This window comes from Diospyros lotus, chromosome 14 (genome assembly GCF_014633365.1).
Source record: "Diospyros lotus cultivar Yz01 chromosome 14, ASM1463336v1, whole genome shotgun sequence".
Lineage (NCBI taxonomy): Eukaryota > Viridiplantae > Streptophyta > Magnoliopsida > Ericales > Ebenaceae > Diospyros > Diospyros lotus.
Window position 1 is genome coordinate 6,775,485 of NC_068351.1, and position 135,024 is coordinate 6,910,508.

General features: G+C 36.5%; 7 protein-coding genes across 7 annotated transcripts; 4 read left to right on the forward strand and 3 right to left on the reverse strand.

Moving 5' to 3' along the window:
* Positions 1–17,935: 17,935 nt before the first annotated feature.
* Positions 17,936–20,063, reverse strand: LOC127790415 (protein VAPYRIN-like). Its single transcript, XM_052319933.1, has one exon. It carries the CDS (start codon positions 19,813–19,815, stop codon positions 18,208–18,210), a length of 1,608 nt encoding a protein of 535 aa, XP_052175893.1. The 5' UTR covers positions 19,816–20,063; the 3' UTR covers positions 17,936–18,207.
* Positions 20,064–30,628: 10,565 nt separating this feature from the next.
* Positions 30,629–31,548, reverse strand: LOC127790585 (protein SRC1). Its single transcript, XM_052320155.1, has 2 exons — positions 31,012–31,548; positions 30,629–30,827 (listed from the first exon to the last, which is right to left on the reverse strand). Exon 1 carries the CDS (start codon positions 31,434–31,436, stop codon positions 31,062–31,064), a length of 375 nt encoding a protein of 124 aa, XP_052176115.1. The 5' UTR covers positions 31,437–31,548; the 3' UTR covers positions 30,629–30,827; positions 31,012–31,061.
* A 6,968-nt stretch (positions 31,549–38,516) lies between these two features.
* Positions 38,517–46,726, reverse strand: LOC127791163 (co-chaperone protein p23-2). Its single transcript, XM_052320992.1, has 6 exons — positions 46,469–46,726; positions 45,481–45,664; positions 40,968–41,130; positions 39,372–39,400; positions 39,237–39,282; positions 38,517–38,793 (listed from the first exon to the last, which is right to left on the reverse strand). The coding sequence occupies exons 1-6, from the start codon at positions 46,471–46,473 to the stop codon at positions 38,759–38,761; spliced, it is 462 nt and encodes a 153-aa protein (XP_052176952.1). The 5' UTR covers positions 46,474–46,726; the 3' UTR covers positions 38,517–38,758.
* A 5,318-nt stretch (positions 46,727–52,044) lies between these two features.
* On the forward strand, positions 52,045–91,413 carry LOC127789912 (protein RRP6-like 2). Its single transcript, XM_052319002.1, has 14 exons — positions 52,045–52,908; positions 76,635–76,790; positions 79,080–79,238; positions 79,315–79,398; positions 83,033–83,112; positions 83,237–83,287; positions 85,680–85,773; positions 87,610–87,692; positions 87,846–87,891; positions 88,210–88,297; positions 88,425–88,594; positions 89,675–89,977; positions 90,083–90,184; positions 90,376–91,413. Exons 1-14 carry the CDS (start codon positions 52,252–52,254, stop codon positions 91,102–91,104), a joined length of 2,802 nt encoding a protein of 933 aa, XP_052174962.1. The 5' UTR covers positions 52,045–52,251; the 3' UTR covers positions 91,105–91,413.
* Positions 91,414–93,203: 1,790 nt separating this feature from the next.
* Positions 93,204–109,290, forward strand: LOC127790801 (membrin-11-like). Its single transcript, XM_052320491.1, has 4 exons — positions 93,204–93,549; positions 108,211–108,331; positions 108,417–108,566; positions 108,848–109,290. The coding sequence occupies exons 1-4, from the start codon at positions 93,278–93,280 to the stop codon at positions 109,007–109,009; spliced, it is 705 nt and encodes a 234-aa protein (XP_052176451.1). The 5' UTR covers positions 93,204–93,277; the 3' UTR covers positions 109,010–109,290.
* A 3,150-nt stretch (positions 109,291–112,440) lies between these two features.
* On the forward strand, positions 112,441–114,814 carry LOC127789678 (plant cysteine oxidase 1-like). The gene is made up of 5 exons (XM_052318626.1): positions 112,441–112,950; positions 113,408–113,529; positions 113,892–114,048; positions 114,143–114,346; positions 114,523–114,814. The coding sequence occupies exons 1-5, from the start codon at positions 112,752–112,754 to the stop codon at positions 114,654–114,656; spliced, it is 816 nt and encodes a 271-aa protein (XP_052174586.1). The 5' UTR covers positions 112,441–112,751; the 3' UTR covers positions 114,657–114,814.
* Positions 114,815–115,615: 801 nt separating this feature from the next.
* Positions 115,616–116,008, forward strand: LOC127790173 (stress-response A/B barrel domain-containing protein UP3-like). The gene has a single exon (XM_052319471.1). It carries the CDS (start codon positions 115,616–115,618, stop codon positions 116,006–116,008), a length of 393 nt encoding a protein of 130 aa, XP_052175431.1.
* The last annotated feature ends 19,016 nt before the right edge of the window (positions 116,009–135,024 follow it).

A 135,024-nucleotide genomic window follows, 5' to 3' on the forward strand; every position in this document is an offset into this window, starting at 1 on the left:
ATGAATCCACGGTTTAGTATATCATGCCCTCCAAATCTTTCCCAATTTGCTTGGTGGGCCACTCTTAGAGATAAAACTGTCAAACACAATATATATATATTCATTTGAATGTATAATATAATTGCAAATAATAAGTTTAAAATAATAAATACGATACTCACTGATTACACTGTTCATCGCAAGATAAGTGTTTTCGATCATCTCTTCGGCTGATGCCAACCGGGTCAGTTGGAATGGGCTCAGAGTGTTTTGCAGAAGCAAATGATGAATTGAGTCCTTGCGGTGTCGGCATGAATGTGTATGGGGAATGTCTGTCTGGCATATGAGAAGTTCCCCCAACATATTGGCCACTCGGTGGTACACCATCTGGTGGGTAGAAAGTAGGTGAAACACCATAATAACCCCATGGCGTCATCGTGGTTCCAAGATATGGAAATTGATGAGGCATGGGAGCAAAAGGTTGTGAGGGTGGTAGTGGAGGTGGTGACTGGAGATTGAATTGTGTGGATTGGACAACAGGTGTGGTGTCAGGAGAAGAATATTGCGAACCAGAATTGGCATCTGGAGAAGGTGTGGTCCTATAACATGTTCTACTTCTACCTCTTCCCCTACCCGAAGGTGTTGAATGTTCTGACATCTATTTGGATAATTATATATATATGTGAAAAAAAAATTACATTAACATCAAAGTCATCATACTAAAAGTACAGGTACACAAATTATTAATATTCATATTTTAAAAATACAAAGGTTATTAATTAGCATGCACAAAAAAAAAAAAAAAACTATCAGTCATCTTCTTCTATATATTCATCAATGTCTTCCTCGTCTTCTTCTGAAACAGATTCTTCATACATATCATTTTCTTCTTCCTCAACAATATTAGAGACATCAACTTCCTCTACTAGCCCATTATCATCTTATAAAGTGCCTCCAAGGTCAATATTTACATCAATTACAGGCCGTTGCAATATTTCATCCTCTTGAAAAGGCTCTTCCATGTTAGCTTCAGGAGCATTTATTGTACCTCGTGCCTTTGTTTTAATTACAACCATCCAACCATTTTTTTCACGACAATAATCAGGGTAAGGCGCGTAATACACTTGTTCAGCTTATTGGGCAAATATGAATGGATCATATTTCCTATATCTTCTTGATGATCGAATGTCTACAATTCCATATTTATCATGAATTTTAGTTTCTCGTGGACTTGGATCATACCATTCACATTTGAACAAAATTACTCTTTTTATTGGTAAGCCTGCATATTCTAACTCAAGTATGTCTATAAGTTTTCTATAATAATTCATATGTGAAGCTCCACCTCCTGACGCAGACACGCAAACACCATAATTTTCTGTCGACCTACTCTGACTCCATTCAACAGTATGAAATTTGTATCCATTGACGAAATACATTGGCCAATGTTTCACGTTGAGAGTTGGCCCCCACCCAATGCTCTAAATTAATGAGTCTGCAATAACTTCGCCACTCAAATTCACCTACCCAAATATTTTCATCACTTTATGTATACATAATTAATATTAAATTAAGAAATATCTTAAACTTTACAAACTTACATGATTATGGAACCAAACACAAAAATGCTCCTCGATTTGTTTGTCTAATTCTTCATCACTGATTACTGGCGATAATTCACGTAACATGTTTGTGTATATGCTGAAACATTAAAATATATATATCAACATATATAATATGAAAAAATTATTAATATGAAGTCATAAATATATTAATATAATTAAGTTTGGGTTCTTACTCAATATAAGGTTCGACCTCTGGCGTATTTAGCAAGACGTATAACTTTACTGTTTGGAACTCATTCACATCCAACCATCTTTTTTTCATTGGACCAGCTGCACGACCCGGATAATTGAAGATAGAAATTTGTGGATACGAAGATTCTCCCCCATCATCATTTCGAGGGGCTCTCATCCTCCTTGATTGAATATTTGATTCAAAATAATATGAACCAAATGTGGTTGTCTCCTCAATTAAATATGCCTCACAAATAGATGCTTCTATGCGAGCCTTATTCCGAACTTTCTTCTTTAAAGTATTGAGGAACCTAAATCATTTTAAAGTTATCTTAATTTATGAAAAAAAACATAATAAACTATACGACAAAATCAATAAATTATATGAATATAAAATTTATTACCGTTCAAATGGATACATCCATCTGTATTGGATTGGCCCTCCGACCTTTGCTTCGTAAACCAAATGTACCGGGAGATGTTCCATTGAGTTAAATCATCCAGGGGGAAATACACGCTCTATTTTGCATAGAATGATTAGGATGTTCTATTCCATAACTTCCAAATGTTCAGTTCTTAACGTTGTTGAGCATATTTCTTTGAAAAACTGGCATAATTCAGTTATTGGACTCCAAATTCGATCTGGTAATTCTAAAAAGGCCGTTGGAAGTAACCGCTCCATAAGAACATCACAATCATGACTCTTCAAGCCAAACAATTTTCCATTCTTCATATCAACACATCTGCCCAATCTAGATGCATACCCGTCAGGGATTTTAAGTTCTTTTATCCATTTCAAAATACTTAACTTTTGTTCTCTTGTGAAAGTATATTGAGCTTTAGGTTTCCAATATTTACCCCCACCACGTTCTACTAATTCCAACTCCTTCCGCCTGCAATATTCTTTTAGGTCCATTCTAGCTTTGCCATTATCTTTAGTTTTACCTTTCACATCCATGATTGTATTGAAAATATTTTCAAAAATATTCTTCTCGATGTGCATGACATATAAATTGTGTCGGATAAGATTATCTTTCCAATATGGCAAGTCCCAAAAATACTTCTTTTTGTCCAATTGTGTTGCACACCATATCCGATCATAACACAATTTTGTTGTTCTAAGATAGACGGGACATTACATACTCTACCAAATACGTTTTCTCTACTTAAACGAGGAGGTGGATAAGAATTATCAACTTTATTTTTTCGAAATGCAGTTGTATTCCTTCGAAAATGGTGATCCATTGACAAAAATTGTCGGTGACAATCAAAAAATGATGTTTTCCCACCGTACTTGAGATTAAAAGCTTTTGTATTTTCCATACAATACGGGCATGCTAATCTACCTGATGTCATCCAACCAGATAACATTCCATATGCAGGAAAATCATTGACAGTCTACAACAGAGCTGCTTTCATCATAAAATTTTACTTTGTGGATATGTCATAAGTCAACACTCCTTCGTGCCAAAGCAATTTCAATTCATCAATTAAAGGCTGTAAAAATACGTCTAGCTTACTTTTGGGATTTGAAGGACCCGGAATAATAACCATTAAAAACATAAACTCTCTTTTCAAACATAATCCAGGAGGCAAATTATATGGAGTCACAATTGCTGGCCAACAAGAGTACAGGCGACCCGATTGACCATATGGAGTGAACCCATATGCACACAAACCAAGCCTTACATTTCTAGGATCAGCAAAGAAGTCAGGATGTGTTCGATCAAAATATTTCCAAGCTTCACTGTCAGACGGGTGAGACAATACCCCAAACTCTCTCCGATTTTCATAGTGCCACCTCGTGTTCGAAACAGTAACGGTTGAAGCATAGATTCTTTGCAATCTTGGTATGAGGGGCAAATACCACATTCTCTTAAAAGGAATTTCTTTAAATTTTCCTGTGCCACTTCTTACAGACTTAAAACGAAGATGACTACAAAACTTACAACTCCTCTCAAATTGATCATCCTTATAATATAACATACAACTATTTAGACAACAATCAATCTTCTGACAACCAAGTCCAAGCTTAGAAAACAACTTTTTAGTATGATAAAAGTCATCGGGCACACAATTACCAGTTGGCATTGTATGTTGCATAAACTACATGATTTCATTATAACAACCTTCAGGCATGTTGTAATCAGATTTAATGCTCAACATCATAACTGCAGCAGAAAGTTCACTCTCTGCATCACAACCCAAGTATAATGGGGATTGTGTAGCAGATAACATCTCATAAAATGCTTTTGCATTTTCATTAGGTGGTTCCTCAATATTGTACGACTGATGACCACTTTCGCTAAACGCTCCTTGCATTGTAGCAGGCGCATGTGACAATCCTGTTGCATCCATTACCATTTGCTCATACGGATTAAACTGATCTCTAAAACTATCTTCTCTATAATATTCATTTACAATAACATTTGGAGGCATTATTGGCATTTCTTTCCCATGGTTCATCCAATAATAATACCCTTTCATAAACCTATGCTTACAAAGATCCCTTTTCACCTCACTAACTTGTTTAAACTTCAAACACTCACATTTCATACAAGGACATTTCAACACTCATAGCCTTATGAAACTTTCTTGAGAAGATGCAAGTTGAATAAACTCATCAACACCAGCATAAAATTCAGGAGTGATCCCACCCCTTCTTGGCATACACCGATTATCAATCCATCGACGATGCAACGGAGCTTCCATTTTCAATTCAAAATTATATAACAAGCACGATTCCTAATAGATATTTTATCCTGAAAACTAACCAAATTATATTTCATCATTTCAGACTGTCATAAGTAATTGATAAATATGAACAAAAAATAAATATAATAATAAATAATTTATTGAGATAAATTTTGTATCTTTTTTATAAATTGAGATAATAAATAATTAAGATAAATTTTAATATTTTTACTTAACTCTACATGTTTGAATTGAATTTTTCTTAAATACTTCTTTAAATTTGTATTTCCTTTAATACTTAAACAATTATTAAAATTTTTAATTATTACATTTTTTATTTTATTTTGATTTGAGTAATTAAGAACAATATGGTTAAAATAATGTATCCAATATATTTTCTAAGTTAGTTATAAATGTCTCACTTTGAAATTTAAAATCCATTAGTGTACTTATTTTATTTTATAACAATAAATTATATTACTCATTAATAGTATTTTATTTTTAATATTGTAATAAATAAATATTTCAATTTAAATATAAATCTAATTTATTTCTCATGTAATTTTTAATTTTAGTGTTTTATTTTAAATAAAAAATTAAAATTTATAACTTTTTAAATTCTATTTTAATTTTTAAAATAATTATCTAATTTATTTCATACATTATTTTAAATATTCTAATTTTACTTTTATTTATTATTTTTAACGTTTTAAACAAAAAAAAATAGTTTTTAATGTCTATACTTAATCTTATGGCAACAAAATATATGTTTTCATAAATATTGTATTTACTTTTAGTATTTTATTTTTTACTTATTTTATTTAAAATTACAATATTTTAAATTAAAAATCTGTTTTAAATTAAAAACAAAAAAATAAATGTTATTAATACAATTGCATAACAAAATAACTAAAGAAATAATTTATAAACAATTAATAAAGTTCACATTTTAATTTCTAAACATTACAAATAATATAAACAATTAAAATAAAACCTAAACTAATTTAAATAAAATAATCATTAAACTCAACATACATACTAAAAACAAAAATAAATTAACTATTAAACTAAACTAACGCAATTTAAACTTTTATTTCCTTTACTACTTAAACAATTATTCAAATTTTGATTTGTTACATTTTTTATTTTATTTTCATTGAATTATTAAAAATATTATAGTTAAATTTATTGTTATAAAAACTAATAATTTTTCATGATAAAATTTTATTTTGTATTTTCTGTTCTTAATTTTTAAGAAAATATTAAAATTCGGTAGTGTATTTTTAGTGTTTACTTTTTTATTGTATTTTATTTTTAATATTTCATTTCTTATATATTTTAATTTAAATATTTATCTAATTAATTTCTCATATTATTTTTCAGTTTTAGTGTTTTATTTTAAATAATAATCTTAATCTATACCTTTTTAATTTTAAAAATAATTATCTAATTTATTTCATATGTTAGTTTTAAAATTTTTAATTAAATTTTTATTTATTATTTATTATTTTTTATATTTTAAATAGAATTATTTTATATTTTTAATAGAATTTTTTTAATTTTTTAATGTATACACTTAAATATTTTCTTATGACAATAAAATATATGCTTTCTTAAATAGTAAGTATATTTTTAGTATATAAGTTTTTACGTATTATATTTAAAATTACAATATTTTTCATTAAAAATATATATAAACTTAAAAATAAAAAAATAAACATTATTTACACATGCACGGATTTCCTAGTCCAAAATAAAATTAGTTTTATGTTAGTTTAATTAGTTTTGTAGTTTAATTATTTAATTATAGTTATTTACATTTTAATTTTTAAGCATTACAAATAATATAAATAATTAAACTAAACTAATTAATATATAAACTACTAAACTAACACAAAAATAAAATAACTACAACTAAACTAACACAAATAAATTATAATTAAACTAACAGAATATAATTAAAACTGAAACAAAATAAAAAACATAAAATACTTACCTTGAGAGCACCAAAATAACTGAAGAAGAAGAACCAAGGAGACTGTAAAGAAGAAGAACCGAGACAGTGAGAGAAAGGGACGGAGGGGGGGCGTTCAAAGCTGTGGAGGAAGAGGGGAGGGGCGGGGGTTTTTTAAAGGGATGACTGCGACGGGCTGACATTTCCCGTCGCAGTTCTGCGATGGGACAGCTCGCTCCCGTCGCTGATTTGCGACGGGAGATTACTTTCGTCACTATTTTACGACGGGATACACCATCCCGTCACTGATTTGAGACGAAAATAGATGTCCTGTCGTAATTTTGTGACGGTAATTTCAACCCGTCACTAAACCACTTTAGTGACGGCTTTCCATCACTAAACCCATCACAAATTAGTGATAAGAGCATCCTCGTCACAAAACCCATCACTAAAACTGATTTTTTTTTGTAGTGTTAACATAAGTCTAATTAATTTGAGTATTATGTGTTCGTTGAATCTTTGGGTTGGGATTATAGCATTAACTTAACTTAGAGTCTCTCTTAATATATCATGTATGGAGGTTACTAGAATTAGAAATGCTATTATACCTAAATCTAAATGAGTTATCTATTTATTCATTCTGCATCTTAATTTATGGTTGTAACTTAACTTAGAATTTCTCATATAATGTATGAAAATTGTTTAATTTAGAATTATCATCATCTTGGGATTCATTTTATTAACAGAACCTCAAAATTAATCCAGATTTACGTTTCAATCTTCTAGCTATTGGAAAGTCATGGGATTGGCATTGAAATTGTCTTGACTCAAAGACACCTTATAATCACTTTATTTCACAAATTTTATATCATTTCAACACCATTTTTTAAATCTAAAAATTCAAAACAAAAAAAAAATCAGGTATAATTATTTACTTTCATTAAAAATCTCCTAGTGAATCGACCTAAACTCATCTAGAAATTAAATATATGTTACACGTACACTCATACACTGTTGAATATAAATACTCCACTCTTATTTTGTTTTTAAATAGCATTACTAATTATTGGGTGAGTGTTGCAGTCAGCTCCACTGTCCTAATTAACCTCATCCAAGATTCACCGTCATACCCTTCATTACGTCTACTTCCAGCAATGGTTTGTAAAACAATGGCATGTTGGTAGTATAGATATACTCAATATGGTAAATTCATGTACTTTAAAAGTCCAATTTTGATCAACTCAAACATCTAATAATTTAAGATTTAACTAAGGCATCTCCAATGCGTGGCCTAAATTCTCGCTAAGCTAAAATTTAAGGAGGAAATTGCTTAAAAATCATTTTCAACCCATCTCTTTATTTATCTTGTCTCTCTTCAAATTTTTATTGAGTTTCAAATGGTTCGCTAGAGTTGAGAAGTGAAAAATTATTCCCAATTGTATTTTGTCCCAACATCTCTTTGTAGATTTGAAATTAGAAGAAGAAGACACCAGCGACAAGCAACGACAGTAGCTACTAGTGGCGATGGCAACGAGTAGCGGTGGCGACAGCGAAGAAGAAGAGCGTTGTAGGCAAAAGCGGCGACTTGTAAGAGCAGTAGTGGCAACGACGCCAGATCAGACGAAAATGGTAGCGGCAACAAGTTTCTTGTAGTATATCATCGCAATTTCTATATTTTATATATATTTTGTATATATTGAAGTATTGGGTAAATTATATTTTGTGTAATTAGTTATTAATTTGTGTATTTAATTATTAATTTTTTATATACATGTATTTGATTATATATTTCTTTGTATGCGAATATTTGATTATTTTGTATATTTGATTATACATTTTGTGTATGCATGTATTTTATTATTTTGTGTACTTAATTATTCATTTTGTGTGTGTATTTGATTATTTTATGTATTTAATTATTAATTATGTGTATGTGTGTGTCTCCTTATTTTAATGTAATGTGTATGTGTGTAATGATTTTAAAAAATATTAGTAAATTTATTTTAAAATATATTAAATATTATAAAAATCTAATACCTTCATATTTATTATTAAATAAATAATAAAATTTTATGATAATAAAAATTATAGGTGACGTAAAATAAATAAAATTAAAATTTATTAATAAATAAGTGGGATAGTGAAATAGAAAGAAGAATAGAGAGTGTGGTTGGCAGGGGTGTGCATTCGATTATAATTAAACCGAACCAATCAAAAAATACTAACTGAACCGTATGTAATAATTGAATCGAACCAACCAACTAATTCCGACTAACTAAATTAATTGAAATCTAAACTGAATTAACTGAACTAATAACTGAAAACCAATTATGCAAAACTAGAAATTGATACAAAAATTGATATAGAAACAAATCAATTTACAAAAATTAATACAGAAACAGAGAACAACGTCAATTGATACAAAAAAATGCACACACATTTACAATAAAGAAGAACAAAAGAAATACATATGAGAGAATACAAATCCATTTGTGCAAATGAAGGAAATACAAATGAACAGCTGGTAATGCAAACGAATAAATATATCAAGAAACTAACATAATTGAAAGTCAAAAAAATTGAAAAATCTTATAAAACCCTAATCTAACTGTCAATACTAACCTGAGTAACCTCTGTCGACGACGGTCGGTCATCGTTGGTGTGGGTCAATCTTCCAAGCACAAGGAAGAAAAATCATCGTTGGTGGGATATATCGCAAATTTCTATCATTTTCAATATATTTGTTAAGTTTATCTAACCATTCTTAGAAAAATCATCTTATGATCTCTTATCTTGATTTGTCAAGATATGCATATCTCTCATATTCCTCAATATAAGTATATTTTGGTCCCTACATATAAGAAAAAAAAAATGACACTGTGTATTTTCTAATGTATTTTAAAAAATTTAACAAACAGTTTGATAAAAATCTTGAAATATTTTTTAAACTTATTTTAACTATTCCATATCTTGATCCAAAAGTCATTCTAAATTTATCTTGATACTCCTTTATTTTACTCATTTTAACAAACATTACCTTAATGTTAAAGGTGGCTTTATCTTTTTATTAAATATCAAAAGTATTAATATAAATGGAGGTCACTAAATCTTGACTTTCAAATATATATATATATAGGCCACATATACATCATGACAGTACGCAAGGGAATTGATACGTTGGATAATAGGAAAGGACAAAGTTTGAGAAACTCATCGAGTTCTCAAATCCATGTTAGTATTTTATTAGTTAGATTTGACATTTAATAGGCTAATAAGAATTGAACACATAAATTGGGTTTTAAAACCCACTGAATTCTCCAATTACTATCCAATAAAATAAAGATAATACTAATCTTAATTTGCTCTAAAATTATCATTCAATAAAATTAAAAACAATGCACATTGTGTAAACATAAATTATATTTATTTATTGAAGTTTAACTATTGTACTTAAAGAAATAGTTAGCATTATTCATATAAAAATTGCAATGCATAATATAAAAAATATATACTATACAATTATTAAATAAATACTCTTCACATATATATATATATATATATTACACACCCTTTATGTTCTCCATGGTATCAATATTGTCATAGAATATTTCCCGAAAGCTGAAGGTACAGCAAACCAATCAGCCGTGTACTGAACATGCGAATGCAAAAGAGTTGTATTGCATTATATGGCTCAGGCTCGCCGTACTGAGAGGCCAGGCCACAGACATGGTGAGAATAACAAAAGAATTATTAATTAATTAACGAAGCATAGCATGCAGGGTTTGTGGGATTGCTTTGAATTAGTGTAAGTGAAATCTATAATGTAGAAGTATTATTTTTAAGTTCTTAGATAAAAAAAAATATATATATTATACTCATACATAAATTCTGCGAATTTATAAAATTTTCTAGTCCAACTTGATTTTCCATAATAAAATTAAAAAAAAAAATCTAAAGATCCGCACCATATTTTAGTGGGGTAGTACTTGGTAGTGTCGGTCGTGCGAGTGCGTGCCATAAAGAATTAATAATAAACATAAATACAGGGGTGGGGGACTGCTACTTGCCAGGCTGCCAGATTCGAAGTACGCTGCGATGGAGCCACTCATAATCCCTGTCGGCTGTCGGTGCTGGCTTCATGGTTGCAGCCGCGTAACTGGCCGCTGGATCACACCGGATTCCAGCTAGGATACACATGGATGTCCTCGCACCACACCACGCATTGCATTCATCCATCCCCTTTGTAACTTTGTTTCGTGAGATTAGGACCGTCACAAAATATAATTAATTATAAAACAAAATAATAATAATAATAGCTAAAAAAATGAATGACTTAGTAATGCTGCAGCTGCTGTTGCTTACTGTTATAAAAATTTAAAAATTTCTTATATATACTCTACGTTGTTAATTTAATCTAATTCCCAATTAATCGTTTCCATGGCTCTGCGCAATGCCTGCAACGAACGGCGGAGAAGAAGAGAAAGACGAGCTCAAACAAACGAAGGGGTGAACAAAGCATTAAGTAGACGCTACAAAGTACAAACTTACTTAAATGACAAAGGCCCAGCTTAACTTATGCCCTCTCGCTTGACCCATCAATTTGGTGGTTCAGGTCGAATTTGGCCCACAGGAGAGACAGGTCAAGTCGGGTCAAGTAGGGAATGAGAATTGGGGGCCAATACGGTCTTGTGGTCCTTAATATATGGACCAAGGCGGGTTGGGCCAGGCCGAGCCGCTAGTCTATTACGCTGACCCGTGAGCCATTGATTTTTAATTTTTTAATTTTTTTTTCAAATGCAATAAATATTTTTTTAAATATATTTATAAGTAATTACAAGCGATTATCGATTTTGTATTTTTTAATATTCCTCTCCTTAAAGGGCACCCAACTCCTTCATATACTAAAAATACCTGCAAAAAACTATCTTTGGGGCAACCTCGAGGGCATTCCAATGCTAAAGTTAATATGATTTCAATAACAAACATATATTAAGATGCAAATAAATAATAGGTTATTAAATGACATTAAGAAAATAAACTGATATTTAAGTGTTGTCCAACCTTCTTGATTGTTTCAAATAGTATAAGTACTTGCAACGAATTGCCCTCAAAATTGCTCTTGATGGTGCTTCAATACTTAAGTTAACATAGTTTGAAGAAAAAATAATAAAATCTAAACCATGAGAACATAATTGACTATTTAAATACATAAAAAAAACTCAAACTAATTATTCATGTCATATGCTTGAATTATAATTTTGTAAGGGTCTTGTAGGGCTATTTTGTGTGGCCAGCCCATTTTTTGAGATATTTTGGTGGGTCGGACCGCAAGTCACAAATCACTAGCCTGGCACGACCAACATTCTTCTAGCTAGGGCGGTCTGGCCCATCTACTATAGTACCGGGTCGGGCGGGTAGGCCCATGGGCTGCTTGACCCATTTGCTATCTCTACTAGGCCCCAAGGAGGAGGACTTCAAAATTAATAATGAATTAAAAATTATTTTCTTTGATATTTTCATATACAAAATTATTAATTTTATTGTAACATGATTTTCTTTAAATTCATGTTTTGTTTATTTTGTTATTTCATTTGAACAAAATTGTTATTTCATTTCACAGGCCTGGCACGACCCACATTCTTCTGATTGGGCTGGCTTAGCCCGTCTACTATAGTACCGAGCTGGTCCATGGGCCGCTCGACCCATTTGCCATCTCTACTAGGCCTCCAAGGAGGAGGGCTTCAAAATTAATAAAGAATTAAAATTTATTTTCTTTTATATTTTCAAATACAAAATTATTAATTTTATTGTGAGATGGTTTTCTTTGATTTCATACTTTGTTTATTTTATTATTTCAGTTGAACAAGCAGATTTCTCAACTTTTCAAATCTATGGATCATTTTTTAATATTAGATAATGTATAGTAAAATATCATTTAAACAAGGAGATCCCTAACTTCTTAAATTTACGAATCAATTTTTAATATTAAGTAATGAATAATACAGTGTAAACTAGTAACGCAAAAAAAAAAAACAAAAAATGGCATTATTTTAGAAAAAATAATAAAATAATTCTTTAAACGATAAAAACTCCATCTAAGGAATTTATATTGATCTAGGCATTAAAGAAAAAAATAAAAATAAATTAATAAAATTTTAATTTACAAGACCTACCTATAGATTCTTCATATTTTTTATTTATTCAATTTTTACGTTTTTCAAATCTTTTTTCTCTTGTTTATATTGTCACTTGAAAAATATTTATGTTCTAAAATTGAATACAAAAATTAAATTAGTGATTTTATATATTAAAAAAATATTTTTTAATATTTATTTATATTATTAAAGAAATTACTAAATTAACTTTTAATTAGAGTCATAATTAATATTCTTAAAACGGTGACGAATGACTAGAGTTGCATTTCACCCTACCAACCAAGTTACCAAGGGACCAACTCCACTACTACATTCAATATCCAACGGAATTGGATGACATCACCCCCACGTCCCCAATGATATTTTATAATTTCCACTTTTGGCACATCACAGAAGAGTACAGTCTTATTTAGAAAAATTATTAAGTGGTGGTTGAGACTTGAGACCGTACCTTGTTATGGGTTTAAATAAATGTTAAAAGTTTAAAAATTTACTAAACCTTAATAGAATTTCAAGACTTAGTAGTGAGTTCCTCAGACTTTTTTTCCAAAAAAGAGTAACATTACCATATCAAGTTATTGAAAAATATAAAAAGTAATCCCAACAATTGCCTTTAAGAAATGATTAAAGTGCAGTAAATATATATTATTTTTACATAATATGTATTTATTATATATTAATTTTAATTTTCAAATAATCATATTAGTGCAATTAAGTATCTCAAACCACAATATGTTTTTCATCAACCAATCAGATTATTTGAAAATTAAAAATAAGATACCTTTGTTACCTTTAACTATTGCAACAATATTACCAAAAAATACATATTATTTAAGTGTGGATATTTAATGAAGGATGTCAATAGCCAACGCGCACTCTATCTTACCCATCATAATGTACTTTGATAGGAAGAGTTGAGGTTTTAAAATTGCTTATGGAATGGGTATGAGTAATGTTTTTAAGATACCCACCAACTCTGGTAAGGTAGTAAAAATAAGATTTCATATAATATTGTGAAAATATAATATTCATAAAATTAAAGAAAAATATTTAGTTTTTTATCAAATCATTAAATATTTACTAATATTGTAACGTATCTGAAGTAAACCCTAAATTGATACATCTTAAATAATTTGTAATTTAGAAATATATGTTTTTGTTTTTTTTTTATAATTTTTTGAATTAGAAAAATATATCTGTTTTCAAAATAGAATCTTAAAACTAATTATTTAAAATATTAATTAATCAGTCATTTTTATTGAAAATTAAAAATAATTCTGACATCGTAAGTTCGTAACAATGTTCTCCAATGGATAACCGGCTAAATTCGCTGTCTTGTGGTAGGTGAACCCGAAAAATACAACCTGTATGCCGGTCCATTGTTTTGTGGTACTTCCGCAGTGATCATTGGATCCATTGGCCCAAGATCGAGCTTACCAACCCCAAAGTGTACATCATGATAAATGCCTCCGGCTAGAAGAAACACCCACGAGCAACCACCAGAGCGTGGCCTGCACACGATTGCTGAGTCGCTGCTTAGGTCATGAGCCACGCGGATTTAATTTAAGGGATAATAAATACACATTAATTTTAAATATTTTTAGTACTTTAATTGTTATCCTAGTATTATGCAATTTAAAAAAATGGTAAATGTTGACTATTGTCAGGCAATAGTTAAATAATAATAATTGGACATCTTTTTTCAAACAAGATACAATTATTTAATCTTATCTTCAACAATCAAATAATTTTATTAATTGGTGGTAAATATATCATATTTTACACTATTTATTTAATTAATAAAATTATTTGATTATTAAAAATAAAATATAATAAATACACTCAACCCAAAAATTAATGTATTTATCACCATTACTCACAATTATTAAGCATTTTCCTTCAGAAAGTTGAGAGCTGAATGTTGTTTAAAGTGTTAATTCTATCAAAGAAGAACGGATATACGATGTACATAGATACATATCTGGCTTTATTTATGTTAGCATTCTTGATTGATAGGGTCATCATTATTAAAAGATATTGAATGATTAATAAATACTTAATACATATAGCAACTATAAATATTCATAAAATATAATATTGGATCTCTAAAATGTAAAATATTAATATTTAATATTTTAATTATTAAAAAATATTATTTGAAATTTTTATTATAATTGAGGGTAAACGAAACTATAATTTATGCCCGATAAGATGACAAGTCACTTAAAAAAAAGTCATGTCAGTAAGATATATTAAATTAAATTTAATATATAAATTTTTAATATTTGGTATCTCATATAAAAAGATTAAATTTCATCTTAAAAAAACTTAAATTTTATAAAAAAAAAGCTAAAAATTTCATAAAAATATTTAGAAAATTAAAAAAACTTAAATTTCATAAAAAAAAAACTTAAAAATTTCACAAAAAGACCTAAAATAATCCAAAAATGCCATAAATTTCATAAAAAGACCTAAAATAATTCAAAAAATATCTAAAATTTATAAAAAAGACTTAAAAATTTCATAAAAAACTAAAAATATTCAAAAATACTTAAATTTTATAAAAGACCTAAAAATATTTAAAAAATGAACTAAATTTCATAAAAATAACTAAAAATAATTTTAAAAACCTAAATTTTAATTTATATGTTTTATTTTTAGGTATTTCTCATTAAATTTAGGTCTTTGTTTAAATATTTTTAGGTATTTTTTTATGAAATTTTTAGGTATTTTTATAAAATTTGGGTCTTTTTGAATAATTTTATGTCTTTTTATGAAAATTTTAGGCATTTTTATAAAATTTAGGTTTTTTTTATCAAATTCGATTTTTTTTAATATTAAGAACAAAATGCCAAATTTTTTAATTGTTAAGAAACTAAATATCATATTCATGTATTAAGTCTAACTCGATACGTCTCACTATATATGTGGGTTTTTTATGTGATGTGACATTTTATATGGTATAGATAACGGTTTCATTTTTACTTTTAGTCATGATAAAAATTTAAAATTATAATTTTTCATAATTGAAATACCGAATCTTAATATTTTACATTTTAAAAATCAAGCGACATATTTTTAACTCTTGAGAGTCTTGTATGTATTAAACCATTAATAAACCTTATAATATTAAAGTCTGTTGTCGATGTTCAGAATTAGTAGATTGTGATTCGTAGACCCGCAATGAGAAAATGAGTCAAAATGTAAGGAGGAATGACTAAGTAGAAGCAAAGACAAGGGAATTTTATGTAATTCAGCTAGAATGATGTCTACTCCATGACTATTATCTGGATATTCCGGCAGAGTAACAATATGTTATTATGATTGTTATCTCCTTTACAATGGTATTCTTGACCCTTATTTATAGTGAGGGGTGTTTACAATTGCATAAAATGCAAAAGTGTAGAGATGATATTATGGGAGACAAGATGTCTTTATCATCTCCATAAAATCGGGAGTGGAACTCCATATTACTAGGGATCCGGTTTGCATCAGATAAAGTAGGTGGATCCATGCCTCTGATTATTCAGCAACAATGTTGTTATGCGAGATGAATAGTTTAACCGGTGAGTTGACCGGTTAGGCAAGAGAGCTTGAAGCATTACTGGGAGCTTGTTGAGTATATCGCTGAGAGTTTGCTGGAAATCTTATTGGGAGCTCGCTTGGTTCCACAATCTGAGCTCAGATTTCGACGATGAATGAGCTTGTCTTAGGGGTGTCAAAAAATATCCGAAAATTGGTGAACCGAACCAAATTGAACCGAACCGTGCCTTTTGGATTGGTTTTATGGTTCAACGGTTAGGTTTTGGTTTTAAAAAATTAATAACTGATATATTTGATTTGGTTATTAGTTTTTCTTCTTAAACCGTAGTTCGAACCAAATTGGAACCGATATTATACTTGTATATATATTTTAATTTTTTGGGTATATATATACATACGTATAAATATATTATTACTTGCAATTTTAATCTGCTAATTTTTGTTTATTTCTTTTTTGTTGTTGGTTATTGTTATTCATGAACTCTTTTATTTCTAGACTTTTATGCGCTATTGCTATACTAAATGGTTGATATAATCTAATTTGACGAGGTAGTTTATGAATTATTTTATTTTACTTTTACTTTAAGATTTGAAACATTAATGAAGTTATGGGTTTATTTTAATTAACAAATTTGTTTGTAATTTCATATTTTGCGAAAATATTTAGAAGTTAAATGTTAATTGGATAGAACCGAAATCGAACCGAAACCGGTCCGATGTGACGGATTGGTGATGGGATGGAGTAGTCGGCGGGGATGTCCCTGCCGCAGCGAGGTGTTGATGAGACCCTCATTAATGTGGACGGGATCTGCCATTAATGCATATGAGATCTGTCATTAATGCGGATGGGATCTGAGGAGGATGTCCGGGAATCTAGGTGCGGCTATAATGATGTTGTTGCTAGAAGGCAAATATGGGACTGGCATGGGCCGGAGAAATGGGTCAAGAGAATGGGCTCAATGGGTCCAGTCAGGGCGACCCTAAGCTTGCCGGTATGCCTCAACATGCGCCCCTTCTATGGTGCGAGCTGACAGGCTGAACCAGCGAGCTATAAAGGTGTCGGGGAACTTTGCTTGCATAGCTAGGGGCCAGTTTGAATATGCCAACGAGTTAGAGGTGTTACGGGGAGCTCGCTTGATCCCGACGTTTGGTCCTACTCTTCGGCATTATCTGAGCTCGCTTTGGCGAGCTCAATTCGATTTATTGGGCTTTGAGCTTTTGGGTCGAATCATCATGCTAAGTCCAGCCCACACAGAATGGGGTGGGAAATATCTGTAACAATAATAATTCTATCTAAATCATAATAGTTATACTTAAAAATTAACAACAAATTTACTTACTATTAGGAATGAATTATTATTAATTATTAGTAAAATTATTATGAATTTGTGTGTATGTCAAGTTTAGAAAATTATTTGTCAACATAGCAATTGTCTATTTGAAAAAAGGAAAAACACATAATTAAATTGAGTCAGTAATTTAATTAAACAGTTGGTGAAACTTTATTTTCAAGGAATCAAAGTTTGTGTGATGCTTCCGGAGGCTTTTTTATGTCTCTTGCTGCCTCAGAATCAGAATCAGTATCTTCTCTTCCTTGCCGATTTGCCTAGCTATCATCGCTCTATCTTTTTGTCACATTCGAAAGCTGCTGCTACAACTACCTAGTAGATTACATGGTAGAGAATCTTGTTGGGTCAAAGGCAAATTAAGCCAAGGAGATTGTTTGTGAATATCTATGAGTTCTGAACTAAGATTGTTTGTGAATCGCAAAAGCAAGCTGCATCCGAAATAAAAAAACAAAAAAAGAATGGCCTTTCATTCTTCAGATACAGTTTTATTGATAATGTATGTATCTTACAAAATGATAGGAGAAAGAGATGGAGGAGTGGAGCTACCAACAACTTCCTACACACTCCGAATCGAGAAGTACAGAATGCTGTTTTGAGTTTTAATTAGCGGAACGAACAGATGATGATAAGATAAGATCTATATATATATATATAACTTGCAGAAAATTCAGCTAACAAAGAATTCAATCTTCGCTTCATCTTGTAAAAGCCCAAGTCTCCTCCTAGCAGCTAGCTCGCTACAGCACCGCCAACGGCGACGACGACCGGTCGAAGCTGCTCCGAAGCTCTCTTCCCCGACGATTAATAAGCTGCTTCTTCATCTCCCCCTTCTCCCTCGACTCTTTGCTCTTAAATTTGTCCTCAAATAATGCTTTACCAGTAATTATTCCGTCTCTGGCTGCTCCACCATGGATGAGAATTCTGGTGATTCCAGAATAATGCAGCGACTCGGCTATCTGGGTCGGGTTCATGCCCTTGTTGGTTCTCGCTTCCACGTCGGCGCCCTTTTTCACCAGCAGCTCGGCGACGTCGGCGTGGCCTGCTTCCACAGCGCAGTGGAGCGCCGAGTAGCCGTCTTCGTCTCGAGCATCAACATCCACGCCTCTTTCGACCAGAGCTCGGACGGCTTCTACTCGGCCCTTGAACGCTGCTCGGTGCAGCGCCGTCCAACCGTGTTGATCTCTCCCATTGATGGCGGCTCCGCTCTCCAGCAGCCGGTGGATCTTCCTCAGCTCCCCCTTTCGGGCTGCTATGCATAAGCTGTCACCGAGCTTCAGCGCGTCGAAGAGCTTAGAGTGCCCGTGCTCCGCGGCGACGTCGTAAGCCGTCTTTCCCTGCCGGTTTCGAATGTCTTTGTTGGCGCCTTTCTGCAGCAAGAGTTTGACCATTTGTTCATCCCCGAGGCCGGCGGCAATGTGCAGCGGCGTGTCGCCGTCGGAGTTGTTTCTGTCTGCTTTCGCGCCGTTGGCCAGCAGCAGCCTGGCGCAGTCCCGCCGCCGCTTCTCCACGGCGAGGTGCAGCGCTGTGTTGCCGTCCTTAGTCAGTGAATCCACGGCGGCACCTTTCAGCAAAAGCAGCCGCAATACCTCCAAATGCCCACCGCCCGCCGCCAGATGGATCGGGCCCCAGGCGGAGGATTCGGACCTCCCGGTTCCCGCTTTGTGAGCCAACAAGAGCTCCGCGATCAAAGCCTCCCCAGCCGCCGCCGCCTCCTCCAGCGGGCTACACCCTGACCGGCATTCAGCCTCCACATTCGGCTCAAACTCCAATAACAGCTGCAAAAGATCCGGCCGGCTCCGAGAAATCGCCAAGTGGAGCAACGAATTCCCATCCGGGTCAACCGAGTCGGCGGCCTTCCAAGCCGGGTCACTCTTTTCCAAAACTTCTCTAACCTCGTCCATCGCCCCGCTGGCTACCAGCCGAGCCAGCACCGGCGAGCCAACAAACATAACTCTAATCCCACTATCTATAAAAACCTGCTTCTTCTTGGTGGTAAACCAATCGCTCGGAACCGAATCAAAACTCGACGCCGCATCCTTGATCGCCGCGCCGGGGACCACCACGCTGTGCAGCTGGAAAGCGTCGTCGCAGTAAGGAAACGAATCTGGAAGATTCGCATCCGCCGGAAGATGATAAGTGATTTCCACAGAGATGGCTGTAAGGGGGGCTATGATTCCGGATTGTGGCCGGATATTATATCGGCTCCGGTTAATGGGCTGGATCCGGAAAGCCACCGGCATGGTGTACATAACATTGCGGAGAGTGAGCTCGCCGGAACACTTCTGGCCTGGTTCGATTCTTATGGCAACGAGGCTAGAAGGCTCCAAGCTGATCAGCCTGTCCATTCGAGGGATATTCAAAAACCCTGGACACCCAGATGGGCTGCTAAATTGCTGTTGTTTCCGAGGATTTTCCCGGTGATTTTCTTGGTGGGTTTTGGGGGAAAGGAAAAACCCATGAAGGGAAAGAAATTAGGAAGGAGACTAGATGGGGTTGGGGTTGATATAAGGCAGGCCATTGGGAAAGGCCGGCTGGAAGAAGAGAAACATTGCCACTTGGTGGTGGGGAAAACAAAGCTGACTTGTTCTATTCGGCGTCCCACCTATGCTTCTTATAATTAAGATATAGTTGTTCTCTGTATTGTCTCTGCGGATGTCGTTTTCAGTTTTGTTGTTAATTTATGCAGAAAAGGGCAGTTTTTTGTTGTTGAACCAATGGCTGCATCCAAGGGAGTTCAGTTCAGTTCAGTTCATTTGGAATTGAGCAATTCTTTTTTTTTTTTTTTTTTTCCAGAGCCCAGACCCCTCTCACTTCTCTCTCTCATAACCAAAAATGCTTGAATTGAAAGTACAACAGGAATAGAATAGCATTCTGATTCTGATTCTGATTCTGAGAGGACCCTTGTGTTCACACTTTGATCATCTAATCTAGCTACTGTCCCAGTAATGGTTACACTTGGACACATGTCATTCTGCTCAGCCAGCCAATTGCCTTGATAGAGCGTTGTATCGGTCAGATTTGCCAGTGCTGGTTTGTTTATGCTAAATCTGTCTATATTTTTATTTTATTTCCAGTACAGCAGGAAAATATTTTTACAATATAGTATAGAATTATAAATAGATAAATTAATAGATATCTTTGTCGAAACCATAGGTTATTAATGAAAAATTGACATCATTGTATATAAGCAAAAAGCAAGTAATATTGGTTCGAAACTTTCTGAAATTGTTATATGGAGATTAAATCATAATTTACTAAGTTGGGGTGAGTCTGTGAAATCGTTTTATGGAGATTAAATCATAATTTACTAAGTTGGGGTGAGACTCACATCTCCCAAGAATAGTGAGGCCTAAATTCTGACTAAAAAATAAAAGAAGTAATATCATGACATTTCATAGATGATTTTTTATATGGTGCTATTACATTTGTGTAATATTACAGTTCTACTACAGCAACACTGCCAGCATACAGTGATATTACAAAAAAATAAAGGTCTGTCTCATTGATTAAACTACTGCTTCGCTTTGTAATATTACAGCAACGCTGCCAGCATACAGTTCTATCCAAACTGCCATTTGGATGGGTTTGGCAATACAATCCATGCTTAAAGGTCTGTCTTGCAAATCAACCAGGCCCTCATTGATTAAAAAAATAAATAAATCGTTAAACTCATTAAATTCTCTCAAAATTTATAATTTGAGACACTTAATCCATTTATACTTTTATTTTTGACCGATAATCTTATTTTTGGCTAAAAAATTAGATTTACATACAAAAAAAGAAAATAATCACAATATCCCAATTAATTTTAAACAAGTACACAATTCTATTTTTACAAATTAATTAAATATAAAAATACCAAACTCGCTTTGAAGGAGAGAAAAGTGGCGCTAATTGATGGTTTGGAAGCAAATTAATCACTAAATAGTTGAATTTTTAATTAAATTTTCTTGTTTTATCCTCAATAAATAAGATTTTTGATTAAATTTTCAAACACGCAATTCTTTTTATTTTCTTTTTTTTCCTCAGTGAATATAATTTTTAATTAAATTTTTAAACACTATATCCATGTTTTTAATTTCAAAAATTAGAAATTACTTTGTTTATTGACAATAATCATAATGAAAAATTGTTATAAACTGTTCACAATAATAGGACACTGCGTCTTAAACAATTATAATATTTAAAAATACTCATCTATTGTTTCTATTGTTTTAAAATCTTTGAAACGTAAATCAAGCAATCAAATAAAGTTATTTTCTATTTTTGTTCTTAAAATAATGAAGTTGAAAACAAAAGGTTTGACCAAACAAGCTCTAAGAAAATTTTCATGAAAGAAAAATAGAAATAAAATAATATACGGTTACATTTTTTCACTTTTGTCTCTATTTTTCCCTCTCAAATTATCAATTGGAGTTAGTTTGGTATTTTTTTTAATTGATTTATAATAATGGAATTATAAATATTTTTTTAAGATTAATTAGAGTATTATAATCATTTTCTTTTTTGGTATGTAAATTTAGTTACAAAATGATGTCAAAAACGATTTTCAGTCAAAGATAAAACTAAAAAAAATAAATATTGTAAGTTATAAATTTTGATAAAATTTGGGCTAAATAAATAGGATGGACTATTAATCAGCATCAAATTGTACAATCCGTTTCCTTAAAACAGCCCAGGCCCAGGCCCAGGCCCAGGCCCAGCAATGGATTTTATTTGTAATTAAAGGAATACTCAATTAAAAGAGGGCACCAACCTCCATTATAAAAAATTAATTTAATGATATTGAAGCAGTAGAGAAACGCTTTCCACGCTACAACAACTACAAGCATAACCAAATATACCTTGGCTGGGCCTGAGGGCCATAGCCAAGTGATAAAAGAATAGATTAAAAGTTTACTTGGAGATTTTTAGTGTGAGTTTGATTCTTGAGAAAACAAAATGTTTCTTTTTGGAAGAGAACCTTAGAAGTGATATTAGTAGTGGTAAGGTTTACCACCCTGATTAATTAGGCATATCCCTTAATTTACCTCTTTAATGTAACTTTAGGGACAGAGTGATTGAGGATGTCATTAATAAAGCGTAATTCAAAAAAAAAATATTCTAATTGATTGACAGTATCACGAATTCACCACAAAGAAAACCTGATGATAATAAGTAGAGTGCAGCCTCAAAATCGTACATTTTTTAACTTATGTCTTTGCAAAAACATTGGGACTAACTAAGTACTAAAAGTAATCTAGCAAATATACCAAAACTAGGAATTTCTTGGACGATGTTCGTTTGTCCATAAACTATGGCATTGTAGAGAGCAATGAGACGGAAGAGGCGCTAGCTAGGCTCCAAAAACGTAACAAAGCTTCGTTATTATGCCGTGAGAGCTACTGCACTCGCCAAAGCGAAGCAACAATGTAAAACTGGTAAGAGAATTTTATTGGATTCCTGTCCTTTTTTAGAGTGAAGGCTCGTTATGACGTTAGATTTGATAGGATGGACTTTTAGGTTATTTGCATTTGTCTTGTTACACGCGTCGTTCCTAATTAAATTTGATAACATTTGTAGTAAGTAAATGATTGATTAGACCTGACCTAAAGGACACCAGAGGCTATTGACGTGAAGAACTTCAATTATTATGTTATTTGAAGTATCTATCTATCTATCACCACCGCGGTAATCTCTTTTGTGTCTTTTCTTTTGAGACATTGGATTAGAATTGAATTGTTTGTGTGTGAGAGTCCAAAGAAAAAGTGACACGCAAAAGATAAGATTCATTATTCTATCGGTTAATATATAAAAGATTATTTTCATTTAAGGTAGTGCCTCATGATTTTAATCTTGTTTATTCGATTTTTTTATTAATATATATCTTTTATATATAAAAAATGGTAATAAATTGATGACGGATAACTTGATGCACAGGATAAATGGTAATAAATTGACAATTAAAATATTGTGATATTTTCATTATTTTAAAGGTTAAAAATCTCCCCCCATTTATCCTTTCACCTACTCCCTCACTTTATCTCTATCTCTCACTTTATCTCTATCTCCACCAGGTCTCCAACGATCGTCGGATCCCTTTCGTCACCATGTCTCTAGCAATCGTCGGATCCCTCTCTTAGTTACCATTGCATCATTTTCTCTAGCAATCACTGGCTACCTCTTGTCTCCGTCGCTGCACCACCTTCTTCAATAGTTGTCTGCTTCCTCTCACCTTCATCATTGCCTATTCTTATTATTGTCAAGGGCCAAGAACGGAGAAGACACAATGCCCAGTTGACCCGATACTATACCAAACAGGCTAAGTTGGGCTAGTGCTTCGTGGCCTGCGACCAGACCTGGCCCACCAAAAATGGGGGTGACCCATCAAAATGGCCTTGTTCGGCCCGTCGTTACCCATTTATTAAAAGTCATGGGACCGTGCCAGGCCCCCATTTCCCGTTGCTCAGCCTGACCTGACTTCCTTGGGGGCCAAGCAGGAGGCGAGTCGGGCATAATTGACCGACCCATTTCCCAACTCTAGGTCGAGCGTCAGAGAAAGGTTGTGCGATTGCCTGTCGCACAAGCCAACCGAGTTTCGCCATCGCCATCGACACCATTGTCACTAGATTTGTAACTCGTTGTGGTTTAACCACTACTGGCAACGAAGAAGATAAGGGGTCATTGGATCTGCAACTCGCGACCACCACAATTGTTGTTTCAAGCAAACCCAGAGGACGGGAAATTGTTGTTTCTGGAAAATCCACGGGACAGACTCTTTGAAGAAAAAGATATATGTATTGTCGACGTTCAATTTCGGCCGACCATGATTCGTTGGGCCGCGGTGAGTCAATCCAAAAATACCGAGAAGGAAGGAAACCCCCCCCCCCAAATTTCAAGCGTGTACCCCAGAATCTTTTACGTGGTTCGGCCAGAACGATGCCTAGTCCACGGCCGCCGTCTGATTATTCTCTCAGAGTGGCGGTATCTGATTATTCTTTTCGTCCTTGCCCCTCATGGTCTCTTTGATTCTCATTTATATTGAGGGGCTTTTACAATTTAAATAATATATAAAAATACAGTGATTGTATAATGGGGGACAAACAGTTCTTATCGCCTTCAGTGGGATTCTCATTACGAGGGGCATGGGCTGTTACAGATAAAGTGATCGGACCCTACCTCTGACTTCTCAGCAGCTTTGCCACTCATGCGAGTTGGAGGTTTTAGGCCAGCGACCTGGATGGGCCAGCGATCTGGAGGATATTTTAGGAGCTCGTTAGTTGATTGCTTGGAGCTCGTTGGGGGATTATGGGGAGCTCGCCATATGCTCGCTTTACGAGTTCCGGATCTTTGGTGGAGGCTGGACTTTCCTTGACGAAGTCGTCCGGGCCTTCTTGGCCTTGGGTGATTGGGCCAGTCTATCTGACCGAGTCTGGCCCATGCGGGGTGATGCGGGAAATACATATAACATGTATATTTGTGAGTATATATATATATATTTATATATTTTTCCCCTAATTTTTTTTGTGAAAACCCTATTGTCCGGCTAATTCTATCCCACAAGTGGACGGATCGTGACAAGTAATACAGTGATGAATAGAGTGTCGTACCCACGAGGACTAACTTTTGACGTTTACTCTAATTGATTTACCCTTAACCTAACACACACATTAACAATGACTTCAATTGTAATGAAAACTAATTTACTAATAAAATATGCAAACAAAACAATTCATTTGATTTAAAACTCACAAGACTAAGGCACTAGGGTTTGTGAATCCACCGTCGACCTTTTATGATTTAATTATTTGTTACTCGGGTCTTGCTATTCCTTATCTTAGGTTGAAAATCGATGATCCAATCACAACCAAAAGCCTCTCTCGACGGTCATTCAGTTCTATGAATATATATGAGATTAACTATCTCTAGATAACCTTCGAACATATAAACATGCATTCAATCACGGAGATCATCACAAAATAATTTTATAGGGCATAACGGCATCTCTACCTATTATAGGACCCTACGTTGTTTGTTACCATGTCTAATCCATATTGAATCTCTCGAAAGCAATACAAATCACAAATATGTTTTAATGGTGATCAAGCATCAAAACAGCATTATGAATATAACAAATAATCAACCCGAATGGATAAGAAAATAACAAACTGAATAACTTTAAATCAAACTATTAGAAGTCGAGGTTTCATCATTCACCTTAGCTATAATAATTTCGCTATGCATGCTCTCAATCATAAGAAAAAGAAAAGAGTTGGAATCCATAACGAAGAATTGAGAAAGAAAAAAAAAGCAAAGAAAAATACAACCCAAGAGTAGTCTTCAATCTTTCGTCCGCCTCTCTTCCATGCCCCCAAAAAATCTCAAAACCCTTCAAAATAAGTCTTTATATAGTGGTTTTTAGGTTATTAAAGTCATGCATAGTGAAAACTCTCATTTTTCATTGATTTGGACGGAGATGGGCCGAAATCGAGCTTTGATTTGAAGTTCAGAACGCTACCGCGGTCCTACTGCGGTATGCTTGTTGTTGCAGACCCGTGAGCTTCAGATAACAATTCCTAAAGCGGTCCTACAGCGGTATGCATTCCGCTGTAGGACCGTGAGCTCCAGAAACTAAACCTTAAAGCGGTCCTACAGCGGTATGCATTCCGCTGTAGGACCGTGAGTTCCAGAAACTAAATCTTACAGCGGTCCTATAGCGGTATGCATTCCGCTGTAAGACCGCTAGTTTTCTTCTTTGGCCTCTTGCTTTATCATCTTCCACTTTTTGGCTCTTGAAAATCTTTTGCTTTCTTTTGCATTGATACCCGACCTTGCCTCTAAGCTTTATTTCACTCCCATCATGCACCAAAATCACTCTTTTTGCTCCAAGTGTATTCAACACATGCTCCACATCTACATAACCATATATGGAACAAAATCAAGTAGAAATCATGCTCATTGAATGTATAAATGCTAAGTTTATAGACCAAAATAAGCGTATAAAAGACACTTATCACCTATCATATTCTCAATTTTTAAATCTAATTTATTTAATATTTATTTTTTATAATATGCACCTATTAACTACTTAAGTCTAAAATAATGTGCGAGTTATATATAAGGTGAGCTAAAAACCAAAAAAAAGGAAGAACAAATCAACTGATCCTTCATTCTACTGTCATCTTTACTCATATCTCTTATCTCTTATCAACTCGAACGGAAGAACTTAATCTCCAATTGATTGTCGCCATCTTGTCGATCACATCCCTTCTTCTTTGCTTCGAGTGGCAACTTACAAGTCACTATCGACCTGTCATTTCTTTTCTCTGATTAGCGACCCATAATCAACTCATCCTTCCGTTATCAACCTTAATCCATTCTAACCCACTAACTTATTTACAACAGTTGATCGTGCATGATTGCTATATCGCATGCTTTAACATTATACTGTCATGTTTTATAATTAAACTAAAAAAAAAATTCTCTTTGCAAGATATTCACTATCAATATTGAAATTTAATTTATGGAGTGAATTGAATGCAACTTATAAGAATGGATAATTATTTATGCTAACATGCGTGTCACATCAAGGTCCTAAGAAAGATGAAGTGATGGAATCAATGTATAAATTGTATGAAAATGAATTTGTTATGTATAAATTGTAGTCTCTTTTTTAGGTTAAGTTGATTTATAATTAATTTTTTAGTAATATTTTCATGTTATTTATAATAAAATTAATGATTTAAGGAAGTTATTTAGTTAAATAAATTTTATTTTTAATATATATATATTTATAAATAATTTGATCTTGAATATTTATATTTTTTATTATAATATTATTCATATGGTGCATAATGAGCCAAATAGAAGAAATTACCAAAAAGTTATCAAAAATTTCAATTAGACAATATGTTATCCATTTTTCCATAACATATTTTTTTAAAAGAATTAAGGTATGGCTATGCAAATACAAATCAAATTTCATGTGAAATGCTTGAGATAATAAGTCTGAATATTTAACATAATCTAATTTGTTTTATTTTTTATAAAATAATAACAATCAAAACTATTATAAAATATAAAATTGATAAAATTTTATAATATAAAATTAATTACATTACATTAAATTTATATTTTTAAGTACTAAATTTACGCACCTAAATAACAAAATTTAATTTCTAATATCTAGCTTTTCAAGTAGTCAATTTACATACTCAAATAGCAAAATTTAATCAAATCTATAACAATAAAAAATTCTATTTGTAATCATATGTTTTACTCTCCGTAATTTACTTTTAATATTTTAAAAATATTCTAAAATAAAAATTCATATTTACCCTTCATTTAAATATTTGACGCTCAACCACCCATCATTACTCTTCAAGCGCATGCACTCACTTTTTCGACTACAATCACCATAGACATTTTACTCACTCCCAACTGAACATCGCGCAACCACTATTATTCAACACCAAACTTTGCTCAGCCTAATTTTCCTCATCATAGCCAATTACTAGTTACTATTAGCAATTACTATCAGCAATGGAAGATTATTATTTACAAATGTTTACGCAAAGTTTGACAAAAAAGATAACAAGTATTCATGTTTCAACGAAAAATAACAATTTACAACATCTATCCTTAGTTCAATTACATAATTTACATATACATACACGATAGATGAATTAAAAAAAAATAAAAAATACCCACCTTAAAACCCCGAACCCCAAGGTTCAGTGGCTAAGGGATGCCCCAAACCTCAGGGTTCGGGGCTTGAGGGATCCCCGAATTCCTGGGTTCGGGCGATTTGGGATTCCCGAACCCTAAGTTCAGGGAACCCTTAACTGCCCGAACCTCAATTTTCTGGGTATTCGAGGAACCCCAAATCTCAAAGTTCGATAAACACCCAAAATTCATAAATTCGAGTGAATTCAGGAAAATGGATAGTTTATAACATATTATATAATACATTATATAATAGTATAACATTATATAATATGTTATATAATTAAATTTGGGAGAATCCAATTCTGGGTTCAGGAGAATGGATACTTTTATATGTATATAATATATTATATACTATTATATGTATACTATTATATATATATAATAATTTTGTATATAAATTATTTCAAATGTATATAAATTATTTCGATGATATCATCGTGTGTGCCGAATCTATGGATTAATATTGTATTTATTTTTTTTAAATTAATGTTATTTTAATTTTAATTTTTTTAGTTAAATGCAAATTGTAATAAAATTATGTTTATTTTTATTTCTTTAAAATTTATATTAAATTTGTGATATTTTTATTATAAATTAAATAAAATCTAACAATAAATACTAAAATAAAATATTATTACAAATAATTTAATATATATTCAAAAATTATAATTATAATAATATAATAAATAATTCTAGTGATCCAAGAAGAAGAGAGTTTGATACAAGTGGAGTGTTTTTTGAGGGATTGTGTTTGGAAGATATGGTTGAAATAAAAATGGTTACAAAAAATAATAAATATAATTATAAATAATAAAATTTAATATTTTACTTATACTGCTTGCCAGAGCAAAAAAATATGATTACAAATAAAATTTCTCAAAATAAAATTGACAAAAACTACCCTTGCAATTGGCAAATCTATAACAAAAAATGAAAAAAAATTAATCCAATCACAACAGTATTTATTATAGAAACGGGTGAGCAGTTGACGGCAAACGGCCAACCCCCACATATTAACCTGTAGATCTAAACTCCAAAAAGATGCACTGTCTCCAAAAAGATGCAACTGTCAGTTGCCATCCGTTATTGTAGCTGGCAATATTCGACGATCAAAGTCGACTACCAGATATCCTTATTTTCATCCCATCAACCAATATATCTAAAAATCAGCATAATCTAACAGTCAAAATTTCGTAAATCTAAATTTGTTAACTTTCAGCCAACTTCCATAAAAAACGCAGTCAATCACCGCCCGCCAGTGGCCGGTGGTTTCCCTCAAACAGAGGCACCCACTCGATACCTTTATAGCCATCGACCAACGTACTAAAAAACTAACATAATTCAACAACCAAATCTCCATAAATCTAAATTTTAACTTCCAGCCAAGCCCTATGGCTGATAAAACTTGAAGACTTGGCTCTTTGTACATTGGGACCGATGCAGACGCGATCGGACGGGCGGAAGAGCGAGCAAGAGAGACGGCCTGAAATTTTGGCCAGAATGTGCACGAGCGGGGGAGGAGAGAGACAGGGAGAGAAAGAGTAGTGAAGAAGAAGCATGTCATAATTTGAGTTGCTTCAGGGGGTATTTTCGTCCTTTCCCTCTGTTGTGCGTCAACTTGTCCGTCATTGGATACGTACAAGTAGCAAAACTCAGGGCCTTAAAGCCCGGCTCGAGCTCGATCCGTCAGGAAGCTCGGCATGGGCTCGGAGAATGGTTGCAGGCGGTGAAGATGAATGGGTTGGTTGTAGCCGTCATTTCGGTCGGAGAAGGCGAATGGTCGCAGCCTCAGGCAGTCGCCTTCACCGGAGAAGGCGGACGGTTGTCGCAGGCAGAGAGTCGCACACCCACACCGTCGTCAAAGAAGATGGATAGTCGCAACAGTGATTCGCTTCTCCCCCATTCGCACTAAACCTTACTCTTGTCCGTACCAGTGCCGGAAGGAGAAGAAGAGGAGAAGCCTCACGCGAAGCATCGACGGCTACTTCTGCCCTGAAAAAGAAGAGGAACAGGAAAATGCGAAGGGCGAGAGGTAGAGAGGAATAGGTGCCGAAGGCGGCTGCTACGGTTTCTTGGGGGTCTCCCCTACCCCTACTAATAATATATCAGAATTCTTATTTATAACTTAATGTTGGTATAGATCAAAATTATTATTAGTTGGTCTACATGGGGTCTAGCACTTCGATTAGCAATCACAAGTTGTATTGATGTTAAAAAAAACTACACCTATCAAGCAAAGTTCAGAGCCTAATGTCCACATAAATTTGGTCCCTCCATCATCCCCTTCCCCTATTTTCTGCCCTTATTTTTCCTCAATTCCCTCAATCCAAAGTCCAAACATAGACGCTCTTGGTTTTCTTCAATTCCAAGTCGTTTATGATTAACTAGCGTTCCCATACTTTTAATTAGCTCAATCTGCCTTAACTAAACAAACAGAAATTAATTACGATCTAGGAGAAAATAAACGATGCATTCATATAAATTCAAGAACCAAACACAGCTGTATGACAACTTAACATTCATCATTCCCACGCTAATTATCATCTCTTCATACAAATAAGAGTTCCACACGGTAGCATTATTATTACTAACATTTAAACACAATAGCAGCAGCATCAAAGCAGCCTCTCTCTCTTCCAACTCCATCCACCTGCAAAGTCAGAATGAACATATTTGCAATTAATTTCACTTTCAGTAACTAAAAAATATTATCAATTAATTTAAACTACAATCATAATTACCAAAATATGTTACATATACATACATATATGTAAATTTAGAAATAAAAATGAAATATAAATATATAGGTGCATGTATCTTCATAGACAGATTACCTGAAGTAGCTATAAGTGAAGAAGTGAAATGAAGATGGAGGCGCCTAAACCTAATCGCTGTCGCTGCTGCTGCTGCCGTCGTCGTGGTGGCCGCTCCCGTGCTCGTGCTTCTTCTTCTCCTTCTTCTTCTTCTTCTCGCCGTCCTTTCCGTGCCCGCCCTCCCCGCCGTGGATCTTCTCCTTGATCTTCTCCAACGGGCCTTCTTTCTTCTCCTCGCCGTAGCGGTGCTCCCCCTTGTGCTCCTCACCGTGGTGATACTCCGGCTTGTGCTCCTCACCGTGGTGATACTCCGGCTTGTGCTCCCCACCGGGGTGGTATTCCGGCTTGTGCTCGCCGGCGTGCTGCTGCCCCGCCTTGGCCCCTTCGCCTTCCTTGCGGCCTCCCATGTGGAGCTTCTCCTCGATCTTGTGGATGATTCCGGCCATTCTCTCGCCTTCTTTTCTTCTCTGCTCTCTCGCTCTACAAACGTCGGCTGCAAAACCGTGATGCGATTGTGACTGGGATTATGATTCTGATCGTGATCTGATCTGAAGAGGAGTGGATGGCGGGGTCTTTATAGGCTTTAAAGATGTAGAGAGAGGAAGTAAAGGGGGAGATCGTAATCAGCGCATGGAACGAAGCATGATCCGTGTGACCCGGTGAAATTACTCTGGTGCCCTTGGACGTGTCCGCACCGTGTTGCTAGATGGCAAGCGTCCATTGAACCGTCAAATCAAGGTGGAGTCATTATCGCATCTTATCTTAAACATTTCATCATAAATTGCACTCGCCTCCTACATTTTTACAAAACTATTATTTTGTAGACGAAATTATTAATTTTATGTAATATTTAATATTATTATTATCAAAATATAATAATAAAATTTATAATTAAAAATTAACTTTAAGTCTCTTAAGAACGAACAGAAAGAAAATAATTAAAAGGCCATGGGTGTCTCCTGGGCCCTTTCCATTATTAAGTTAACTTAGTTAAAAATTAAAAATATATATATATTTAGAGTTTGGAGAAAAAAATCATCTTTTATTTATAAGAGATTAAATAATAAGTGACAGAATTTTCATATCGTTTAGAATTGAAATTACAATTTCAAGATGAAGACTTACTACAAGGCGCAGACTTTAAAAATTAATTGATACACTTTAATTGAGACTGTATTAAAAAGATTTTTGAAAGACTTATCACTCTCAATGATAGTGTTTCCTTAATACCCAATAAGAGTTATCAAAAGGGTTTTTAGAATATCTAAATAAGATAGTTTTATGGGTTTCGTGATTTTTTTGTTTATTTATGAAGATTTTTTAGATTTATTTATTTTTAAACCTAATTCTTTTTTTTTTAATGGTTATCAAAAACACATCAATAACTCTCATATATTAAGGTAATTTCACGTAAAGTATTAGTATTTTAATTTTTTTTTATCGTTTGTAAAGAAATATCATATAATTTCAATTTTTCTTTTAAAATCTCTATAATTTATTATTTTTCTCCATAAAAATTTTATTTTAATAAGCAAGATGGAAGAGTGCGAATAAGCTGAATTAGATTTGCTTCTCAGTTTCCACAATTTGTGATAAAAAAGCTGTCTCATTACGAATAATCTAAATCACAAAACTGTAAATGTAATTTATCTAATCTAATTTACCCAACACTTTACCATAATGGGTAATGTTAATTATTGATTTAAGGATAATGTTTAAGTAATAATAAATATATTTTAATGTTAAATAAATAGTATTTATTTTATTATATTTTTATATTTAAAAATAATCAATAAGATTATTTAAATATTAAAAATAAAATAAATATACATTATCTAAAAAAATTGCATTGATTAGCTTTACTCCGAAATAATATAATATGAAAAATGTTATTGGTACACCTTTGAGTACACTTTGGATTATATAAATATATGTCAATAACAAAAAAATCTCTCATGAGGCATATAGAAGTGTAATACCCCGAGGGCCCAGAGAAGTTAGAATATATCGAGGATAGTGTAAGAAAGGAAACAACACCAGCTGGATACCTTTTGGGCTGAATGTTGGCAAAAAACTCCCAAGTTAAGCGTGCTTGACCTGGGGTAATCCAGAGATGGGTGACCCCCCTGGGAAGTTCGTGTAGGCCCATCAGGATAAGTTGTTCCGGTTCTTCCTATCGCTCGAACGGGATGTTACAGTGGTATCAGAGCCGACCCTTGGCGAAGGCGGTCCGATGAGGGCGGGGAGTGGCGCCGGGGCTTGAGGGCCTGTACAAGGAGCGGCTTCTGGCAGGCTTCTAGGATGGCAGCCCCCAAGGGGAGAAGGTCTGGGACCAGTTGTAAGGTCGCATGACGAGGACGTCATGTGCTTAAGGGGGGGAGAATGTAATACCCCGAGGGCCCAGAGAAGTTAGAATATATCGAGGATAGTGTAAGAAAGGAAACAACACCAGCTGGATACCTTTTGGGCTAAATGTTGGCAAAAAACTCCCAAGTTAAGCGTGCTTGACCTGGGGTAATCCAGAGATGGGTGACCCCCCTGGGAAGTTCGTGTAGGCCCATCAGGATAAGTTGTTCCGGTTCTTCCTATCGCTCGAACGGGATGTTACAGTGGTATCAGAGCCGACCCTTGGCGAAGGCGGTCCGATGAGGGCGGGGAGTGGCGCCGGGGCTTGAGGGCCTGTACAAGGAGCGGCTTCTGGCAGGCTTCTAGGATGGCAGCCCCCAAGAGGAGAAGGTCTGGGACCAGTTGTAAGGTCGCATGACGAGGACGTCATGTGCTTAAGGGGGGGAGAATGTAATACCCCGAGGGCCCAGAGAAGTTAGAATATATCGAGGATAGTGTAAGAAAGGAAACAACACCAGCTGGATACCTTTTGGGCTGAATGTTGGCAAAAAACTCCCAAGTTAAGCGTGCTTGACCTGGGGTAATCCAGAGATGGGTGACCCCCCTGGGAAGTTCGTGTAGGCCCATCAGGATAAGTTGTTCCGGTTCTTCCTATCGCTCGAACGGGATGTTACAAGTGCATGGAGATAAGGGGTATTTTAGTTATAATATCCCTTTACATAGCTCATGATATACAAAAATGATGTATAAATAGAATGATTCATATAATATTAACATTCTGTAGTAGTTTTAATATTTGAATTTCATTCTTAAAATAAAAATTGTAATAAATATTTTCATTATATGGGTCCCGAAACCTGATTTTTTGGCCAAACTTGTGGCCATGATTTAAAGCGTACGAATTTGTATTATCCAGTCGCCGCCATTCACGCAAGGAAGTTCTTCTATATCAAGGACCACTTCTATTATAGCAGTGCAACTAACATTACACATAAATATATTTTCAGTAAAATCACCACTCAATAGGAATTTTAAATTAGCTCTATTGCTAACATTAAGATCATTTCCCCAAAAACTATATATGAAAGTAACTCTGAGGGTCGTCTCAAAATAAGATTTTTATATTTTTTTATGTATCACCTAATCTATCATTTCGTTCATTTTTAATAAAATATCACTGTCATGTAATTATATATTTTTTATTATTTTAGAAGTATTTTTAAATTATTAATTTTTTATTTAAATAAAAAATATACAAATACATTATTATTAACATGTATTTTGTCAAATATCAATCAATAAAGTGAATAGGGGACAGGTAGACCTAGTTACATGGATTGGGTACTGGGTAGATGGCAACTTTAATGCAGCCCCAATCCCAAACAAGTAATAATAATAAATATTGAGTAGAGAAAAAGCGTGGAGGGGTGGGCGGTGGACCGGGGGAGGTTGCCGACAGTGGGGCGATGCTATCCTGACGCGGGGAGGCAGACTGCTAACTGCTCCCGGAATGGCAACCTACACGCTTCTGCCACGTGACCATTCAGAATCGTTTAGGTCCGTACCCATCCCTTACTTTGCTACTTTCCTTAGTCACCATAATTTGGATGACAACACAGAAGAATAAGAAATAAATTAAAAATTTAATATTGATAAAGTCAAGACGTGGATGAGCATGAAAATATACACGTGGACAGAGATGGGTTCTATTCTAACTTAATAAATATATATATATTTATTAACAAAATTACAAAGTGGTCTTGGTTTTAGACACCTGAACCCACTACATTTGCCAAATCAAGAGATTATATATGCGTAAATGTATTCGCCTGTTGTCTGTTGGATGTATCCTAAACGTCACATTCTACTCTTTATTATATTATAAATAATTTATTTTTTATTTTAAAAATTATAATTATTTCAATTTCGTCTTTTATTCTCCTCTCTATTTTATTTATTTATTAATAAATTTTAATTATATTTATTTTACCTTATCTATAATTTTTATACATACACAAAATTAATAATTAAATACACACATACATAAAATTAATAATCAATAATTAAATTAATAAATATACAATATCACTCATTTAATACAAATAAATAAATAAATCTCAAAATCACAAACCCAATTTATCTGTACAAGACGATGAATAGCACACCGCTAGTTCTGCTCGCCGCCACCGTTGCAGCTAGATTTGGTGGTCGTTCATTTTTCACCACATCAGCAATTTGCCTTCTCCAGTCATCTTCTTTTAATCTGCTCGTTGTCGCGGTTGTAATTAATTGTTGTCAAGCATTTTCATACATGAATTGCATCTGACCTGACCTCTTTTAATATTGATGACCGTTATCGAGAAGAGATGGTAAGGATGGCTTGGCCAAATTTAATTGCCAAACTTGGTGAGGGTTTTAAGTTTTGCAAAAATTTTGACGAACAATTTTGAGAATACCAAACAACATTGGAGAAGAGAATTTCCATATAACTTGCTATTATTTGACTTGGAGAAGAGAATTTTCATTTAACTTGCTATTATTTGGCTTGGAGAAGAGAATTTTCATTTAACTTTGCTATTATTTGGCTTGGCAAACAAAATAGCAAACCCGTTAAAGTCAGCTTTAGAGGGTTAGATCAACTTTATGAAATTACAAAATTTGGCACCCCCAGTGCTCATATGCAAATCAAAGGACCTTGTACTGATTTCTGGACAATTTGTTTTATGCTATTAAGATATCATTTCTTAAAATAATAAAAATAAAATTATATTAAGATAAGATTGAAATATTTTTTAAATATTATATGGAATTATTAAGATAAGCTTAGAAAGTATTTTAAACTTTTTATTAAATTATTTATTAAATTTTTTAGAATATTAAAATATTTTTTGAATATTATATGAAATGATTAACATAAGTTTAGAAATTATTTTAAGATTTTTATTAAATTATTTGTTAAATTTTTTAGAATTCACTAAAAAATATATACGTTATTTTTTTATTTATAAGGCCTAAATTATGCTTATTTAAAGGTGAAAGAGATAAATATATATAAAAAATATCATATAAGAAATTATGTGAGTTCTTTTATAAGGGTCGTCAAATAAATTTAACAAATACATTAAAAAATATAAAAATTTAAAATATTTTCTATATTTTATATTTTTTAATCTATATTTTAATTAATAAATATTATTTTAAAAAAATCATCCAAACACGCCCCCAAAATACTAATCCAGGCAGCTTTTCTTTTTACTCTCTTTAGTGAGTGCAATTTTGTGCACCCTGGGTGCACAATACCCCAGGGGCAAAACAGTCATTTTAGGCGTGGACCCCATTTCTCTCGGGGTAAAGTTCGGGGGTGGACCCCATTTTTTAGAAAGAAGGAAATGACTGCTTTACCCCTGGGGTAAAGTCACCCCAGGGTGCACAAAATTACACTCCTCTTTAGTAAAGGAAAGGTAAACCACTCAGTCAAAGCAACAAAAGACTAAACAACTTTGGGAAATGTTTGGTTGAATGTCAGTTCTGTATTCTGGCAATTTTGTTGTGGGTAGGCTTTTTATTTTTTAGTTTTGTTATTATTATAAACATTAAAGTCATTTTATTGTTTATTTTCATTTCGAAAAAATAAAAACAACAAAAGGAACTCATTTTAGGTTTATTTTGAAAAAAAAAAATTACACTATCATTCCTCAAACTTTACACTCTGTTATAAGATATATAGTTACTTCCCTTTGATTTTTTATTAAAATTGAATCCTTCTTTCGATATTTCAACAAATTATGTTAACAAAAACTGATTTAATATGCATTAACATAACCTCCAAAATCAATTAATTGTGGAATTTAAATTAATTTTAATATTAAGTGACTCTAAAATTTATATTAAGCTAACTTTAAATTAAATTTTAACAAAAATCAAAGTAATAGTTGTGGTTACAAGAATAAAGTGCAATGACTAATTTATTAGAGCGCAAATGTAGCAATGTAATTTACCACTTATTCTATTTCATATTAATTTTAGTATTAAGTGATTTTAAGACTTATATTAATGTATTATAGATTAGTTTTGGTTAATAAAATTTGACAAAAAGATAAATTAAATTTAAAAAAAATGTTATAAAAATAAAGTACAATGACTAATTTATTAGTGTGCAAAGTTTAGGGTATTTTTTATTCATTTTCATTTTATCCATTTCATTAATATAATCTCCAAAACCACTTCATCGTGGACTATTTAGAGTTTACAATTAATGTATTCTAAATTAGTTTTTGTTAATAAAATTTAAATATATATATATATATATATATTTGTGGCATTTGTCTATTTTTATTCAATCATACATATAGCTATAGGCCACTCATTTCAGAAAGTCTCTTCTCCTGCATGCATAGTTCCTCCACAAGCGACTCTCTTAAGGGTTGGATCCGTAATAAGAAACAATAGTAATCTTACTTGCAATTAGGATGTGCAGAAAAAAATCCAACTTACCCAAATACCCAAACCGTAATTCTTTTATTAAAGGATCACAATAGTTGCCAATTATTAGAAAATTTGATCATAACAATCGGTTTCAGTTTTATAATTTGATAAGGTAACTGCTCATACTGTTTTAATTGAAGCTCATGGAACCCCTACAACCACTAATTCTTGATAGTCGTGGCACCTTGAATACATTAACATATTATTGTGTCTTTTAATTTAAAACTTTATACGTTTTGTAATTTTTCATCTTCTATGATATTGCTTTAATTTAATTTAATGTATATCAATTCCTAAACTTCAGTGGCTAATTTATACTTCCTATATTCCCTAACAAACTGCTAAGTTGTGATTTGAATAGTTTGAAACACGCAATAATTTGATTTGAAAAACACTTTTTAAACCGATCATTGCACACCCCTATCTACAATCAAGGTTTAAATATTCCTGCAAACAAACCCACACACGAATTTTTGTACTCTTAATGCGTGTTATTTTACTTGGACTTAGTTAATTTACTCCATGCACAACCAAAAGAAGAGCACTTTTTCCAAGCAAGAACAATCGACACTAGAACACGTGTTCCGAGCATGCGTTGTGAAAGTTTAAGGTGGCTGAGATGATCAACCGAGTGATGACCAACTAGAGGTATCAAGATAAGCATGTTTTGGCTTTATATTTGCGGAAGATGCAAGGAAAAAAAGATGAGGGGCCGAGATTTTTCAGATTACTATGAGAATGTTCAAATATGCAGAAGATTGGGGGGGGGGGGGGGTTGGATACTCGGAGAATCTCAGGTTGGCCATATGATCAGATCTGATAGGTGCCATTGTAAGACAGAATGAGCAGAAACATACCACAATACATGCACCAAATTAGGTAATTTGGTTTCATAGAAACTACATGGCCTGTTACTTGTTAGCACCCTAATCTTCCACTAGTTTCCTCTGGCCTTCTCCAAGTCAGGAAGATCTGCAATGCATAAAAATGGTAATGTCAAAATTAATAATGCTTGAGGAACTGTAAGGTTCCACAGAGAAATAAGCAGAGACTTCACAGAGAAGTTATTTATCAATCAAGGGAAGTGCAAGAAGAGAGAGAGGGCCCTCAGTCATCTCTGTCTCTTCTTCTTTTTTTTTCTTTTTTTTTCCCATTTTAAATGAAAACCAAATGAATGAAATTGGAAAGCATGAAACTCGCAAGTAGTAGTGCTGATTTCTGGAATGAAAACCATCGGTAACAGTCTGACAAGAAATCTTCTTCAGGGAATAGGTTTTGAACTAATTAGAGAACATAGCCTGTTAAGTAAGAAGGCAACCATGCAAATTCACCCGACAGAAAGCAATGCAACTCATTACTCAACATTTCAATCAAAGAGATTGATTTGATTTAAGAGATGGAAATTTAAGACTTACACAGCATTCCTTCATCATCACTGCTTCCATCATCTTTACCCGCATACTGCCAGCAGAGGAAAGGTCATTCAAATTATTGCATTTCAACTATTAACTGCCCTAAGTTCAGGAAAATTAGCAAGGGAAACTAATTACCGCTACATCATCATCGGAGGCAATATCAGCTGCAAAAGGAAACACAAATGTTCGTGTCAAATTCTCTGAATAGATAATAAATGGTTTGATGACCTGAAGTAACCTTATGGACATGATATGCAACCTATAAGGCATTTCAAATAAAACATGCTGCAGCTTCAGCCATTGAATAAACATCAGTTGATTAATAAAAATAAACATGTTATGATCAATGGTATCATCAATCATCTCACGCAGATTGCAAAAGTATTGCAATAACTAGTATTTCAGCATCAGATATCACCTAGTAACTATTTATTCATCACTCTTTTAGTCAATAAAAATCCTTTTCGGAGAAGGGCCAGTTGTGATAGCTTACTACAGAAGCAACATGATACTAACCCATTGTTAAATGAAAAACGGAAAACCAAATAGTAGAAATAAATTGGCCTTTAGTTTTACCATGCACCAGCCATGGCTATAATGATTCTGATTGCATTTGGAGGCAGGTTTAGGCTGGAACTCTATTGCATTATTAAACAAAAGCCAAGGTCAACTATATATGAATTTTATCATGACTGATACTAGAGAAGAGTTTGGGATAAGGGGAGGGGGGAGGATTGTAGTCTGATGGCTATCAAGCAGGTAGCTGCATAGAATTTTAGTTCCCACCAGAAATCAGGAGATTGTCTAAATAAAATAATCAGCACATATAGAAAGAGAACCAAGCAAAACATTAATCATTGAGAGCAGACATCAAGATTTGGATTTCAGGATGGTACTCTTTTCTGCTAGACTACTTGTTTTGGAAAAAAGCATTTTTTGGCTGGAAAAAAGGTGATACATGAAGCTGTTCTTTGTGATGCAGCAGCAGGCTGCAGGTTTACAACGCAAGCCAACGACAGCATAGAAGAAATTGCATGTGCTTGTGGGTGTGGAGAATATGAATGCAGGGTACTTGGCCAATTTACTTCTGATGTGCAAGTAAATATGAATTGATAAAAACCATTGACTGATTTAACTGTATTCAACACTATATCAGCAGAAAATTTCAGTAAATAGTTTTAGTAATGTGATAGGAGGGCACTGCCCTTGAACAAACATTCTGCATAGGAGGGTACTGCCCTTGAACAAAAGTTCCATCTAGGAGGGCACCTTTCTTAGTTTCTTTCTCAAACCACTCAACAATACCATCACAAAATGCCCTGTAAACCCAACTATGAGGTACGCAATTAACCAACCCAACACCCTAAAGCATCTCTGTGGCCTGTAAGAAAGTTATTTCATCTTTCAACCAACAAATGGATGTTAGTTCTAATACTAAAACTTTTTAATAAACAAAGAAGCATGGCAATTTCATGGTCTCATAAACTTCAATGATAGGACACTATAAGAAGCTATCAGATACAGGCAGGACTTGCAAATTCACCTCCACAAAAGAAAAGAGGGCAAAGTGCAACTCAATGTAAAATGTAGCAGTAATATAAGTTCTTGGAAATGGGGCAGATCCAAATGTCAATACATAGTCAAAGGGTTAGAGAATGACTCAACTTGAACATGTGTAAGATGCTATATACCTTTAAAAAAAAAACAGGAGGAGATGTTATATAGACTTACGATTAGTTGACTCCTCGTCATCTTCATCACACCATTTGTTCCAGTCAACCTTAATATATGGGGCAGGCTTTTCTTCTGACTTTAACAGCCTTTTCCACCAACCTTTTTGCTCCTTCTGAATAGAGCAAAGTATATTCCTTAATCCAACGTTAGATTTACAGCCCTGCACCATATACAGCAACACTCCATCCATTAGAATATAGTTCTTTTAAAATTAAGCAAAAAGAACTTCTAATCCAAGGACCCTGAAGTTTAATAATGTTAAGCTCACTTTATTTCTTTTTTTTTTTTCTTTTTTGGGATTCCAACAGTTTATCATATAAAACATCAAATGGTTATGCATCCATTCCAAGAATAAAAAGACATAATAGAACAAATACCACAAGTATACCTGAACAAAAACGCCCAAACCACCCTACACATCACATTGAGCATCAAAAGCTTATATTAAGGATCCTTTTTGGCCATACCAGAGAGGCTAGAACCTCACCCACCAAACAGTCATAAACCTACTGTTTGGCCTTAAATAAATCCTCCACCCTTCAAACAATTCCAGTTGTGCTCTAGCTAAATAACCCACATTAAATTTTAACAAAAGATAAAAACTAATGTCTTAATCCCAATGGGTGGGGGGATCAGCTACAAAAATTCTAGAGCTCCACCAATATATATCCATTATCATAAACTCTATAAAGTTATTACATCACATGTCATGTCAGGGGGTTTTCCACCAAGTTTTCTATAGTCCTTTTCTCCCTGTTTTGCTACAAATTTCCTCCATTTCATCCACTTGTCTCCAAGGCCAGCTCAAGGCATAGGCCACTAAGGCCTATGCCTAAGGCCCTCCAAAAGAGAGGGGCCCCAAAAAAAATGAGGCCTCGTATCCTTTGAAGTTTTATTCCATGATGGTTTTTTGTTTGAGTTTATGCTCTATTCATTTTGTTGTTCCATTTAGACAAGGAGGTCCCCCAACTCTTAAAGTCCACGGATCATTTTCTAATGTTAGACAATGAATAGTGAGGTGTCATTTAGATGAGGAGATTCCCCCAACTTCTAAGTCCACGAATCATTTTCCAATGTTAGGCAATGAATAATAAGGTGTAAACCAGCAACGCAACAGGAAAAAAAAGGGGGCAATAAGTGATGTTATTTTAGGAGGACAATTTGATAAAATAATTATTTGGATAGCAGAAATTTCATCTAGGGAATCCACACTGATCTGGGCATTAAGAAATAAAGCAAAAGTAAATCGATGATTTTTTAATTTGTAGAACCTAACTGTGGACTCTTCACATTTTTTGCTTATTTATATTATTAAAAAAGCAAGGAAAGTAAATTTTAAATAATTTTTATTATTTATTTATATTATTAATGGACCACCAAAGTAACTCTTACCTAGGGCCACAAATATTCTTAAGCCAACCCTGCTTGTCTCACTGGTGATTCTATTGGTCTTCCTTCTAACATTTCCAAATCATCTTAATCATGACCATGAAAGTCAGGAGTGAAAGGGGGCACTTGAGGTGCTATGAAGCTTATATAACCTAAGGCATCTGGCGCTAAAAAGGCACTTGCCTGACTGAAGCAAGGCGCTAAAAAAGCAAAAAAAATAATAATAAAAAATATATTTAACATGAAAAAGATAATCAAACAATATAATACATAACTTATATAATAAATGCTCAATATTTATATAAAAAAAAAGTAAACAATTTTGAATACTTATAGAAAAGCAAACAAACATGCAATATAATATTAACACAATATAAGTTACATTCAAAGTAATATAAAGTTATATAATACAAAATATTAGCACGCAAACAATATTATATATAAAGCTATAACTTACACTGTTACAGGCTTATAGTTATAGCAAACATGTAGAAGTCTGGAGCAATAAAAGGGAAAGTAAAGTACCGAACAGTGCCTGTAGAGATTATCACTAAGATAGACCAAACTAAAGAGTTATAGAACAGGGATGATCACTGGAGCATCACCTGTCACAGGCAAGCCAGCCAGTGGTGAGCAGTCGCCGGAAGGATCAGCACACGCTTTCATGCGCCAAGGGTTCCAGTGCATGATGGCTTGGTCTGACCTCCAGCGATTGCCCTTTAAATTGCCTGCCTCAAATCTGTGGTATTAGGTCAATTAAAACTACCAAAAATCAACAAAATGGAGGAACTCACAGTTGAGTTTCAATCAGTTAGGCAATCAACAGAGGAGCCAGGTGCATTTGCTTTTCTTCTGTTTTTTCTTCATTTTACTCTTCCTATTACATCAAGAGAACTTTTGCATGCCTTCTGCAAACGATCCTTCACTTTCCTTAAAATTTTTGTTTTAATTTTGATTTGTTACAGCCTAAGTGAGCGCTTGTGGTGCTCAACGCCTCAGCAGAGGCACTCGCCTAGGCAGCACTGAGTGAAGGAGCCTCACTAGCAGTAGGCAAGGTGCTTCCCTAGTGCTTTGTATTGCCCAATGCCGGGCACTCACCTTTGACTGCACTGATCATAACTCTCACATGCTTTATTCAATATGTGTCACTCCAATCTTATCATGCATAATCTCATTTCTTTAGTCTTTTATTAAATGGCCGCACACCCATTATAACATTCTCATCTTAGGTACACCCATAGTTTGGACATGTTAGCACATACTTGTCTAACATTCTAAGCCATACAACAAAAATGGTCTGATAGCCATCTGATAAAATTCCCTTGTAGCTTTAAAAGGAATGTTATAATTGCATAAAATGCTTACAACTAAATCACAAATATAAGGCCTAATACATACTCTCATCTTATTTGAGTGTTGTTCTCCACTTTCCCCCTTCCCTATAATAAGGGGTAAGTAACTCTTTCCCCAATCTCTTATCAAGTCTCCATCCCTTCTCATTTCTCAAACCATAAAACAAGTGTGCAACAAATTTTTGATACGGCTCATTTGGAAGATCTCATAATTTGATATCAAATTGATCCAGGGCAACCCCAAGTACATGGCATCACTCTCCAAACTCCTCTTCCCTTTTGTAGGTGTCTTGATGACTTGACTGCACATTGCCCTAAATCACCCAGCAACCATATGGATTTCCTAAGTTAATGTAAGGTCCTTCTCATGTATGTCAAGATATGTGGATGAGTAACAGCATCAATCTGACAGGCTGGGTGGGTGCCTGGGTTATCACAGCATCTTCATATTGGAAGGCTTTGCCCTTGATTGTGAGTAAGGTATAGAAGGTATTATGCACCAATTTGAGGGAGTGTGTAGACTTTGTAAGCTTAGGTTTCTCAATATTGATTTATGCCCCATGTAAATAAAATGATAAAGCATGATTTTACATTTTTGTAGTCACTCAACAAAGAAAATTTTGCGTGGATAACATGTATCCATTTTGATTTCTAATAGCTTGTTTGGAACCAATTCCAATGGAATCAGAATTCTAATTCCATAGTTTTAATGATTCCAACAGAATTCTAATTCTTTCGTTTGAAACAAAACTCTAAAAATTAGAATTGAATTCCAGCTCTTATGTTTGGAACAATAAGGAAATGGCATTAAATAAGTAGTTTGATCATATTAACTTAACAACCCAATCAAGAAAAGGTTAATATACAACAACATTAAACAATTGATTTGAATTACATACTCTTGTATTGTAAAATAATAATAAACATACAGAAAATAATAGCCATCAAAGATAGAACCATGACATTTTATCAACTAAAATTTTATAATTAAAACAAAATGTTAATTAAAATAAGTTAAAAATATGATTTTGACAAGTATTTTTTCACAACTTCGTAGATAAGAGAAAATTAACATCACAAAGATGGAGTAAAAGAAGGAAAATGAGAGGATAAGCAAACCCTCTGTATATATATCTATCTATCTATCTATATATATATATATAGAGAGAGAGAGAGAGAGAGATTATAAACAGAATGGGGAAGGATATTTTTGGAAATAAAATAAATGAATAAGTAGGGTTTAAGAATTCCCATTCTTTTTTAACAATTCCAAACCATTTTAATTGAAATTCAAATTGTAGAGTTTGAGACCAAATGGAATTCCAATTCCTCTTTCGTATGCACTTTTTTTATTCCAAACACAATAATTCATTGAAATTCTGGAATTAGAATTCCAATTCCAGAGTCTTTGAGGTTCAATACCTCCAGAACAATAAGAAAATCTTGATACTGACTCCAAAGCAATAAAATAGTTTTTGAAATAAGAATTAAAATTAGAAAAAAACCTAGACACTTCAAATTTCTATAAGACATTGAAAACATCAGCTGTAAGCATTTCAATCCTGCTTTGAACATAACAGAGCCTTAAGAAATGACATTAAAAAGGACTATTATAAATAACATTCAGTGGAAATGTTTGCCTCTACCTTTAATAGCTTAACCTCAATTACTGTTTTTAGTTTCTTTAATCCGTAAAGAAACATAATAGATATGTACAAATGCATAACCACGTATGAAATAAGGTAAGGTGTAAGAAGGAAGGAGCTCACCTCAGGTACTATTTTCCCATAAAGTTCCAGACTGAAGTCAAATGGTTTGCCCTGGACACCCACAGCTGAGAAACTAAATATACCCTGAGGCTCACATTTGATGGAAACCTCTTTTGCATCAGGTAAAGAAATAGTCAGGTAAACCTTATCAGAGCGCTGAGCCCAAAGAACCTCTGGATGGCGACTTCATGATGGCACAAATGAAACAAAAACAGATTAATCCAGTAATTAATTCCCTGGCTTGGCTATGAACTAACTCCATGAGTCCACTAATAAATAAATGAGGATGATATAAAAATGTCCTCAATCATCGGAACAGGCATGCATATTTACAGAGTACCACAATAATGCATGTCCATATCAAATTACCACTATGCAGTTATATACCAAAGGCAAGTCCATGCTAATAAAAAGATGGAATGAATATAGTCCATGCGTGTGCATGTCAATTTATAAGAATGTATGGACACACCACATACCATGTGAATACATAACAATATATAGCTTGTTACTGCTTGTATATATGCATGTATTTAACATGAGCTGTTCTATCGGCTAAACCCCTTGAATGAATTTGAGCTGGGCATAGTACCACCAGTAGAAGGGTGTAGGCGTCCTCAATGCACGAGGCTTGGGATAGTGCATTTGTAAACAGCTTTTTCCTTACTATTCTGCAAAGAGTCTGTTTACGGGTGACCTCACTAAGGATCAGCATTGCCGTTGCTAGCTGATGGGAATATAACTAGCAAAAATCCCCCAAAAGAAAACTGCTTGTTTCAAATGAAACAAACTGCATAATCTCATTACCCTCTCGAACTTCATATATTAGCCATCTTCAATACACAGTTCGTATTCTTCATCCAGAACCAATAAAAAAAAAAAAGTACGTGGCATACTCGGGCTAATTAAAAATCGTGACATTGTCAAGAAAAATGAACTAATTTTAGGGCAAGAAAGTTGAATAAGAATAAGAAGGGAAAATGGTTACCTCATCTTCCCAAGGAAAAGATGCGCAATTCGCTTGGGGGAGGTGGGACTGGAAACCCTCCCACTGGTTCAAAACAATGTCTCAAAACCCTACTGATACAAACTGAGAATTTGAAGTGCTTTGAACCAAATCTCGTTGTTCCGATGCCAAATATATTGATTGATGATGAATTCTGCAGCTTTGCTCGTCTTTTTAGTGGTTTGCTTTTACGGCGTGCTCGAGACAAGTGGAGAAATACTTGGACGGCCGAAAAAGCAAGGGCGTATTACACGGCACCAATAAGGTATCTCTGATATTTAAAAAATAACAAAAATTTTCTTCGAGATTTTAAAAAATGCTTCCCCTTGGCCGCAAAAGGTGAATTCGTTCACTTTAAGGCTGTCAAACATTATTTCACATACGTGAAAAAGGTAAATTACGATATACGATAACTTTTAAATAAGAGACATAGTACATAATGCCCACAATGAATCATCCCATAAGAAAATGAAATCCCCACACTATCACTGTTATGACTCGAATCTGTATCATTGACTATAATTTACTACCTGAATACCAATCGTGCTACGTCCGTGGAGGGCTAAAAATGCATTTCCTTGTGGTTGTTAATTTTATTTAAATGTCAAAAAAAAGTCCCTATCTCTTTTCTCTTTCTCCCTTAAGTATTACAAATAAATAAAAATAAAAAATACTTAATGGTTAACCATCATTGATCATCATCACGTGAAATAAAATAAATCAAATTTCTTTACCAATAGAATCTAGTGATCCGAGTTCTTTCAAGAATAACCTATTATTGGTTCCTTTGAGCTGAAAAAAATAGATAATGAGGAATAGATGAAGAGAAAAATAGAGACACATAAATATAAAGATTAAAAACTTCTCTTATTGCAAACAAAGTCATTGAGAAAACAAAATGAGAGAAAGATACAAAAAGATAAAAAGAAAAAAAAAATGAAGATAGATAAGGCAAAACTTATCAATAATAATAAGGTTGTCAAAACCCCATTAGCAATGAGGTTTAAAAAAATCTCATCATTGATTGGGTTGTTAAGAGAGAGAGAAAGATAAAAAATATGATTGTTGAGGTGAAAAATGAAATCTATCGATAATGGAGTTTTATCAACCATATTGTTGATAAGGCTATTAAGAATGTGTGTAGAAAGATATATAAAAAATTAGTTGTTAAAATAAGGAAAACAAAAATCATTGTGTGTAGAAAGATATATAAAAAATTAGTTATTAAAATAAGAAAGACAAAAATCATTGGCGATATGAAGCCCAATTGTCAATGGGATTTATTTATTGTTGAAAAAGACATATTTTTCATCTCCAAACCATAAAGAGATGTGAGTTTACCAATGTCATTGGGGTTTGTTGCAAATTGGTCAATAATGGTTTAAAGTATAATCGATTTGGTGATAGGTTGGGTTTATTGCAAAATTGGATTGAAAAATAAATGAATAAACAAAAAGTAAGACAAATGTGAAATAAATAAAAAGACATAATTGCTCTTCAGTAATGGAAAAGTTTGATGGTAAACAGACAACCATTTATATTATTAGGGGGAAATAGTTTAAATTAAGGATAAAAGGTAAAATTATTTTCTTATATTTTTTTTAATCTATGAAGGAGTTTTTTTTATTTATTAAATATCAAGGCTGTTTGTGTCTTTTATCGAAACTCATTAATGGTTAGTGTAATTTACCAAAAGAGCAAAGAGTTAATTGCATTCGATGCCTTGAGGTTCAGATCAATTATAATTAGTGTCTTTCTTTTCTTTTCTTTTCTTTTATTTTTTTGTAAATTAGGTAAGTTGACTGCATGGATTTTGTGTTGTTGGTAGGTGCGCATAATTTTGGGATATTGTACATTGCCATGAATTTAGCTAGTGCACACTCAAATAATAGTAGCTACAGGTTATCTTGTTATCTAAAAAAAAAAAAAACGTTACATTAATAAATAATTTAATTCTTGACTTTTAAAATTTTATATGCTTCATCTTTCTTTTCCTCTCTCAACATAAAATTAGAAAAAATACCAGTGGCAGTCACCACCATCGTTTAGGGGGAGAGAGAAAGAGATAAGATAATTGTGATATTATTAAGCCTACAAATCATTGGATATAAAAAAAATGATAAAAGTGAAAAAAAATCATAAGATAGAAGCAGATAAAAATATATAAAGAAAGAGAGGCTAGAGAAACCATCATCACAAATAATGTCGTTGCTAGATAATTAAATAAAATATGTGTACGTGTGTATATGAATTGGGACGGTGTGTCTAATGAGTCACTAAATATAACTATATATGGATAAAGAAAAATTAGAACCAATAAATTACAAGTGAATTAGACAATTTTAAAGTATTTTGGATAATTTTAAATATTTAAATGCGATCGTTTCAGGCCTAAAGGCCAACTGTTACAACTTTTTAACTTCAAGGTATCATTTGTAATTTTTGAGAAATGATGGAAGGTTTCTATATTTATATGAAACCTTATGGGCTGTTGAGCCTATTTTACCCAAACACAAACTATTTTAGAAAATATTTTATGCTCTTAAATAAATTATGAATCAATTTAATAATTTTTGTAAGAAAATTCATCTTAAAATATTTTAGTTTTGAAATTACTGAGTAATATAACTAGTTCTAAATTTTCCATTCTATAAAAATAATAGAAAAAAATACACTCAATAGTTAATACACATTTGATTTGCAAGATTATCTAATTTCAAGATAAGTGATATACTCTTATTTGATAAGCTCTCAAATTTAGGATAGAATAATCCTAAATCCTCATGTAATCCCTCCTCCCGACTTAAATTAGCTAATTTGCGACCACCTTGATATTAGTTAATATTGGGCATAAGGGTCACAACAAAAGGCATTGGTGGCTATGTATTTTTTTTTTTCCCCATAAATGAATGCCTATCATATCTTTAATTTTTCTTAACAAATATATAGATTGACCTTGAGAAAGTCAAACCAATCGAAGAAATTGTCATTCCAAGCTTTGTTATTGGTAATTATGTTAAACCAACTATCATTGTTTGACGTCAACACCTCCTATTCAGTATGTAAATCTTAATGGTGATAAACCACTAAGGTACCATCATCCTTCTTTGATAGTCGTTGAAACACATATTTTTGTCAAATCTCTCTACTTACATCCCAAATACATAAGCTAAAGTCTCATTCATATATAGAGCTTGTCAATCATGTATTTTCTAATATCTTCTCATCATTTTATAGACAAGATGAATAAAAATATATGTATAAAGTTTTAGGTGTTAATAATTCAATATGCATTCAAGTCATAAGTTTGTGGAATTAATTAAAGTGAAAAAAAAGGCTTGTGGGGCCACTATTGTTTATTTTAAAGAGTTTAATTAAGGGTTATTTTTGTTATGTGCCCCTTAAAATACGTGATAAAGAGTAACAAATATACCTTTAATTGTAAAAAAATATAATAGGAATATAATTGAATGGCTATTCTACCCTATCGTTATGTTTGGTACAAGCATAAATATAATGATAATTCAATTTTATTATTATATTTGGTATACCTTAATTTTAATGGAATAAAATGATAAAAATAATCAATTAACAACAATAGCCTTTTATATTATAAAAATTAAAAAAATCTTATAAACAAATTTTAATTCCAAAAAATATACAACTATCTAACACATGTTTAAAAAATCATTTTTGGTCAAAATTGCCAATGATAATCTATTGCTAATGATGATTTATGGTGACAAAAGAGAAAGGGGTTGGTGGCGGTGGTGTTAGTGCAAAAGAAAAAATGTGGTGTTGGTATTAAAGGAGATGTGTTATTTTATCTAGCCATAACATTGAATTTAAATCATCAGATTGAGATGACACTTGGTGGTGGAGGACGATGAACCACACCAAAAATTTGAAAATATCAAACAAAAAATAAATATGAAAAATAAAGAGGAATACGTACCTTATAACAATTTCTAGTAATGCTAAGTGACAACGGTAGTTTAATCTATTTTGAAATGATTTTTCACACAAAATAACTTATGAAGAGGTGAAAGTTAATTTAAGATAGACTTACATATGCGATAATATATTTTTAATCAAAATTTAAAGGTAAAATTGTATTCACAACAGTCGTCTAGTAAAATAGAAAGTTTTCATCTATTTTATGATAATTTTTTTTTTTTTATCAATTTGAGAATTCCTTCATAGCAACAAAACAATATTTTGTGAAAGTTCCATTTTCATCCCACTTTCTCCATCTGTATTCCATCCATCTAAGCATGACCTTATTTTTTATTTTTATTTTGCAAAAGGATAAGATAAATTTATTATTAATTAATCAAATATGTTAAATTTTAAAAATATATAATAAATACACTTTTTTAAAGATAAAATGTATTTATTACTCTACAAGAACATATAATAGAAGAACCCTTTAATTAAAATTATATAAGAAGGCTGTGAAAAGCGAGAAAAAGTATAAATTTATCTTTAGTTGGAGGGTATTTTAGTAAAAGTATATTTAGATCAAAGTATTAGAACGTAAAAAAATTATATTTGCATCCCGAAATTTTACTTTCCACAGTTATATTTTAATATGACTAAAATAACCTTCAACAAAAATCTATTTTTGTCCTCTATAATTACGGATTTGGGATTCGCCTCTTCTCCTCTCATTGATGGTGATGATGAACGATAAAATTTGAGAATAAGAAGAGGAGATCGACGACCCCATCCCATGCCTACTGGTAGCCGCATTCCTTGTCATCGCAAAACATTAGTTTTATTTAATTGAGAAAACACCAATTTAATTTAGTTATTAACTTATGATAAAATAACAAATGGTGAGAAATATCTTTAAAAAAAAAATTAAAAAAATATAAGAGGTTGTGAGGAGGAATAATATCACATTAGCATGATCCAAAGAAGAAATGTGACCTCATTTTGTAAAAGAAATTTTGTATGATAAAATTGAGTATTCGTTTTTGTGTATTTTTGTAATCTAAAGTAAATAATATTTTATAAGAGACATAATGGTCAATATCTTGATTATTCATTATATTATAGATGTTTTTATTTTTATTTTTTGACTTAAACCATATATGTCAAGTCATGTTAAATAACTTAATTGATAAATACAATGATGTAATAAGAACTTATCATTTAAGGGGTTAAAGTCTATGCAAATACTATATGGATAACAGTAACTTTACTCACAACAAAAATAATGCAAGTTTTACTCTTGGATAATAAGTTCTGACCACCACAAAATAACATAATTTAATTTTTTAAGTTAACGATTAATAATAAATAATAAATATAAATAATAAAAGGTCATAATTGAAATTAAATTTTAATTCCTAATAAAATAATAAAAGACGAGTATGAACTTTAAAATAAATTGAAATTTGGTTGTGTTTTTAGTAATTTTACCCTATTTTAATTACCAACACAAGGGTTAAAAAAGAAAAAGAAAATAGAAGAGCATAGCCGAAAAAGAAAAGCCCAATTACGCACGTGTAAAGTTTACGCCGGGCAACCGGTAGCATGACAAACAGAACGCAGGCAGAGGCGCTCAGAGCACGGAGAGCCAAAGCCAAATACAAATCAAAACAAATCAAGGACGACGTATTCGTTCTCATTCAACTGCTCAACCTCTAACCGACTCTAAAACCCTAACCCTAAAACCCTACCAATGAGATTTTGAGCCTTGTTGGAGCTGAACCAATCACTCCCGAAAACCCTTGCTGATCGATACCAGCATCGGCGCCATGGAGATCGACCCCTCTCAGTCCACGAAGCACAAGGCCGAGGCTTTACAGGGCTTCGCAGCTGGCCCTCTCTCGACTTCTCTAGCCAAACTTTCTGGTTCGTCTCGGGGCATACCGTCCGATAAAGACTTCCATTTCTATCGCAACTTCAATGAATTCCGGGCGCCGGTGAACGAGATTGTCGACGCTTCCCAATCAATGCTCGGCACAATTGGCTCGTCGGCTAATCTATGGGGTCGAGAGTTGGGCTTTCCTGAGGATCTTGACGACGCGTACGACTGGCTGGTGAACGTGAACGATGAGGTTTTCGAGAGGTTCGACGTGTCGGTGGATGAGTTTCGGAGCCTGAGAAGGAAGGAAGAGGAGACCGGGGTGCCAATGACGAGTTCGGTGGATTTCGATAGTGGCTTTCAGGTAGTGTATGGGAAGAAGAAGAAGAAGAAGGATGGGGGGGAGGTGCCGAATTCTTTGTCCGCAGTGAAGTTGGCTTCCAGGGATAAGAGAACCATGGGGCCGAAGGCGAAGGTGCCGTTTCATATACGGTCAATCCCTCGGCCGCAGGACGAGTTTAAGATACTGGTGAATAATTCGACCCAGCCGTTTCAGCATGTCTGGTTGCAGAGGAGCGAGGATGGCTCCAGGTCTGTACATCCACAGGTGAGCTTATTGGTATCAACATTTTCAATAATTCTGTTAAAACCATGCGGCTCTATAACTTGTGTCTTAATTGATCATTTGGTATATCTGTGTGAATGCGAAGATTGGACCATGGGAGTTATGGGAAAAAAACCCTGGGTTTGTGCTTTTCTATGACACGAATGCAAATTTTACTAGTTTGAATATGCAATTTATTAATGGAAAAGCAGTATGGTTGACAGATAGTTCTGTTGTGCAGAAACATGGTAAACCGGACATGGCCTTTGGCGATATCAATGTTTATACCAAAACAAATACTGGATTTGTCCATAACTCTAGGCTTTGTGTAATGTGGCGTTTACTGAATCCGCATCTGACAATTTTTTTGGTTGACTGGTAAATCCGCCTATGGAGCCTTACAGGCTTTGCGTATGGTCTCCTCTGTTCAATCCTGGGTATTGGGCCTTTCTCTTGTTCAATAAATGCCGTTCTTCTGGTTTTGCTAGCGAACCCTCATTTTTCCTTGTTCTTTAATCATACATGTCCCTGTAACATCACAGGCAGATATTTGGTCTTTGTGGCACGTAACTGAAGCATATGAACTCTTAATTGTATTCATAGACAAACATCAGATAGCTTGCCAATAAAAAGTGTATAAAACAGTGAAACAAGCAAAAACAGAATGCTTGATTAATTAATTCTCGAGGAATAGGGAAGAATATATACACAAGGGTCCCTTATCTTATCTCCTACATTTTAGGAGAACATTTAGGATTTTTTATCTCCCAAAAAACTAGGAACAAACCAAACTTAAAATACAAACTTGAAATACAAATTTACAACTACTACTCTACAAGGATAATGACTTATCCTTATCTTATCAGTCTCCTATTTTGACTTTTGAATCTTCTTGATCTCGTCCAACAAATAGTATAAAAAGACACTCACCTAGCAGGATTAAGTTTGAATTATTGTTGTAGTGGCATAAAATGACAGTTTTGTATAAATTTGTCATGATATAAATGGGGTTATATTTGTGAACTTCAATTATCAGCGTTCAGCTGCCTTGATCAATTTAAAAATTATGTAGAGGCTTCCATCTCAAGAGTAAATAAATGTCAAGGAAAACTGGATTACTGGTGTTTCATAGCTCTTTACTTACTGTTGAAGAGAATGTTGTATTCAGATAGCATTCTCTTTATGTTTGTTTCATTCATTCTGTTTTGTGTTGCTGTTATATTTGGTCAATGTTTGTGGCAGTAGTTTCTGTTTCGGTTATAAGGCTGTATATATATTCAGCTTATGTAAAGTATTTTGCAAGGCTGTCATTATTCATTATGAGAATAAATCTTCAGTACATTTTTCTCTCTCTCTCTCTTGAGTCTTGATTTCCAATCTTCTACGCCCTAGGGTTCATCTTTTACATGGTATTAGAGCCAACAACCTGCTAATGGCGTCTATTCACGAGAATCATTCTTTCTCTACCTCTCCTCCTGTTCGATCTACTTCGAGTGTTTCGTCCATGTCTCAATTCGATTTCACAGCAGTATCAAAAGTCTTTAGTTTCATTCCACTGAAACTCGATTCAAAGAACTATATCTTTTGGAAGGCTCAGATCTTAGCCACAGTCCGAGCCTTCGATCTAGTGTCGTTCCTGAATAAAGCTTCTCCTCATTCGAAATACATAACTGACTCCACAAGCGACAATGCAGCAACGAACTTGGAGGTGAATCCAGAATATGTGAATTGGCTTAGATATGATCAACTGCTTCTCGAATGACTTTTCTCTACAATTACCGAGGAAGTATTAGCGCAGGTGATTCAATGTGAATCGTCTGCCAAGGTATGGCTTTATCTTGAGAAATTATATGCAAGACAAATCATTGCTAAATCCTTTCAGTTAAAACAGCTGCCGAGGTCTGTTAAAAAGGAAAGTTTATCAATTAATGACTATGTCTTGAAAATTAAGACTATAAGTCATTCTCTAGCAGCCATAGGAGAGCCTCTAAGTGATAATGAAGTGCTTCTTGCTATTCTAAACGGTCTAGATCAAGATTAGGATATTGTGGTGAGTTTAATAACATATCAGATGGACGAGATAGATCTGGAAAAGGTTCAATATTTGTTGCTTATGCATGAACAAAGATTGGCTGCTAAAAATGTGCCTCAATCGTCTCTACAATTTGAATCAATGTCTTCTAATATGAATGTTAATATGGCAACACATCAAAGCAATGGAAATTTCGGCTTTAGTCGAGGTGGAAATGCACAACGAGGAGGAGGTTCAGGATTTAGAGGAGGTAGAGGTCGAGGCAGGTTTTCAAATAGAAAATTATATTGTCAACTATGTGGTAAACCAGGACATTATGTGGATAAGTGCTATTACAGGTTTGATCGTAACTTTACTTGAGTGAATAATTAGCCTACTGGAAATTTTACTGCTGGTAGACCTACTGGAGATTTTAATCCTGGAAATCAGTTTGATTCAGGTGCTTACATGGCAACCTTTAGTGATCCTAATGGAGCCTACACTAATGATACTGGTTCAGTGACAGGCTCACAGTTTCATGGATCTTCGGATTAGTTTCTTCCATACTAATCTCCTCAGTTTAATTCTCCTCAATCATCTCTTTCTGATCCAGCTTGGTTTGTGGACTCGGGAGCCACAAATCATATTACTTAAAGCCTTAATAATCTGTCTATTCACTCGCCTTATCATGGTGGAGAAAAAGTCACTATAGGCAATGGTAAGCAGTTGCCAATTACTCATGTTGGTTCAGGAGTATTAAATACTACTCCAAATTCATTTCTTTGTATTCCTAATGTTCTTCATGTTCTTAGTATACATAAAAATCTTCTTAGTGTTTCTCAACTAACTAGAGATCATAATGTGGTAGCTGAATTTCATTCTAATGTCTATTTTATTAAGGACAAAGGATCCGGGGCAGTTCTTCTACAGGGCCAACTTAAGGATGGGTTATATCAGCTAGTTCCAGCATCTTGTTTCGCTGCAACTAGCACTCCAGCCCACTCTCTAGAGCAAATTTCAGTTCCTTCAGCTAATATTTCATCTAATTCATGTAATGTTTTCAGAACATGTAAAGGATAGGATTCATTTGTTCATGAAATGTCCAAAGATGTTTGTGTAGCTCAAAACACTAGTAGTTGCCAAGATTGGCATAATTGATTGATTGGGTCATCCTTCTTTGAATGTATTACAAAAAGTGTTGAATAAAATTGGAATTTCTTGTTCATCTTCCAATTTGTCCTTTTGTGATTCTTGCAAAATAGGTAAGTTGCATCAACTTCCTTTTGTTTCTCACGAAATTACTACTGTTCGTCCCTTCCAGCTTGTTTATTCAGATCTCTGGGGACCAACACCCATGTTGTCTATGGAAGGTTTTTGCTATTACATCATTTTTGTAGATGCTTATACTTGATACACTTGGTTATACCCTTTAAAGCTCAAATAAGATGTTTTGTCAGTTTTCAGTACCTTTCATAAACTGGTTGAGAATCAATTTCAAACCAAACTTCAGGCTTTGCAAACAGATAATGGGGGGGAATATCGTGCTTGTCTACCCTATCTTCATAACAATGGCATTCAGCCTAGGTTTTCATGCCCTCACACTCATCAACAAAATGGAATTGTTGAAAGAAAGCATCGGCATATAGCTGAAATGGGATTGACTCTATTAGCTCATGCTAAAATGCCTCTAAAGTTTTGGGTAGAAGCTTTCCTCATTGCTATTCATGTGATTAATCTTCTACCTTCCACATCTATTCAATCTCAGGTTCCTTTTGAGTTGTTGTATCGAAAACCTCCTAATTATCATTTGCTCAAGCCATTTGGTTGTGCATGTTTTCCATTGTTTTGACCTTACAACAAACATAAGTTTGAGTTTCATTCAACTAAGTGTATCTTTATTGGATATAGTTCTATTCAAGCTGGTTACAGATGTCTTCATCCATCAGGTTGCATCTACACTACTCGTCATGTTCAATTTAATGAACTAGACTTTCCTTATTTGACTGTCTTTTCTTCATCTCCTTGTACTGATGAATCATCTACAAAGTTCCAATCTCACAATCCTACTACATAGTTTCTTCATCCTATTATTTCTCCTATTGTCTATCCTTCAGTTTCTGATCAGTGTCCCGTAGTTGCTCCTTCTCCGGATCCAGTTCTGCATACATCAGGCAGTTTGCCTGCTGCCACCACATCATCTTCTTTGTCTTCTGCACCTCCTGCACCTTCTGCTCCACCTATCTCAAAGGTTACTACAACTAAAGCTCCTCCAGCTCCATCAATTCACCCTATGCTTACTTGGTTTAAGTCTAGACAACTTATTCACAACTCTCCTCATTTATTAGTGAGCTCACTTGAGCCAACATCCGTTAGTGAGGCTTTCTTAGACTCACGATGGGTTAAAGCCATGGAAGAAGAGTACAATGCTCTACAAAAGAATCACACTTGGGAATTGGTTCCTTATACAGCTGATATGAATTTGGTTGGAAACAAATGGATTTTCCGAGTTAAGTTTAAACCTGATGGGTCTGTTTTAAAGTATAAAGCTAGACTTGTTGCTAAAGGTTTCTTACAAAATCCAGGCGTAGACCATGTTGAAACATTTAGTTCAGTGGTTAAAGCACCCACAATTCGGGTTTTGTTTTCTCTAGCTGTGTCTTTTGGCTGGGAAATTCAGTAAGTAGATGTGAATAATGCATTTTTAAATGGTGACTTGGCAGAAACAGTATATATGGCACAATCGGAAGGGTTTGTGAGTGTTTCAAAGCCCACTCATGTTTGCCGGTTGATAAAATCCCTATATGGGTTGAAACAAGCTCCTCGAGCTTGGTTTAATAAGCTGAAAGAAGTGTTACTTAGCCGGGGTTTTGCTCGTTCAATTGCATATGCCTCTTTGTTCATAAAAAGAATAGCTAATTATGTGCTGTTTGTGCTTGTATATGTTGATGATATATTTCTCACTGGCTCTAGTTCTGCTGCTCTTCAGGATTGTATTCATGTTCGTGATTGTCAATTTGCCTTGAAAACTCTAGGAGCTGTCAACTATTTCCTAGGGTTTGAAGCCTATAGAAATGCATGTGGTCTTTATCTTACCCAAACTAAATATGTTATGGTTTTATTGAAGAAGGCTGGTATGGAAGATTGTAAGCCTTGCGACACACCTATGAATGCTGGACTTTCCTTAACAAATGAAGGTGAAGATCTTCCTAATCCAGCCCTATATCGAACTATTATAGGCTCTCTCCAATACTTGACATATACATGACCTGACCTTGCATTTGCTGTTAATAAGTTGAGTCAGTTTTCTTCCAAACCTAAGAGTCAACTTTGGATGGCTTGCAAAAGATTGGTTCGATATATCAAGGGGATAGCTGGTCTTGGTTTATTTTTCTCATCCACACCTGGAAATTTGAGTCTAACAGTTTTTACTGATGCTGATCATGCTGGATGTAAAGTCACTAGAAGGAGTACTAGTGGATTTTGTGTGTATCTTGGTCAAAATCTTATTGTTTGGGGCTCTAAAAAGCAGTCAGTTATTGCTCGATTTGTAGGGGAAGCTGAGTATAGATCTGTTGCTTTGGGTGTAATGGAAATTTTATGGCTTAAATCTTTGTTTGCTGAGTTGGGTTATCCGATTATTTCTCCTCTAGTTTTGTGGTGTGACAACTTAGTAGCCAAAAGCATGGCTAAAAATCCTATTTTCCACTTAAGAACGAAGCATGTTGGTGTTGATATGCATTTTGTTAGGGAAAAAGTTGAAAGAGGTGAAGTAGAAATTTGCTATGTTCCTACATCTGACCAGGTGGCGGATATTCTAACCAAGAGTTTACCAAGGGACAGATTTCAGGTGTTATGCAGCAAACTTAGACTTGCCTGGTCCCCTGTCAATACTAGTACTCAACGGTGTACAGCAATGATAGCATTTCACAAAAAGTTTTCTTCTGCAGAACAAGTGAAGGAGCATGATTTAAAGGGGAGTGTTGAAGAGAATGTTGTATTCAGATAGCATTCTCTTTATGTTTGTTTCATTCATTCTGTTTTGTGTTGCTGTTATATTTGGTTAATGTTTGTGGCAGTAGTTTCTCTTTCGGTTATAAGACTGTATATATATTTAGCTTATTTAAAGTATTTTGCAAGGCTGTCATTATTCATTCTTAGAATAAATCTTCAGTACATTTTTCTCTCTCTCTTGAGTCTTGATTTCCAATCTTCTACGCGCTAGGGTTCATCTTTTACACTTACCCCCCCCCCCCCCCCAAAAAAAAAAAAAAAAATAAAAAAATTTAATCCCACTAAGTGAAGTCAGCTACATGAATATTAGCTTTCCAATTTGTTAGAGAAGTACACAACACTCCCACAAATTCTCACAACTCAATAACTGAACTTCCTCACTCTCACACCCGAGAACACAATCAATATGGATAACACAAACAAGGAATAAAAGAAAACAGTAATAACACAAAAGGATTTATCTTGGTTCAGTCTCAAAAGTGAGACCTACATCCAGACTGCTGTTACGTCACCCAATCAACTATCTTGAAACGCCTTTAGGATGATTACAAAGAGCACTTGAATCCTACCCAGCCCATATACCCTGAAAGCTAGCAGAATTCCAAGATTACAAGACTATCCCTAGCCTTACTCTTGATCTCTCACTCAATCCCAGTACACAAGATAGAAACGGAAGAATAATCCTACTTCGGAATGAAGCGTACACTCTGATTTAACCCCTCCTCATCCCACAATCCCTATTTATAAGCTATAGGGATGTGAGCCCGGCTGACCGAACTACATAACTAACTTAATTGGTCAGCCACCCTTCTAGAAGACATACTTTCTAGAAGTGTTCTAATTTTAATTCTTAAACAAATAAGGGAAACAGACCAATACAAGCATACGAAATACATTTTGATTACATAACTTCTAATCTAATACAAATGACATAACACAATCATCTCTATCTATGACCAAGTATTTTTCAAGGCCCTTATAACTTACATCATACCTAAGACTTCCCTACCAAGTTTTTCTTGATCTTCTTCTTTCTCTTTTGCAAGTACTTGTTCCATTCTTTCTACTGTCTTCATAAGTGTCTCTATTAGTTTTTTTGTCACATGGTCAAATCATTTTTATCGCAAATCACGCATCTTAATACACCCCCCCCCCCCCCCCCGGGCCCTCGACCTCCTACACACACAGACATAGACAAAACAACATACCAAGCCTTCACTCACTATGTAAGGTTAGCTACATGAATTCTAGCTTTTGGTTCATATATGACAGTGATGTATTTTTTTTTTTTGCTTTTGTTTTTTGATCCAACAAGTTTTTTGCTGTCCCTCCTCTTTTATCTAGGCTTGGGACTGACAATAGATAAAAATCCATAGGTGGAGTTATTCATATATGACTATGCAAGGAAAAAAAAGAAAAAAAGAAAGCTATAGATGCTAATCTTGTCATCAAATATGATAGTTAACATATACATATCACATGTAATAGATGTACAGAGGCAGGAAGGAAACCTAGAGGTAACACTAATTGAATTGTTTCTGTTAAACAGACTTTTCACTAATTGAATTGTTTCTTCATTAGGGAACAAAAACAACAAAATGACAATGAAGAGGTATACCAGTGAAAGATATATCACCCTGAGGGAAAATTATGGGCTGTAGCTGAAGGTTGGATATTGGTTTAATGGCCCCATAGATGTGTAGGTCCTTTAATGCTCCTGAGCAGTTACCAAAGTGTTAAAAGTTGTCTAGAGTATAGGATAAGAAGATCAGTGAAAACAGTGCATTTTTTAGGGCCAATGAAGAATTAAATAGATGTTTATATCCTAATCTGTAATTAGTGATAGTTGGGGGGTTAAACTGTAAATATTTAATAGTCTTCATTGGGATATCCACCCACTATTATAAATAGAGGGCAAGGGGTAGCAAGAGAGGTAGATTTCTCATTTTATGTGTGCGAGTGCTGATTGTTTATGAGAGAGAGGCTAGAGCTTTGTAATCTTGGGAAAGCAATTGGGATGTACTCGGGATAAAAGAGAGAAAAGGGAAACTGCTGTACTGATCAAGTTTCTGTCAATAAAGATCGTTCTTGGTGGCTCTTGAAGATTGGATGTAGGTTTCCTCAAAGGGAACCGAACCAGGATAAACATTGTGTTCATTTGGTTGATTGGTTTGCATTTCTTGATTATGTGATTTCATTTACTGTTTCTGTTGATTATTGTCACAGCCCTAGGGTTGTGGTAGGAATTTGGAGGGATTAAGGAAAGAGAAAGCAGAAAGGGACGGAGATATAGAACTGAAACAGAGAGAAATGAGGAGGAAAGAGAAGAAGAACCGAGAGAGAGAATTAAGAGAGAATAGAGTTTGAAATTCATTCTTTAATTCAAGCCTGCGAACAAACCCCTAACAGCAGCCTTATATAGGCATCTTTGTCTTCTAACAGCCTAACCACTTGCTAAAAATATATCCTCATAGTTATTATAAACCTATTACAAGATTACCCCCTTTATTATATTCCTATTACAGCATTGACCCTCCTATACTTCTAGGTACATGACAATTATATATTTTCTGTTGATTCTCTTCGAGTGTGGTGTTTGTGTTGGCTGGAGAGTTGTGAGTGTGTTGAGGGGTGTTTGATTGGTTCTTGGGTGTGTTTAAAGGCTGTCAGTGCTCCCAATTTATAACACAAAGGAATGAGGACATGAACTTATTGTAAAACTGGCATTTTTAATTAGTTTTCTGTATAGTTTATGAGAACTAAGTTTACTTAAGTAATAAAATAATGTCTAGGGCATTTTAGATTTGAAAAGTTGGCTCAGCCTCAATAACATAGACCACAGATATTCTCATATCATACTCAATGTTTACGTTTTGACTTTTGCACAGTGTTTTATTATCAACTAGGATTCTTTAGTTTTCCATCTACCAGTATAAAGATTGCTACTTTTTAAATGTTCTCCACTTGTATGAGTATGTATCTTTGTTCGCCTAGGAATTTGTTATTTATATACTGAATTAGAAGTTCTGCCAGTTATAAGTAGAAATGAAGTAGGGGTAAAGAAGTGTGAGTTTATACTTATGCAAATATACAAATAGGAAATTCATTCAAACTGGTAGCTGAGGGTATCCCATTATAGTTGCACAAGTAGATGCCAAAGTGGCCAGTTGTTATTGACCCCCACGGCCCACCCCCCCCCCCCCCCAAAAAAAAAAAAAAAAGAAAAAGTTCTTATTTATGACTATATCTTTTATCTGGAAGCATCCTATTTAGTTTGATCATTTGGAGGATAGTCCTTATTCACCTAGAGAATAGCCTTTGAAAAGTAGAAAGGCTCCATTAAAATGTTATGAATTTTCACCTTTACCGTATCAGGAATGACCAATACAATGCCTACAAAACAATTGAAATTTTTTCTTTTTTTTTTCTTTTTTGCAAAAAAATGTCTTGTATTTTCCTACATTCAAGTTGCATTATTGAACTAAAAAAAAATAGTCAATAAAACCCTTTACTGACAATAATATAAAGTGACTGGTCTTTTTAGTTGTTTTCTGGAATAACTTAGTGCTTCTATAGAAGAGCTGAAATGGTTGCCTTTGAACACATCCGTGTGTTATTATCCAAGCTTGATGGATTCATCAATGATTACTTCCCAAGCTGCTGATTAGCTACTGGTATAGCCAAACTCTTTCAGATCCCAATCAACTCATATTTCTAAGCTTGTCCAAGAACAAACAAGGCATATTTCAGAGCTCAATTACATGGGAGTTGTTACCTTTTAAAAAAAAAAAAAAATTCAATTAGCTTTGTTGGATTTCATGATACTTCTCTTCTGCTGGACATGCTTTTAAATTCAAAAGCATGTCTTGCTTTGTATCTTCCTTTTTTTTCCCCAATACAAACTCTTTCGCATAAACTGTTGTAATTTTGTCAAAGACAACAAATAACCAAAGGGAATTATTTTGTCATAAATAAACAAAGATAGTTGCTTGTAAATGTTTTACACAAAATGTACATAATGCAGATACAGGCATTAACAGTTATTTAGTTTGGAAGGCTTTTGCTAAACAAGAAACAATTAAATATAAAAGTTCCTTTTCCCATGTTTGGCCTGAACGGAAAGGACAAGAGTAAGTAGTCTCAGCCAAGAATTTTCATCTTCTATAAATGGATAGTATTTGAAGGAAAAAGGGAAAACCACCTGGTACTGCCAATGAAAGGAAAGGAAGTGTCTCTTGGTTCTTTACCTATCATTTTCTTAACTTTAATGTTTTTATTTTTCTCTTTTGCCAAGATCCTTCCAAACTTGTTCCAAAGTTGTCTTTGGTTGAAGTGAGGAAAATACAAGGAAAGACAAGAAAAATAAGAAAAATGAATCAGTAAGATAGTCATATGGTTCTTCTCCATGTCTTATGATCGAAAGGACATGTAACAAGGAATGCAGGAGATGATTTAGTTAGTTTACCTTACCATTTAACTCCTTTTGTAGAACAAGTATCTGAAACTCTCAAGAGTGTCACTTCAGGATGTCAAATAAAAGGGCCCTTCCCTTCTAATTTTCATCAAAGATGCATTGATTTCCATCCACAAGTCAGATCCCCTTTCTTCCTATCCTTTTGTCACCTTTACCAGATATAACAGCGTGTTTCTTTTGCTTCTCTTCTTCCATCTTTCCACCTCCTTTTATGGTATCTTCTAGAACAAGCACAACTCGGGATATTTTCCTAAATTACCTACTAGGAGATTATGGCTTTGGACCTTTGGTATAGTAGTTTTGTTCACTCATACATTGTTGATGCCATATATCGACATAATATATTTTGTGAATGTGAAATCATTGTTTGGTGAGGTTATCATGGATGTTTTTTTATTGATAAGAGTATATAAACAAAAAATGAACTGCTGAGAGGGGGTGAATCTTGTAGAAAATATATGTTCAATAAGATTGCATGGGAGGTGAAGGAGGGCACACAAAAAGAGGAATCCTCCCTCGACCCAAAAAATAGGAAATTGAGAAGTGTTCCCTTCAAATAAAATATGTAACTCTTCACTCCATCACAAGCTTGTTTGTTCCTTTCTATCTAGATACACCACCTGAGACATAAAGGAAAAATGCTCTGAGCCTCTCCTTGGTAAGCTATGTGGCCAAGCAAACACAAATCTAACTCTTTGGCCGGTATACTCACGACTGGTAAGTTACTTAGCAATGTAAAAGGATGTGATCAATTGACCCTCTTCCTCCCTTGTATAGGAAGCAATAGCATCAGCCAGCAATCACATGCCTCTCTTGTCAGATTGTCAATAAGAAGGATGGATCCATTTGAATTTCAAGTATCGTCCCCTGTTCGGAAATAGGTTATTCATCAAGCAATCTAACAATGTTTTTTGTGGAGTTCAATTCCCAATCTTGGAGATTTTGTCTATAGATGGATGACCAAAAAATGACTCCCAGCTTCAGAGTTCAAGTTTCCTTCATTGAGGTGTCTATAAAGGATCGAGAAAATCTCCCTTAAGGGTCTATGACTGCACCAATTATCCTGCCAGAAATTTATCCTTGCCCCATCTCCAATATTAAAGGTTGTATGAGTAGAGAAGACATCCAAACTCTTAGAAGTACCGCTCTATAAACCTCCATTAGCATGTGATTTATAGCTAGCAGTGCACCACTCTGCCCCATGCGAGCATCTGCGCCACTGTCTTCCTAAGGAATGAGATCACTGGAGAGATTGCAAGAAGGGGGAAAAAAACTCTTTGCCAATGCCATCCATGTTATTCTATCATCTATCAAAAAAATGTTATTTTATTAAAAAAAGATTTGATTCAATTCAGAAATATTTTAGAAATATATAACAAAAACAATGGTCACAACTCTCTAGATCAAATTAAGTCAATTTTAATGCATCTAGGTAATTCCTGTGAACTGATGGATGCTATTTCTAAAAATGGAAATAAGAATACAGTTACAGAACATGACCATACAACTATTAGTTTGGTCAAAATGACCATTACATTTTGCATGCTACCAATTAGGGACAGGACAGTGGCTAACTCATGACGGAAAGACAAACAGTTAAACTCAAAGTAGGGTTGTAAATAAGCCAAGCTAAGCAGTGGGCTGTTGAGTTTGGTTCAATAGTTTTATGGGTTTCAAAATTATGTTGAGGTTTAGTTTGTCTGACTTTTGAGCCCATGTCAAACAAAGATTAATAGAAATGATAATGAGCCAAAGCTTGGGAATAGTACTGCTATCCCATCCTTAGTATCCTAAGTTTTAAGAAAGTATAAACTTAAATTAGTCTTATCCCGATATGACAAATCTTGAATGAGGTATAGTTGGACATTAATGAAGAGGAGGGAGGGAAGCTATTTTGTCCCAGATCTTAATGAACAGAGAGAGAGAGAAGATGAAAGAGAGGAGAGTTAATGAAGAGAGAGATGAGGGGCAATTTTGTCTATTTGGTTCAAAATTTTATTACCATAGAAGTGGGATAAAATTATAACAGGGGGACTTGGAATTAATTTATCCCACTTCTGTGGGATAAATCAATATTGGGCTTATTTAGTCTCTAATCTTTTAAGATTCCAAACATGACCATATTCCACTAGATGGTAATGGTATAGGCACTGTCTTATCCGCTTATCAAACAGGTCGTAAAAGTATTAGCTGAATATGTGTCTAGTAGATTATTGATACGGGATTGGGCCAAAACCAGCAGCATAGCTACAAGATCAATCTGTTTTATCTCAAAGCCATCCATAGAGTAGAAGAGTAAGGCGTTACAAGGCTTTGCAGTCATGTTTTTGTTATTTTATAGCAAAGCTTTCAGGTGGGCCCTAGGTAACATCATCCAACAAAAAATTTTCTCTTTTTTTTGTTGTTGCATCTTTAATGAATTTTTAGTCTAAATTAGAGGAGGTTGGTGCGCTTCTGTTGCAATGAATGCTTACTGCCATTGGGTTTTCGATTTATTTATGGGGCAAGGAGATGGGATTCTTCTAGATTCTATCACCAAATTTGAAGGGTTAGTGAATGAAAATAATAAGGTTTTTGAGAATGGGTTTCAAGGGCTGAGAAAGAAGGTAGGGTAAAAGGGGGTTGGAGCGGTGAGTTTGACAGATTCTAGAACTGGCTTTCACTTGATGTTTAGGAATAAGATGATAGGGATGAGTCAAATCTGTTGGTAAGGATAAAGGGGAGGATTCGCGTTCATCGGCGAAAGTGGTCATTGGGGATACGAGGATCATGGGAGCAAGACCAAAGGTGTCCTTTCATATACCAACGATCCCTCGGCCCCAAACTGTGTTTAACATAGTGGTTAATAACTCCAATATGCCATTTCTGCATGTCTGGTTGCAGAGGAGTGAGGATGGGTCCCGATTTGTACATCCGCAGGTATGCTTCTACGTATCTGTAATTTTGAAAATTCCTTGATACGCCTTTGTAGAAATTGTCTCATTTAGTCTTGTTGGTGTCTTTGTGTCAAAGAAATGTGAGATTATCCTTTTATGATATGGATCCACCAAGGTTTCATTTGGGAACTTAAATTTGGATCTAGGGCATGGATTTGGAAAATGTTGATTTGTAATTTAGAGAATTGCAATCCACATATTTAAGATTAAATTGTTTGAGTTATGAATGTAAACAAAAGGAGTTAATTAGTTACTCCACATAATTTAAGTTAAATCAAGATTGCATTTCTTATTTTATAAGCACTTTCCTGTATTGAATGTATAGAAAGATGTTAGATATGCACACATATACGCATATTTATACTATTTTTATATTATTTAATGAACTTGCACATCATGTATGTATGTATTTATCTTAACCGAAAATAATCTTGGTTGTGGAATGGAGAGGTACAAGGGATTATCTAAACTAAGGGAGCTTGCGACATGACTTCACATACCTTCTGTAATGGAAAAAAAAACAAAGAGGCATATTTTTGCCAAAAAAGAAGTGAAGAAGGCAGTTAGTGAAGCAAAGTAAAAAACTTTTGAAAATTTATACCAATTATTTGACACAAAAGAAGGGGAAAGAATCTTAGTAAAAGAAAAAAGAAGGGGAAAGAGATCTAAATAACTACCTAAGTCAAAGAGAAAAGAAAACAAGGGGTTTGAACAAGTGAAATGCATAAAAGATGAAAATCAAAAAGTACTCGTAGATGAGGGGGCAGTCAAGGAGAGATGGAAGGAGCATTTCTTGAAGTTATTCAATGAAGGTGGAGACAAGTGTTGGGTTGGGGCATCTTAGGGGCTGTTTAGTTGTGAAAAGTAAGAGGGTGGGATTTTTTTTGGTGTAACTTGTGTTAGATAAGTAGATGGAGATGAATTAGGAAAATTTTGTGGAGAACCATGTTTTCCAAATCTCCAAATTAGTAAGGAAAATTTGAAAAACTCATTTTAGGAGTTTTCCAAGTAAAGATCAAATTTGGAAGACCATGTTTTCCTAATCTCCATTTTCTATTTAGAATTTTGTATTTGAACAAAGTTTTCTGATTTTCATTTTTTGTGAAGCAACTTTTTGGAAAACCGGGGGTGTTTTTCACAACTAAAAAACCCCTTAGTACTTCTGAAGAAGATATGATTACAATACATGTTATATAGATGTATATGTCCAATGAAATAAAGCAACCATTGAAAAAGATGAAGAATAACAAAGTAGTTGGAATAGATAATATATCTATAGAAAAGGGATGTGGGACTGTCTCAAGGGAGATTTGGACGGTTTTATATCATAGGTGTAAGAGTAGGTGTTAAGATGTATTTTATGCTTGGGTTGTTATATAATTTTTTGTATTTGTGGGTAGTTATTATTATTATTTCTTTATGTTGGACATATGTGTGTGTGAAGGTGAAAAGCAGTTATGTGATCAGTTTTCATCAGAAACTCCTTCTTGCTCTTTTCTCTGTCTCCTTTCTTCATTTTTCTCCTCTTTTTGCTTTTTCAGTTTTTTTCCTTCCTTCTTTCGTTCTCTTCTGTTTTCCCTTCTCCATTCCCTATTGCCCTACCTCAAAAATGATGCGGTCACCAATCAAGACTCGATTCAAGGCTGACCCAACCAAACCGGAACAGTATCACCAGAATAGTAGCCCCAAAATAGTATTTTAATACTTCATATGTTTTAAATTCTACTTGATTTAGAATTATATTTATGTTTCTACTTGATTTAAGATTCTACTTCATGTTTCTACTTGATTTAGGATTCTACTTCATTTTGGTTAGGGTTTTATTTTTATTAGAATTCTAGTTGACTTTTACTTAGGATTTATTTCTATTAGGATTTTAGTTGAATTTTATTTACAAATATTAGATGGATTTGGATTAACCAAACACTATAAATATACCTAGAAGTTAGGGGTTGTAATCACTAATCAAGTTTTTCTCAATACAAATTTTAGCAACCTATTTGGATTTTCTTAGCAAAACAGTCTTATTTTTGCGTCTTCTTGGAAGCCAAGCTTCGGTCATTGAAGTTTGTTCTTTTAAGGGTTTATTTTGGTGTGTTTTCTTCACACACACGCTACACGCTGCGTCAGGTGGTATGAGAGCGGTTAATCAACCAATCAGATGGCCAATCTTGAAGGTAACGGTAGCAACCAGCCTTATGACAGTGATCGGGGGCTGCCCGTGGTTTGGAGAGCAATCGAAGAACAACGGGAAATAACTTGTACAATGCAGCAGTAATTGGAGCGAATCTGCAACCAATTGGGTGCTTTACAACGAGTTAAGGATAATCGAAACCGGACTAATGGAGTGAATGAAGCCGGTTACGTTCAACCAGGAAGACCAGCCATTAATCTTGTCCTTGTTAATCCTAAAAGACCAATGATGGATGATAGCGACGATGAGAATAATCTTGGTCGTATGATAGCCAACTCTAGTGGTAGAGGGGTTAGGAGGAATGCACAACAATACAACCATTGGGGAAACGATGAGTATAAACTAAAGATTTTTTTTTTTTTTTTCAGTTCCATGACAAAGGCCCTTTGAGGGTTTGGGCATCTAATGTGTGGCACCCGACTGTTGTTCCAAAGCATGCTTTTGCCCTTTGGCTTGCTGCCAAATCAAGGCTGCTTACGAGGGACAGGTTGCTCTATCTTGATCTTGACAGAAGCTGCGTTCTTTGTGGGACTGCTGTGGAGACCAACAACCATCTTTTCTTCCAATGCCCTTTCAGCTCATCTGTTTGGGGCATTAACCGTGAATGGCTGGGCATATCGAGGCTCATGAGCACTATTCCTAGTGCTTTAAAGTGGTTAAAGAAGGAAGCTCGAGGATCGTCGTGGCAAGCCAAGGTCAAGAGGATTGCTCTTGCCTGCACCATTTACTATCTTTGGAATATCAGGAATAGGAAGATTTTTGAAGACCATAGGCCTTGTTTTGACATTGTCATTCGTAGGATCAAAACACAAGTATATAGAGTCACTTTTTCTTTGTATCCTCATGTTTTGATTCATTTTGAGGCCCTCTCTTTGGGTCAATGATTGTATCCCTGGGTATGCCCAGTGTACTTGTACAGTTTCTTTTGATCTTTATACATTTACCGTTCAATCAAAAAAAAAAAAAAATAAAGAATGTTTTTTTGGTGAGTTTGGAGCTTGATCTCGAACATTATGTTGTCCCAACAACCTCAACGTTTGCAAACTCAAGTCTAGTTTATGTTGCTAACATGACAAAAACTTCAAGGTTATTGACTCATACTGGGGTATTTTCCAATCCCGAGGGCTCACGCATTGCTTCGCAATCCAAGGATGGTGATGTTTCTTTTGATCGGCTTGCGACTGTAAAAGAGATGGAGGCCATGTTAGTAGATCCTTCTACAGTTTATTCAGGTTCTGGTATGGTTGAATCGAAGGTAATAGGAACATATTCACCTTTGCGATTGCAAAAGCAAGAGGTCACATGGGTCTCTTTATGGATAGAGGTGTTAGATGGGTCTCTTTATGGATAGAGGTGTTAGATCTCCCAGGCTAGTTAACTCGGGTAGTGCAATTACTTTCGGTATTAATTTGAAATTAGATTCTAAAACTAAGAATGTTGTAGCAATTGCTGCTATAGCTGATCAAGTGTTTAGACCAAAGGAGGATTCAAGCATCAATATTTTAAGTGATGGAGAAACTGTTGGTAGTCATGGAATAAGCCTTTATTCGAAACAATTGCAAAAGAATGCTTCTCCAGGCAAAAAAAATCTACAGATGAATTCAGAAGCTATTGAGGAGTCAAAATCAATAAAGCTGATGAAAGGAGAAGAACCTGTGATAAGATCTACCAGATTAGAGAAGCGTTCAAGATGGAATGTTCAATGTCCTCAATCTAACAATAATAATACAATAGAGGCAGAGGGTAACAATCATGGCGATGGTTGGACCCATGCCAATGAAGATAAGGCTAAGAGGGGGAGGAATGTCTTTGCTCATGTTCTCTTAGTAGAAAAGTTCAAGCGGTTCAAGAAGATGTCAAGCAAAAGTTGCACAAATAAGAAGTACAAGGTATTTGAGGTTGGAGATGAAGTTATGATATTCTTGAAGAAGGAACGGATTCCAGCAAGAAAGCAGAACAAGCTCAAGCCAAAGAAATATGGTTCTTACAAGATTCCAAAGAAGACCAATGATAATGCTTATGTTGTGGATTTGCCTAATCATATGGGTATTTCTAAATATTCAATGTGGCTAATCTCTTTTTGTACTTGCTGAATGTGGATTTGTCCTACCCGGATTAAAATTCAAGGTTGAATTTTTTCTCAAGTGGAGGGGAGTGAAGCGGTCACCAATCAAGATTCGGCCCAAGGCCGACTTAACCAAACTGGAATAATATCACCAGAATAGTATTTTAATACTTCATATGTTTTAGGATTCTATTTTATGTTTTTACTTGATTTAGGATTCTACTTTATGTTTTTATTTGATTTAGGATTCTACTTCATGTTTCTACTTGATTTAGGATTCTACTTCATGTTTGATTAGGGTTTTATTTTTATTGGAATTCTAGTTGACTTTTACTTAGAATTTATTTCTATTAGGATTCTAGTTGAATTTTATTTACTAATATTAGATGAATTTGGATTAGCCAAACACTATAAATATACCTAGAAGTTAGGGATTGTAATCAAGTTTTTCTCAATATAAATTTCAGCAACCTATTTGGGTTTTTTTAGCAAAACTGTCTTGTTTTTGTGTCTTCTTAAAAGCCAAACTTCGGTCATTGAAGTTTGTTCTTTTAAGGGTTATTTTGACGTGTTTTCTTCACACACGCGCTACACGCTGCGTCAAAAAGACAAGGAAATGCATGGAGAAGTGGGGTTTTTTTTGGTTTACAAAATTATTTAAGGTGGTCCTTGAAACGGAATGCGAATGAAAGATTGAGAGAAAACGCAAGGGAGAAAATAGAACCTTGTTCAAACTTAGATTGAGAAGATCAGAATAATTCTCAATACAATTACAATAGAAAGGCTACCTTATATATAGCCTTGACTACTGCAACTACAAACATAAGTAGCTAGCGATCCTCTACAACTGAAACCACAGCCTAATAATACATTCAACTAATTACAAACCACAACGTACAGAATGATAAACAACACAAAGACAACTACAACTAATCGACTGCCTTAATGTCTTCAACATGCCCCTTCAATTTAGACTTCCTTGAAGTATTCTGCAGAACTTCTTCTGCGGCAGCAGCAGTGTTGCTTCTGCAGCAGATACATGTTGCTACACTAGTGTCTTCAACATGCCCCTTCAACTTAGACCCTCTTGAGGTATTCTGCAGATTTGCTTCTGCAGCAGATAAAGGCTGATATATAGGAGTCATTTTAAGACCAAGCTTGCCACACAAGAATAGAAAGCGATCCTTAGGCAGACCTTTAGTAAAAATATCAGCAACTTGGTACATTGTAGGAACATAATGAATTTCAACAGCACCACATTCAACCTTTTCCCTCACAAAATGCACATCAATCTCTAGGTGCTTGGTTCTTGAATGAAAAACTGGATTTCCAGATATAGACTTTGTTGTCAAATTATCACACCACAGTATAGGAGTATTAGAACATGAAAAACCAAGCTCATGAACGAGAGACTTTAACCATAGTATTTCAGTAACCCCTTGGGCAACAGCTTGATATTCAGCCTCTCCAACCGACCTTGCAACCACCGTTTGCTTCTTAGAACCCCAAACAAGAAGATTATTCCCAAGAAATACACACCAGCCACTAGTAGATCGCCTTGTGATCTTGCAACCAGCATGATCAGCATCCGTGTAAACACTGAGAGGCAGATCAGTAGAGGATGGAGTAAACATTAGACCTAAGCCAACTGTCCTTTTAAGATAGCAAAGTAATCGCTTACAAATCTGCCAATGTTGATCCTTAGGACAGCTTAGAAACTGACTTAACTTGTTTACTACAAAAGCAATATCTGGCCTGGTATATGTAAGATATTGAAGAGAGCCCACAAAGGTCCCATAAAGTGATGGATCAGAAAATAAATCTCTTTCATTAGTCAAAGAGGTGGCAGAACTTAAAGGAACAACACAAGGTTTACAATCAACCTTAGCAGCCTTTTTGAGTAAATTTAGAGTATATTTGGACTGTGTTAGATAAAGACCAGTTGAGTCTCTATAAGCCTCAAATCCAAGAAAATAATTCACTGAACCAAGGGTCTTTAGGGCAAAATTTTTATCTAGATCATCAATAAAATCATGCAAAGCAGTAGAGTTAGAACATGTGATTAAGATATCATCAACACAAAGACAACTACGACTAATCGACTGCCTTAATGTCTTCAACATAAATCAAAAAGGATGTCAGACAAGTGGAGAAAGAGCATTTTAGTGCTATTTATAAGAATAAAGGAGATGTTCAAAGTTGTGGAAATTATTGAGAATTAAGCTAATGAGCCACACTATGAAACTTTGGAATTGGGAGAGAGTTGTAGAGCAAATGTTAAGAAGAGGAATAAGGTGTCTGAAAAGTGAAAACCAATTTGGTTTCATGCATGGCAAGTCAATGATGGAAGCTATATACTTGCTAACACACCTAATGAAAGCCAAAGGAACCAGTTGCAGAAAGATGAAGATAGGGTGAACATTCAGATTGTGGACATATGATTTGGAATTTGTGCAATTCTCTTTAGGCCATTGAGTTGCATCACTGGCCTCCTTTCCTTGTTTAACATCCAGTGACCTCCATAGCTCCTGTGCACGTCAGCAGCCCTGAAGAATATGAATGGTTCTTTCTTTCGATTCTGGACAATGAGGATGCCCAGGAACAACTCCTAGGTTAATTAAGGAATAAATGTTGGAACCTCTTGGGTAAGGATAAGGTAATGGAATTGATAGAGGAATTCATAGACCTAGGTGGGATAGGTGAATAAAGGGAATAGTGATGATGGTAGATATCATACTGAGAAACACAAGAATTCCATATGGGTACAATGATACAATGATGATAAGATTCCCTTACAGCTAAAAGGAAAATTTATAAGACGGTTATAAGATTAGCTTTGTAGTATAACGTACAATGTTGGGCAATGAAGTACCAACATTTCAAAATATGAGTGTGTAGTGGATATGAGGATGTTAATGTGGATGTAGGGCATACAGAAAAAGATAAAACTAAAAAGAAGATTATTTGTAATAAACTTGGAGTGGTTTCAAAAGAGGATGAGATGTGCGAGATGTGGTTAAAATGCGAGGCTCTTGTTAGGGGAGTGGAGGGAATGGGGTGTCACAACCCTAAGGGCATGCTGGGGGTGTAATTGTAATTAGCCTTAATGCTAGTAGATAAGCAACTGTTGTACCTGGCAGTTATAGCTGTAACAACTTGTACTCTTTCGGTTAGGGGAGTTACAACCGAAGAGCTGCCTATAAAAAGGAACCAGATGCATGAGGATGGGAATTATGATGAGATAATACATAATTCTTTCCCTCCAAATTCTCTTTCCTTCCTTTCTCTGTCTTTCAAAATTCTCCCTCTTTTCAAAATTCCCTCTCAATTCAAATTTCTCCCACGGCTACAAAACATTCTAGAATTGCACTAGTCTCAAATCTGAGACTTATCATGGGGCAACAGTGGGGAGAGACTCTTAGCTATTATATGCATTACTAAAGATATGGTCATGGATATAAATGAGTGACAAGCTAGAATTTTGTGTAGCGGACCCCACCTTGTGGGATTAAGGCCTGTTATGTTGTAGAAAGTATAGAACAAATGCCATTTGCACATATACATGTGTGCACAAATATATATGTATAGAACAAATGTATGTTATACACATTTGTGCTCACAGTACACCTCTGTATATACAGATGTATATATGTTACATATTTATGCACATGCACACACCCATTTTATGCACGTGGGCAGGCACATGTATTCAAATAGTATTTAACTCAACATTCACATCATGTACAATTGTATTATCTTAACTAAGCATAATATATTCACCATATATGTAGTCATTTTATCATATATAAATGTGTAATACAAATTTAGATTGTTGCTAAATTGCTTGTGCATAATCACATGCATGCATGCTACAACCATTGGCTAGTCTCCTTGACAAGTCTGGACACTCTACAATAGGAGTTGTTGGATGAAAGCTTTAACCATGAAGGTGAGGCATGCACTCATAATATTGATGCCTAACCTTAGGAGACCCCAACACATGGGAGATTTGGGGTAATGGGGTTTTTCTCTTGGAGTCAGGCATTGGGAAAATGATGCCCCAATTGGATTTATTTGATCCCTGTATTTTTTGTTATGACCCCTTTTTTATGTGTTCAATGAGTGGGATGTGATGAAAGCACCACCGTCATTTCTGAATGTTAGTATTCTATTTCCACCTTTCAAAAACCTAACCCTTAACTCCATTCCCATGTTAAAATCCATAACAAACCCAATTCTAGTTGGCCTTGATGCTATTTTGTTAATAACCATGGACACAAGAGTATGGCATAGATAACAGTTGTATGAAACTCTTCATGTTTATGCATCGTTGTTCATATCTACCTACATAATTGCTTGTCCATGAAGGCATAGATCCCAGGTTAGATGTTCCTATTATGAGTTTTCTAAGTGCTGCTAGACCAATATTTTGACACATGGAGGCAACCTGAATTTCTAGAAAGAACAATAAAGTCCCTTGTTCCCCTCCCTCCCCTTTTTGGGTGGGGGAGTATAATAACAACAATAACAAGCTTTAATCCCGTTAATTGGGGTCGGTTACATGAATTCCAAATGTCCAACCATCTATCTATGGTTATCTCTTCTTTAAGGCCATTATGTCCTATTTTATGTTTCAAAGGCTTCTCACCAAGTTGTCTTTGGTCTTTATGTCTCTATTTTGCTACAAACTTCCTCTATTTTCTCTGTTGGTCTTTTTCTCCATTGTGCAAACCATCTTAATCTTTACTTTTGCATCTCTTGTTTTGTTTAGGTTTCACTCCAACTGTAGTACGCATAATCTAGTTTCTTATCTTCAATATGAGTAACATCCTCTATAATCTCCTCTTCTTTTTAAGCAATTCATCCTAGATATCTTAACTGATCCTTTCTTAGGATAACCTGATCTCTAAGCCTCACAATGACATCATCCATGCTTCTATTTATACTGCATTGACATTCCATGTATTCAGTTTTGACCTACCTAACTTAAAACCTCTGGTTTGGATTCTAAGGTGTTCCTCTATATTTCAAGTTTACCTAAGACAAGAGAAAGTAACAAAAATTAAATTGAAAGGTGCAAAAGGAATAATCCCAAGACAAGAGAGAGGAGAGGCAAAGGAAAACAGGAAAAAGAAAAAAACAGAAGGAGAACGGGGAAAAAGAAATATTCAGGGGCACCTTTACTGAGGTAACTGAGGTAACTTCAAATACAATTGTAGCTACATTCAAACAATAGAGCCTGACCTCATGTTAGTTCCAAGAGCTCTCATTCCCTTAAAACACACCATCCTATTATCCTTGTGTAGGATTCCAAGGGTTCTGGTAAATATCTTCTGTTGTTAATATTAACACACTTTGAGGCCTGGGACTGAATTAAAATTTTCCTATGAACCACTTAACTTCCACACTCCTGAACCATCAAAGATCTCTGCACCATTACTTTGACATAACATGCCTTTTGGGCTGAGATTGATTGCGAACTGATTTGACATCTAAAGGTATTTTGGCCATCCAAATTGATGCCTCCAAAAAGACAAGAAAAGCCCCTGCCTTGGGTCCAGGTGAAGAATTCTTTACTGGTGACAAATGCATTTCTCTTTTGCTGTCATCTTTTGCAATATATGTCATGTTCTAACTTTTGCATGGTGACATCAAGTTAATAAAGGCATTTGATCTTGAAAAGTAGTTCTTATGACTCTAAGAACTATTACTAAATGGAATACTTGTCTCTGTCATTGTGAATATTGAGAAGGGGGTTCTCAGTTTTTTTGGTATGCGGATACTTGATTCATTATGAACATAAGGGGTGTCAATGACTTGATTGCTGTCATCTATACTTGGTGGATGTTTTTAGGTTAAATAACGTTTTGTCTATTCTGTAGCTATACTTCTTCAAGTGGCTTGTAACCACCTGCTTGTGCTTTGTCAACAATTATAGTGTTCTTGTTTTTAGTAGCCCGATATAGAAAGAAATTTTGTTTTTTATGCTGAGTTAAGAAACTATGCTTTTTTCTAACAGCAACTTTTCACCCCTGCAGGAAAATTTCACTGCCTTGGATTTTGTTGATAAAAATATCGGAGACTTTGAGTCTTTGAAGCCACCTCCACTTGAGTCTACTCCTTTCAACTATGTGGATGAGGTTAAAGACTTGAAAGAATTAGTTGCTAAGCTGCGTGATGTGGACGAATTTGCGGTAATTTTTGTTACAATAATATGTTCCTAAATTAAAACACTTTGGATCTGCAATGTTAAGCTATCCCCTAAACCTCCTTTTGATAGGCAGAGAGCCTACAACTAACAGTAACTGATTATCAGTTGACTCTCTAGCATTCAATAAATCATGTTACATTTGATGAATAACATTGATGATCTACTTTTCATTCTAAAGGAGAAAGTTACCTTTAGTTTTCTTCTGCAATACTTAACCTGAAAATGTAATGATCTACAATAATAGACTAATACTTTGAGAGATGTATAGGACATGGCTAGTACTCTCAGAGATGCATAGGTCATGTGGATTCTTTCTCCTTTGTATGTCCCCATCCTGGTTTCACCCCTCTTCTAGCTATTTTATCCATGAGCTCTTTCAATTTTCTTTTCCGCAGTTTTAGCATCTGGTGTAGGAACCGCAAAAGGATATGCAATTCGGTATGATTGGAAGAGATTAACTGTATTTAGTTGGTATGGTCAAGAACTAATCTCACATTACAGTACTAGAGTAGACCTCATATGGAGCTTGTTAAACAATCACTAGTATAACCATCAAGCTTGGACATCTAAAAATATAGGATTCTCTATGGTGCCAAGAGCATTTTCCAGATTGAATAATTCAGCATCAGTCAAGCAAAAGTGTCATCAGGTCTCTTTTTCTTTGTTATTACTGAGGCATTTTGAAATGCTGGAAGATGAATGTTGAAGCTTCTATGCACTCTGAAGTGCAATTAATTGGAGAACTAGTGAGCTGCAACGACATAGCTTTCTTTCTAAATTAGCTACTTGAGGCAAAATATAATGATGTATTGGACTTATAGATGATATATAACTGGTGTATTGTTCACTAATTTGCGACAGCAATGTAATAAAATTCTGCCAGATTTTTGTGAAGTTTAAACTCTGCTGGATTTTTTCTGAAGCTGTTTACCACCCCATTTTATTCATTGTCAAGGTGCTTTGATCGAAGAGAATGAGTTCTTGGTGTGCTTCATGTTAGTATTATTATTATAAAGCTGCTCTGGAATTTTGTCACATAGGGACAGTTCAATCTTGAAGGTTGATTTTGGGAAACGATATATTTGTACTGACTTTTAATTATTACATCATATGTGGTTTTGTGAAGTCTTAAAATCACTGAGAAAGGATATCTGCAGGGAATGAAACAGTCAGAAATAAGATTGCAGCTTTCCTTTGATGTCTAGCATTCCATGTCTTCAGCAAACCAGTGTTATTTAATTGTTAACCTTTCTGAAAACTTCATTGCAGACAGACATAAGGCATGGATTGATATTAGCAATTTTCCTTCTTTTCAAGTTCTGAAATGGCTCTCACTTGTATTTTGCTTCAAAAATCATTTTGAGCTAAAACTCTTTGGCAACCACTGAGGTTTTATTTTATTTTTAGTTGGCTTTACAAAAATTTTGGTTGAAGGTTTTTTAAAAATTAAGCCTTTTTATAGAAAACATTTACAAACTAAAACCTAGCCTAACTTGCTCTCAAAATAAAATTATCTTATCACATCAAAGCCACCTCATCATCCAACACACCAGTTTCTATAAGCCACTAATGCGGTTTTGAATTTTGGGCAAAAATTGCAATTGTGGTTTTACCATTGAACAAAAACCACAAAGATGATTTTTGAGTAAAAGAAAAAACTGCATACACGGTTTTTAGTTTTTCCCTAAAGCTATATTTATGGTTTTGCCCAAATTTTTGTTTATCATAAATGGCCTTACTTCTCCCCCCCCCTTCTCTAATGTGATAAGTAGAGTTTTAGTTTGGGAATAAGTATGCTTGAAGTTTTATTTTGTGAAACTATTTGTGAACAAGCTTATATTTTGGAAAAATTCTTTTGGTTGCCTATCACTTGGGAATTGTAAGAATTCTGAAAATCAATCTGAACAAGCTGGTGAAAGTTTAGTGATTGGAGGAAGGTTGCATTGGTTATGACCAATTTACTCTTTTAAACACACCTTCTTGTTCTGTATCTGTGTAACTCTTTTGTTATTTGGTGACTCATAGGAAACTTATTTGGTCAGGGTTGGCGACAAACTTTAGGGTTTGGGTTTCAACATGTTTTCTTCACTAGTGATTATTTTGTCAAAGGTGGAGCTTGGATGATTTTTGATGGAGTTCTACTGTTCTTGTGTGTTTGTCCTTAAACAATTTGTGCTACTTCTGTAGAACTATGCTGTTGTATTGGCTACCTGAGCTCTGTTAGAGTTTGTCTAAGGGAACTTTTTTTTTTTTTTATTTTACTATTGTCCAGGTTGATTTGGAACATAATCAGTATCGATCTTTTCAAGGATTAACTTGTCTGATGCAAATCTCAACTAGAACCGAGGATTTTGTTGTTGATACACTGAAGCTTCGCATTCAGATTGGTCCTTATCTGAGGGAACTATTCAAAGATCCTACAAAGAAAAAGGTAGATCTCTGTTTTGTTTACATATCTGAGATCATGATAAATTTTCTTCATTATGATGATATTTTTATTTAATCAGGTTATGCATGGAGCAGATCGTGATATTTTGTGGCTCCAGAGGGACTTTGGCATCTACATCTGCAATCTGTTTGATACTGGGCAGGTCCTTGTTTGGAACAACTAAATTGTCTACATGAAATGGATTTCCTTGGCTTTACTATTCTTTTTTTTTTTTTTTCTTTTTTCTTTTAAAATTATTTCTCTCCTGTCCTGCCGTATCCCTTCCCAAGTAAGAGGGTATGGGATTGGTTTAAAGGTCATGCAACCCTGAACCTCCTCCAATTATATAGTAATATATCACAAATCTCCCTACTATATGATGTCAATATTAAGATATCATTACTATATAAGAAATGTTAAAGAGTTTTCTTGATAAGCATTGAGGAATAAAGAATCAGAAGAATTCTAAATGAATTAGGGTTGGAATTTGGTTATTTTTTGATATATTTGGTAGATTAATTTTAGTAGTATTTAATTTTTCTAGTTTTTGTTTCTTGTAGGATTTTCTGTATAAATATGATAACAGTCAATAGAAATGCTCACATTTTGGATTGATATTGAACATACATATTTTTGGGTTTCTTTTTTCGCTTGGTAACTCTTTCACTCTCTTTCTCCTACTTTTTCTTTTTCTGCTCTATGCCTCCCTTCTCTCTCTTCTAATGGATGAACTCACAAAGTACATCCAAGAAGAAGTGCCTTGGTGCATGTTATTTGTATACTGATATTTTTTTGATGGATTAGATAAAAGAATGCATGGACAATAAACTTGAATTATGGAGAAGACCTTTAGAATCTAAAGGTTTGAAATTATGTAGGCCAAAAGACTAGGCATGTGGAATGTAAATTAAGTAAAAGTAGAAGTGTGAATGATGTTATCATGAGACTTGGGGAGTCATGATCAATTTCATAATCTTGTATCAATTGTTCAAAAAGAAAGGGAAATTATGGAGGATATTGCTCATATAATCAAGGTAGGATTGTTAAAGTGGAAAAGTGCATCCAAAATTTTATACAATTGTCAAATCTCTTTTAAGCTAAAACAAAAGTTTTACCGGATGGCTATAAGTCCATTTGTCTTGTATGGTCATAATGTTGGGTGCCAACATGTCCAAATATGGTTGCACCTGAGATGAGAATATTACTATGTGTCGCCATACGCAAAAAAAAAGAGATAAGATCATTCATAATAAGATTGAAGTGATGCCTGTCGAAGATAATATGAGAAAGTCATGATTAAAGATGGAATATTACTATGTGTCACCATACGCAAAAAAAAAAGAGATAAGATCATTCATAATAAGATCGAAGCGATGCCTGTCGAAGATAATATGAGAAAGTCATGATTAAAGATGGTTTGGATACGTGAGAAGAAAACAAATAGGAGTACTTGTGAGATGAGTGAATGAATGTATGAAATCGTGGAAAAAGCAGGAGAGGAAGACCAAAAACAAAAAAAAAATGGTTTTTAATTCATAAACATAAACATAAGATATAATGGCCTTACAAAGGATATAACCATGGGTAGAGATGATTGGGGGTTTAGAATCATGCATCCTAACCCAACCAGTGGGCTAATGCTTTGATTGTTATTGTTGATATCCATCTCTTCTCTTAGATTTTTTGCCCTTATCTTCTTCTCCTTTCTGGCTTCATCTTGTTGGTTCTCTGCATCATTTCTTTCCCTAATTTTTAAAGAAAATCTGGTTAGTTTATTTTTTAAAATTTCAGGTTTAATTTTTTTTTTTTCTTTCATTTTGGAGCTTTACACTGCCTTAAGTTGTCTTAATCTGTTCAACCTAATTGTACATAACTTAATCAGGGAGTGATTGATGGGATGAAGGTTTTCAGTATGTCATGGTATTATGGAGGGTTCTACCCATTGTGGTTCCGGGAGTGGATATGGGGAGGTTTTTCCTATTAGGAATGGGTTGAGTTCGATGAAACCCATCCTAAAATTGCATCTTTCTCATCCATATTCTCTCCTTTGGAGCTTGTTTTCTTTGTGCCTATTGTTTCTTTTCTTCTTTATGTTAACTAGTTTCTGTCATCCATGTATCGTGGAAGGCCATATTGTGTTATTTACAAGTGTTCAGTTCTTATCTTTCTAGAAAATTTCTTTTCTGAAGATAAAGGTATCTCATCACCTTATCCATCAGGCAAGAGGTGGGGCTTGAAATGTTTTTATTCACAAAATGTATTGGCTACTTAGTACATGTTCTAATACTCGGTGAATTGTTTCCTTTATTTTTTTCTTTATTGCTCTTCTGTTTACTCTTCTTGCTTAACTGTCTTGTAGTTCTTCTTCTTGTATCAATGCCCAATAGTTTTCAAGCCACTGGTGGTAGAATTTGTTATTTATATTTTGGGTTTTCTATTTCATCCGCCATGGGGCACATTGAAAGCATGAAGTCTCTTCTGGATTTGATGCTCAGGAATGTGAATGGACTTTGCCATTGTCATGTTTCCCTCATAGGGAAAGATAATATGAAAGTATAATTTGTTTTGGGCCAGATTAGTTTCAAGTATAATATTATGGAGGGAAAGACATATTAGTATTTGAGGTAGTTTGGCATTGGCAATGGTGAATTAATTGTTAGTTAAAGTTAAATCTCCTATATGATACTTAAGAACTATCTTTACTAATTCCTATGAGTGCGAAGTACAAAAGATTCTTATCTTAGTTAGATCAAAGATGATATTTGATCTGATTGCTCATATGTCTGAGAATAGTCCCGTTTTTACATTTTTATTTTTATTATGTCTGCTATGTGGTGATTTTCTGGTGTTTGATTCTACTTAATTTATTTTTGTTTGTGAAATGGAAATATATAGTTCTATTCTATAAATAGAGTAGGGAGCTCCTGGTCAAAGACCTGGCAATTGTGACTCCAGTGCATCTATTACCTGCTGCCCGGTTGCTATGAGTCCAGCTGCAAGACATTGGCTTTATGGATTTTGAGGGTTTAGAACATGGGTGTGGAGTAGCAATGTTGGTTAAGTATTTATGAGTTCAAATCTTTGCTATTGACATATCAACCTTAGGACAGTCAGATGATTCTGTGAGCCCCTGGACACTTGACTTCACTCTTTATTGTCCCAATTTCTTTGATTTGTAAATACAGTATAGTCCTATGGGTTGAAGTCTTCCATTAGATGGCTCCTTTGGTGGGGGTTGGTTTTGAGGGGAGAAGAAATCACTGATTGCCATTTTTTTTTTTTTATTTCTTGTACATGAAATGAATGGTGGTGGTTCGATAAGCTTCTTATGCACATGTAGACTTATATAAGAATATAAGATATGCTCTTTTTAACTAGTCCCTGTTCTCTCCTTACTTTTTGTTCCAAAAACTAGTTTAAGAGCATGTGTATACCTGAACTGTTCCTAAATTTTAGTTCTGTCTTATTTATCCATTGTTTGCTGCAGTAATATAAACCTCCTAGACAAATGCATTTCTGGCAACATCCTAGAAGTTTTTGGAGTGTTGTGGCAGTTCAAAAGTTGTGGATTAACCCAATTCTTGTGTACCTTACTGTTGCTGAACCTCAGTTCCATGGAGTCCATTTCCCATTCTTTTCCTTCATCTTCTTGACTTTGGCAATTAATTTGACAGACATGGCAGAAACTTATCTCTGCGACTCCATGGTGTTGTTATTGTTTTTTTTGAATTAGATTATGTTGATTTTTGTTTGGCTAATATTTGAGGAATAAATTTAATTTTTGTCTTCATTCATAGGCCTCGAGAGTATTGAAGTTGGAAAGAAATAGTCTGGAGTATCTTCTGTTTCACTTTTGTGGAGTGACGGCTAACAAAGAGTAGGCTCTACATGTACTTAAACTGTAGAAATATCCACTTATGTGCTGTCTTCTCTTGTTTGACTCCTTATACACATTCAATTCCTTACAAATTTTCTAAAATTTTCCATCCAACTCTTCACAGATACCAAAATGCAGATTGGAGACTTCGCCCTCTTCCTGAAGAGATGCTCAGGTATGCATTTGTGTTAGCACGTAGGACCTTTTTTTCTTAAATTTATATTTTTCCTTTTTGGTTTTCTGGATTTCTTTGTTTTTTCTTCTAGTTTTTGAGATTGTGGAAACACTTCAAATAAGATGGGACCTTCATGTGGGAAATAGTTATGAACATGGAAAATTATTTTTCTGAATCTGTTTATTGGAGTCTAGAAAATTTGGTAGTTTGTTTTAGATATTGCTTGGGGATTTCTCTCATCTATAAGTTTCCCAGAAAGGGTGTTGAACTTCTCCAACAATTGGCTCAATCCTTGAAAGAGACTGCACTTTGTTGCATTCACTACAAGAATATCGAGTTATGAATTGACTTTCAAATACTTGCTTGTAAGAAATATAAACCGTTTCTATTACATTTTGAAGCAGTTTAGAAGACAGTCATGCCAGGTCTTACTCTTCCTTAACAACCTCCCTCCCACCCTTCTCCTTTCTTGATTGTTGAACTGCTAGCAAAAGATGAGAACTAAGGAAGATCCTAGTGCTGCAACCTGTCTTAGGCTCTGCCTTGAGGAGCATTAAGGCAAACATCCATTTTGGTAATGATGATGAATATGATGCATGACATGATTTAAATGGAGAGGTTACTGAAAAGAGCATGCAAGCTGTATCCGATTAACAGCATTAGACAGTCGAAAGTATAGGATGTTATGTTGTACAATGCTTATCAGATTGGTGGTGGACCAATGTATTGGGGCTTGCAAAGATTGCTACAGTTCTTCAGAGTCTTCTATTCTTTTTCTTCTGTCAAAAAGATGCTGCACAAAGCTCCTCCAAGTTTGTAATTTTAGAGCTTTAATACAATGCAGAATAAGAACAATCATAGCATGTGATATGGTGATAAATATATCACTAGTTGCCATTCTTACTTTCATTAAATCTTTCTGCTCTTTGCTTTTTCACTTAATTGATAAAGCAATGATGTTATATTGTAAGGGGGTTTGTTTCAATTGCAAATAATATTTGCCTCCCAATTGGGAAGTTATCAAGCTTGAGGGATTTTGGTAAAGGTTTTATGTAAGGTTTGACATTAAACTCTAAAGTCAGATGGGTACAAGTTTAACTAAGGCATCTGGGGTGTGATTAACCTCTGACATCAGTCATGGTTCTCATTTTTTCTCTTTAAGGATGCTGTCCAGGAGTTGCATGACTTACGTTAATTGTCACTGCCATCTGACAGGCAGTTAACTATTTTCTTCATTCAGTTGCCCACTTCTTTCCTATAGAGCTTGTAATTCATTGTTCTTCACGACAAAGTTGGGTGATAACATTTCATTTTCTATATATGAATCAAATATTGAACAAAATTTTATATTTTCCCTTAAAAAGATTGATTTCCAAAATACTTTTGTGGATATTTCTCAATGCCCTCAGGTACTCATGGAAAACTATAGCTTCTGCACTTTCCACATAGGGAAGTGAATTTCAAGGCAATTAGTTCTGTCCTTGCTTGGATGGGTTGTGAAGTGAAATGAATTCATACATGATTTCTTGTTTTTGAAGGTGGTGTAATTATTGTGGTTGGTCAGGAGTTGAGTCTAAAATACTTGTAACCTTCTAGGGTTAGAATCTTCTGGTGTCAACACTATGAGTTAAGTTTGACTTTGAATTCTAGTGGTAGCTATGAAAATGATGCAAATGAAAATCAATATATGATAGCCACTCCCACATGCCCCACTCTTGATCTTGCTTTATGCTGTTGTTTTCTCTCCTCCAAGGGCTCTTAGGTTGAATTGCTGATGTAGCTTAAAGTGGTCTTTGCTTTCTTTCCACAATCATAGAACTTAAGTCTGATCCTTTGCATGATAAATGTATACTGGAATGGAAGGAAATGAAAGATAATGTATACTGGAATGGAAGGAAATAAAAGATGAACGGACTATTGCGCGTGCGCGTGTGTGCCCATGTGTGTGTGTGTGTTTTTTTTTTTTGCTAAGCAATGAAAGAAGTATTGAAGTGGAGCAAAGCCCTTTGTCCTTGTTCCAGAATCCAAGGTTATTCCATTCAACAGGTTCTGTCCTCTGTGTGACTGCCTCTGTAAGGGGTTTTGTGCAGTTACTTCCATTATCCTTATTTCCTCCCCAAAACCAGCAATTTGACCCTATGGATACTTTCAACAGCTCAAAAGAAGTTGATTACAATACCTTTTCACATTTATCTGTGTACTGGTACATTCTAATTATTGTTCTTGTTTTTTTGATTAGTCAGGGAGCATCTAATTATATGCATTTACTTGCAACATCTGACTTGTTTTAGCTATTATTTGTTTCTGGTTTCTCATTAGTACCCTGATCATTTATTTTTTGTTGTTTTGAACCTCAACCGTCTAACTGCTGTATGCATCTTGGTTTTATCAGATATGCCAGAGAGGACACACATTATTTGCTGCATATATATGATCTGTTGAGAATTAGGCTGCTCTCAGAAAAATCTGATGACCTACTGGTAGAGGTATCCCCTGGTTAAGCTGTGAGAACTCATTTTGTTTTTATGAGCATACATGTAACTACTAAGTACTTCATGGCAATGCAACCATGTTCCTTATGGGTCTACTTGTTTCTGAACTTATTATGTATTGTAGCCATATACTTCGATGATGATAATAAGACACTGTTCTGGTGCTTCTGCTATGTACCTTCTCACTGACTTGGATAATTTGTTGTTTCATATTCTTCATTGTGGAGAAAGTTGATGGCTCTGTAATTTTTTGTCGCCATATTCATGAGGGTAGCTCCTGCTTGTTTTGGTTTTTTCTAGTTCTAGATTGATAGAGAGGCTGCTTTCAATTTTTTTGGGGATAGTTCCAGCTTTGTTTGTGTGTCTCATATAGAAGTGTTGTTGGTTAATTTCTTTTAACACCTGTGCATATATTTCTGTTTATGTAATTTTAAATGTGTTCCTGGGAGTTCCTTTTAAGTATCTATAAAAATGACTGTGAAACAGTATGTTAAAAAAAACAATTTTATGCTAGTAACAAATCATCGTAAGTAAAAGTATTACGAAATACAAATTTTAGATGGATCCTCATGTTCCATGTGAATGGGCCTTGTAAAGCAGTGTATAATGGTGTGAAATTTATTTGAAATAGGAAATAAGAAGTTTAAAAGAATTAGATGGAATTTAACATTTTGAAGCACTTGACACCTATACCTGAGCGTATGCAGCTAGGTTTTCACAAATGGGCCTTGGTAAGCAACATAGAGAAGAGCGAAATGTGAAAATAGAAATAAGAAATTCAAAGGAATTAGGTCAATTTGACACATCAAGACATCCAAGTATTTCACATATATTCCCTAGTTTATGCAACAATTTTTTTACAATATATAAGCACAAGTACATGTCACATGTCACAAGGTTTGCATCAGGGGACAGGTGTCAGTTATAAGTACAAGTACAATACATAAGTGTCGTGCTTCTTAGCCCCACAAAGGGGCAAAAGCCCTTGCCATTTGCACTGCCCCTCCTGGTTTTCCATTAGTACTTTATTGGAGCTCATCGGCTCACATTGAGGCTTGATAAACATGTGTTTGCTATTGTTTAGCTAGCACTCAATGGTCAGTGCATATTTATGTCTTATCTTTTCAAAGAAATGCAAATTGGATGCCAAAAATTCTCACTAGTTTTTGGAGGGTGTCATTCATTCTTGAGAAATATCTGACACCGGATGCAAACCTTCCAGATATCTTAGTGACACACCTATTGATATGTGCTTGACCACCTTGGTTTTGTTTGTTCTGGTGGCTGTAATGCCAACTTCAGCACTTAATACTTTAAGCCTCTGTATAAAGATTACCCCCATTTGCCAAACCAAAAACACTAGCAGGAGAAAAACGAGAAAAAGGAACACAACAAAAACAAAGGACAAGGAGGATCAATGTGGTTAAATGGAATTATGAATTGAGCGAAACCACAAACAAAAAGGTAAAACTTACATGTTTATAACTTGTCATACACTAATGTGTTTTCTTTAGTCTGACTTGCATGAGGGCGGTGTATATTTTTGTTCTTCTTTCAGATATAGTGTCATTTACTGCTATTGTGAATCTATATCTTTGTGGTTTTTGTTTTAGTATTTTTTGCTTCTGCGGTGGTTCTTTTTAACCTTCTAGGCCTATAGATTTAGATTGTCAATGGAAAAAGAATCATGGCTTACAAGTCTATATTTATTTTTTGTTTTAGTAATTTTTGCTTCTGTTGTTTTCCTTATAATGTTAATTCTAAGTCTCTTTGCATGCCTATGTTTTCTTTTTCACCTTGGCTTATAGAAAAAAGTGTTGTTGCATACAGGTCTACAAGCGGAGTTATGATTTATGCATGCAGCTCTATGAGAAGGAACTTCTGACAGAGAGTTCATACCTCCACATATATGGGTTTGTTACTGGTTCTGATGCTCTTTGCTGTTCAACTTGTAAATTAATATATGTCAACAGTTTTTGTTGTTTGTTTCTATTCTTTGTTGCTTCAGTTTTCTGTGTGTCTTGGAGGAACATTATGAACTTATGTTCTTTTTCATCTTGATACAGTTTGCAAGGTGCTGATCTCAATGCCCAGCAGCTTGCAGTTGTTGCAGTAAGTTTTTGCTTTATTACCTATTAAACATCAGGTTACGTCATATCTGAGATAATTCTTGTCCTGAAACAAGGTTGCTGAAGTACATAAGCGTATGCTATCTGATGCACCTTTTGACGTGCTAGGGATTTGGAAGGTGCTAATTGCCATTTTTATGGCTGTGATCATGAGATAGTTGTTAACTATTATACATTTACAAGTATCATTGTTCACAGGTTGGATTGTGTGTAGTGAGGTTGACACAATGAGTTAACATAGGGGGTCTTTGCTTACTCTCTGTCTGCTAATTTCCTTACAAGGTGACCTGTTGGTCTGCAGGGACTTTGTGAATGGAGAGATGTTGTTGCCCGTGCTGAGGATGAGAGCACTGGTTATATATTGCCAAACAAAACACTTCTTGAAATTGGTATTTGGATAACTACATGAATTCTCTTAAATATATATTTTTTAATTTTACTTATGTTAAATCACATAATGACATGGTTCTATATATGTTTTTCTGCCTTTGTTCATCTCTTATATGATGGGAACAGCCAAACAGATGCCTGTTACTACAACTAAGCTGCTTCATTTGGTGAAATCAAAGCACCCATGCGTTGAGCGAAATCTCAATTCAGTTGTTAGTGTCATAAAGCAGTCCATGCAGAATGCTGTTGCCTTTGAAACTGCTGCTGAGCGCTTAAAAGAGGAGCGTATGGAAAAGGTAAGAATTACTAAGAAAGTTAGGCTAGCCATAAATGTTGTTCTTGTGATCAATCCTGAACGGATTGCCAAATTTCTAATATTTACCTTAGACCATCAGTCAGACTCTTGTGAGGGACGTCCGAGGTATATGAATAGCAATAGGAGAGCTATCAGTCAGTTGTATGCATTCAAATTTACTTTTTTGATTCGTCTAACACTTGTATATTTGATGTTTGTTTTATCCATGGAAATTTCAAATTCTTAGCAATAAATTCCCATCTAAAATATGTTGCTTTTCTTTTCTCTTTCTTTCTTTTTTATTTATGTGTGTGTGTGTGTGTGTATTCTGGAAAGGGGGTGTTATTCAAATGAAAGTAGTATATATTTTGATTCTGTCATGCATTCTGTCCTTTCCGTGATAAAATTGATTTTGTGGTTGGTGATTCTATATAGTGTATTTCAATTTGTGATATTGAGAAATCTGCAAACTTGTTTCTTTGATCTTGTGTGGGAACTTATAGGACTGGCAAACCGAGGGTGCAAAATATATTGATATTTGAATCTAAACAGGAGATCAGTGCTTGTACTTGCTTAAATAATATTTGATACTTGTAACATTGACCCAAAATTGGAAATCCCTTGGCGGAGAGGGGGCAGACAAAATTTCTATTGTTTATGTTTGTAGGTGTTTCAGATTCAGCTGTGAAGTGGACATGTTGAATTATCTACTTCTATCAACATCTTAGATTGAGAACATTATGCATATAGGAAATCCTAGAAAGCTTATTTTCCCATTATTCATCAGCTCTTATCATCTGGGTTAAGTGGATGAGAATTTTACATCCATGAGTAACATAATTGAAAGTCTTAAAGGTATAGTGATCTTGAATTTCTTGCAAACCAATGAGTAGCCTTTCTTCTTGCAATGATTAATATCTGAATTGCCATTGTCTGTGAAATGGTTTGGAATTTATTTTTAAATTGGAAAATGGTTTGGAATTTGACAGCAGGATTTTAGATTGTTGAGGGTGCACAGATTTGCTTTACTATATATTTTATCTTATCCTGTGATTTGCTGACTAGCATTTTGCAAATCTAGGCATCCCAACGAAATATAGTGTCTACTGATAGAAGTGAGGCTCCTCCTGAAGTCCCTGTTGGATTAAAGACCACAGCAACAACAGAAAATCAGGGTGCTGGCATGTCTGGAGAACCTCCAGCTCCTTCACATTTTAGGGGGACTTTGAAGCTTGAAAGCAATTTTGCTGAAATTAGTAAAAATGTACAGGAAGGTGCTTTGGAACATAATGGTGGTCAAAATGCAAGCATAGAAAGTCAAACAAGTGACAATGCCAGCAGGCTTCAAGGAGAAAGCCCCATCACTTCAGGGCAGAGCAAAGAGGTGAATAACAATACAAGAACATCAAATTCAATAAGCTATTGATTCGTTCAGATCATATGTTTTGATTTGTGAAGACAGACTAAGTTATGTATCCTTTTTCTTTAGGGTGCCATAGCTGCTATTCACGTGCTACAGAAGCCAAGCCATGCTTTTGGGGCAATGCTGGGGAGTTCTTCAGGGAAGAGAAAGTTGGTTTCTGATAAAAAAGTGAGTTCAGTAATATTGATTCCTCTTGATTCTTGGGCTGATATGTTGTGAGAGTTGGTCTTACATGGTAGGCTCATGATGCCTAATATCTTCAGTTCCACCGACAGCAGCGGGTTATTATCATTCCTCTCAGAAATTAGTTTTGTTATTTTGTACATGTTACTATAAAAAATTATTGGCTTTTGTCATAGGAAAAGGAAGCAATGAAGCTGGAGCAGATACAATCTTCAGTAAGCTTTCCATTCCATTCATTCTCCGGGATGGATGAACAGTTGCAACCGCCTGTGGAAGGTATGCGCCACGACTTTCCTCCAGCTGTCCAAGGTGGAGTGTCCAACTTAGGAGATGTTATACTGCTAGACTTTCCTCCAGCTGTCCAAGGTGGAGTGTCCAACTTAGGAGATGTTATACTGCTAGACGACAATGCATGTGTTGAGGGAACATCGTCTGGTGAACCCACAAGGGAACAGTTGGACCACAACGAAGAACACATTGAAGGTTCTGATTTCGAAATGGCTGAGGGAGATGAGGCCATGTCTCTCACTGACTTATCCTCCAGCTTCCAAAGGTGTTTCCAGTCAACCAGCCAAGCAAGAAAGCTCAAACAAGCCGGAACGTCCAAAGATCCTGAAGGGCTTTTGCAGTTGAAGCCATTCGACTATGAAGGTGCAAGGAGGCAGATCAAATTCGGGGAGGGATCAAGGGCAGAACCTAAGGAAAAGGGTGACGAAGGCCATGCTGATAGGAGTAGGGTTGATCCAGTGGATAGGGCAAGTAGTGCAGCTACGAGCGCTGGTGACTCTCAGTCTCAGTCTCAGTCTCAGTCTCGTAGGGATGATGAAGGTACTAGAAACTTGGCGCAGGGTAGAAGGCGCCAGGCCTTCCCAGCGAGTGGGAACCGAAGTGCGACTTTCCGTTGAGTGGAGGGAGGCGGGGGGCATGGGTAAATCTGAGAAGAAGGTTGGGTTTCCGAGTAATGGTAGATGAGAAGAGAAACAAGGGAATATAACAGAAATGAACCGAAATGCTTTTGAACTTGCTTTCCAGTTTATATGACTAGTAAAATGAATGTGAACCGTGGCTTGTGCTTGTGCTTGTGCTTGCAGTAGTTAACTGCTGCTGCTAATGGTATAATAGTAGTTGCTTTTATATATCGTGTTAAGTAGTCATCTTAATAATGCCTTTGCTGAGTAGTATGGTTGAAATGGGTTGGTGTTGGGTCTGCTTCACTTTGTCAATCTGCATTTCATGGTTTCTAAAATTTTGGGAAGAAAATAATAAATGCCATTCGACTATTCGACCTTTTTTTTTTTTTAATTTTTCTTAGTAAATACGTTTCTCGATTGTTTTTTTATGTACTATATTTGTGTTTTCAAATTTCAAAAGTTATAATTTTTTTATAATTTAAAAATAAATTTTGATTAAATTACGGATTGATTAACATTCGTAGCTCTTTGAAAATAAATTAGATTTTATTTGGATATAAAAATTGATTATGTTAATGAATATATTTTTTTTTTTCTCTTTTGAGTTTAGAGTTGGTTTGGTATTTTTATTTTAATTGATTTGTAAAGGTAGAATTGTATGTAATTGTTTAAGATTAATTGAGATATTTTGTCAATTTTTTATATGTAAATCTAATTTTTGGCAAAAAATTGTATCAAATGAAGGTGTCACTTGAAAATAAATTCATAAGGACTAAGTGTTAAAGGGTGAACAAAATTTCGATTTAATCAAAATAATTAAATTGAATTGATCAAAATTATCGGGTCAATTCGGTACAAGCTAAGGTCTATTCAATTTAGTTTTCAAGTTTGATAATTTTAGTTATTTTGATTAGATTTGATCTTTATATTAAAAAAAATCAAAATAAGTGAACTTATCGAAATTGTTAATCAACATCATTTTTGACTTGAAATTCGATAGAACAAAAGAAAAAAGGAATAATAGAATAATCGAATAGACCATTTCACCTTTCTTGGGCTTTTCTCTGCAATTTGATATGAGTCTCCCGTATTAATCCCGACCTTTTAGACCTTTTGTTTTCTCTTTATTTCGATCGATGATCTGCAACCAATCCACCATTCCCTTTACTATTTTCTCCAACTAGCGACCTACAATCGATCACGACATTTCATTTTTCTCTTTGCTCAAATCAATGACTAATCCTTCATTTTTCTCTTTACTCTAATCGATAATTGACTTTTTTTTTTTTTCTTTCTTCGACCATCATCTGTCATGCCCATTGTCATTGTTGACTGTCATCTTCTTTATCTTTTTTCATTCTTTGTGTTTCTCATTTATAACTCAACATTGACGAACTCTCATCTACAAATTATCTTTTTTGTCCGCATTTGGCTTTAACATTCAAACAACGGTGAGAGTTTTTTTTTTTTTTTTCAATTGGCTCAATTTTTTTTTCATATTTGTTATTTTTTTATTTTTAGTTTGTTCTATTTGAATATTTATTCGATCAATTTGGTTCGATTTTTTTACATAATTTTGGTCTATTCAATTTCAACATTTCGATCGATTCGATAATTGTATTGACCAAATACTTATCCCTATTTAAATGTAAATAAATTATTTTTGTTTTTAACTTAATAAATTTACTTGGTTCCAAAATTTTTATAGTGAAAAACTCCTCAAAATTATCAATACACTTTTCAAACCTTATAAAGTATTGGTAAAATATATATCTAAAAAATTTATCTTATGATTTAAGTATTTAAAATTATTTATTATAGTTGTTTTTTTTTATACTTAAAACTTGTAAAATAGTTGTATTTTAATTTATAACTTTTACCAACACTTTATTTATCTTTTAGTGTATTGGCTATTTTAATAAAGTTTTTTTTTTCAAATTTTATATATTAGATAAGTTCTATTAAATTAAAAAAATGTCTTAATTATATTTCTATACCAAATTTGAAATTTAATGGAAAATAAATGCTGAGCTGATCGTATGTTTATGTAATTATCTTTTATTTGTTGATCTCATTTGGGTCGCATATAATAATCAGAATTCATAACCGGGAGGAGGAAGCAAATGCAAAACTTGTCGCCTGAAACTGCCATTTCCTCGCTCTCAAAATGGCGACGGCGACGGCGACGGCAACGGAAGGCGGAGGACGGACGTTGTCAGAGGTGTATCAGAGCTCGAAGAGACTACTGCTCAGGACCAGGGACGCCCTCGAAAGGCTCGAGCGCCTCGAATTCTCTTCGTCTTCAGGCGCCGGCGTGGACTCGCCCGAGCTCTCCTTTGCCGTCAAGCGTGACATCACTCAGATCCAGTCCCTCTGCGCCGAGATGGATCGACTCTGGCGCTCCGTCCCTGCCAAATCCCAGCGTGATCTCTGGAAAAGGTTTTTCTTCTGTTTCTTTATCTACGCGTCGATATATTGTCCGATTCCTAATGTTTCATCGGTACAATCGATTGGATTTCGCTTTGTGAACTCGAATGAATTCCAATTTTAATTTGGAATCGGTCCCTAATTGCATTCTCCCGAGTTGTTGCTTCTTTTTGCTGGTTTTGATTGATAGTTTTTTTCTAGTCCAGCTCTTCTTGTTCGAACTTGAATCTCCTTGTTATCTGGATTCTTTTGATTAATAGGATTTTGATGTACCTAGTTGTTTCAATTTCTATTTTCGGTACTACTATAGTTCTTTTCATCGGATCAAACACCTTATCTGATTAGATATTGTTCTGAATCACGGAGAAGACCACAAAAAGAGAAAAATATTAGCAGTCACTCATACATGTGGCTCTGATACCTGGTTGCTACTGCTTCACTTGTTCATCCATAATGATTTCATATGTTCTTGTTATGTTTGAAACTTGGGGTTGGTACTCTTTGTCTCTGCTATGTGGAGCACAAATTGCTTGGATACCGGAATGTGGTATCTAATGTTCTAAAATATGATTAGTGGATTGGAGTTGGACATGTATTGATATACATATTGCAATAAGATAAACTATCAAGGAAATTTTCTTTTAAATTATAAGTTATCTGATAAAATAGACATTGTATTTTTTCCTTTTGCCCTCAAATTAGTATTTGAAAACAACTAGTAGGAGAGGCCAATTCTTTACATTAATTCTGCTAGTACTTTTTCCTAGCCTATTTCATATTATTTGGTTTTTCCCTCCTAATCCTAGGGAAAGATTTATGGAATAAAAAACCTTTGGGATTGTCTGGATTGCTTCCCTTTCTGGAAAGAAACTGTATTGTGTTTGTTGCATGGCGCTAAACCATGCAAATTCACTGCTTTTGTGGCTTCTCCCATGCTATTGGTTTGCTTTCATACAAATTGATGAGCTGAGATAAATCTTCATTCCTCTTTATGGAAGAGCTAACTATAGTAGATAAACCTTTCACAAGCAAAGACCATTTTCTGGGGGCCAACTTCAATAAAATTGACATGCTCATATGAGACCTCTATAAAATTTCCTATGGTAAAACGATCCAATAAAAATGCCAAAGCGACACCCTAGGATTGGTCTGGTGGTAAGGAGACGTAGTGGTCCTCTCTGCCCTGAGGTATCAAACAAAACTTCCATGAGATAAACCCACACACAAAATTTCTATGCACTTGCTTATCACACGTGATTTGTGAGCTAGTGCACATGTCCAATGTGTATACCATGGCTACGAGTTTCCTCTGTTATTTAGAAGAAAAAAAAAAAAAAGAACTGCTAAACTGGCATAGAATTTGTGGTAAATGCGTACATGAAGAGCAAGGAAAAAGAAGCAACACGTAAATCACTGGACAGAAAGTAGACAGGTTAAGAACAACAATATGAAGAGCCAAGCTACAGTAGCTCTTTTAGGATAATGGATCAATAGCTTTGGAATTATGGCTTTACCCATTAGAAACCTGTAAAATTGCTCAGATAATACTTCCAACTCTTTCCTACCCATTATTTTGTAGATAATCCCACTTCCCATACATAGATGCCAATAGGAACATAAGAGCTACGGTAGTCCTTTTAGAAAATGGATCATTATCAATAGCTTTGGAACTCTTGTTTTATCCATTAGAAACCTTCTAAATTGCTCAGATAATGCTTCAACTCTTTCCCTACCCACTATTTCATAGATAATCCCACTCCTATAGGGACGTGCCAATAGGAACATAAGTTGCATCAGTCAAATAGGATTCCTTAAATGAACGCACTTCTCCCTTCACCTTTTTACACTCCTACCCTCTAGATTACTAGAACTATAGTGATCCTTAAATGCTTTTTCATACTTGGAATTGTCAGGATCCTAGGTTTCGAATCTAGGGTTCTGAGTTGACAATCGTGGAAGAAGGAAACAGAGAGAGATGAGATAAATTAAGGAAAAAACAGAGGGAAACAAAGAATGGTCAATTCATTCATTTTGCCTTAGTACAAGGTGGTAAAGCCTTTTATATGACTATCCTTAGCAGTTAATTGGTTACATTTGTAACTGATTCTACTAACAGTTTATAACAGTTGTAGTGGTTTGTTGCCAACTATTGTAACTGTAATAATTGCAGTTGAAACAACTTCAATTGCTTTTTGCTATCTTCTATCTCCTAATTTTGCTCAGGAATATTAACCTCCTTTGTTTTCTGAGTTCTATTCTTTTTCAATCTCCTTTAAATATTTGTACCCTTTAAACTTCTCTAAGCACTACAAAGACCATGGAAGCTTTAGTTTCTATGATTATTGTGGCAGATTGAATTAAAATGAGATGAGTAGAATAGATGCCCTATTTGTAATAGCCCACTCTCTCTTGCGTGTTATTGAACCAAAAATTGGGGGTTTTTTTGAAATAAAAAAATTAATTCAACTTCCATTGTTAAATTAACTCCTTCCCCCTTGGCTCCTCTAGTAAATCCCTTAACACATTTTCTTTTGGTTAAGTAAGTTAACTCAATGATCACTAGAGAACCTCACCTTAATCCAATTGAAAATGCAACCATGTATTCTAAATCATGATTAAGGATGATAATAAGTGTTTTAACACATTTAAACATGTTTAGATTAGTGATATCGTCATTTTCCAGTATATTCAAGTTGTTTTTGACCCAGCCTTGAGCTTAAGAGACCCACCGATTTTTCTTTGTTATGGTTGCCTCCTAACGTCCTACTGAAATTGATCTTTTAAAATATATAGACCAATGTGAAATTTGGTGAAAATTTTCCAGAGGTTAGAAGATCCATAATTCAACCTTGAGTAAAAATATCATCCTGAAAAGAAACCATTTGACCCTTCTAAAAATTGTACATATTTGACTGCTCCCGGTTTTGTTACTGCTGTGATGCACTTTTGTCTTTTGAGTATTTGACTGATCAAATCCATACATTTTCATGCGAATAATATTCCACTAGAGAGCTTATTCATTAGGCTACAGCATATTTAAAATTCTGTTAATTATATAAGGTTTCAACCTTCCTAAATTAGACTTAAAGTCGGCTGTTCCTGTGGATTGACTACACTGTGCAGTCATAGTAAACCCACCATATCTTTTTGCACACAACTTGAGTTATTGTTAAACAAATTTTCCTAGAAACCAGACTTCCAGAGGTATTGTGTGCAATTTTCTCATATTCTTACACTTCTTCCACTGGTTAGTAAATTATTGAAGTGGACTGTTGTGCAATGGTGTGTCATCCCTAGTTTCTTGGACAAGTCTTTACAAAGAAATTCATAATTAATTCTAGAAAAATTATTTTTAGATGATTCTTGCACCCATAATTTGTCAAGATGTTATAACTTGGGAGCACTGGCAACCTTTAAACACACCCAAGAAACCAATCAAACACCACTCAACACACTCACGACTCACCTGCCAACAAACCACAATACATCAGATAATAAAGAACAGAATTTGAAGGCATAAAACAGAATAAGAAAGAAACATCAAACCACATGAGACGCAACCTTTTATCCCCGTTCAAGCCAATTGAATTGGCTCTACATCCAGGAGTCCAACACCCTTAATCGAGCAGCCTTTATTCAGTAGAAATTGATCGGTACAAAACCCAAGCTCTCATACAATCCTCTCGCTTAAGTACAATCCCTCATACCTTCGGATAATTTCCAGCTACACTTAACTAAACCTGCAACTCTCATTAGAATTATCTTCCTCCTCAAGGGGTTTTCCTAATGGTTAACTTTTCCTAACATCAATATGATTGATATACTCCATGGTGTGACTAAATTCTAAGCCAAGTGGACTACCCATTTGTCTGTTTCAACTCCTCCTACCTAGACTTTTCTTTAGGGTTCCTGCTGCATACAAAATGCAATATATATACCCTAAATTCATAACTATTCATCTAGGCACACTCCACCATAAACCAAATCCATACATGATGTTATTCCTTAATCTCAAAGGTTTCATCCTGTCACGGAACCATGCCAAATTTTGCTGCGGATTTATTTTTCTTGCTATGTTTCTTTAATTGCTTGCTATGTTTCTTTATTATTCCATAGAATTCTCTTTTATTCCAGCTGCTAGTTAGTTAGAAGGAATATCCAGCTGTAAAGGTGTTTGGGATAGGACAAAATAGTTGGTTATGGGAGCTGCAATCTGCTGTGGCAACCCCCTAGGATAGCTATATAAGCCCAAACTGCTCCTGAGAATGGTTATCGAGAATCAATTAACAAATTCCAGATTTTACTCCCGGCATTCTCTCTATCTCCCAACTATTCTCTCCCTCAATCTTCTTCTTCTTTCTAAACCTTTCTCTTCTACTACCATTCCCTAGTCAATCCTAACCCATCTCGGGCGGAAGTCGACAACAGTCTTAGCGATTGTGACACATCCTTTTACACAGCATCGCAACACAGTGAACTTCACCCGGATTGGCCTTTCCACTGCTAGACTTTATTCCTAGCTCCCCAAAACCGGCCTTTTAGGTTTTATCACTGTTCTTCCTCTAATGTCTACTTCAAACAAACAAGACTGCTCGAATTTTCTTTTAATTTTCCTCTATCTACCTACAGTCTACCAAAATATGCTTAAGATTAGGGTAACCTAGGCTGCCTTAAGCTGTCCAAACCCTATTCCAATCTCTATGCCTTAGTAACACTCTCCTACACTGATCTGAACACTCAGCTACACCTTGAGAGTTCTATTTGGAGAAAATACCAATGAAGCTGCCTCTCAATATACTAGGCATACCATTGGAATACTCACAGCTTCCACATGCACTCAATTTTAACCCTTTTGGACTCTTCTAATCTTATATCTTACCTAAGAAATTACTATCATACCTAGAGAGACCTTCTGAGCAACCATTCCTTGCTTAACTTTCCCTCTAGCCTCTTATCCCTTGGCTACACTATAAGATCACTTTCCCCTTAGTTTCCACATGGATAATTAGCTGTTCGTGATGCCTATTTGATCCAAAGTTAAGCCTTTATGAGCTGTCATACCTGATGGCCATTTGCCTAGCCTTTCTCCCTAGGTTTTTCCATCTCCAGCATTTCCTTAACTTACAAATAGACACTTACACAACACTCCACCCATTTAACCTAAGGGATCTTCCACCTAAGTCCAAGATTCTCCCCAAATTTACATGGCTTCATGCCATTTATTTGGACAAGAGTGCATCACCTCTTCTTATACAAGAGGTTCCATTTTTTGGCCTATTCCTTAGCACTCAAACCAGAGCCTAAGCATCCTTCAAACCCAAGATTCCATACCTCACTAATATTTTCTTGTGGTTCTATCTATTCCTCATCCGAGGCAACACTCTAAACATTCTACTCCCTTGCTCATTATCAGCTTGATGATTCTATTTCCTTTTCCTTGCTTAGTCTGGTCTTTGATCAACAATGGCTACACCATACAAGATAACACTTGCACACACCATTTCCCCTCACTGTTCACAAGGTCCCTCACTGCAAGAGCCAAAACTATCTTAAACACTAGTTTCCTCCCTCTCACAATCCAGCCCAAGCTTACATAATGAATATGACCAATTTTTTTTTTTTTTTCAGATTTCCCTATTGCTATACCCTGGTTCATAGGCTAGTTTCGGACATTCCCAAAGGATTCTCCTTGCTGTTTTTCTTTACATAGCATTCCAGATTCCATCCCTTGCCCTTAGCATCAGCTAATTTCATGTCCTATTGGTAGAGTTTTCCCTCATAGGTAAGTTCCCTTAGCTTTAGACAACCTAGGCATACCTATTCTACAACTCCACAGCACCTAACCCTTCACACCAGAAGCAATTCCAGCAAGATTATATTCAAGTCCAGCAAGGTTGTATATGCTTGGGAATTCTTAGGGACACACCATCTCCACTAGGTTCACTTCACCTAGCTCCACCATGAGCCAAGGCCTAGATAAGTTCTCCTAGATCCTAGAAGCTGATCTGTAATGGGATTTTGACATATAAAAGGTTTGATTTGGAGATTCTACTTTGGTGGCCTTACCAAACAACATGGTTCCTATTCCCTTACACCTGCAAAATTTCCCCCTCCTAATATCCCTAGCCTTAGATACTTTTCTTAGACCTTACTCACCGAAGTGAGTCATCCTCAAAGAATGCCCTTGCCTAATTTATCATAGGCTTTTTTTAGTGGCTACAGCTTATCCACATAAAAAAATGCAAGCCTGCACCACATAACCTCCATTCTTGAGGGTTGCTACCATCTCTCTAAGAGATCTTTGCAACTCTTAGGATTCCAATTCTCCTTAATAGGAGAAATCCTTTACCATCTAATTCTTCCCAAGGACATTAGGCTTTCTTTTAAATTAAGAACATATTTTTACAACTTCTAATATTCTGGAACAGCTCCATCATGCATCCTATTCTCACGTCTCCAATTCCCTTGACCTTAATTGTTGCCTAGACAAACCATTTCCCCCTCCACCATGACTCTAAAGGTAAATACCTATTTCTTATGAGAAGTGCATCCTAAACCTAGTGCCTATGCTACTTTTCTTGCATACCTAGAAAAAACTATAGGACATCTGCACTCTCATAGCCAAAACCACACATGGTGCTTGAGCATTCGGGGCTGGTTCTATCTTGGAATTCTTTCTTCCTATTTGGGCAGTCCTTCTTCATATGCCCTTCTTCATGGCAATGAAAACATTTAACCACTCTCTTGCCATTCCTAGACTTAGACCGAGACCTACCATTTAACCTAGGGTCTCTTTTTCCTGTTCTAGAGTTCACTGCCAAAGCTTTTATGGCAGATTTTTGGAACTCTACCTTGTGTTGCAAATCCTTGGAATTCAAAGCTCCTATCACATCAACTAGGGTCAGCTTATCTCTTCCATGTTTCAAGATATCCACAAAGGTCTCATAGGACTTAGGAAGATAGTGCAATAAGACCAATGCCTTATCCTCATCTTCATACCTGATATTTATATTCTCAAGATCCAAACACAGTTTATTAAAACTATCCATATGGTCTTGCAACCTTTGACCCTCACTCATCTTGAAAGAAAAAAATTGTGTTTTCAAGTACAGCCAGTTAGAGAAGGTTTTAGTCATGTAGAGTGTATCTAACCTATTCCAAAGATCCTCCGCGGTTGTCATATTTGACACCTTCCATAAGACTTTGTCTCCTAGGCTTAGAATATGGGTGTTAAAGGCTCTTTTGTTGGTTTCTATCCTTCTATCCCTATTTTTCTTTTTTTGGACTTCAGTTAGGGTTTCGGGCATAGGCTTTTCAACCTCTAGGGCATCCTCCAGTCCAAGACTTCCAAAAAGAGCTCTCATCTTCATCTTCCATAGGCCAAAATCATTTTGACCATCAAATTTCTCAACATCATACTGTGCGGCAGAGGCTATAGAAGCCATTCCTGTGGGTATGTGATGAGATTCTAAGTTCTTGATGGTTCTTGATGAGAGACCCGACTCTGATACCAATTTGTTATAACTTGGGAGCACTGACAGCCTTTAAACACACCTAAGAAACCAATCAAACACCACTCTAACACACTCACAATTCACCGGCCAACAAACCACAACACATCAGATAATAAAGAACAGAATTTGAAGGCATAAAACAGAACAAGAAAGAAACATCAAACCACATGAGACGCAACCTTTTATCCTAGTTCAAGCCAATTGAATTGGCTCTACATCCAGTAGTCCAACACCCTCAATCGAGTAGCCTTTATTCAATAGAAATTGATTAGTATAAAACCCAAGCTCTCATACAATCCTATCGCTCAAGTACAATCCCTCATTCACTCCAAGAAAGCCCAAGAACTCATACACAAGCCTCACTTTCTCTAGAACATGTACTCATAATAGCAACCGAGAGCTTAAAAGAATATTAGAATCTCTCTCGACTGTTGCATTGCCCTCTGATTTATAGAAGAGGCGAAACCCTCATATAACTAATCAAATATGGGATATTACAGTTAGACCCCCAAAGATACAACAATTACACTTTGAGAAATAAAACTCTTAACTACCTAAAATAAATCCAGCCGATAAATCTTCAAAGCTTGCACTGATCTCCTATCATCTATCTCGAGGCAAACACAACACAAGACATTCTAGTTTCTAAAATAAATATTCTCTTGAGCATAAATGTAGACCAATGTCCCTTTTTGGACCAAAACAGAAAGTAAGATAGCGATACCTCATTTCCAAGTTATGAAAGAATAACTTCACCACACCTTCTAACATTCCGACATCTATAAACCACCTCAAATGGTTCATTTTACAATGACCTACTTTTACATCCAAAAAGCTTTCCAACCTACTAGTGGTTCTCATAAGTTTCAACTGCATGGGCAACCGAATCAAAATACACGAGGTAATTTTACACACAAGCTCACAAGGGAAGTCATACATAGGCATACATTCTTGACTCAGCATAATTATGTGATGAGCACAAGCATTGTCCTTGACATCTTGGTGACCTATGGAGGGTATCCTTTAAAACCTTGACCAACATGACCAGCTTGCAAGATTGGTACCAGGTGCAGCCCACCAATTCACTCATGGCAAGGATGTACCACTTTCCATAGCACCATGTTAACCCTATGACCATAGCAATCTGCATGCAAATATCCATTTCTTTTATATACAAGTTTTCAAGAATCATAAGTCCATCCATTCCATGCTTTGATGCACATATAAGCAACAATAAAATTTATCATGCAATGTGAGTTGGAGATTGACAATGAACCCTCACCTTGTCTTGTTTGAAGGAAAATTGCTTGATTCCCCTAGCTCTCTCTTCACCTCTCCTCTCTCCTTCCTCTTCAATCTCTCACTAACTTCTCTCTTTCTTCCAAGGGTGGAAGACCACCCATTTGTTCCTTACATACATACATATATATATATATATATATAGACTCCAATGTTGCCCTCATTTTCCATATTGGGAAAACCAATCAAATTGGAAAATTTAGAATTTATTAAAGGGCTTCTATTTTTGTGTAAATATACCTTTATTTCAAAATTTGAGACACTACAGTACCATGAGAAGAGGTTTGGCTGCAGGCCTCTCTGACTAATACAATTTTAGAAGAGAGGACTCTTCCACTTTTTGGGGGGCAGGCCCCTGCTTGCTCCAAGCAGGGGTGGCTTGCTTGCAGCTGGTCCCTGCTGAGCAGCAGGGGCCAGGCGCTGGCCATACACCAGGCATGGCCAATTAGGGCCCTATTTTACTCTCTTTTTCTTTTCTTTTCCATTTCTTTTTCTTTTCTTTTCTATTTCATTTTCATTTTTTATATACACACAATATATATATTTAATACGCCCTTGCCTTAGTTAAATTTCACTCTCTCCCAACTTAACTAAATTCATAATTAATTCACTAAATCTAATTAATCTTTCAAGTCCACTATTTTTCTATAGCTTGCACCAACACCAGTTAATTTTTATCTCAAGTCCGATCTACTTAATTAATGCAAATCAATTATCACTGGATCAAAATTTCTCTTGGTATCTAATGAAAATATTTGGGTGTTACACTATTCAAACATGAATCTCACCATATATTTGAACTTGTCACTAAAAGCATGAGACTATTACAGTTTGCTGCATTTCAAAATGAATGGTGAAAGTCTAGTAATGACAAGCCATATTCATTTTCATACAGTTTGATGCAGCCTAACTGAAAAAACACTCTCAAGAAATATGTTTATTAATATTAAGAGTGATTTAGGTAATCTTGTGCATTTTTTTTCCTCCTTGAACTTTAAGATCTTTGAATGATCTAGTTTTGGTGATGTTGAATTACCATGCCTGTTAGCTTTATAGATTATCTATGCTGTGTTTTTTTGGATTTCTTGAAGTCTATATAGGACTCATAGTGTGTAAATTTGAATTAGATTCAACGAATGAAAGATGTTAAGAGGGTGAGCCTTGATAGCAAGGGTAAGGTTGCTCCTTTGTGCCAGGAGGTTAGGGGGTTCGGGTTGTGGGAACAACCTCTTTTCCAAAAGAGAATCCCCCCCCCCCCCCCCCCCCCCCCCAAAAAAAAAAAAAAAAAAAATCCCAGGAGAATTTTTGGAACAATGTCTCATCTCATTCTATCCCTTTTTCTTTGGAAAAGTGAAAACTTAACATTCTTGGTAACTTTGGTTCGTTTTTAGTTTTGTGTTTAATTTTTTGTACTTCTTCTTTCTCTGCATTTATACTCTTGAATTGTTGGAACTTGATGATCCTATTGACAAGTTGCCAACAACTCCCATTGGAATTGACATCATCTTAGCAACTCACCAGATAGGTCACCAAGATTCTAACAACTAAGGCTATGGGCAGCAAGACGGTAGGGATCAGAGAGAAAACAATAACATACAAAGCCTTTATTTCACTAATTGGGGTTGGCTGCATGAATTGTAGCTCTCCAATCATCTCTATTTATGGCCTTATCTCCTGTGAGGCCCTTACAATAGATATGATATCTAAGTGTCTTCCACCAAGTTTTTCTTGGTCTTCTTGTACCTTTTTGACAAAATACTTGTCCCATTATTTTCACTCTCCTCACAAGAGCCTTTATTGGTTTTTTTTCTTATATAACCAAACTATCTTAATCGTGTCTCATGCAATGGAGATGAAAATGAAAACAAAGAAGAAATGAAAAATGTGAAAATATTTTTTTTCTTGTTTTCATTTTTTGAAAAGGCAAACGTGCAATCAAACCCTACTATCTATTTTCATTTGAAGAAAATGAGAATAAAAACAGAAAACTGAAAATGAAAAGCCTATCAAATGGGCCTAAAGTGATTCTTGTTGTTACAAGTCTTAAATTTAGTGTTGTCTCTATTTTGTTGGGAATCTTAGAAGTTCAGTTGTAGAATTTTGATATTCTAGCTTACCACATTAGTTAAGGCTTGCTTATTCTTTCCAGGGGATACATACATCATAGATGTACTGAAATTGTTAAATTCTAAACATTTCCCAAATGGAGAGAAACATGGGTTATGCCCCATTCCATGTAGTGGCAGTTACACCTATACAGTGTTATCTGCAGAAATCACAAATGAAGAGAATTCAAGAATTAAGCCCTTTAGACATGAGGCCTATAAAAGTTAAATTGTAGGAATTCTTTGTCTAACATCTCTTGTCTATGTGTTCTCTTTCTTTCTTTCTTTAATCTCACCCATCACAAACTCATAAAACAAATTGCCATAATTATGTGGCCATCTTCATAAATCCTCATGGGGGCATACTAGCTTAAATATCTAATTAATGTTTGACTTGAGCACATTTTATGCACAGATATGAACTGGTTTGGTCCATGAAATGGAAATGATAGAATACTAACCAAGGAGGAGAGTAATGAGTTATGATATAGTGAGAAAAGTCAAAGTAGGAGGCAAAGGTTAGAGATGTAAAAAACTAGACATGAAAAACATGAGATCCAATGATGGCCTCAGGATCACCGATAGGGAGTCGGTGACCAGCTCCAGAATTGGAGGAAGAAAGAGAGACATAAGAGAGATTGAGAGAAGGTATCAGAGACAATGAAAAGAGGAAGGCTAACTGCTAGCTATAAACAGCTAAAGCTAACTGAAGTCAACAGTCAGCTTAACTGATGACTAAAAACTTAAGGCCTTGCTCCTCTGCTTCTCTCCCTCTGTCATACCCTGATCTTGCATTTTCCCATTGAATCACTTGGTAGGCACTTAGCTTCAGCTATTTTCTTATCTTTTCTCTCAGCTACTGTTGTCATAGTTCACGTCCACTTTTTTCTTCCTGCTACCTAGTGGCCATTCTAGATGCCTTCTTGGGATTCCTCTCCCTGCTTCCTCTTCCTTTGGCACAACAATACTTTCTTTTTCCTTTCCAGCTTTACTGACCTCAGCACCTTTTCTTCTGGTGGTGATCTCCTTATAAGCAGCCTCCTTTTCAGCAGTCTCCAGTATCCTATCATTGCCCTCATCTTCACAAATAAAAAAAAAAAAAATATTACCCTCAAGGTTTAACTCTGGATGCATAGCAGCAAATTGCAAGTAATCCTCCCAAGTAGCCTCTTCTAAGGACAGTCCTTCCCACCGCAACAATACTAGTCTCTTTTCCTTTTTACTATGTAACACTTGTCGAGTGCTAAGATTAGCCAGAGATCTGACCAAAGAGTTTGTTGTCACAACTAGAGGGAGGTAAAGGTTGAAGGAAAGGTGGCAATAGGTCTTTCTAAAGGATTTAATCACGACATGTGAAAAATTGAGTGTATCTGGCACCCTTCAGGCATCTTTACCCTTCAAAATCTGATAAGGTCGTCTATAATACTTTGGACTGAGCTTGTGAGAATATTTGTGAGCTATGAAATGCTGCCTATATGGTTGTAGTTTGACCCACACCCAATCTCCTGCCTCATTGTGAACCTCCTGCCTGTGCTTGTTTTGTTGTCTTTTAGTCCTCACCTGAGCTTCCTGAGCGACTGAGGTTTCTGGAGCTGCATCCTTGAGAGCATCCAAGTTGTTAAGTTTGTTGTTCAGACAATGAGGAACCTGCTTGATCTGGGTATGACTCTGAAGGTTGACCTGCTTTCCTTTCCATCGAAATTCCATATTTAGTGCCTTTTAGTCCGTGAGCATAGGCCCCCATTTCTCAAACCGCTGAATACCAAAAATGACTTCTGCCCCTTTGATAGGTAGCACAAATAAATCAAGGGAAAATGAAGTGTGGGTTGCAGCTGTAAAGGACCATGAATGCTCCTTTTACCACAAATTAGATGATCCCCATTTCCAGTGAACACCTTAATGATGGGCACTCAATCACAAGACCATGTTTCTGAGTAATCCTTAATTGCAAGAAATTGTGGGTACTCCCATTGTTCATTAGCACCTGGGTGGGTTTTCCTACACCTCTGCCAGTGAGCCTAATTGTTTAAGGATTCACCTGCCCCTCCAAAATATGGTAACTGATTTCTGGCAGTTTAGCATGCCACTCTTCCAAATCCCGTTCATTTTCTTCTTCTGCCATTAGAATTAGAAACCGACTCTTGCTCTTATGTCAGGGTGCATACTTCTCATCACAGTTATAAGAGGCTTTTGTCTCTGCTCTGCTTGAACTCTGTTGTGACAATCTTTTGGTGGGAATAATGTTTGATTCTGTGATTCATTTGCTTGAGGGTTGAAAATAGGTCTTGAAGGTGGTTGAGGGCCAAGAATGAGAGGTCTGGCAGTAGGCTTTTGTGACCAGTTCTTGGTGGCTCTCAGTTTATTCTCATCAGTGGATCATGTGCATCAAATCTTGGGAATTCCTACCCAATTAATCTGGAATCTGGGAATTGGTCTCCCAGGAATTAGGAGTTTGATGTGATTTAAGGGAAGAGAGAAGCTTTCTTGTAGCTGAACCTGAATATTCAACATCCTTGCTTCAGTTGTTTATTGTTTTTGCTGTTGTTTCTTGTTTTTTCTGTCGTTTTTGCTGCTGATTGAACCTTGTTTGCCACTATCACCGTAATGTTTTCCTCTCAATAGTTATTTTTCTCCCAACGAACCCACCATCATTAACCTCAGGATCACTGATAGGGAGCCAGTGAGCAGATCCAAAATTGGGGGAAAATAGAGATAAAAGAGTGATTGAGAGAAGGATGAGAGACAATGAAAAGAGAAAAATAATTCTGATATTTCATTGAGAATTAATACAATCGAATACTCTTCTTTTATGCACCTTCCAAGTAACAACTACCCTCGCAGCTTAGCTTAATCGATGGCTAATAACTTTAGCCTTTTCTCCCCTGCTTCTCTCTCTCTCTCTCTGTGCCATACCCTGCTCTGCTCTGTCATTGGCCCTTTGAATCGCTCTGCAGTCACTCAGCTTCAGCTAATTTCTTTGGGAGATTCTATGCTGGACCCGGCGTCTCCTGCATCTCTCCAACGACTCCTCTGTCCGGCGTCTCCTGTGTCTACTCCGACGTCTCCTCTCTCAGTCCAGCGTCTCCTGCATCTTTCTGGCGTCTCCTTGTCTCCTCTGGTGTCTCTTTAAAATTTTTATTGTAATTAAATATATATTTATTAAAAATTTGACATTATTTTTACTTTCTAATATTCTTTATATTCTCAGTTTTTAATAACTTAAAATATAACCAAAACTTATTTAATGGTGATTTAAAATTAAAATCTTGACTCTTTATCATGATGAAACCTTCTCAATTAACAATTTTAGAACAAAATTTTAAATTTATATATTATTTATGTGTATATTTATAAGTGTTTAAGATCATTTTATAATCTTTTTTATTTATAATAACTCAATAAAACACATTAGTATATGTTAAAACCGTAGAAGCCAGAGAGAGAACACGTCGGAGACACCGGAGGAGACAAGGAGACGCTGGACAGAGAGAGGATACGCCGGAGGAGACGAGGAGATGCCAGAGAGGGAGAGAGGAGACGCCGGACAGAGAGAGGAGTCGCCAGCGTCTCCGCGTCTCTCTTTATATATATAGATATATAGATATACATATATAGATAGATATATATAGATATACCAGGTCCAGCATAGAATCTCCCATTTTCTTTTCTTTCAGTTAACTGTTTTTACTTTATTCATTCACAATTGATGGCTTATGATTGTTGGTTGATGCAATTATATGCACTTGTTGACACAGGAAAGTTGAACAAGTAACTGAAGAGACCGACTCCTTGAGAGAGAGCCTGGACAAGTACTTCTTACGACATCAGAGACGGACACAAGAAGCCAACGAGAGGGCAGAACTGCTGGGAAGAGCTGTCAGTGATTGTTTGTTATAGTCAATAATCTCTTTTATTTTTGTTGGTATTTTGCTTCTCATTACTTTTTATCTTTCAAGTTCAGAATGGGGAATCGTCTTTGGTATTGAAAATCTTCGACGACGAAGCACAAGCAATGCAGTCTGCTCGTAACTCGTCCAAAATGCTGGAAGAATCTTATGCGACTGGAGTCGCCATTCTTGCCCAGTATGGCGGCCAGAGGGAACGATTGAAGGTATAGTAGGGAAAGCATTTACAAAACATGTTTTAACTTTTCTTTTCATCATCTATGAGAAGCCACCGGCGCTATTCTTCAAGATTTGGGTACATATACACCAAGTAAACTCAATCACGAACCAAGCACCCATATCAGGTCACATAGGAAAGCGTTTGAACCTTGTTTTTCTTTTTTTCTTTCTTTGGTATGAAATGTGAGCCTTAGTTAAGCGATAGTTTTAACTTTTTACCGCCGGCCGACCCTGGCGTAATATTAGCTTTTATACTGGTTGGTTGCAGAGAGCGCAACGGAAGGCACTGGATGTGCTTAACACGGTGGGGCTATCGAACTCGGTGCTAAGGCTGATAGAGAAGCGGCATCGTGTTGATAAATGGATAAAATACGCGGGCATGGTTTTGACAGTCGTCGTGCTCATCGCCTTCTGGAGGTGGACACGGTGATTCTCACTCTCTTTCTGTAACGTGTACTGTTTTAAACAAAAAAGGCAAATTAGGAACGACGATGAGTTTGTATTATCCTCATAATTAGAATCACAAAAAGGGGAAAAGAAAAATCGATCCATCTCACTCCCTGCAATTCAATGGGCGCCTCTTGGAGGAACTACTTTACATGCTCTAGGTCTTTGGGCCACCTGCAGGGCTAGATCCAATTGCTGAGGCTTAGGTGTGTGTTTTTCAACATGAAGATATTTGTGAGAGTCTATTTCAACCCTTTTCCTGTTTGGCATTTATCTTTTTCGTAAGGGTATTTTGGATTAAGTTGATTTAGATTTTATATAAATTTCAATTTAGCCTAATTACGATTTAGTTTAAAATTGAATTTGTTCAACGTATTAAATTTGGGTTAGATTAAGTTAGGTTTTGATTTCAAAGTTCATAAAATCATATGAAAATTTTCTAACCAAAACTTATAGCACACTAAAATATTAAGGTGTATAAAATTAATTTTAACTTATGTATTGGTGAAACAAAGCGATTATAAGTAAAATAAACGAGTACAAAAGCATATTGAGAAATAACATATTTCATTAATAGAACTTTTCAAGTCAATAATTGACCGCTGATCCTTATCACAGTATTATTTATATAAGTTGGGTTAAACTATTTGGGGCCCAAGGTTCGCAGACATTCAGTTTGATTTTAATCGATTTTTTTTAAAAAAAATAACAATAGAACCTAACTAAAAAAAATTAAAATTCAACCGAATTAAAAAAGTTTGAGTCAAATCGATTTAAACGCTTTGATTTAGATTAATTCTTTATTTCAAGAGCACCCCCTTAATAAAAATTACAAAAGTAAGAAACTTAAAATTGATATTAGCATCTAAGAATGAGACCCAAGTAACCTTTCAATTATTACAAAAATGTTGCCTAGAGTGGGTATCCTTGTCTCACAAAAAATTTCTTTAAAAATTTAAAAAAGAAGATTGTCTCAACACGGGCATACTAGGAGTGAGACTAGGGTGGATTTACATTTACACATGAGCAGCCCGGGTAGCTCGTAATAATAAATTAATTTTAAAAAAATTATAATTTATCTCAAAGTCTGTAATGTATAATTTTATATTTTTAAAAAAAAATCAGTCATCCTTAACATAAATTTTTGGATTCACCCCATTCTCTCCACGGATATTATTTAAGTAAATATTATGTTATTTAATACTGATAATATAATAATTTTAATTTTAAAAATATTTTTTTCTTGATTGAAAAATTCATCTCAATCGAGTACACGTGGCACGAGGATTCTGGCAGAAGACCGCGTGGCAGCATGGGCAAACTGCTAGTGTATCGACGGAGCAACGCACCCGTATACGTGTGACTGTGGGCACTCGCACAACCCACTTCCTGCACGCTGCTACCACGTGCATGGTCCTCACCCCTTTGTGTTCCCAGCCGAATTGACTAAACTACCCCCACTCCTCCAATTTGATATTCATAATAACCATTAATACCATCATTATAATTTATTATGCTTATAATTGTAAAATACTTTATTTATTAGCGTTAAGACATATTTTTGACTTCACTGTTTCGAGTTCAGACTTCATGACCAATTCAATATTTCATTAATAATAGTGGAGACAGTTGAGATAAGAAATAGTCAACTCTCTATTTATTAGTTTAAAATTTTAGATAAAGTACTAATTAACAATTCAACATATTATTTAGTGCGGAAACTTCATATTCTTGTCAAGATTACAAACAATTTTGTTTGTTGTATTTTTAAGGCTTAACAAATACTACGCTCATCAATAGTTAAAAAATATATATAATATTTAATTTTTTATGTGAAAAACGTTAAGATTTTGTATTTAAATTATTAAAAATTATTTTTTTAAATTTTTATCTTTATAAAATATTAACGTGTATATGAATTAATCAAGGGAATGTTATGTTAGTAAGGCACTAAAATTAGATTTAATATATATATATATATATATGACATTTGATCCCTTAATAATTAAAAATTTTAACATTTAATCTTTGATATAGAAAAAAAAATAAAATTTGATAAAAAAATATAAAAATTTCATAAAAAATCTTTAAAATATTCAAAAACAGGATCTTAATTTCATAAAAAAATAAAAATAATAAAAAACCTAAATTTAATAAAAAAACCTAAAAAAATTCAAAAAAATTGATGGGGCTTATTTTGTCATTTCTTGTTTAAGACCTCGTTGATAGTTTGTGAACAAAATTTATGAATTCAATTTTTTTTATTATTTTTCATTTGAATTCTTATCATCACAGTTTCCATTAGGTTTTTTTATGAAATTAGGTATTTCTTTAAATATTTTTAGGTCTTTTTTATGAAATTTTAGGCCTCTTTCAAATATTTTTAGGTATTTTTTTGTGATTTTTTAAAGTCTTTTTATGAAATTTAATTTTTTTTATTAAATTTGATCTTTTTTTCATATTAGAAATAAAATGTTAAATTTTTTAATTATTAAAAAATTAAATATCATATTTATGTATTAAATTTAATTTAATATGTATCGGCATTCTATGTTGGGTAAATAACGACTCTATTTAAATTATAATTTTAAATTAAATAACTATATTATATAAAATACATGATTAATGAATAATGAGCTTTTATTTTTCACTATGAATACATTAAAATTACAGTACACAGATTAAAGGTAAAATATGGGAAAGAAAAACAGGAAACCAATTTGATGCTGAGTCATGAGAGTGATACAACCCGCATACGTAACTTGAAAAGCACGTCGTCGTTTAAGGCGATGGATACACGGAAACAAAAATATCTGTTGACTTTGTGCTTTTGTAAAACCATCGGTGGTCGGTCGGACCCATCAACAAACCCACCACTGTATATATTGCTAATGGCTGTCTGTACCCAAAATCAAAATTTCACTTGGAAAATCAAAAACCATTAAAAAAATCTCAATAAAATTGCTGTAAATGATGGATAAGCCACAACGTTACGTAGCATCGCAAGAGGTGAGGTTTTATATTATTTTAGCCATGTCTGGTGTACCCCCAGATTATATATTAATAATCTCATAAATTAAAAATATGAAATTGTCACATAGTTTAAGGGGATAGAATTTCGCAACAGGTGTACTGTAAAAAAAGCAAAAAGAAAAAGAGGACTTTTTCTGTCCATTTTAATTTGTATGCTTCGATTAAGAGAAAGCGGACGCAGGAGGGAATTAGTCCGAGGAAACAGTGGTTTCACTTCACGTCAACTGATTAGCAACAGCTGGAAGGGGCAAAGGCGTCAATTCGCCAATACCGCATGCTATAGTCTCGAAACCAGGGACGGTTAATTGGCAGTTTGGATTTCAATCTTGGGGCGGGAATTGAGGTGAATTCTCCATTCTGACCTCCCTCCTATTCCCCTCTCTCTCCCCACTAATCCTCCTTCAATGGCCCCTGGTTTTCAACCGGTTTCCCCCTTATATATCACCACTACTCTCCTTTCCCTTTCTCATCACCGCCTTCTGATTTTCCACGCCTTTTCCTAGCGATCCAAACGCTTCTCTCGTATCTCAACCAACCAACGCGCAGTTCTTCGGATCGTTTCTGCTTGCTTTTCGGCTGCCTACACGGATTTACTGGCTGGATTTTGGAGTTTATCGGATGTGATTTGGATATTCCGGCACTAATCTGCGATTGGAATCGTAATTTGGGGAGATTTGTGGAGTCGATCGACGATGCTGGAGCACAGGAGAGACACGGTAGGGTATGTCCATAAGATCGTTAGGAAGAAGAAGTTCAAGCGAAAGATGAAGCGCCGGACGCCGGACGGTTCGGTAACGTTGCAACGGCTGTACATGTCGTGCCGAGAGGTGTTTAAAGGCCCCGGCACTGTTCCTTCCCCCGCTGATGTGCAGAAGCTGTGCCACATTCTTGGTAATTAAGTCTTCAAGATTTGCATTTCTAATGTTTCCTTTCTAGTTCATTATCATTCTCTGCAAATTTATAAGATCTAAATTTATGCACCACACCAAGGCTTTGGTCGGGTACATGAATTCTAGGGAGAAACCAAAGTTGCCTTGTCCCTTAGCGAAGTGGAATTTGATGTTTGAATCTTACTTAGCAAAATAAAAAAAAAAAAGTGTAATTTGATGGCTATTGTGATGCTGCAGTTCGTTTTGGGAAAATAATTAGGTAGACCACCAGGTGCATAGGTGGGTTTCGTGTGTTTAATTGTATGTTTCCTCTAATGGCATCAAAAGGCCCTTGAATTTTACAGAGCTGCAACTCCATTTTAATCTGATGCCAAAGAACTTGGAAGTTGGAGTTGAGTATTGTTGTCTTCTTGATGGAATATGGCCTTTAAATAACCAGTGTTTTGATCATACTGTAGATGGTGTGGTGCCAGAAGATTTCGGGCTAAGCAGGGATTTGCAGTTCTTCCAGACCAAAGCTGCTGTGAAAGGGCATCCAAGAGTCGCAGAAGCAACCATATACTCTTGCAAGAACTTTTCGGTAAGATTCAACTGTTCATATCACCCGCAGTTTTATTGTAATATTCTGACCAGTTAGTGAATGCTGAAGCTGAACATCTTATTTCAAGCGTCTTGCTCTCCCTCTCATTATGCATTCCACTGAATTTGAGCAACGCCGTTTGTTATTTAACATGTTGAATTCGCTGTTATTCCTCTTCTCATGCATATTTGATTTATACTCAGAATTAGGGTAAAGATAATTAAGGTCGATCCAGTACGTACTCAGGCATGACATAAATTATAAGAACGTGAAATAGAAATCATTGGCAGTAGAATTCAATTGTAGTGGGATAAAGAGTGACTTAAACTGTGTCATTGATCCGCTTTAAGTGGCCTCTGCAGTTGTGCTTATTCTTCCTCCCGGCCTCTGGTGTCATTCCTCTCCATAACCACCCAGGAATGACTGTTTTCAGCAAGCTTCTGCTCGGAACCATGCACATTAAAGCGTACGATTGGGCAGATCCTCTCAGTTCAGACCTCGCTGAGTCCACCTCAAAACGTGAGTCCATCTCTCCCTCTGTGTGTATTGCAAAACCGATCGATCAGGAAAATTTGTCACTCGGGTCTCTGATCCAAGTAAGTTGGTTTTGCAGCTAACCTAGCGAGGTTGAAAGCCGACAGCATCTTCACAGCGCCATGCAACTCTTCTGTATTGTATCCGACATCAGGAGGCAACATCCATGAGTTCACAGCTATAACGCCCTGTGCGGTGCTGGATGTTCTTGGACCTCCATATTCTGGAGAGGATGGTCGAGATTGCTCGTTCTACAGAGACACTCCCTGCTTGGATTTACCGAGTAAGCAAAAAAACACTCACTCCTCCCTCCTGCCACCCCAGCTTTGTCTTGCATACACGATCCCTGAAATGTTCATCTCGCTACTGTTCCATAGACCTCTGATTCACCTTACTTATCAGACTTTGAGGTTTCTGGTTTTGTGGGCGTGTTGTTGACACTTGAACCTCGTGTTGCAGATGGAGGAGAAAGGACGATGGCCAAGGAAGAAGGTGAACGTTACGGATGGCTAGAAGAGATTGAGATGCCGGAGGAAGCCCGTATGGACAGCATACCTTATTTAGGGCCACAAATTATTGAGACTGGCCGCTAGCTACAACCAGAGGCATAATACCTTAATTACATCTGAAACATTCTGTATCTCACTTTTTTTTTTCTTCATTTTGTTTGTTGCCTTTTTACGTGTGAATCCAAGCATGAATGTAAATGAAACGCGATCTTTGATAGTGTTTACAAGTTGAAGTTTTGATACTTTGGTTGAAAAAATGGGAGTCTTCGTGCTGCCAAGTCTTTCTGGAGTTTACATTAACAGGAAAGTAGGCCATGTTCTCATCTTCTCTTTAGCTAATTTTTAATTTTTTAAAATAATAAAAACACGTTTATTTCATACTTTTAAAAATAAAAAAAAATTATAAAGAATCATTATAAACACATTTAAAATTTTTAAAATACAAAAAACGCTATGGATAAAAAAAAATACAAAAATACAATTTCAACAATTTTAAAATAAATATTCAAAATATAAAACTAAAAATAAATTTAAAATAAGAGGCTCTTACTTTTCAAACAGTTTCTCCATTGCTTGCTTAGATGGGTTCAATTGGCACAGAGACAGAGCCAAGCAGTTTAGAGATGACATATATTTGTATAAACGCGCTAGTATTTATTTTTAATGAAAAAATAAGAAATAAGTGTTAAAAATAAAAACTAAAATACAAACTTAATTAGAAGCAATGTGAATAATCATTAATAATATATATTTTTTTAACAATTAACAAAAAGCGTCAAAAATTTCCGTTTTGTATGTGCCTATTCAATATTGTTTTCAAATCCGACCCTCCAAAATGATAGAACACGCCGTCCTCTTCAAGTTCGAAGCCGACGCCGGCTCCGACTCCTCAATAATCGACGCAATGATCAACGCAATCGGCGGCCTCAATTCGCTCGACCAAGTCCTCTACATAACTGCCGGACCCGTCCTCCGTCCCCGACCACCGCCACTTACATGGCTCACGCTCGCTTCAGGGACAAGCAAGACCTAACCAGTTTTGTATGCACCCGGAGCACTTAAAGATCGTGAGAGAGCTAGGCGATCTCGCTTTAGAAGACATCGTAGCCGTCGATTGGGTCTGCGACGGTCCTGATCGGCCGGCGGCGCCACCGCCTGGGTCTGCAGTGAGAGCCACGCTACTGAAGTTGAAGGACGGGTTGGGCGATAAAGAGAAGCGGGAGGTGTTGGGTGCTGTCGGTGGGATTGCGAAGAGTTGTTGTGGGGCGTCAGATCAGATTACTTTGGGAGAGAACTTCTCGCCCGCGGCGCTAAGCAAAGGGTTTTCGATTGGTTTGATGTGGGTTTCGCCGGATGATCAGTTGAAGGGTTTGGAGCCGAGCGAAGTCGCAAGATTAATGGGAGATAAGGTGGAAATTAAGCGCGATTGGCTTTGAATACTTTGCCAGACTAACCTTAATTAATTTCCCAGTCCGGGGATTGAAGGACCTGCACCATGATCATGATCTTGGGCATCACAACCAGCAGATAGATGGGGTACATGGGGTGAGAATAGATTTAGCATTCTTATGAAATTTCTATTTTATCTTTTATCTTGAGAATCATTTTAGATTTTAGTTTTAAGTTTGGTGTTGTTTTAAAATTCATAAGAGTAGATCCCATAATAAAGATTGTTTAATCATATGATTCCTCCAGCTTATTGCGATGCTGTTTTGTCTTCTCCCTTCCTGGTTTTTTATGGCAATAGGGAGTTTATAAGTAAGTTTGGTTAAAAATCATGGAAGTACCTTAATTATAAGTCAAGTAATATAATATATAAAAGCTGGTCCAATAACCTACTGAAGAACTCTTTAGTGCTTAAACCAGTTGCTGGAGTTATTTAGTGCTTAAATCAGTTGCTGGAGTTATCGCATTTGCGCGATCTTTTGTCGTTCGTGTTTTTGATTTTGGTAAAGAAAGTAAATTATAGACGAATTTTTTGCCCTTACTTGAGTTGAGTATTAAACTCATAACCTATTAATACTAATTTTAGTATATTATTTGTCCGTCACTTGACGTAGACTATGAGAGCGCTTAAACTAATTGTTACTTGGCCAAAGAAGATGCTTCTTAGATTAGTTTGGGAGAGTGGGAGTAATGAAAGGGGATCTGAAATACAAAATATATATATATATATTAAAGGTAACAGGATGAAGGCATAATAAAAATATTTTTTATATGAAAAAGCAATGATACTGGAGAAAAATTACCATTAATTTCCTTTTAACATAAACGTAGAGGGTTATAAAGTTAAAGATAAAATTTCAACTCTTTAAATTCCCCGCCCCCCCCCCCCCCCCCCCAAAAAAAAAAAAAAAAAAAAATTAAGGTTATCTAAGAAAGTCATAACTTAAAAAAAAAATAAAAAGATTGATATTTTTAAAACATATATTTGAAGGTTGTTATGGAAAGTTTGTCCATAAAAGTTAAAAAAGCAGAATGTAGAAGAAGTAATTTTATTCATTTTTATTCTATTTCATTAATTAATACTGGCTCCCCAAATTAAGAGAACTCTCTTTAGTCAATTTTTATTAAGTTGAGTAATTAATAAGCAAAAGTTATTTAAAAGATAACCCACTTGTTAAGGTTAGAGACATCAATTGAGTAACCTAACTTGTCAAACCATTACTATGGGGATAATGCTACGTGAATAAAAGGGTGGTGGACAATTTGCTTAGACAACTCCAAAGTCTCATAATATTTTAATATCGAAATATTACGAGATTTTGACATATTTTTAATACTCGTTCAAACGTGTTTGAATTAATTTTTCATCTTTACTTTCCACTCTCTCTCTTTCTCAAAACCACTTTCTCAAATCCTATCTCTCTTTCTCTCTCAAAATCACTCGCTTTCAAATCTCTCTCTCAAAACCACTTTCTCAAATCCTCTCTCTTTCTCTCTCAAAATCACTCACTTTCAAACTCACTCTATCTCTTTCTCATTCTCTCTCAAGCCCATCCCCACTAGTTGCAGTGTTCGTCGTCACCCCACCCTAGCCTCCTTCCATGATGAGCATCACCATCACCCCCAATCTAGTCGAGCACAGTCTGTTATCGCCCTGCCTCGCCCCTACCAGGTCGCCCTCTCTGTTGGTCTCATCGCCTTGCCCCCACCAGGTCACCCCTACCACCGGCCACAGATTGTCGTTGCCCCCCCTCCCCCACCATTGCTCGGATTGTCATCTCTCTCCCCCGCCAGTCGTTGGCACCGCCTCGCCCCCACTCGTTGTTACCCCTTCTTCCGTCGTGAGCAACCGTCTACACCCACCACACCGCCCCTCGAACAATCATCGTCGGCCCCTCATCGCTGCTCGGACGGTCACCCACTATCCCTGTCCGTCCACCCGCACATACATTTATATATATTTATGTTTTTTTTTCTACTTTAGTTTTTCTATTTATTTGGTTATTTTTTTTGTGTTGCTGGTGATGATAATTTAGTTGTGAAAATGAAAAATTAATAATATATTTTTTTATTTGATTGTGTGAGAAGTTTGGTGTTCTAGCTTATACATTCTGGAGGCTAGATTGTTTTGTGTATGAAGTTGGCACTACAAGACAAATTGGTAGTGTATACCCGTGTCTATATATGGTTTTGTTTACATCTTTATTGGTTGTTTTCTTAGTTCATATATCATAAACCCTTGCCATTTCTATGGAGGTGGCAGAGTTTCAAAGTTGTGATTTCTTCTTTTGAAAATAGCAACGAACTAATCAAATAATAATTCCTGGATCAAATCAACAAAATTCTTGATTTCTATTGGTGGGTAAGCAATAAAATTCAAGGGTGTCACGTATGAACAAGTGGCATGTGGATAAGCAATCAAATTTAAGGGTGTCAAGACAAATGAAAGAATGAACTGATTAAGACTATTGGGCCAAAAACTCTCGGCTTTTTTGGTGTGTTACATCACATTTATAGACTATGAAGTATCAAGTATGAAACAAAGTTTGAAACTGAATCCATTTAAAAAAATTTAGTAACGGATTTGAGTTGGGTAAATTGCTTATTTGTAACACGATAGTAAGTAAAGGTTACATATATGGACAACCTTTTTTTAATTATCACAAAGTGGAGCTTCGTTTTTCCTATATCTTAGAATGATTGTCCTTACGAGATCCCCAATACTGTGTATTCGATTATATTAGGGGAGGTAAATTATAAGTTGGGTCTTTAATTTTTATGTAGGATGAGAATTAAATTCGTAACTCATTGAATTGACACTAATATATTACTTATCTGATCGCTTGACCTATACTCTAAGAGTTTCCTTCTCCCTATATCTTACTTGGGATGTTGTAAAATTTTTTGCTAGCCTGCATTGGCTCAAGGTGAGCTGAACGTGGAAAACAACTAAAGTTGATTATAGTTGGGAACATAGGCATTACTGAAGCAAGAAGATGCTGAAAAGAGTTAGATATGTTTTTGTGATTGTGTATCATGTTAGCACAAAGATTAGAATGATTTTTTTGGGTTAGAGGGATTGGAATTGGAAAATCTGACCATGAAAAATTAATTATATTACATAAATTTTATAATATAAAATTAATTACATTAATTCTAATTTCTTAAGCACTAAATTTACACTCAAATAATAAATTTTTCATTTTTAGAATTACAAAAACTAAAATCATCATCTATTCTTAATTTTTCATTTTCACAACCAAATTATTATCATTACCACATAAAAAAATAACAGAAGAAAATAGAAAAGCTAAAACAGAAAAAAAAAGATATAAATATATAAATGTATGTGCGAGGGTGACCCGGTGGGGGCAAACGATGGCAGCAGGGTCGTAGGGGCGACGGCCAGTCGGCCGGGGGGGTGTCCGAGCGACGGTGTTGTGGGTGTGGGTGGTTGCTTGTGGTAGAGAGAGAGGTGACGACAGTGGGGGGGAGGGGGCGATCGTGGTGGGGAGTGGCGATGAGGGGCCGGCGGTGTGGTGGGTGCATGCGATTGCTCACGGTGGAGGGAAGGGCGATGACGATCTATGACTGGTGGTGGGGACAACTTGGTGGGGGTGAGTCGGTGCTCGTGGCAGTGGCGGGGTGATGGTGGACTATACTTGACTAGCAAGGACGTGACGGTGGACCATGCTCTATTGGATGGGGGGCGACGATGGTGCTTGTCCCTGTGGTGGGGCAAAGGTGGGGCGATGGCAAACACTGCAACCCGTGATATGGGTTTGAGAGAACGAGTGGGGGAGAGAGATTGAGAGTGAAAGAGAAAGAGAGAGCATGAGGTGAGAGTGAAAGAGAAAGTGAGAAGTCGAGGGTAAAGTTATCTTTTATACTGAGGGTTAGTATGGTAATTTTATTAGAGTTGTCTATCATCAAGTTATCCAACTTTTTGTAAGTGTAGCATTATCCTTAATATAGTCTTAACACAACGAGGGTTAAACCAGAGAGAGTTTAGGTGTTTCACCCGATTGCAAGTGAGACTAACGCAATAGAGACTTTGTCATTTTTGTTAGGTGACGGATGTTTTGCCACGCAAGTGGCACGTAAGTACTGTGTGGCGATGACATTTGCATGGACTATATATCCATCTGAATCTGATCTAACTAGGACAATATAGGTAGGTAGGGTCATGACTAGTACTTATAAGGGGTATGACTGAATGTATTGTGTGCATGTAGTGTAGACTATTAAGGCATAATAATCTAATAAGATCTTTGAAGATGATCCTCTTGAAAATATGTGATTAGTGGGCCACTGCGTGCAGTGTGGAGCACATATCCTTAAAAGTTCAGAATTATCTTGTTGGTTATCCTGTTGAAGACTAGATGGACATCTTCCCTTAATTGTATCTATCTATATATACATTTTCAATTATGGTCTTCCTTTTCAATATTATTATTTTGTGTTCGTTTGCTAATTCTTATATTGTGTAATTCTTTCTGGGCTAATTTAGCAATCACTAGACAAGTGATTACAAACTAAAGTCACGTGATGAAACAAAGACTAGAGTTGCTAATTTGCCTCACCTTGTCAAATTTGTATCCCCTGTTTTGAACTACAAGCTTGCTCCTAGGGATAAAAATCTCTCCTTCACACAATATAAGATCTGATCCATTTGAGATAAGTAAATGTGTGAATAGACCCAAAAAAAATGCTTGACTTAGGGTAATTGGACGGGGAAATTTGCAAAAATAGGACGACCGATTAAGAACTTTACAAAAATAGGACTCTTAATTTTTTTTTGCAAAAATAGAATTTTTGAGAGTTGAATGGACTAAAATGTCCCCGATTTAAATCAGCATATGGATCCCCTTCGTCTTCTTCTTTTTCAATAGATCTTTTTCCTTCTCTCTCTATTACTCTATATATATAAGGTACATATATATATCCATCTATTATTTTTTTGTTCTTTTACCATTCTCTGTAACCTAAATATATGTGTGTATATTGTTTATGATTCAAGAGATGTGGGTCTCTCTCATTCTCTCTCCATTATGTATCATATATTATACATGTACTGTGTGTATTTGCGTTGATGGGAGAGGAAAAGAGACAAATGGCAGCCATGTACAAGAAAATGAGAAAAACGATTACAGTAGGGCCATGGCATCGTTGATTACGGTCGTGACTGATATATTCACTGCGACTGTTTTAGTTTCTTGTCGTGGTTACGACAGATATCTTTAACAGATAAGTGTTAAGGATATCGGTAATAGATACCGATATCAGTAACGGATATCAGTTAACAAATATCGGTAACGGATATCGGTTAACAGATATCGGTAACCGATATCCTTAACAGATATCTTTAACAAATATCAGATATTCTTAAATTACTTGCAATGACTTTGAAGGCAAAGACCGACGAAAAAGCAGCAACCTTAGATGCTTAGAACAGAGGACGAGCGAGAGAGATGTTCTGTTCAGCGGGGCGATTGGGGATGTGCGTGCGAGAGGAAGAAGACGAAGGGGATCGTAAGTTTATTTAAATCAAGGGCATTTTAGTCCATTCAACTCTCAAAAGTCCTAGTTTTAAAAAAAAAAAAAAATTAAGAGTCCTATTTTTACAAATTTCTTCTCTGACAGTCCTATTTTTGCAAATTTCCCAATTGGACGAGTGAGCCCAACTCGTATGTATTAATCATTATATATATATATATTATTTACTATAAAGCTAGAGCATTATATATATAATTTCATAAAAGAATTAAGTTTTATAAATTGTTGTACAAAGTAATTAGGTTTTTTCTTTTTTTTACCCCCTTCACATTTTTTCCTTCTCAATAGTGAGACTCACATCTTCTTTTCTTTTTGTTTTTGTGGTCAATGACTAATAAAACTCCACTTACTCAAATAGCTTTCTTTTTCTCTCTCCACATCAAAATGGCTTACGCAGAAACCTATCTCTTTCTTCTTCTTTTTCTCCTTCTTTTCTCTCTCTCTCTCTCTCTCTCTCAAACTTCTTTATTTCCAAAAATTCAAGATCTCTCTCTCTTAAACTTCTTTATTTCCAAAAATTCAAGATTTCTATATTTGAGTTCAATTGTTCGAAGCCAAATTTGGAAACCCTAAAATTGATTGTTTGTATGGATTTTTTAAACCTAAATCTTTTAGTATGTGGTCGGTGATAGTTGTTAATATTATCATCATTAAACGCATATAATTTTAGTTTTTTTTTTGTTTTTATAATAAAAATAAGAGAAATGTCGACGTTTGATTTCGGCCGACCGTGATTCGTTTTGGGCCGCGGTGAGTCAATCCAAAAAAATACCGAGAAGGAAGGAAGGAAACCCCCCCCTCCCCCAAAGTTCCAAGCGTGTACACCAGAATCTTTTACGTGGTTCGGCCAGAACGATGCCTAGTCCACGGCCGCCCTCTGATTATTCTCCCAGAGTGGCGGTATCTGATTATTCTTTTTCTGTCCCTCCTCTTTGCTCCTCATGGCCCCCTTTATTTCCATTTTTCTTGAGGGACTTTTACAATCTAGATAATATATAAAAATACAGTGTTTGTATAATGGGGGACAAATAGTTCTTACCGCCTTCGTAAGACCGGGAGTGGGATCCTCATTACGAGGGGCATGGGCTGTTACAGATAAAGTGATCGGACCCTACCTCTGACTTCTCAGCAGCTTTGCCGCTCATGCGAGCTGGAGATTTCAGGCGAGCGACCTGGATGGCCCAGCGATCTGGAGGATATTTCAGGAGCTCGTTAGTCGATTGCTCCGAGCTCGTTGGGGGATTACCGGGAGCTCGCCGTACGCTCGCTTTACGAGTTCCGGGTCTTTGATGGAGGCTGGACCTTCCTTGACGAGGTCGTCCGGGCCTTCTTGGCCTTGGGTGATTGGGCCGGTCTATCGGACCGAGTCTGGCCCATGCGGGGAGATGCGGGAAATACATATAACATAAGCCCCCCCAGTTCGCGGTACGATCTTCGTGCTGGGAACTGACGCGTGCCAGCTGTTCTTCCATCCCTCCAACTTCTGTCCAATCACCTTAAGTCTCGTCGTTCCACGCAGCACGCTTTGTCGGCAGCGCATTTAATGCGCGCCCCCTCCCCATTTCTACGCATGATTAAACTCGTGGGACCCACAAGCTGTTGTGCGGCCGCTGGATGCCGAGCATGTGATAAGTCGTCATTTGATCCGACGGTTGGGATGGATCAGGCCGTCAGTATAAATAGTGGGGAGTGTCCACCCGCTTCTTCTTTCACGCTATTTTGAAACTCCCTCAAACTTTTGCCTCCCTGCTTTCTTGTTTTTTCTCTCTCGAGGCCTCCGTTATCGCCGTGCTTTCAGACGTCTGCCGTTCTCGTCCGGTGCTTGGTACGAGTCCCCATTCAGTCGTCAAGCGCAGCTTTTAGGTAAGTTTGTCGTGTCTTTTCTTCTTCTTTTAGTGAGGCCGTCCACCGTTGGTTAGCCGTCGGTGGTTTCTCTGGCTTCGTCGATCGATGTCGTTCTCATTTTTGGAGAAACGGCACGATTCGGTTTGTCGTTTGCTGGGCCTTTGGGTCCAATGACCTTAGGATTAGCTTTTCATGGAACACCGGGCTTGCGGCTGCAGCCCCTCCGCCCTAGGCGGTACCCCTTTTTGCGAAGCGCTCGGCCTGGAAGACCTAGGGGACGTTTTAGGGTTTTTCTTCTAGTTTCTTGAGGTCTGGTTCGCGACTTGCGACCTGACTGTTCTCTCTTTTCCTTTGTAGATGTCCGACCAACACCGTGGAAATTCAGGTCAAAAGCGCTGCAATTATATCGTAGGAGAAAACGACACTTCGAGCTCCGAAGATTGTCTCATTATGGAGGGCCAAAATCTTGGGGGTGCGAGCTCGGGGTGCAGGGAGGTCGCCGTCCCGACCTCTCGGGAAACCGAGCTGAAGGTTCAAGATCAGATCGCTGCTGATCTTGCGGTCTTCAAGAGATTCTCGTCCAAGGCCAAGCTTCACGAGGTGATGACTTGTGCTCAGGAGTTTCGTCTCCCCAGGACCTGCCGAGTATACATCCCTGCATCGAGCTCCCATGCAGCCTACCCGCCAGCCAATTTCGTAGCTATTAGCCCCCAACACCTCGAGTCTGGCTTTAGGTTCCCAATAGCCCTGTACCTTATCGCCCTCTTGAACGACGTCAAGCTCGCCCCCTTCCAACTAACACCGAATTTGTATGCCCAACTTACTTCTTTGGCCGTTTTATTCCTTATAAACAAACTTCCTCTCCCTTCCCCAAAACTGATAAGATTTTTATTTTCTTTCAAAAATGCCAAGGACGGGCTGTATTACCTGGCGGCCCGTCCTTCTCCGTACAAGGCCGCCCTTCCTCAGGGTAAAGCAAAGGGGAAGTCCAACGTGGGCGATTACAAGTCCAGTTGGTTCTTCGTGTCTTGCCCTTCCCTTTCTCTACTTAGGAATTGTAGCTTCACACTGACCCCTGGTAAGAGAAGATGAGCTCTCACGAATCTTTCCTTTGTTCCGAGAGTGCTTGTTTTAACTTGCTCATGTTTTGATGCAGATTTTGGGGGGAAGAAACCGATTTTATCGGCCGAGGAGACTGATATCCTTGGCAAACTTGTGGCTGCGGAGTCGAGCTCGGAGATTCTTGAGCTTTCGGACGAGCTACTTCGCGAATACGAGCTCGCCCCTCCTCTTGGCACCGAGACTGTCGAGGGAGATCATTTCAGGGACTTGGGTGCGGAGGTTCTCTCTTCCGGCTTACAGCTCGCTGAGACGAACAGTTCAAGAGGGGAAGCCGACCAAGACGATAATATGGTTGATCTCGAGCTCCTCCAACCGAAGCGTCATAGGGCGAGGTCGAACACTACGTCTTCCATAACCCCGAGCTATAGCTCGCGGGATGGCAGGTCGGAGCAGCCGCAGCCGCAGTCACGCACCCAGCAGCAGCAAACCCAGCAGTCGCGGGGGGGGCAGCAGGAGCAGCGGCAAAGAACACTGCCCCGTCAGCCCCAACAATCAAAGCAAGCTCATCTGCAGTTGGGGCATCGGCCACCTGCCTCCCGAGACCATGGTTCGAGTGGAGCCCGTGGGAAGGAGGTTGCGGTGGAGGTTCGAGACGCTCCTGCTGCCAGCTCGAAACGGAGATCGGACCAGCTGCAACAGGGGGAGGATATCAGGGCCAAACGGGTCAGGGTCCGTGAGAAGGAGCTGGCCGTGGAGGCCCTGCCAGGAGGGGTCTTTGTTGGTCCCCTCCTGGATTCCGTGCCCGATTTCCTGGGTCCGAACTCCAAGCCCCTTGACGACCCGAAGTTAAAGGGAATCCCCCTTTGTGATTTTGTCGCCCGTCACAGCCTGGTGGTAAGTAGGAATTCTTCGTGCCTTGGTTTCTTAACCTACCCCTTTGGTTTTTTTAATGAGCTAACATTTCTTCTTTTGCAGACTTCTCTTGCTGCCGTGAAGCTCCGAGCTCAGTACAAAGATTTTGAGGAGCAGCTTCAGTCGGTGAGCACGTCCCGTCAGGCCGAAATCGCGAAGCTTGAGGACGAGAAGAACGCCCAAAAGGCCGAAATAACGAAGCTCTCGGACGAGAAGAAAGATCTCCAGGTCGAGCTTCTTACCACTCAAAAGGAGGTGGAGGGTTGCTTGACGCGTCTGAGGATGGAGATCCAGAAGAATAAAGATCTCGACGAGGAGCTTCGCAGATCGAAGAACATGTGGGAGCAAGCCAACTCCGGGCTCACCGGCGAGCTAAATGGAGCGAAGGCGGAGTTGCGGAGGGCTGAGGAGCGACTCAGATCAACCGAGGCCGAGCTTAAGGAGGCGAAGGAGGAGCGGACACGGGCGGATGATCGTGCCGTCCGATGCGAGGAGCTTGCCAAGAGGACCATTGACGATATAAGGGCGGAGGTCGGAGAGCGGATGGACGCGGCTCGTAGGGAGACCAGATCCGACACCTGCTCGGCATTTCTGTACACCCTTTGGGTGAACCATCCTGAGATGGATTTCTCCTTTTTCGGTGCGCAGGCTGTCGAGGAGGTGGCTCGGTATGCTGTCGAGGCCGCGGAAGATGCTGATGATGCCAATACCCTTGACTCGTTTTTGGTCGCAGCGCAAGCTCCTCAGGTCGGGGCCGAGCTATCCGGGGTCGCCGCGGCTCAACCTGGTGAGACTGCCAAGGAGCCTCCTGTGGAGGTTGCCGAGGTTTTCCCAGCCGGGATTGTCGAGGTCGATCTCCAGCCGACCATACCTACTGAAGCTCGCCCTGTCGAGGTTGATTCTGCAGAACCAAACGCCCCTCTTAGCTAGGATTCCCACATGTATTTTATATATATATATATATTTTTTATTTTTTTTTATTTTTTTGTAATGTGACCTTCATCTCATAATAAAAAATTGGCATTTTGTGCACGTTGCCTCAGATTTCCTCGCGAATTCAAGTTATCTCTGATGACGATTCTTGAATCATGACTTGAAAGTAACTTCTTCACGGTATAACTTGAAATTTCTTCAACAAAGCCCCCGTATTTTTGAAAGGTCCACTGATAAGGAACTTTTGAGTATGTAACTTGATAATAAACTGTTCGAAAATAGGTCCAGGTAGATCCGGAGTTTTATCAGCTCGTAAACTAACGCTCTTTAACCAGCTCGTTGATGATAGTTGTAATAATCAGCGCGAACACTCATACCTAGGCAGTTTCCAGGAAACCCCGTTCGGCATGTTTTGACGAAATAACGAGAGCCTTCCCGAGATATATGTAAAGTCGGACGGCCTTGTGATCTTGTCTAACATGCGGTGGCTGAGAAGCTCGTTATAGGGCGTGTGCCTGATAGGTCGCGAATGCTTTATTTTTAGCCAAGTTAAGACGGACCTCAGCTGATAGGGTCCAATACGCAAAGTTTGCTAGGGTATGAGCTTATGCCATGGCCTCGGCCGGCATGTTGAGGCTTTAATAAGTTTTCAATAAATTGGGAGCGAACACTCAGGTAGGTCGCAGACCATGGCTTTAAGCCAAGATAGGAGGACCCCAGCTAGTGAAAGCGCAGCCTGTAGCACCAAGTTATATGTTCAGGCGGGTCATAGAGTGACCCCAGCTAACACACCATGGCTTGTTATTTCGTTTGACTTGTACGGCCGGGATATGTGTCCAGGTAGGTCGCGTTACGTCCTCAGCTAACACCCAGTGGCTTCTACAAGTTTTATTTGAACTGAGAGGGAACACCCAGGTAGGTCGCAGACCATGGCTTTAAGCCAAGATAAAAGGACCTCGGCTAGCGAACCCAAGCTCGGGGTTACTTGTGGAAGTGGTTGCTCAGTAGGTTCCGAACCATGACATAAAGTCAAGATGACTGGTTCTCAGCTCGCAAACCACGACCTGATGGAGGGACCGAGGTAAATGCTCGGTTAAGCCGTTGACCGTAGCGCCGTGGCTAGGTTATTTAGGCATCAGCTCGCAAACCATGGCTTCTCGACCCCTCGTTACGGGGGCATTCAATCGAATACCAATAAGAATAAAGTGTAATGAAAGTTCATAAATTCTGACCAGAATCATGAAAGTCATTCGTAATGAAAAAGACGGAGCATAGGCAAGAACGATTACATTTATCTGAAGTAAGGACGAAGATGTTCTGCGTTCCAAGCTCGTGGGAGAGGGAGACCGTCCATGTTTGCCAGATGGTATGCTCCGTTATTCAAATTTTCTTTGATGATAAATGGACCTTCCCAGTTAGGCCCTAAGGTGCCATCGCTTGCCGCCCGTGCTCCTGGTAGTACTAGGCGTAGTACCGGATCTCCGACGTTGTAACGTCGGATTCGGACCTTCCTGTTATAGTATCGTGCCACTCTTTGTTGATAAATTGCGATCCTCACGCGAGCTACATCTCTTGATTCCTCGAGCAGGTCCAGATTAGCCGCCAGTAGCTCGTTATTGCGATCTGAGCTGAAGGTGGCCCTTCGGTGGCTGGCCACTTTATTCTCAGCGGGGATCATAGCCTCCGACCCATACGCCATTGAGAATGGGGTTTCTCCAGTGCTGCTTCGGGCTGTTGTTCGATAGGTCCATAGCACTGTTTGCAGTTCATCCACCCAGGCTCCCTTTCTAGCCTCAAGCTTTGTCTTCAGGGTCTGCTTGATTATTTTGTTGACTGCTTCGACCTGCCCATTGGCCTGGGGGTGATCAACGGCGGTGAAACTCTTTTGAATCCCCATTGACTCGCAGAATTGGATGAATTGCTCGCTGGTAAATTGGGTTCCGTTGTCCGTTACTATTTGCTGTGGCACTCCAAATCTGCAGATTATGTTATCCCATGTAAAAGCTTGTGTCTTCGCACTGGTGATCTGTGCGAGCTCTTTGGCCTCTGCCCATTTGGTGAAGTAGTCAACTGCCACTATGGCATGTTTGCATCCTCCGCGAGCCGTGGGCAGCGGCCCGATTAGATCCATGCCCCAAATGGCAAAGGGCCAAGGGCTGCTCATCTGCTGCAGGTAGGCCGGCGGAGCTCGCGGAACCTTGGCGAACCTTTGGCACTTGTCGCATTTCTTGACCGTCTCCATGGCATCTTGCTTCACGGTGGGCCAATAAAACCCTTGTCGGAGGGCCTTTTGTGCCAGAGAGAGTGCCCCTGCATGATTACCGCAGTGGCCTGCATGAATTTCTTCTAGCACAGACTGGCAATCGGTGCCGTCAATGCACCTCAGGAGTGGGGCTGAGAATCCCCTCTTGTACAGTCTTTCATCGTAGATGCAATATCGGGCGGCTTGAGCTCGCAGGCGACGTGCTTCCAGCTTGTCTTCCGGTAGTTTCCCGTCTTGCAGATATTCCAGGATGGGGGTCATCCATGAGTTTTGGGGCACCGTGATCAGTAGCGTTTCATCTCGTTGTTCTGTGCTCGGGGTGGCCAAAAAATCGACAGGTATGTCCCCCAAGAATTCTGCGTCCCGGGCAGTTGCTAGGCGAGCCAGAGCGTCCGCATGAGAGTTCTGGGAACGGGGGATTTGATGCATTTCATATTTTTCGAAAGTGGCTAAAAGTTCGCGTGCCTTCTGTAAGTATGCTGCCATCTTCGTGTCTCTGGCCTGGTATTCTCCCCGCACCTGGTTGACAACTAGTTGAGAGTCGCTGAAGATCTCCAAGAATTCAGCTCGTATTTCCTTTGCCAGGCGGAGTCCTGCTAGTAAGGCTTCATACTCGGATTCATTATTGGTGGCTAAAAAACCGAACCTCAGGGCGCAGAGGATTTTGTGACCTTCGGGGCTTATTAGCATAACCCCGACTCCCGCTCCTTGTTCGTTCGATGATCCATCGACGTATAATTCCCAGGACGGTCCTTTCAGGTTTTCCGGCTTTTCGTCAATTGGCCCAGTAAACTCGGCAATGAAGTCTGCCAACGCTTGACCCTTTATCGCCGTCCTTGGTTTGTACTTTATGTCGAACTGAGCGAGCTCAATAGACCATTTTAGTAAACGACCTGAGGTATCCGGTTTTTGGAGGATTTGTTTCAATGGGTATTTGGTCAGGACTTCGATCTCATGAGCTTGAAAATAGGGTCGCAGCTTCCTCGACGCCACTATTAGACAGTAAGCTAATTTTTCGATTGGTGCGTACCTTGTTTCTGCATCGATTAGGCTTTTGGAGACGTAATAAATGGGGTGCTGCACCCCTTCTTCCCCCCGAACGAGGGCCGCGCTGAGAGCCTGTTGGGATACTCCTAAGTACAAGGTCAACCTCTCTCCCTCCTTAGGTTTGGCGAGCAGCGGGGCCCGTCCCATGTACTCCTTTAGTTGTTGGAATGCGAACTCGCATTCTTCTGTCCATCTGAAGTCTTTCTCCTTTTTTAGAAGCTCGAAGAAAGGGGCACACTTGTCAGTTGCCTTTGAAATGAAACGGCTCAGAGCCGCGACCTGACCATTGAGGCTTTGCACCTCCTTCTTTCTTATAGGCGACCTCATGTCGAGCAGAGCCTTAATTTTGTCTGGGTTGGCTTCAATGCCTCTGTTGTTTACCATAAACCCAAGAAATTTTCCAGAGGCTACACCGAAGGCGCACTTGAGCGGGTTGAGCTTCATCTGATATTTCCTGAGGACTCCAAACGTTTCTCTTAGATCGGAAACGTGGTCCGTCACTTGCTCAGATTTTACCAGCATGTCGTCAACGTATACTTCCATGGTTTTTCCGATCAGTGTTTCGAACATCGTATTGACCAGCCTCTGGTAGGTCGCGCCAGCATTCTTCAATCCAAAGGGCATGACCTTGTAACAATAGAGCCCCCGGTCGGTTATGAACGAGGTGTGCTCTTGGTCCGTTGGGTTCATGGGGATTTGGTTGTAGCCTGAATAGGCATCCATGAAACTGAGGAGGCGGTGACCAGCCGTTGCATCTACGAGTTGATCGATTCTGGGGAGGGGAAAGCTGCCTTTAGGACAGGCCTTGTTCAGGTCGGTGAAGTCGATGCAGGTCCTCCACTTCCCGTTTTTCTTTTTTACTAGGACCGGGTTGGCCACCCAGACCGGATAGTGGGCTTCCTTGATGAAATTATTCGCCAAGAGTTTGTCCACTTCTTCTTTAAGAGCGGTATAACGCTCCGGAGTCATTGGCCTCCTCTTCTGGCGTACTGGCCTGTAGCCTGGATCTACGTTGAGCCTGTGTGACATGACTTCTGGGGCGATTCCCACCATATCTTCGTGGTTCCATGCGAATACATCAAGGTTAGCTTTAAGGAAATCTGTAAGTTGGGATTTTACCTCGGGGGCTAGACTCTTGCCTAGCTTGAGGTGCCTTTCCTCGTCTGCCTCGCCGACTGAGATATCTTCGAGCTCTTCCATGGGACCGGTGGGCTTTTCGCAGTCGACCTCGCGTGGATCCAGGTCCTCCCATCGGCCGGTTGATCGCGGGCCGACTTTTGCGATGATATTTACTTTCTTTCCCTTTGCTCCCATTTTCAGGGCGTCCTCATAGCAACGTCTTGCGAGGTGCTGCTCGCCTCGTACACACCCTACACCGTCGGGGGTCGGGAATTTCACCGTAAGCGACCTGGTTGAGGTCACTAGATCCAGGTCGTTCATCGCCGGCCTTCCGAGTACGACGTTGTATGCTGAGGGGCAGTCAATTATGAGGAATTCTGCCAAAGTAGTGGCCTGGCGGTTCGCATCCCCGATGGTGAGGGGAAGGCTGATCCGACCGACGGGAATCACTGCGTCTCCCGTGAACCCATAGAGTGGCTCTGGGGACGAACCCAACTGTTCCGGTCCCAAACCCATCTGATCGAAGCATGCTCTGTACATTACATTTACCGAGCTGCCCGTGTCCACCATTATCCTCCGCACTTCGGAGTTGCCGACCTGGGCTCGTATAACGAGTGCGTCGTTGTGCGGCCAATGGACGTCTCTGGCGTCTTCTTCCGAGAAAAACATCTTCTCTGGGATTGGGTTACCCCTAGGCCGCTTCGCGGGAACCGGCTGTTCGCCCGATCTCGCTAGCAAGACATGGTTGGCCTCTCGTATGTATTTGTCGCGGGATTTGTGGGAGGAACCAGCGAGGTGGGGCCCGCCATGGATTGTGTAGATGGTTCGTACAGCCGGTGCTTGGTCGTCGTCGGTGGGAGGCTGCTGCTGTACCGGCGGCTAGCTTGGTTGATTAGTCGGCCGCACCACGTAATCTTTCAAGCGACCTCTTCTTATCAGATCTTCGATGGCGTCCCTTAGGGCCCAGCATTCCGAGGTGTTGTGACCCGCCTCGTTGTGGTACGCGCAAAATTTTTCTTTGTTTCGGAATTTATTTGGGGTTCTTAACGGGTTGGGCTTCCCGAATTCCTCTTTGTTCCTTTCGATGGCGAAGATCCTTTCTTGGGGGTCTGACAGGGCACAGTAGCTGTCAAAGCGCTGTGATCTATGAGGTCGCTCATCTCCCTCTGCCTTCCGAGCTCGCTTGAACACTTCATTGCTCGAGCGCTCCCCCCGAGCTTCTCTTCCGGCGTCTCCGTTGTGCCTTTTCTTACTCTGGCTGGAGCCCCCAACTTCTTCTCTCGACCCGACGGGCTTCTTCGTCCCGAAGGCGTCTTCCCATCGGATTTCCTTGGAAGCTCGTTCATAGAATTCCCCCAGGTCTTTGACCGGGGTTCGGTAGATGCTCTCGTAGAGCTTTCCGTCTTTTCGGAGGCCGGCGGAGATCGCCGTTAGGATACTTTCATCCGAGGGATCCTCGACGTTGCTCACCTCGCGCCTGAACCTGGCGATGTAATCCCTTAATGGTTCGTTTGCTTTCTGGAATACGGTGGCGAGGTGGCAAGGTGGCGCGAGCTGCCTCCTTAGAGCCCTGTATTGGTTAAGGAACCTCTGTTGGCACTCCTCCCAGCTGTTGATGCTACGAGGCGGAAGGCTTCTGAACCAAGCTCGGGGGATGTCTCCTAAGATTGCTGGGAAGGCGCGACATTTAGCCAGCGAGCTGGTTGTCTGTAGATCCATTTGCACGTTGTACGCATCCAGGTAGTCATAGGGGTCGCTGTCCCCATGATATTGTGGCATGCTCGGGACCTTAAACCTCCGGGGCAGGGGTTCAAGCTCAATTTCTCTGGCGAACGGCGTCCTATCTCCACGGCCATTATTCTGGCTGCGGACTCCTTGTCGTTCTTCCAGCTGTCGCACCCTCTGATACAGCTCTTCCACAGTTGAGTCCGGTCCTACTGATTGCTGGGCTTGCGATCGCCTGCTTCTTTCTCGGACTGGGGAGCGGTGAATTGGGGACGGGTAGTTATCCCCGATATCTTCTTCCGCGGGTGGGTGTCTCTCCTCCCGCGGTTGGCGGACCCTGCGAGGCGACGCCGGTGGGTCGTGGACAGCCCGTGCTTGAGCTTGGGCCAGAATTCTGACCGCGTCAGCGAGTTGCATTACCGTATTCTCCAATGCTTCCTGGCGCTGTTGCCAGTCCCGGATCGTCCCTGTCCCGGTGATTTGGACAGTAGGCTGGACAGGGATCCGTGGTGGTATGCCGGGAGCGTCTCCGGCGGGCGGCGGCAAAGGAGTATCGGCTGTCGGGGCAATGGGTCCTCCATTTGGTGGTAAGTCTCGTGGTCGGTCGTGGTGATTTTCAGGCGGGTCGACCGCCGCGTCGGAACTTCTAGTATTCCTTCCTCTAGCCATGGCTATTGATCAGAGCGGCCCCTTCCTCTAGCGCCAAAATGTCGACGTTTGATTTCGGCCGACCGTGATTCGTTTTGGGCCGCGGTGAGTCAATCCAAAAAAATACCGAGAAGGAAGGAAGGAAACCCCCCCCCCCTCCCCCAAAGTTCCAAGCGTGTACACCAGAATCTTTTACGTGGTTCGGCCAGAACGATGCCTAGTCCACGGCCGCCCTCTGATTATTCTCCCAGAGTGGCGGTATCTGATTATTCTTTTTCTGTCCCTCCTCTTTGCTCCTCATGGCCCCCTTTATTTCCATTTTTCTTGAGGGACTTTTACAATCTAGATAATATATAAAAATACAGTGTTTGTATAATGGGGGACAAATAGTTCTTACCGCCTTCGTAAGACCGGGAGTGGGATCCTCATTACGAGGGGCATGGGCTGTTACAGATAAAATGATCGGACCCTACCTCTGACTTCTCAGCAGCTTTGTCGCTCATGCGAGCTGGAGATTTCAGGCGAGCGACCTGGATGGCCCAGCGATCTGGAGGATATTTCAGGAGCTCGTTAGTCGATTGCTCCGAGCTCGTTGGGGGATTACCGGGAGCTCGCCGTACGCTCGCTTTACGAGTTCCGGGTCTTTGATGGAGGCTGGACCTTCCTTGACGAGGTCGTCCGGGCCTTCTTGGCCTTGGGTGATTGGGCCGGTCTATCGGACCGAGTCTGGCCCATGCGGGGAGATGCGGGAAATACATATAACAAGAAATGACAATTTAAGAATTGAAGAAAATTTAATGAGCGTTATATTGATAGTAATAATAGGGTATATGATCCAATTTCTAAAATACAAAAATGATTTATCTAATTTAGACAAATAATTTGTGCATTATTTAACATGTTAATTTTTAAATATAATTTGGAAGGGAAAAGAGTTAGGCCCAAGGCCAATAGGACTGACTTGAGCCCCATGGCATGGACTGTCTGTGATGGGTAAGAGAACATAACATGGCTGGCCTAACTCACATATTATAACTTAACTTATTTCACATCTCTAATTAAATTGAGTAATTAAAGAAAATATTTATAATTTTCTCTAAATCCTTTTCATAATAATGGAATTAAAGAGTAATACTTTTTTAAGTTTTAACATTAAGAAACATATATTGTACTTAACTCAATATACATTTGCAATATAGATTGTGAGTTTTATTTATAAAAAAACAAGTAAATTTCTTGTAAATCTGTGAACTAAAAAAAAAAAAATCATTTAAACCCTTTATAATTTATGTTATTTTTACAAGAAACCTCTATGATTCTTTTAAACAACTATTTCTATTAATTTTTGAGATTATTTTTGTTATTTTAAAATAATAATATTAGACTGAGTTTGGATACTCATAGAATTAATTTTCTTAAATTATCAAAAATAACATTTAAAATGTTAAAAATAAATAAAAGATTCAAAATTATATTGGGAATTGTAAATAATTTAAAATTAATTGATAATTTATGAAGAAGTATTATTAATTATTTAAAAAATATTATTAATTTGTAAATGTGAAAACTACGAATCTGTGGAAGACGAGGAATATATACGATGTAAGAAGACGATGGGTTTTGTCTCTTTGCGGCGTCCACGTGAGGATAGTGGTGGATTCACGTGGCTCTGATTCACGTGGATCAGGTGGCCTCATTTTTTAAATAAATAAATTCCCACTGCTGCGAGATGAGATTCCATCGTATTCTATTTCATAAACAAATAAAAATAAATTGAGAGAGAGAGAGAGAGAGAGAGAGAACAAATTAAAAATCGCATTAATTTTTGTATTATGAAAATAGAAAATACTGAATATTTTAAGTAAAATGTACGTTTAACTTATTTGCCAAAATTAT

Excerpts from the sequence above, each read along its gene's own strand:
- LOC127790415 (XM_052319933.1), bottom strand. The coding sequence starts at position 19,815 with ATGGACAGGCTGATCAGCTTGGAGCCTTCTAGCCTCGTTGCCATAAGA.
- LOC127790585 (XM_052320155.1), bottom strand. The coding sequence starts at position 31,436 with ATGGCCGGAATCATCCACAAGATCGAGGAGAAGCTCCACATGGGAGGC.
- LOC127791163 (XM_052320992.1), bottom strand. Across the intron at positions 41,131-45,480 it reads ATGGGAAAATAGTACCTGAG|GGCTGTAAATCTAACGTTGG; the intron begins GTGAGCTCCTTC and ends TATATGGTGCAG. Across the intron at positions 39,401-40,967 it reads TGACGAGGAGTCAACTAATC|CTGATATTGCCTCCGATGAT; the intron begins GTAAGTCTATAT and ends TTCCTTTTGCAG.
- LOC127789912 (XM_052319002.1), top strand. The coding sequence starts at position 52,252 with ATGGAGATCGACCCCTCTCAGTCCACGAAGCACAAGGCCGAGGCTTTA. Across the intron at positions 79,399-83,032 it reads ATCTGTTTGATACTGGGCAG|GCCTCGAGAGTATTGAAGTT; the intron begins GTCCTTGTTTGG and ends CTTCATTCATAG. Across the intron at positions 87,693-87,845 it reads TCATACCTCCACATATATGG|TTTGCAAGGTGCTGATCTCA; the intron begins GTTTGTTACTGG and ends ATCTTGATACAG.
- LOC127790801 (XM_052320491.1), top strand. The coding sequence starts at position 93,278 with ATGGCGACGGCGACGGCGACGGCAACGGAAGGCGGAGGACGGACGTTG. Across the intron at positions 108,332-108,416 it reads CAGAACTGCTGGGAAGAGCT|AATGGGGAATCGTCTTTGGT; the intron begins GTCAGTGATTGT and ends TTTCAAGTTCAG. Across the intron at positions 108,567-108,847 it reads GCCAGAGGGAACGATTGAAG|AGAGCGCAACGGAAGGCACT; the intron begins GTATAGTAGGGA and ends GGTTGGTTGCAG.
- LOC127789678 (XM_052318626.1), top strand. The coding sequence starts at position 112,752 with ATGCTGGAGCACAGGAGAGACACGGTAGGGTATGTCCATAAGATCGTT. Across the intron at positions 112,951-113,407 it reads GAAGCTGTGCCACATTCTTG|ATGGTGTGGTGCCAGAAGAT; the intron begins GTAATTAAGTCT and ends ATCATACTGTAG. Across the intron at positions 114,049-114,142 it reads CGCTGAGTCCACCTCAAAAC|CTAACCTAGCGAGGTTGAAA; the intron begins GTGAGTCCATCT and ends TTGGTTTTGCAG.
- LOC127790173 (XM_052319471.1), top strand. The coding sequence starts at position 115,616 with ATGCACCCGGAGCACTTAAAGATCGTGAGAGAGCTAGGCGATCTCGCT.